This window comes from Aphelocoma coerulescens, chromosome 1A (assembly GCF_041296385.1).
Source record: "Aphelocoma coerulescens isolate FSJ_1873_10779 chromosome 1A, UR_Acoe_1.0, whole genome shotgun sequence".
NCBI classification, from domain to species: domain Eukaryota; kingdom Metazoa; phylum Chordata; class Aves; order Passeriformes; family Corvidae; genus Aphelocoma; species Aphelocoma coerulescens.
In genome coordinates this window covers 65973233-66115551 of record NC_091014.1, presented here as the reverse complement: position 1 = coordinate 66115551, position 142319 = coordinate 65973233, and the positions used below count along the sequence as shown (strand labels likewise).

Genomic DNA, 142319 nt, shown 5'->3' with positions numbered 1-142319 from the left:
TGCCTGCCCTAATTTCTGTATGTTCTAGATGAAATTGTTGCATCCAGAGTAGGCAAGAATGTAAACAAACCCCTTTCAGCACCTTAGTAGAGATAAGTGTGTAAAACTTAACTTTATATATAGCACTATAAGGAATTTCCCAATTTATCTGGAGGTGAGTGAGCACTGATGGTTTCTTTTATAGGGAAAGAAGAGAGAGGGAAACAGGCTGAAATTTCTTAACTGGTTCAGAACTCAACTGGGAAAAGCTCTTTTTCTTCAGGGACCTTAATGTACTTTAGTTGGTTCTGGAGCCTGGGTAACACCTGGTTTTGCAGGTCTTAAATTACTGATTTTAGCAAAGATTGAGCAAAGGTATTCTGTTTTCACCCTCTGAAATTCTTAATGAGGCATTAAACTAATAAACAATCATTAGTAGACCTGTTGGTGCCAGAGAAACCAACAAAGCTTCCTGCCAATATTAACTGAAGAAATTTCCCAAACAAACAGCTCTCTTAAAATGTGAAAGAATAAACAGTGTTGTTCATTCACCTCTTAAGTTAAAAATGCCAATTTTTATCAGATTGCAGGGAAAAAATTATCTACAGGTGTTGCATCGTGCATATCAGGGCTCTGTCTTAACCAATTGCATGATGTTTTGTGCACTTTCCATCTCAGGTATTTGATGCTGGTGACTACTTTGGAATAATGCAAGTAGAAGAGGTGGATGAGGAGGAAGAAGTTGATGAAGAAATGGAAGAACAATTTAAAAAGAAACCAAATCCTGGAAATGGACCTTGTTTCAAAGTTATTGTAACAAATGAGAATGGGCTTCAAGCTTCTAATCCCGATAGGTGAGTTGTGATTTTGAAAACAGTGTTCAGTCTTTGAGTAGTGTGAAACCCTAAAATGATAGTGACAGTTTGCTTTGAGACTTGTTTGATCCTATTCAGAAATCCTCTTTTCCAACTCTTAAGACATAGCTGCATGTTTGAGGAGAGATGTGTGCTCTGAAGCACACCTTGCAGAGGGTCCTGGGAGAGCAAGAATCTTAATTTCGTTCCTTTTTAAATCGTGCTGGAAGATACTTACAAATTGGTTTTGGTAAACTCAGGGAGAAAACAGGGAAAAGGCAACCTTGAAATGATTTCTGCAGAAATAAAACAAACCTTTGTATCGGTGAGACTCTGTGCCTGTGGAGAAAAACACTGAAGGAATACCTGTGATATCCACAAATCTCATGCCGAGATGGCACTCACAGTAATATTCTGTGGGCTAGTACATTTCCTTCAGTCAGCTGAAGTGTAATGCAAGAGGGTGGTCATGTGCCTGCATGTATAATTGAATGTATCAAATTACTGTTCTGTTGCTCCAAAATCAGGTTATCTGTCATTAATATAAGGCTAAGATGCATCTATAAAACTAGAATAAAGTTGGGTAAGAAACAACTTTATATTATAGCAGTGCTTTTTGTATTCTTACTGGTTTCAAACATAGAACAGAGTATTTAATAAAAAGCATTGAGATGAAGTCATCTCTGCTGGAGATCTAAATGCAATTCTGCTCAGTTCTATAAAACTTCTGTGAGACCTTTTATACTTTCTAGATCTTAGGTAAACATGCAAAATCTAAAAATTTAAATCAGGCTCGATGCATAAAACCAACAAAGAGTCACAAGTATCTGCCTTTACATCCCTGCTTTACCCTAAGTCATCACCTTTCTAAATGTGAGAACTTAAATTACCAAGTTCAGAACCAGCTCCTGTGATAATCTTGGGCTTCCTTGCAGCATTTAGGTGTGTGAATGTAGGAGCAGAACACCAACATACCTGTTTGCTAACGTTTTCAAAGAGCTTGACCTTACCATTCTCTGGAGCCTTTAATTTTAAAATTAAATGAGGTTTCATGTGTGTGTGGAATCTGGGATACAATAATTGTTCAGCCATACTTGCCCTACGTGACAGCTGTCATGTTTTTCGCTTTCTGAAATATGGGTGTTGTGGAGGGGTTTTTGTGTGGTTTGGGGTTTTTGCTAGCAAGTAGAATTCAGATTTTTCTCTGTATTGGTTCAGTCAGATGATATAACCAAAATATGGAGAATCCTTCTGTTTGAAAAACTGTGTTTTTCTAAAAGTCATGCAGCCTAAACAAGGGTTAAACTTGTCAAGGGAAGCAGTGCCCCAGGTATGCATCGTTTTATTTTGGGTTAGATTATAATTTTTTTAAACAATGCATTTTTTTCTAAAAATAACTTGGTGACACACCCCACCCCACCCCCAAAAAAACCCCAAACCAAATTGAAACAATCAAAAGTTTTTGCTCAATTTCTTTTAATAGCATATACAGGCTTCTGATGATCTGACTTGTGCACCTGGCTTTACAGATGACAGTAGATGTCACAAACCTCTTGGCTAACAAGGTCCTCAAATAATTTTTCAAAATAATGTTTTGTTTCCCTGCTTCAGTGAAAATACCAGGTTGATGCCTAGATTTAATAGTGATTAAAAGGGAAGACATTTGTGTTTGTGGCTTTTAAAGGGAATAAGCTCACAAACTGAGTGTTCTTCTTTTGCTCCTCATTTCCATGGAAATGCTCACTAATGCACCATAAGCTTTCTAGAACAAAACCAGAGTGTAAACTACTGCTGGAAAGTTGCTCCTACCCTGCAATGCCACAGTGTGTGCTCTGGGAGTGCCCTTGTGACTAAGAGCAGATTAGCTATCACGCCATCTACAGGGAAACGCAGCTTTTATTCAGAGCATGTGGCTGCGTGTGTGTGAGAATCCTGGGGTGTAACAGCACCCAAACTCTCCTGCAGCGTGTTCCTCATCGACCACGCCTGGACGTACCGCGTGGAGCACGCCCGGCAGCAGCTGCGCCGTGTGCCCGGGCTGCTGCACAGGATGGCCAACCTCATGGGCATCGCCTTCCACGGAGAGCTCCCAGACGAGGGCAGCATCGAGCAGGTGCTGCAGGAAATGTGGAAATACAACCAGACCTACCAGCTCTCTCAAGGGGTAAGTCTCTACGGTATGCTAGAAATTTTGGGGTGAAGACGTTCCAGGACATGGATATTAACAAAGATCCTTACATGCATTTCAGAGTAAGCTCCTCTTTAGGAAGGAGAGCAAATGCAATGTAGAGGTAAAACGCACAGCAGCTTGCTACCAGCTTTCTGATGAGAAATTTTAGAGGTTATTTTTTAGAGAGAGAAGAGTCTGCTGCAAAAGAAAGGGGCTATAAGTGGGAAGTCTGTTTGTATGTTATGTTGGGTTTTTTCCTACTCAAATTTTTTCATAGTGAAGGAAAGAACCTTTCATAGAATCAGATGTTTTGCATGAAAGTGTTTCAGCAGTGCTTGCAGTTTTCCTCACCTGTGCAGAGTGCTTTACAGACCAGGGGTGTATCTACACTGCCAAGTAATTCCCTGCACTAATTACTTTGGACTGTGTAAATGTTCCCTTACCCTCAGGTGAGAACCAGCTGGCTTCAGGATGGAGCCTGAGTGTTCCTAGGCATAACTTACTGCAAGGGCTGCTACTTTATGGGTGTGTGGGTAAGAGCACACCAGGTTTGGTCACCCTGCCCTCTGTAGTCCTTCAGCACTGTACCAGTGTGTCTTGAGCCTTCAAACACCTTCAAGTGCACACAGGACATTTCTGAGAGAATACAACCCTCAGGGTTCAGCTGAAAATCCTATTGTAGGGTTTGCAGTGGAGCTCCAAGGCTTTTTTGAGTTTTTTGAATTAAAGAGGAGAAAGGTGAATTCTTTGGCCTCAGCCCTATGCAGAATGGGCAGGGCTAACCCTGAGCAGTGAGAGCACAATCAGATTGCACCTATTAGCTCAGGATCTTGAGGTTGTTCTCTGGACTGGTCATCTTTATCAATTAAGCTCAGACTTAACTCACAGTAGAATCAGGTCAGAAAAATCCCTGAGAAGCAGGTTCATTGTGACTACTTTTTCTTTAAATAAGAGGGAGGTCTGAACAGTATCTCTGAGTATTTTCTGTCCTATCTCTTTGTTTCTCAATTTGTCATGAATAGCTTGTGAGTCAAATAGAATTATCTGTGGTACCACTTGAAATGTGATTTTCCAGAAGACAGTTAATTCAAGCTGTAGTTAAACTTGTCTTCTGTTCCCTTTTCTGGGATTGTGCTGCTTGAATATCTTAAGTCTAGTCTCTCTGCTCTGTTCCTGCCTCTGTGAAAAGACCACAGTAGTGCTACCAAGCAATTCAAAGTTTATTATCTCATTCAGGATTTTTTCATGGCAAGTGTTGCAGGAGGGGGCACTTTGATAATGCAGCCTCAGCACTCGCAGCCAGCTGCAGGCAGCAGTTTTGCTCTCCTTCACTCTTAAACTTCAAACACTTTTTAGCTAATTGATTCTGATAAAAACTGAAGGAAAACTAATCCTACCAAGCAGCCTTCTGCTGGTTTAGCTCTCTTAAGTGGCTACTTTGGTTCAGGGAAAGTGGGTCTGGTGGCAACAGCAGTAGCACAAGAAAGAGGATGGGAGTATGCAGTCAAGGTGGGAGCAGGTATTCCTTTCCAGCAGTGCCTGAGTGCTGGCTCAGCCTCAGGGCTGCAGGGCTGAGAGCATTACTCTGTGTGGAGCACCTGCCCACAGTCCTGGCTAGAGCAGGAATCTGAGAAGTGGGGTAGGGGTGCTGCCTCTGTCTCACAGAACTTTTCCTGCAGTTGACGTGTGCGAGGTGTCTCCCTCTGTTTAATCCTGCAGACTGCAGAGGAAAAGGTTCCTGTCTGGTACATCATGGATGAATTTGGATCACGCATTCAGCATTCAGACCAGCCGAGTTTTGCAACAGCACCTCTGTTTTATATGCCTCAACAAATTGCTTACACGGTTCTCTGGCCTTTGAGAGACCTTGAAACTGGTGGTAAGTGTGTGTCTGAGGAGCTGGGGTTTTCTTAAATGCTTGCAATAGAAAACAGGCCAATTCTTAGAAATCACTGAGCATTTTACAGTAGAACAAATGTTTCAAGACCAAAATGGCTGTGTTCTTGTAACACTGTCAAATATAAAAGTTCTCTCTGTCTGGTATTTCCATATTTTGACACAGAGACCTTTTATCAGTCCAAAAATGTTGCTATTGTTTTATTGATAGAGAACCTAAATCTTGCATCACTGCCTTAGTGTAACTGCCAGTTCAGTCATCTGAAGGGTTTAAAAAAAATTCCTTAAAGTCAGTGTTTGTAGCTTTGAGTCAAATCGTCAGGCTCTGAAAGTTGGGAAACACCAGGCCAATGATTTATTCCTGTAATCTTAATCAGGGGCCACCCTATGCCTCTGTCATGTGGAGAAGATAAGCATCCTAAATAATACTCTTTTATCTCTTAGTTTTTCATTTAAATAACAAAAGTTGTGCTGTGTGAGGAATGAGACAACTCTTAGTAGAAATTAAAACAATTTATTAAAACAGAAAAATTGAAAAATTGCAGAAATTAGCAAAATATAAAAATTTGGGATCCTAGTGGCTCAGGAGGTATGCCCCAGGAGCACAGGGATTCGAGATCTTCAGGCTTAGACAGCACTGGACCTCAGGTAGAGGGAAAAAGGCTTGCAGTGCTAGGCTGGTCAAAAAGAAATATATATTTCTAAAGGCCCCTGAAAAGGGGTAGGTTTCTCCAGCACTGAACTTAGCAAGCTGGAGGGGAAGGGGAAATGAGAGAGGGTGTGTCTTTATCGTGCACTTTTATAGCCTTTGCTCCACCCACAGTCCACCCACAGCCTGCCCCTTTGGTTTAAGGTGATTGGTGTTTTCCCTTTGACAGATTACCTCTGTCCACCAATCATTAAAATTCAGGTTAGCTTACAGGGCTCCACAGCTTAATGGCTGTGGGCGCTGTGCTGTTTGTTGGAACTGGGGTTTTGAAATCTTCTTTGGAACCAAAGTACAAGTAAAAACATAAGAAAATACATCCAACACATCTTAAAACACTTGTAAAAGTATACAGTAAACATAGGAAAGATAACTCTTATTGTGTACAAGTGATTAATGTTTGAAAAGGGATTTTAACTGGGGAACTTTTAACTGGGGATTTTTACTGGGAAGGGCACAAATGAACAGCTTGGAACGAGTGAAAACCAAAATAATAAAACTTGATTTGTGTACCTGGGCTGATGGGTTAATTTTAACATTCAATTTAAAAATATTTAACTCAAAATTAATTAAAGCACTTAATATGCAAAGACCAAGCACTAATAGGGATTTTATGTATGACACTGGTATTGACTGTACAGCTGTCATTTGAAGATTTTGAGTGGGCGATGAAAGGCAGTTCCTAAAGGTTCTCCTGGTTTTGCTGCAGATGAAGTCACTCGTGATTATGCCCACGGGGAAACGGATCGCCTGATCAGGAAGTGTGTTTTGTTACCATGGGTGCCTACTGAAGTGGTGGATGTCAGCTGTTCTACTCCAGAGCCACCAGATGAGCACTACCAGGTATGATGTTAACAAGTTAATGCCATATCTTATCTCCATTAAGAAGAGATATGTCATAGTTTAGCATAGTTTGGGTTTTTAGTTAAAGGAGGGGCTCCGTGTCTAAAAAAGCATTGCAAGAATTCTGATTTTGCTTCTTTTTAAACTTAAAGATTGATTCAGAGGACAGCCATTAAATTAAAAAAAAAACAAATCAAAGCACAGTGAGACAAGAAATGTCCTACACTTATATGTAATGTCTAAGTGTTTAAATACTGGAACAACATAAATGAGTTCTAATATTTTATTGCTGTATTGCATAGCTTTTTTTATAAGCACACTACAAGGTACTTCATATGAGGCATCCATCATCCAGTTAGATACTTGATACATAGTCTAATAGGCTTATTGATTGGATTTGTTATTGTAGCATTGCTGTTCAGTCTTGAGTTAAAGAAAGATTTGGTTTACTATTTTAGGAAAAGTTGTATTTTTCAGACTGGATACTGGGCTGTGTTGTGGTTTAGAACCATTAAATATTTGAGCAGAGACATTTTTAATTGGATGGCACTTACAAAGTACTCGTTCAGTTTGTTTCCTTTCTAATAAAGGTTTGGGATATTTTAAGGATGTGAAATTAATATTTGGAATCTCCTTTTCATGAACAATGTCTGCACAAGATTCACTTCTTAGAAAAATGAGGAAACTGATACCTATGAGGAAGATGTACTGGCTACTAATAGTATTCAAAGTACACCTTCTAAAGATGAATCTATATCCCAGTCTGTTTCTTTATGATGGATGAGAGGCAGAAAATGCTCTATCCAGCTTGTTATTAACAATATCCAGTCAGAAATGAACTTAACCTGCTTCTGCTAAATAAAGGTATACACTCATAATATCTAGGCTGTCCTGTAACCTAAGTCAGATTGCTTGGTTGGGATTTTGCATTTTTGGAAGAGCTGTACTTTGCATTAACAAATGAGGAACAGCAATGCACCCACAGTTTCTCTTACATGTGTTCTCTTGGCAAAAGTGCCTTGGTCTCAGATAAGGCAACTTTTTTGCCCATGTTTTAATTCTGTTTTGGTACTATCAGCTCAAATTAATGAACTGTGTGTGGTAAATGGGTTCAGTATCCTCCTTTACCGCTCTACCTTAAAAACATCTTTTCAAAGTAGCCTTTTTTTTAACTGTCTCTGCCACTGAGCTGTTGAGAAGAGATGAGAGCCCTACTGATGCTAGAACCAACCAACAGAGCTTTCTTTTACTCTAGAATATCTAGAAGTAGATGAAAGTCTCAGCTGGTGACAGACCAGTGAAGAATAGCTCAGGGCATGGCACATCCCTAAACACCAAAGGTGACACAGCTGGAAAGAGATACCGTGTTGCTGACAGTTCTCATTCTCATTATATGTAAAATAACAAGAGAGTTGTTATAGCAACATGGTGGCTGAACTTTATGATACCTGTTTTTTGTTCTGTTACCTAATTCTGGTTTCCAACACAGACCACAAAGGCTGTAACTTAAATGATGCTGTGGCTGATGATGGGGCAATGATTGCAGAAACAAGTGTCACGGGAAGCAGCTTCTGATGAAATGTCTGGGATGGAGGGAGTATCTCTGGGACTAGGGAGATGTCAACAGCTCCCTGGGTTTGAGCTGCATAAAACAGTAATGCATCCTTTGATACTGTTCTGAGGATTGTAATCTTCTCACCTTAAAAGTACAGGCTCTCTTCCTATTCTTGGGTGACTACAGGAATTATTTTGTATTTGTCCTGCCCGATCTGTTTTAGAAGGTGATGTCTAAGATCTTCAATTACCATTGTGGTTTTGCTTATCTTTCCACTTATGTAGGATTTTATTACCTCTACCAGCCTTAAAGGTAAAGAGGTGCCTCTGTGACTGAACAGACACTTCACCACTGCAACTTATGGCAGTCTGGAGCAGCTGGAATTCAAAGAGCTGTTGCACAGCAGCAGCTGCTTTTGTTTCTCAAGATGCACTTCTTCTATCCCAGAATATCTGTGAGCTGCTCCCTTTGGTAGGGCATCAGCAATGATCCCGAAGTGTATTTCCTTCTGCCAGTCACAGGGGGGCTGTACAGGATGGAGAGAGACTTTGCAGTGATGGTTACTGCTGAAGACTGCAAAAAACGTTTTGCCCGTTTTCACAGGAGCAGGTTGGCTTCCAACCTCCTATAATTTTTTTAGTCGTCTGTAACAAAGCATCACAACTAAATGGTCGGTCTTCCATTTTGTTGGAAATACAGCAACTTTGTCTTCTATTGTATATGGCTGGCTGTGATTTGAGATTTTTTTAAATGTTTAGGAGACAAGAATTTCTCAGGGTCTTTCAACAGTGTTGATGTGCCCTGGTCTTGAAGCCTTATTTCTTGTTCCTTTTTACTAATAGGATTTCCTTCAGCCTCTGGTCTTGTACTGATATTTTTTTTTCTCAACAGCATATCACACAACATAATAGAATTGTCAAAATATACTCACTGAAATTCACTCGTACCAAAGAGAACAGGCCAATAAGACATGCAATGGATTCTTTCATTCTGCCTAGAATTAACTTCTTGTGGTTTTCTGTTTTCCAGGCAATTTTAGCCGAAAACAAGGAAAAACTTCCTCTAGTCATAAATCCTCCAGTTTATGCCAAAGACAAAGTTTTCAAGTACGTATTGACAAACCAAATGTTTTCTTACCAGGATTATGTGCAGTATTGCAGTGTGGTCAGGCTGAACAGCCTTTCCCAGCTTTGAACAACAGAGGGAAGGTAAAGGTGTGTTTATATGAAGCCACTTGCCTAAGATTCTGACTTACTAGTTGCTCCTGTTGGATTTATTCTTCAGAGTGAATGAATTGTCACTTACAGAATTTCTAAAGAATAAATTTAGTTTGGTTTTTTGGGGTTTTTTTTAAATAAGTGGCACCTTCTGGGTGAAAGAAAAGGTGTAATATTTTAAGGCTAAGTTACACAGTGTTGTTTTCACTAAGTATTGCTAAGGTTTATAAGATAGACTAAAGACTTGTCTTCTGCATTATAGCATGTATGTCCACAGGGGTACCTGTGCTGCTCAGTGCTGTGTGAATATAACAGACTATTCCCCTTCTTCAGATGGCATTACCAAACAGGAATCTTATAAAAACCTGGGATGTTTTAAATTGGATATGTGTTTGCTACAAAAGTGGACCATATGCTGTGAAACCATTTCAGAAGAAAGCTGGAAGAACATTGCAAAGATAAGGGATTTTTGTGAGCAAAAGCAGTAGTGCTGCATGGCCAGGCTGCCTTGTTACTGGTTTTATTCCAGAAAAACAAACCATCGCTTAGCATGTGCTGTGAGTTGCACTCCGGGGTGTTTGACACTGGGATCACAGTTCTTGCCTGAAACATTTTGCTTAAGGGGTTGTACCGGTTTGGGCAAATTTAGAAATATATCCTCTGAGAGAAGGCACAACCACCCCTCCCCCCCAGGTTCGGGAAAAAAAAAATTTTCCTCGAAGGAAAGTGAAGAAGATAAAACTATTTATTTAACAAACACACGGGAAAGGAAAATGAGGTTAAATGGTAAAATCTTTCACTGTGGAGGAAAAACCTGGGATAGCATTAGAGTCCTCCCTTTGGTCTCCTCGGAGCTGGGGCTTGGCCCAGGGCCAGGCCCTCTGTGCCCGATGAAAAGTCCTCCCGATGTGCTCTGAGGTTGAAAGCAGTCCAGTAGAAAAGGGAGAAAATCCGGAATTCCAGAGAAGGAAAAGCAAAGTCCAACTCTCTGTCTCTCTCTCCGGAGAACAAGAAACTGAAACAACTGGCCAAAAGCTGACTGGAACACAGCAAGCTGGGTGCTTCCTCGCTCCCCTGCCGCAGCTGGGGGAAAAAAAAAGCCTCCTATCTTTATGTGACCTTGAACAAGCTGCAAACTGCTTTGAGAAATTTTGCTCAGTTTTTTTCTTCTCCCTCTCAGGCTCAGTTTAGAGGCACAGAAAGGCACAAAAATTAATTTCTGGGCATAGGCAGCGATATGGGATACACATCATAACGTCACCCCAAGACAGGGGTAAAGTTGCACTAAAACATATTTGGTAGATGTACTCACACACCAGCTTCTTGTGTTGATCTGTTATTCCCTAGATCAACTTTACGTGAGAAGGACTACTGGAAATCAAAGTCATTTTTGTGTAGAGGCGTTTGTTAACTTGCCCAGTGATAGTCAAGATTCCTTTTGTAGCTGAAATCTCTGGTTACATGACTGTGAGGATAAGCAAAAACTGCTTTTTTTCATCCGGTGTACTCAGATACAGGAGTCAAAGGCAGATGCATTCTGATAGAGGCAGAAAGAAATATTGAGGATGTTGGGAAATCTTGATACATTTTTCACTGCTTACCTCTTTATTTTGTATCTTATATTTCAAGTGAATGGCATTCACATTAGGCAAGGAAGGAGGGAGGGGGAAACACATCAAATTCTTCCTGCTCTTCTTCAAAGGAATTTAATCCATGCCCAGTCAATGTACTCCTAAGGGTTTTCCTCTCTTTTCCTTTATCCTTTTCATATCTGGGCAGAAGGCTGTAGGATCCTTCTCGTGCTCTGAATTTTGTCTACTAAAGTTCCTCCATCAGTAGAACAGCATCTCAGAGTCCAGATGACTGATTGGGAGCTGCAGCCTTCCAGTGCTCTTGGCCTCTTTTAAAGCTTTAAAGGTTTCAGGGCTGTCACCATGGGCGGACAGATGGGAACATATGGAGCTGAGTAGATGTGTGAAGCCTGTTAATAATGTGTGTGCTCTGCTTTGTGAATTGCTGCTGTTTTAGGGGATTCAGAAGAAATTCAAGGCATGAAGTTACAAAGTTTAGAATCTGGAACAAATTCTTAGCTTGTATCGAAGCAGAGCTAAGACTGAGAACGGAAGATGAAATAAATGTTTAACTTGAATCCTGAAAAGCAGGGGACTGAGTACAAGTAGTTTGATACTGCAAAATTATAGGTTCAATTAGGTCTTGTAGCATAGTAACTGCTGCCCTAGGGAGATTGTTCTATCCAGCTGTGCTGATTGCTGAATGGAAAAAAAAGGTGAATCAAAGAACTAAATGCTTCAAAGACATTTATTAGGCAAAGTCTTTCCAGTTTGTGTTGGGCTTGATCATCTCTTTCTTTTGATCTTCTCTTTCATGTTTCTCTTCAGCTACATCAGTTATTTTTTTAAAATGTCTAAAGAGCTGTTGTTATGAGACAACTCTTTGTTTTGGTTCATCTTGTCAGCTCTGTGCTGTGCGAGTTGATTTAAAGCTTCTTAGCTTTAAATACTTTGAGCAAATGAAGTAACATCTAAGCATATTTACCTTACTTTCATAATTTTACCGAATATCATCTTTAATCCCAGACTTTGTAGCATCCCTGCCAGGACTTCTGTGAGACAAGGGAAAAAAACCATCATTTGGGAAGTATGGTTAGCTGGCTTCATTAGTTCAGTGTGTCCCTGATACTGAATGAAAGGTCCAAAATAGCTTGGCTGGTACTACAGGATTGCAGTGTAGGTGCTCTGCCATCTGCCAAAGCCAGAATGGGACTTGGTGCATTTCTTACCTTTCTGTATCTTTTTGTGTGTGTTACCAGAGTGGACACAGAAATGTGTACCAACATATTTAACTAAACCCAAGGAAAATGCCATAGCAGATCCTATGTGCTCCTTAGATAACAGCAAAGGAATTCCTCAGTGGCTGTCAGGTGCCTGCCCTTTTAGTCTGTGTTCTTCAGTGCAGGGATCTGATTGTTTCAAATGTGTGCCTTAATACTGGATAGGCTGAAGTACCTGAGGGACTCTGACCACTAAACTCAGTGATAGATGTTGGCAGTGAAATACATTAATTCTGCATAGTGTTTCTGGGAGATTTGCATTCTCAAACTGAAATAATCTGCTTTCCAGAGCTTTTGACTGTCCCAAGACTTTATGGTAAGAGAATAGTGTACAGAATGGGTGGAGAAACTTAAAACTTCAGGACAAATGAAATGGACTTATTTTCCTTCTAATCTTAACCTCCCTCATCTTATTACAGTGATGTTCCTGCACTTAACAAAGATAGATTGAGCTCCCGTGTTTCTTTTGTGCTGCACTTTGAACAAGTCTTCAAATACATAATCTTGAGTGCTCTGGCACTGGGTCTTTGTGGAATGGTGACTTGTAGGGTGTGTTTGTAAGGAACCAGTTAGAGGTTTTCTGAGCATCTTAAATTTTAGTAGCTCTTGTGCTGCATGTGTTCTTTCATGCATATTTGTGTGGAGATTTTGGATGCTTCAGGACTTTGTTACAGCATTATATAATTGGCCTTTTATCTTCAGGTCACCACTTTGATTTCCTTTTGCTTCAGCAAGGACAGACAGTTGCTCCAAACCAGTGTATATTAGGGGAGCTTGTGGGTTTGGCAGAACTTGCAATAGATCCAGTACTTCAGATTTGGTATTACACTTCCTCCTAGTGTGCAGACTTACAAGGAGAAGTCAAGAAGCCACAAATTGCAGGAAGAAATGCTAGTGGGACCCTATGGAAATACTAACTTTGTTCTGTTGTAACAGTGAGGAAAGATTGGTGGCTTCTTTCAACAGGCTAATTCCCTTCATCCACAGTGAAGTCCTCTCTCTCAGTTACAGGCTTCAGCATAAATAGTATAACTATTGTAATATCTCACACATGGAGCTATGCAAAGCATCTTACATACTTTGCTTTTTAAAGAATTTATTTCCCCCTGTGACTGGGCTATTTCTGCAGTTCATCTTTTTAGATAAGTGTCTCTCAGGGGAGTATATATCTTCCAGTTGGGTAATAATGGAGGAGGAGAGGAAAGTTCCACACCTGATAAGAATAGATCTGGAGAGGAGGAAGAATACAGTAGTTTCTCATGGAAAAAATTAGTGGTTGCTTATTCTGTTTAAATGTTCCCTTACCATGAGACTGATATAAAAAAACAGTCTCACTTTTTGAATCAACATGCTGAATTCTGAATTAAGTGGCCTCACTTTAAGCTGTAAAGTCATCAAAATAACCATTATTTCTATCTGCTTATTTTAGCATCCAAGTTACTGGTTTTATTTGAGAGGGAAATTTCTTAAGATATGCAACAACTTGCTTTATTCTTGGTTACATTCTGAAATGTCTGTCAGGTTTGGGTTGGGGTTTTGTGCGATTTTAAATGGGATTGAGAGGGAATTTGTATCAAACCTCAAAGCCATGTGTATTTCCAGCATATACGTAATGTAGCTACTTTATATGTTTGGGTTATTTGAAGTTCTGAACAAACAAAAATAATCTTCTGAAGCTAGTGAATGAAACTGACAAGATTTCCTATGACTTTCTTTCACGTGGGTGACAGCAGGTTGATTTTTAGAGCTCTTTCAGGAGTGAAGGTATTCACAAGGTTGCTCTCATTTCTGGACTTCTCTTGTAGAATAGTGGATTCATGTTAGTGCTTCTGTGTCAGGGATTTAGTCATCATCTTCTGAACTGTTATATTTGTGAAGCTAAACTACCTATAAGATTCCTGTCTCAAAATACAATTTTTTAATCTATCCCACTTCAATTGAAGTTGTTTCTGTGTATCAAGAAGAGATTGTCACAGGGTGTGTATATAGGAAAAGCATAATTCTTGTAGAAAGTCAAACTTAAAACTTTTTTTTCTATTCAAGCATGAGTTGATCAGTTTCAGAAACTAAATTGACAGTTTTCTTAATGTGCTTCTTTCTTCTAGGGTTTTCACAGACATTCAGCAAGTCCTCAACAACCTGACACATCCCCGTTTTGTATTCACAGACAACGAGGGAGAAGCAGACATCCTCTACAACTTCTCACACTTCAAAGATTATAGGTTAATTAATTATAGGATTCATTGTTCCCCTGATAATACTTTTTTAACGTTTTTTTGCTATAAAAACTGTGTTCCCAAAGGTCTCCACAACCTTCCCCCTTCACCAAGCACTTGTTTGCTTTGTAGGAAGCTGAGTGAGGAGAGGCCTGAGGTAATGGTGAATCAGTTCCCATGTGAGAACCTCCTGACTGTCAAAGACTGCCTGGCATCCATTGCTAGGCGAGCTGGAGGACCAGATGGGCCCAGATGGTTGCCTCGGACTTTTAACCTCCAGACAGAATTGCCTCAGTTCATCAGCTACTTCCAGCAACGTGACAGAAGGTGACTTGTGTTTCCTCTTCCTTAGGTTGTCCTGTCTTGATCCCACTTTCCTCCAAGACCAGGAGCCCACATTTTGGTCTTGGCAGCTGTTGCACCACCATGAGTTAGCTCTTGCTGCATTTATATTCAAGTGAATTTTACCTGAAAAGTGGGAGCTTTTTAGGTATTTTTTTTTAGGTAAGAGTATTGAAGCAATGCAGTTTGAAACCCAGAAACTTTGCTGTGGTTTGAATACAGAGTTGAAGTCCTTTGCTTGTTGCGTAGTCAGGATCTTGCCTCTTGTGTTTAATGAATATACAAAGCCTCAAAATGTATTAGCAACAAGTGTGGGATTCTTTTTTTTCCAGGGCACAGTAGCTGTTGTTCTTGCACTTAAGCCAGAGTGGAAAATGTTTAAAGTACTTGGGTTCTGTAAGGTTACAAAAGTAAGATTTAGTTTTAGTGTTAGACTGAAGCAGTCATGGAGCTTTAGGGTTTTAAATCCACACTTTCTGCTGCTGCAGCTGCCTTGAAGTGGATGGAAAGTACGATTTTTGTTTTCGTAAGGGAGAAAGAGAGCATTAGCTACTGCTGAATAACCGCTTCTGTCTGGCATGGAGTATTCTGGTTGAAAGGTTGCTGCTTTGGTGACACTTGCTTATTATGGTGATACCTGCCCGGGGTTTCATTTGGCCATTATTTGCTGTACATAATCTGTTATGGACTGGCATTGACCAGGAGAGAGCACACCTGCCATGTATCCCTAGTGTGGGGTGGCTTAATTCCTTTTTAATATCTAGGATTGACAGTGAATGCAGTGTCTATGTAGGGAATAGGAGAAGGAGGAGATAGGAATTTTCAAACAAACTAAACAGACATTAACTGCTATCTTCAGCTCACTTTATGATGCTTTAATAGGTTGAGGAAAGGACATCAAACATCAAGCGTCATCCTGTCCTGACTTGGAAAGACAGATGGAAAGACTGGCATATTGCTGGTTTTTCTCAAGGATATCTCAAAGTATTTTGTCCCTGGAGGTGTCTGAGTGCTAGAAAGCAAGACAATGGTGGTGTGCTTTCATTTTCCTGTAATGTGAACTGTTGAGACACTGTGTGGTTTCTTCCCAAAGAGATGAGTTATGGTGTCATTTAATGTGAATGATTTGGAGGTGTCAGTAGGGAACCGACTTGAAAAGTTGCACAATGCCCTGCCAGAATGTTCTCAGGCTCCTGGCAGAACGATTCCACACCGTGACCTGGGCATGTTCATGGTGATGCTGTCCTGTTGATGGGTTGTTTTCCCCTTTTGGTGGTGTCAGATGCAGAAGGAGATAAACAGTGAGATCATGCTAGGCCCTAACTGAAAAAAAAAAAAAAATATCTGTGAAAGGTATCATTGCCTTTTCTCTTCCTTGTGCCTAAGACCTACTGCTCCCAGCTGTCAGCAAAAGTCTTAATTCTTGCACTGTAGCCCACAGCTTTATAAAGTATTTTTTCAGGAGAAGACATGAATCCAGTCAAGTGGATCTTCAGCCAGATGAACGAGGTGGATACTTATAGGTGTTGCTCTCTCTCTTTCTCTCCCAGAGGAGAAGACAATCACTGGATCTGTAAACCATGGAACCTGGCCAGAAGCCTGGATACCCACATCACCAACAATCTGAACAGTATCATCAGGCACAGGGAAAGCAGCCCAAAGGTGAGAGAGGATGGCTTTGAACAGGATTTAAAGGGCAGAGCTGAAAAAACTGCTTCATGGAAGGAGGTCTGAAAATACAAAGGAAATTCATTTTCTTCAAAATTCACATTGTCCATACGCATACAGTTCAGAATAGATTCAGTTTCAAATTGGTCAACTCCAGTTGTTGCAGTGAAGTCAGCGTGATGTTGTCTTATTTAAAAAATGAAACTTGCCCTAACAATAAGGGATACTCCAGCTTGGTGCTGGTGTAAAGCCAATCCCCAGGCTGGCAGACAAACACATTGGCTATAGTTAGCATTGGTCAGTTTGGGAACATTATTGCTTTTGTGCCCTGATTGATTGTTTTTGCTCTGCTCAGTAGCACAAAGTACCACCTTTGCCAAGGAGAGACGAATCAGGAGCTTTTTACAGGGAGCCTGCAACATCTACCTGCACCTCACAGTGTGTGAGCACTGGAGCTCGCTTCAGCACCATTTGTGGGTGGTGTGTGGACTGCAGGTGTTTTCTGGGGTGCAGAAATGCACAGAGAATTGCTTCACAATTGTTGCAAAACAACAAGGTCACCAGAGTTAGAAATCTGTGATTTTTGCAGATGAGAACGTACTGACCTCCTTGATTCCACACCCTGTTGTGAGAGCGCGACAGAAAGTAACGTGGTGTATTGTGCACGTTTCTGAGGGAAAGCTGAAGTGCAGGCAGGGGTACCCGAAGTCACGGAGGTGCAGTGACACTTGCGTTTCACGTGGGCTGTGTTCCCTGTGTTTCCTGTGCTCTGCTGCAGGTGGTGTGCAAATACATCGAGGAGCCGGTGCTGTTTGAGCGCGAGGACGTGGGGCCGGTGAAGTTCGACGTGCGCTACGTGGTGCTGCTGCGCCGCGCCAGGCCCCTGCAGCTCTACAGCTACGGCGTCTTCTGGCTGCGCTTCTCCAACAGGTGCTCGCCTCCCCTCCCCTCCGCGTGCACGGGTGGAAGGGGATACCTTGGAAACTGAGGAGCTCTTCTGTTCCTTAGGGCATTTTCACTCGATGACTTGGATGACTATGAGAAGCATTTCACTGTCATGAATTACGCTCCTGGTGTGACATTAAAACAGGTAGGCAAACAGCCCAAAACACTCCCTCACCTTTCTGCTGGTAGAAAATCTTCCGGTGGCTATTAGCAAATAACCTATTTCACATCCACTTAAGCAGGGTGTTCAAAGTACCTGAGGTCCTAAGCAAATATTTTTCTAGACTCCTTCCCCCAGTCATCTGTGATTGTCTAAGGTAATACAAACCTACATTCTGAATAGGACCCACATTGATAGAGACAATAAAAGAATTACAAACAACGACAGCTTGTCATTGTCGAAGCCTTAGGGTGATCCTTTATAACAAGAAATCCTGGAACAAGGAAGGTATTCAGGAGCTCTTAATTCCCTAGTTCTTTACTTGCATTTGTATGAATGGCAAATACATTTGATGTCCCATTCTCTTGTCATTCCCAACCCAAGACAGCCTTTGATGTTACTAAACTGTTTTAGGTGCACTGTGAAGACTTTATTCCTCTGTTTGAAAAACAATATCCTGAATATCCTTGGACAACGGTACAAGTAAGTCAGCAATTTATCTTTGTCATGTAAATGTTCCTGATCTGTTTGGGTTTTTTTTACCCAGCTTTTCCAAAAGTGTTGTGTTGTTAGGATTTTTTTTCTCAGAAGACATATTTCATGTGTATCAGTTTCACAAAGGAGATCATATGTTAACCTTTACTTCAGAACTTTGTGTAATTTGCCCTCAAATACCTGGTTGTGAGAGAACTGTATTTTATAATTTGAGAATTTTATTTCATGATTATTCTATGATAATTCTTTATGTTGGACTTAGCAATACAGCCAGTCCTGACTACTCTCAAGTGCAGTTTCCTGTTGCTGCCCCAGCTTCTCTGTGTTAGCAGCCTTGCCAGAGGCCTGTCCCTGCACCTTGCACAGGGACTTGTCACAAGCACACAGATAGTTTTCTGATACCAGGGCATCTTTTGTCTGTAAAAAGGAAGGTACAAATACTACAGCTCCATAAAACATGCAGGAAGGCAGACGAGAGCCTTCTCATTGATGTTAATTTTCCCCCTGTGATTCGTGCTTGAAAGAAAAAGCTGAATGTGAAGAGCTGGTTCAGAAACATGCACAAAACTGAATTCTTTCATTCTTTCATATTAATTAGGAGCTGGAAGAAACAGAGTGAATGATAGTTGAGCCTTTTTATGTGCATATTTATTCAAAAGTGCATAATTATCCAACTATGACTTGATTTCCGTGAATTAATTCACAGTGGTTTTAACTAGAGCCTTGTATCCAATTAATGATACTCAGAATATGACAGGGTTTAAAATAGTCTGGAAGAGACTACAAGGGCTGAAAAGAGAGATGTCAAAATACATCCTGTAGGTTACCTAAAGTAGTACTTTGTGTGTGCATAAAATATAAAGTTTTACACCATCTTTTTCATTTGCAGAGGAAATGGTTCACTGCAGTATAAACCCCTTGCTAAAATTTACACCTGTGTGTTCTTCCTGGTTTATTTCACTTTCAGATTGGATATCTGTCTGTTTTTCAAAATACCTATATAGTGCATTCTTAAAATCTCCATGTCCCCCCCACCTTTCTTGGGGCTATAAATGGGTAGAAGATTTTTCATTACAGAACTAAACAAAGCTAAAATACAACTGAATAGGCAGGAAAAAAAAGCCAGAACTTCACAGTTGTACTGCTGGTCTTCACAGAACTCTTCCTGGGTTTTCTTTTTCCCCTCCTCTACATGAGTGGAGTATTTTGCATGATGCATGAGAAGGGGGTTAATTCAAATGTTAAATGCACTATTTTCAGGATTTCCATAATACTGATTGGCTCCCCAGGAAAGCCCATGGATATTGCCAGGTGCTGAGTCCTTTCTCTGTGTTGGCATTAGGTTTAAATGCACATTTGGAAGCCAATACTGTGCAGACTTTCATCTGTCGTGTAGTGCAATTGATACAAACCCCTTTAAAACACTGTATGATTGAAGTGATTAGAAATGTGTTTGTTGCTTTTATGGAACCTCACTTCTCATTCAGAGACCTTTTTCCTGTTATTAGGCAAGTATTTTTAAGGCATTTGCTGAATTGTTCCAAGTTGCTTCATCTAAACCTGCCCCTCTTGGCATCTGCGATTATCCATCATCAAGAGCAATATATGCCATTGACTTGATGCTTAAGTGGGACACCAGCAGAGATGGTGAGAAGCTCCTTTATTTGAATGTTGAATTGTTTATGTTTGTGGACCTTTTCAGAAATTTATTCTTTCTCTTTTAACTCGTATTGTTTTTCAAGCAGTGTGGTCTGTGCTTTTCCCAATCATTTTCTATAAATTCTGGATTAAAGACAAGTAGTGATTTGGGGTCTCTGTAGAGCTTGTATTAAGCAGCAATGTTTGTGTTTGCCTTGACAGGAAAAAGAATTATGCAGCCTCAGATCTTGGAGGTGAACTTTAATCCTGACTGCGACAGAGCCTGCCAATACCACCCCACCTTTTTCAATGACGTCTTCAGCACCCTATTTCTGGATGAAACAGACAATTGCCATGTGACACGCATTGTCTAACCACAGGAGACATGACTCTATCAATTTCCTTCTCAGATATGCTTAACAGCAGGGTTTCTATTTCAGTTCTATGAGCTGCTGATGCAACTGTTTTCCTATACTGATCACCAGGGGGAAAAAATTGTATCAGAAGAATATGCATATACCATATACTGTATTGATAATCCCTTTGTCTGCATTGTCCTTGTCTTGCTTTGTTCTTTCTGTAAATCATGGTGTGTGTTGACAAAGTGTCTTGTTTATTGAATATTGGAGACCTCCAAGTAGGACTTGTTCTTCAGGTAGCCTGATTGCTTGCTTGCTTGCTTGCTGGGAAACATTGCACAAGTTCCTTGTGTCAACATTAAAACTATAATTTACCAAATTGTGTTGGGGGTTTGTATGTCCCTTTCTTACCTATCTCTCCTGTACAAAGATCTAAAAAGTTCTGGTGGGTGGGAAATAATATTATAATAGTAATAGGGTATTTCAGTGCAATGAACTATGGGGTTAGTGAGACTAAATATTTTATGGATCTTCCTATTTTTCTTATTTAAAAAGAGAGAAACAAACCCCACAGCATTTAGGAACCTTGTATTGCTGGCTGTCATCCTTAGCCTGCCCCTTAAAGAAACCAGATTTTTGAGGAAGTGAGCAGGAGGCAATGTCTAGAGCAGCACAGGAATGCAGAAGCCTGAAGGAATGAAAGGGATTTTGAAAACTCTTCTAGAAGCCCAAACAGTCTTTGGACTTCATAGTTTAGGGCCTCAGAGAGAGGTATTTGGCAGTGGGGTGTCCATTTGAAACAAATCATTCCTAATCTTTCATCAAATCAGGGTCACTTGGCTGAAATCAGGGTCACTTGGCTGAAATTTAACAATTTTCTGTGCAAGTTGCAAAAAATTCTGCTGTCTGTCATATATTCTATGGGTAGTAATTATTTAAGGTAGTTTGCAGAAATTAGGATATGCTTGAGAGGAAAGTACAGTTTAAAAATTGTGTAAGTGTTCTAAACCTTGCGTCAAACTTGGCAAACGTGCAGCGCGTTATCCCTCATTATCAGGAATGTAGAGGAATTTTTGAGGCTGTGTCAGGCTGGTCTGCAGAAACCTGCTTTGATCCACTGACTGGAGCATAGGCTGGAGAAATAATCTTAGGAAAATCCAGTCTGTGCAGGTGGGGCAGAAGGGAGAGCAGGACTGCAAAGCCAGAAGTGATGCTCGCACCGTGCTGACCTCCTGCTCAGGGGAACCCAAACAGCTTTAGACTGCTTATGTAAATTTGATTAAAGAAATGTTGTGACTGGGTTCTCACAGTTTCTTTACAGGTGCTCTGAATTTCCTGGTTTGTCTTGGCCATTGCAAAGGTGAGGAGAAGAGATGAAGGGGCTGTCCTTGAGGCTGTAGCATCCTGCTGCATTCAGTGTTTTTCTGCTCAAAACAAATTAATAATGATACCAGCAAGGAACAAGGTTAGAAAGTTTACATGTAGTTTAATGCATTTAGCTGAATGCGTGTACAGTCCTTCAAAGTGGGAAGGCACAAATTGTTAAAAAGAGCTTGTCTTAAAATGTTTCCAGAGTACAATGACCAGAAGACAAATATCTGGTGGATGTAGTGGGACACATCATAGCACAAAAGCACTGTGCCTAGTGGTAAACATCAAAGATTCAGGCTACAGTCACACCTGTCACTGTCAAGAACACCTTTCTGGAAACTGTTAGTGTGTGGCTGGATTTCTTCCTCTGAACATAAGGAAGTTTGAGTTCCTGCTTTCTTCTGGTAACAGTTAAAATGCTGTTGTTGTGTGACATACAATGCTGTAATATGGCACTTAATCACTTTGCAATCAAGACTTTCTTTTAGTTTACTATAAAACCCAGTTAGGCATACACCCCTTTGTGGCTTGCCTAATAAAGGTCTATTTGTTTTGTCAACTTGTAATTAGAAAATTAATGGTAGAAGTAGTTCAGCTAAAAATAAAATAAGGCCATAACTTTATATAAAAAATTATCGGGGGAAAAAAGTGGTTTTGGCTGAAAACTGCTTATTCAGGTTTTTTCTTGTTGCGATTGTCCTTCCAGATCCGATAATTGAGTGCAGAAGCCAAACTTAGCCAAGCTAAATAAGGAACCATCAAATAAGCTGCTGTTTTGTTGATGTTGTACCAGGAAGCAGCCGTAGCTGTTGCTGTACCAGTTGTAAGCAGGAGAGTCACCAACCCCTGAAACACAGAAGGTGGTTAGTGTTTTTACTTGTTGCATTTCCTTGACTCCACAGTCTGTGTGTCACTTTCCACCTAGCCCTGGCACCTGTTCTATCCATCTGGGAGTTAAATCCTTCTCAGAAAACCAGCCAGCAGAAAAAGGTGATAGACTTCAGCTGAGTTACAAACCACTTCAAGTCATAAAACAATGCAAGTACAAGAAAGGGCATTACAGCTGGGAGCAGAGAGGGAGAATGAAGTCTCTCTCACCCATACCCTCTTTAGTGGGCAGTGAGACACTTCCCAGTGTGACTTGGAGCAAGCAGATTTGTCCAGTTTGTTCATGTCGCCTGAAGAGGTCAGGTGTGAATGAATCTGTGATGGACTGCAGTCTTTCTCTCGTACAGCAGTGCATGTGCAGCTAGAGAACCAGGCAAATATTTTAATTTTTTTATTACCAATTCTTCATTTTGAGACAAGCAGTTTCTCTTCAGAGAACTGCAGAAAATTAGTCTTTTCTAAACAGGGTGTTGATCACCTGAATAATGTTATAATAAGCTGCTTATCACTGCTGTTTGCCAGAGAGACCTAGGAACTGCAGTAAGGCATAAATCTTTACGTTTTCTAGTCACACAAAGCTCTTACCAAAAGCTGGCAGAAAGAGCTGTTTGAAATCTATCAATTGAAGGATGGTCTAGATCTGTAAATTCTCTCAGGTGGCTGCTGGCATGCATTAAATAGAAATTTCTGCAAGCCATATTCTGTATTCAGATCCATTTTCAGGGAGAAAAGATTATGACACAAACCTTTCACACTAATAACTTGTAAATGTAGCAGTCTTTGGTTCAGAAACTTAGTTTTCCACTTACCCATCCCATTTTGTGAGCTCCAAAAAATATTGGAGTCCATGCCCAGTTTAATGCCAGGTTCCCTGCATACAGACCCAGAGGAACCACTGACTTTTCGTTGAAGCCCCCCAGTTCCTTCCACACCAGGTAGGAGCCATATCTGCAGAAAGCAAAGGGGAAGTGTCATTCACTATACTGCTTAAAGCTACCACACATTCTTCATCAAATGAAATAACTTCAGTGCTAGGGTCTAGATTAATTTGGAAAATCTAGATATCCAGGCACAACTTGGGCAGAGTAACTGACAGCGCAGGCTTGATCAGCTGCTCTGGAAAACAACAGGGAGAGAGAAAAATTCCCAATCATGCCAGAGGTCTCACTTATAAGTGTATAGAAGCAGATAACCTACAGCATTTCAGTCTTAAAAGAGAATGCCATGTTGAAATGGAAACAAGTCTAAGAGATGCAAATAGTGAAGAAACTTTGTTTTGGTACTGGGACATGGTGCTTTAAAGATTTTTAAAAAATAAACCCCAATTTTTAAGTGGATGAAATGAATGGCATTGAGTGGGATCCCAAAGCACAGTTGAATATGGGGAGCAGGAAGAACCCTTTAGTCACTTTCATTACTTTCACCGGGACTGAACAATGCAGCTTTGCTATTTTGGCAGTTTGATTGCAGAGAATAATGAAAACAAAAGAAAGTTGGGGCAGGGTAAGCATTAGAAACTTCAGTTTCCTAAGTGATTTCTAAAGCACAGTGTGGACTTGCACTTGTTCATACATCTCACTTCAACTTCAGACCAAGAGCATGATGTACAAGTCTAGGAAGCTAAGTGTCAAGAAAGGAAGGTAAGCTTATTAAATCTTGCTTTGATTTATTTGTTGCTTTCCATATATTCAAGAGATTCTGGAGGAATGAAATGTCTTGGTCCTTCAAGGAATGTGTGTGCATGATAGGTTAGAGAAGAAAAGGCTGGTACTAAGTATGATCTTTTCACTGGGCTGGATGTGTAATACACAACCAAGACCATCCACATTCAGATAAATTGATTCTGCTGTTACCAAAATAACTGATAAGCTGTCACAATTTGGACTTTTTTAAGGTATTTAACCTGCTACCCAAATTTGTGATGTGGAATCCAGACACAGGGTTACAGATTGTGCAATCAACTTGAAGGAAGTTGGGAAAGCCACCCAGCTCTTTCCTCCTTGATAAAAGGCATGTTTTTATTCACAGGCCAGTAATGATCTCATTCAAATGCTAACTCTTGAAATACACAAGTATTCCACTTAAATAAGTTAAAAAGAACAGTCTGTAGAGGAGAAAGAAAAGAGAATACTGGTGGAGAGGGACAGGACGTGAGGCTATAAAAATTACAAAGCTTTTCTGGAAAGAAAATGAAACCAAAATGAGAGAATGTGGGCGTGCCAATCTAGCATTCAGTTTCATCCACTGCATTATTGAGCTCTGTTAGAACAGTTCTTTCCTAATTTCCCCTCCCCCCCCTTTTTAAATGTTCCTAAAACTACTGTAGGACATACTTAGAAGAAATCCCAATGCTGCCTTGCTCCACTATTTCCAGCTTGGCAGGTCTTCCCCTCAGAATGAATGAGGAAAGCAAATTAATGGCTTTTCAAGCTCCTGCTTTTGATGTGGATACCACATACAAAATGTCCTATCAAACCCACACACAACTCCCAAAACATGTTTTTACCTGATAAACAGGCAGCTTGACACAGTTTCTTACAAACATACAGCCACAGGAGTACAGTCATAGTTCTCTAGCCTAGCATTATACAAAAAGCAACTTTGAGATCAGGTGCCTTAATACAATGTGAAAAACATACCCCATAGATGTATAGAGAGTTCCCCAAACAGGAGCAAACACCCAGTTAGGTGGACACCAGGATGGCTTCTGTAGAATTTCATACCATGTTGGGATTTCTCTTTTGGTTATACTGCTTCCTAAAAATCCTCCTGCATGGGGCAGGAGTGTAAAACCTACTGCTGGGGCCCAGGCTGGTACTTCCATTGAGACAGTGAACCTGAAACAAAACCAAACACTGATTGGCACAGACATTTTAAAAAGCAACTGCAAAAGTTGCCATTTTTAACAGATTTTAAAAATATGCATGTCAGATCTGATCCACAGCCTAGTCTTGTCACTGAGAGACACTGCAGCTGAAATTAATGGATCTTGTACCAATACACCTGTAAAGGACTCTGTCCCTGGGGAATGGGGAAGCCAGTGGGAAGTGGGGCCTTTAACTTCCCTCTCAGCTGAGTGCACTAAGAATACTGAATTTTACCTACAGAAATATCCTCACCCATAAGTATGCCAGAGGAATAAAGCAGTTTGATATTATATGAACTGCACTTGGAAAATAAATAAATGCAGTAAGAAGTGTGTATTTCTGTATTCACCGAAAAGCCCATTCCCTCAATGAAATGGCAGAGCCAAGGAAGAAAACAGCATGTGCTTTCCTGTGCTCAGGCAAAATAATGGGATGTGTTGTCTGCAGGATGCTCAGTGGGAGTCAGAGGGATGAGAATCAGCAGCAGACACTTCAGAAGCCTCCGTGGAAAACAAACACCGGCGAGGACAATGGGAAGGTAAGTACTTAAACGATGTTTTGCTAAACAGGGAAGTCGATCTGGATACATGGGAGGACACCTTTGGCTCCTTCATGAAGCATTCAATCACTTGCAGCAATTGTAGCTGCCAAGCCCATTAAATTTGCCTACACAAGTAGGGCTAAGTAATGCCTTGCTCTGCTAGGCCATGCTGCTTTAGTTAGGGTACAGGCAGCAGGCAAAACAGCAAGCAAGGAAGGAGGAAAAAGCTTTGTTGCAGATTTCCTGGCCAAAAGCCAAATGCTACAGAAGAGCTGTGCTTAGTTTACTAAAATGTAAACATTAGAGCTACAATAAAAAAAAGGGCAGAACTGAAAGATGTTTTTTTCAAATATACAGTAAGCAAATACACCCAATTCCTGTTCATCTGTTACGCAGGAGAGATATTATGTTAAGAATGATTGCAGCAGTGAGGAAAGAGCAACTACAGAAGGCCAGTGGAGAAAAGAAAGTTTTAGATCAATGAGCATTGTCAGAGAAAGTGCCATATTGATATTGTCCTGGCTTTTGTCTTTCCCTGGATTTCAAAGCTTCTATTGCTATAGTCATGACTGCTGAGATGAGGAGGCAGGGAGTGAGGAAGAGAAATGCTACTTGTGACAGATGTGCTTAAACCGATAGGAAATGGCACAGATGACGTTTCATTGTCACAGCTCTGACCCAGTGAATTTCTGTTTGGAGATCAGGGTGAGCTCGGGCAGCAAGGGAGCTCTTACATTTTGGTTTTTTGTCCCTGCACTCAGGGCTCTGCCCATTCAGCCACACAGGTTTAATGTGAGATTTCAGTGACTGGGACCACAATGCAGTTTGCATGGGATTGAGAGAAATCCTGGTGATAGGAGCGGAGCAGAGTTTTGAAGGCGAACTGAGCACGGATGGACTGGTAAGGCACTCAGGATGAGAAAAGTTGATAGGGGTCAACAAGAAAGGGCAAGTAGGCCTGGGCTCTGGGCTTGGGGGGAAGTCAGCAATGAATAGAAATACACACAAAAAAGGCAGCAGACAGCCATCAAAGAGACACAAGTCAAGGTCAAAAACAGAACAAGACTGAATGGGTGAAAACAACTAATCAGGGAAGAATTCCGAACTGAGGCTAGGGAGGAGAAAGGAGGGAACAATGTGGTACCTCTGCTGTGATAGGATCAGTTAGGTCTTGGGCGGAGGATGGACAAGGGAGGGAGGGAAAAATCTGCTGGGCTCATTGCTGCCATACTTCCTGCCTAGGGGATTCTACTCACAAGGAAGCATCTTAAATGGAGCAGAGGAGTTCCCCTGTCCTCCTGCATTTAGATCTGTGCTGTTATTTCCCAGGAAGAAGGCTGTCAGCTGCTGTGTGCACTACTTGTCACCCCCACTGACAGCATGAAAGGCTCTGCTTTTACTGGGATGTGAAGCAATTGCCATGTGCAGGAGCAACAAGGTGTGATGGGAACAAGAGTTCCGAGCACAGTGATTCTCTTTGGCTGCCTTCAGATGAGTAATTCCCAAATGTTAAGTTAGAAATTTAAAGTTAATAAGATCTCACTAATTTTTAACCCTTTTGCTTTGCCTACAGAGAGGCCAGGATTAGCTCTCTACACGTGCTGTTATATGTGCAACTCCAGCATGGCTGCCAAATAGTATTTTTTGAAAAGTGATAAGCAATAACCAAAAGGGCTTTATCCTTTATTTGGATGTTAACAATATAAGGGTAGTTTCATTGCAGCAGTCAGCAGCTGGACTTTGTCAGGGGTTCTGTCAGCTTCCCCCCCCCAGGGAAGAAAGTCTGAAAGTGTTCTGTAAGCTGAAAGTGCTAAATACTATAAAATTGAAACAATACTGCACTGCTGCAGTCATTAGTGAATAAATGATATACCCATGCATGTTGGAGGAAGAATACTGAAATAATTCTTCAGAGAAAGAAAACCAGGCAGGCAAATAGAAACAGGGAAGGCACAAAGCAAAGAAATGAGAGAAGTGAAGCCACTCAGGCACAGCAAAGGGGAGGAAATGGAAATGACGAGATTGAACCTACTGGCTGGAATTGAATGTTGGTGTCCCAGTCTTCTAACTACTGTTACTACTAATTAATTATGTGCTGTATTTTCCAATAGCATCTCTCAGGATTTCCCAAGCATGGCAAAACACTCTGTCTTGCAAGGAGAAAGAAGAATGAAACCATGCAGCAAGATGTGCTGGCAGCAAGACCACAGCTGTCCATCAGCAGTGAGAGTTCCTGTGTTTCCATTCCCAAGAAATTAAATACTAGTATCAATTTTCCATAAAAAGCATAGGTAACTCAGAAAACAGCATTAGCTGATTATGGAAGAAGCCATGTGTGTCTGTCTCTGGTTACCTGATGTAGGTGTTTAGCAAGAGAATGAGTAAAAGGCAAGGATGCACTGGAGAGTCTGTGCAGTGCCCAGTGCTGCAGTCTTTGCTTACCTGTGCACTACAAGAGCTGTGCAATGTTTACAGAACACCCTGTACATTTTCTAAAAGTAATGTAACCACAGAGGTTCATCAGCCCTGCCTTCCTTTCAGCGTGTAGCTGATGATCTGAAATGAATCGGTGAGAACTTACCACAGACTTACCACAGCCCCACTGGCTGCAGCAGTATTACTCAACCTAGAAATAACAACTACTTTCCCAATCACATCCCAGCTCCAGGGCAAGTTGCACAATGTTCTTGTACCCTCATTTTCATACTGAAGAATGCTGGATGTCTGTGGATGGTATCTGCAGCGTACCCAGCAGATATCTGCCTCTAAGGACCACCAAGGCTGGAAATATTTTCTTCTCACACACACTTAACTTGCTTACTTCTTTTCCACTTGTTATCTCTGCCCTGCAACATATTCTTCATCGTGCTTCCCCTTTTCTGTTTAGCCCTAGTGTGACTTCAGGCAGTTTCAGCAGTGCAGTGAGGGCTGCACTAGGCCACTTTGCTTTGACATATATGTTAGAATAATTTTTATAGGTATTCAAAACTTACCCAAATTTGGTTCCAGCTACATAAAGTAAAAGGAGAAATAAAGGGGGAAAAAACCCCAATAGTTAAACTTGCTGCCTAATGGGCTTCTCTCTGTTGTTTTTCTATGGTGGCATAACATGAAGAAAAAACAAACAGAAACATTCTGTGTCCTCTTTCTGGAACAACCACTGTGCACCCAAAGAAAGGGATGGGATGCTCTGTAGGTGGGATTAGTTATATCATGACAGAGCAGCTGGGTTGCTTCAGCCTGATGAAAAATGAACTAAAACACTTCTTTGCCTTGAGAATGTCTCTGAAAGACAGATGCCTTTCCCTCCTTGGAGCACTCTGTCAGCAGGAAGAAGGAAGGTAGGAGAATTGCTTTCATCCCATTTTTTTATACCCCTGTGCTGATAAAACTTCTGACTAGTTCCATTCTTGTGCAGCTTGGGGCTGGCTATCCAATCACATGGGGCTTCAAAATCGCATTAAAAACACAAAGGAAAATCTCCCAGCAAGGCTAAATCACCCTGAAAGCCCTGGTGTTCCCAGTGCCCACTGTTTGGAGATGGACTGACAAAGCTGGGACCATACCATGGACCCCAAGACACATACTCTCCCTCTCATCCTCTGCCATACATTTTTTTGAGGGCAGATAAGGCTCTGCCCAGGTCTGAGGGGCAGCATGCAAACTTTCCCCAGGAAAAGGCTTCTCCCCAAGACAGCTGTCTGAAAAATTAAAGGTAACATAATTTATACGGATAAACTATTTATGTATGTTGTGGTTTTAATTCCTGGGAAGCTGCAACACTAAAATCAAATTTATGTCACAGTCTATGACAAAGAACACAGCTACCATAAAAAAAAAGGCAGGCTTACCTTTGCTATCTAATCTCAAGTAATAGAGACACTTCAAACAATAAATGTTATAGAATATAAATAGAGTATAAATAATAAGTGTATAACATATGTTTATAATATATATTTAGAATTAAAAATAAAACTATGGTATTTATTGAAGACTTTAATGCAAGGTGTACAGATGGAAACAAAAAATCTCACTGCCCAGGTTACACTTCTTTCGAAGTGGCAGAGCACAAGTTGTGCAAATTAAATCTGATTTATTCACATGCAGGGAACTGAAATGCATACTGGAGCAAGATCTTTGCTAGGATAATTTGCCATTTACTGCTCAGTCTCTTCTCGTTGACACTTATGTTGCAGGTAGAGGCAGCCATGGGCTGTCATATATCTCCTATGTTACTGCCCATATATTTCAGCTAATTTGAGAAGGTCACTGGCTTTTCCAGGTATTTTACCTGGAGGCTGACAAAAATGGAAGAAATCATCTTACAAAATAACACAGAGAATAGAAAACTGAGGAAAAACCTTCTCACCGTGATCCTTTCGAATTGGCCCAAATAAAAAGTCAACGTAATTTCTTGCTGTTGTGACACATTTTCCTTCTCCCGAGTTGTACTTAACACGGTGTCTTTTACTGAGCTGCTCTGACTCAATGCTTGATACTGTTTCATAACCTTACTTCATGCAAACTCGTTACACAATTGCAACTCCGGCACGGCAACTTTCACTTTTAAAAAAATAATCTGACCGTTGAACGCTCAAATTATATCACAGTGCATTTTGGGCTGCTTTATAAGCATCACTCAAAAACTCAGAATTAAAACCAAAGCCCTTTCTTTCACCCTGAAAGAAAAAATGTTCCTCAGCGCCACTGAAGGAAGATACCTTTAGTAAAACAGCAGCGTGAAAACTTCTCCCGAGTGGGGAGAGCGAATGTGCACCGTGTGCGCGGCAGAGCCGCCGGTCCCCGTGAGAGCAGAGGAAGGGTTCTGCCTTTCTGCTGTGCGCGCACAGCTGTGAACCTCTGAAAAACTCGTGTGCCGGACGAAAATTAAGAATAAACTGCCTAGCTTGGTTCCTTTTTTTTTTTTTTTTTTTTTTTTAAAGCACTTTCCATGCTAAACGCCTGCACGGAAAAGCCGCGAGTGTTTGCCCAAGTGCTCTCCGCCCGTGAGCCGCCCCGCCCGTCTCCATCCAGCGCCGCAGGTCCCGTCCTGCCCGGGGGATCCGGCTGGCCAGCACGGGACTGTCGCCGGCAGCAGGGAGCGGGATCGCCCCCCTCAACGCGCTCCGCCAACCGCGGGGGAGCCGAGGGCGCCCGGGGCGCGGCGGGGTCCCGGCGGCGGCAGCGCTCCGGAAGGGCCGGGACCCGCGCGGAGGCTGGGGCGGGGCCGGGCGGCCCCTCCGGCGAGGCAGCCGGGCCCCGCTGCGGGGCTGCGCCGCCCCTCGGGCTCCCCTTCCCGTCCCATCCCGAGCCGTGCCACGGGCAGCGCCAGCGTTACTACTACCTCCTCCTCCTCCTCCTCTCCCGCGCTGCTGCTGCCGCCGGTAGCGCCTGCTCTGCCGGGGGAGCGAAGCGCCGCCCCCGGGACCGCGCGGGCTCCCCCGCCCCGGGGCGGGCTCTCGGCGCTGGGCGGGCGGAGGCGCCTGGCGCGGGCCGGGCCCAGGGCGGCGCGCGGGGCTGAGGGCGGCGAGCGCCGGGGCGGCCCGACCGACCTCTCGTTCCCTCCCTCGTTCCCTCCCTCCCTCCCTCCCTTCCCGTCCCCTCTGCCGGCGCCCGGCCCGGCAGCGGCTGCCGGCGGGGGCCGCCCCGTTCCCGTGGCAACGCCCGTTCCCGGGCGGCGGCCATGGGCGGCTGGGCCGCGGCGCCATGGCGGCTTGGTGGCTGCAGCGGGCGCGGCGGCCTCCGCGGCGCTGCGCGGCGGTGGGGCAGCTCCCGCCCCGGCGCTGGGGACCGGGCGGCGACCCTGAGCGACCTCCTGCAGACTTCGGTGGAGGCCGAGGAGCCGGACGCGGCGGCGGCGAGGCGGGAGCGGCGATGCCCCCGGGAGGGCACGGTGCTGCTCTTCCCCGGGCAGGGCAGCCAGTTCGTGGGGATGTGCCGCGGGCTGCAGCGGTACCCCGGCGTGCGGGACATGTACCGCCTGGCCGAGAAGGTGCTGGGCTACGACCTGCTCTCCCTCTGCCTGGAGGGGCCGCGGGACGCGCTGGACCGCACCCAGCACTGCCAGCCCGCCGTGTTCGTCGCCTCCCTGGCCGCCGTGGAGAAGCTCAACCACCTGCAGCCTGAAGTGAGGGGCCGCGGCGGGGCCGGGTGGGGGGTCGGGGCGGCGGCGCCTCGGGCCTGCCCCGCGGTGCGGCTGAGGCGCCGCTCGGCTCTGTGTCCCCGCAGGTGGTGGAGCGCTGCGTGGCGGCCGCCGGCTACAGCGTGGGGGAGTTCGCGGCGCTGGTCTTCGCTGGAGCCCTGGGCTTTGCCGAAGGTGCCTGGGGGACGTGCGGAGCTCGCTGCTTGGATCTCCCAGCCCGGGCCCATGCTGTTTCCAAAGCATTGCCTGTTATCACTGTGTCCTTCCCGCTTTAATTTTTAATTAGAAGACAAAATTTACTTTTTACTTCCACTGTTCGCTTTAACATGTGTAACACGGCATTAAAAGCATTGACGTTTCACGAGAGTGAACAACTGCCCTTTCTTGCGCGCTGGTGCCCGCGCTCACATTTACGCAGCATCTCTGTTTCTCTCCGTAGCGCTGTACGCGGTGAAAGTGCGCGCCGAAGCCATGCAAAAGGCGTCGGAAGCTGTCCCCAGTGGAATGCTCTCGGTTGTCGGTCGGCGAGAGGCAAATTACAAATTTGCCTGCCTGGAAGCCCGTAAATACTGTGAATCGCTGGGTATAGAGAACCCCGTGTGCACAGTTTCAAACTATTTGTTTCCAGACAGCAGAGTCATTGCAGGACACTTACAGGTATTGCTTCAGAATAACTCTTCCTTCAGTTGAACTGAGCATTTCACTTTTTTAAAACTTTTACTTTGCACTCTGTGTGGGTGTTACGTACGGCCTTAGTTTGTCCAAACAAAAGTATTTGCTCTGTGGGGCTTTTTTCCCAGCATGTGTTCAGTTGCTGGGTAGAGAAAGGAATCCCTTTATCACAGTAAGTCCGATGAGGTGATTCTTGTGGGGTGACTGAGAAAACCTTTGCTGTGCAAGACTCACTTCTCTCTCTCTTTTATAGGCTTTGGAGTTTTTGCAGGAGAATGCCCGAAAATATTATTTTAAACGTGCAAAAATGCTTCCAGTCAGTGGGGCTTTTCATACCAGACTTATGGAACCAGCAGTAGAGCCACTGGCTGAAGTCCTAAAATCGATTGAGATTCAGAAACCACTGCTCTGTGTGTATTCCAATGTTGATGGCAAAAAGTACATGCACTCAAAGCACATTCAGAAGCTGTTAGTGAAGCAGGTGGTGTCACCTGTTCTGTGGGAGCAGACCATGCACTCAGTGTACGAAAGAAAGCAAGGAACAGAATTTCCTTACACGTATGAAGTGGGGCCCGGGAATCAACTAGGAGCCATTCTCAAACAATGTAATTTAAAGGCCTGGAAACAATATAAACACGTAGATGCTCTTGAAGACGAGGAAGAAGCGGAGATTTAAATAACTTTTTGAGGAAAATCCACACAACTTAGTTTTTTCTGATCTAAAACTTTGTGCTCCCGAAAGAGGAAGTCTTAAACATTCATGGCTTCTCCTGATGCAAAGAGCACTATGTGCATAATTGCAATGAACATTTTCCTTTGAGTTCCTCAGATGTGGAAAGGGGAGAGCAAAGTCTGGCTCTTCCATCTGTGTTGGGACTGCAAAGCTGTCAACAAACAGGCCAAGTAGCATTGTTTGGCCTCAATCCTGCAAGCAACTTTTCCTCTTGGGGTTTGTTTGGTTTTGTTGGTTGGTTGTTTTTTGGGGGAGTTTTTTGGGTGTGGATTCAGGTTCCAGTTGGTAGCCTTGGCTGTCCCGTGCAGGGATCTTCTGCAGGAATGGTGGGGCTGTTGGCTCCAAGTTGTGGAGGGCTCTGCTCTGGGCTTGAGGGTGCATTTAGAGGAGCCCTTTGTTGGGACAGCTTTCAGCCTGTTGATGTTCCCGTTTTCTAACTCAACTGACTTGTGGGGTGTTCATCTATGTAAAGTTCTCTTATTTTGTGTCCACGTTGCCAGGTAGCAGCTGAGTGAGGCAGATGAGGTTACTAGAAAAATTATTTTCTTAAGGTTAAACTATGAATAAACTATGAAGCTTTTCTTGCTATTTTTCATGCTTTGGGGGTGCATCATTATTGGCTGTGTCCACATGTGGATGGAAGTAACCTTCCCTCCAGTTGTCCAATGCCACATTGGTTGTGCTAAATTACACAAGAAATGTTCACTGGAGAAAAAAGCTTAACAAAAATATTATGTACATTTGCTGGCAGCAGGAAATGATGAGCTGGAGAGCAGCAGGTTGTCCCAAACCCTCCTGGTAAGAACTTCCCATTTCTCAGTTTATATTTTTTATTTTGGTATTTTAATGGTGTATTTAACAGATATATAGAAAAAAATGTAGAATATATTAGTTAAATGACTGACAGCACCTTCAATAATGTATTATGAAATGCAGGAGAACTTCCAGTTATGGTACCAATCATTCTGTAATTTCACAGTTATGAAAGGGAGAGTGAATTAAAAACACTGGCCTTGATTATCATTGCTAAGTGGACTGTATTATTAAACAGTTCTTTTGTGGACTGCAGCTGGCAGCTGTGCCTCCCCTCACAGTACAAATTCCACTTTTAGCGTGTGTAAACATTAACAATTAGTAAAATACTGAAGAGTTTGTCAGCTTCACCACTGGACTGCCAGAGGCTGATGATTAAGGGTTGGAATAACTGTAAAGAAAATTATTTCAGTGAAGGTTCCTATGTTACAGGAAAGATGTTAATTATTCAGAAAAGCATACCAAAGTCTTCAGTTAGAATTATTGGTTAGAATATTGCAGCTAGATCCCATTCATATCATTAAACACTGGACTGTGCTGTGTTAGAAGTCTCTGCCTACATCTTGTAAGACCAAATGCAACGTTGGTGACTTTCAAACCAGCTGTTATGATAGTAGAAACTGAGTGTGGTATGTTGGTGGCACTAATTTTAGTGCTTTAAAATTTCTGGACTTTCTTTTTAATTATTTAACCTTTCTGAGGAAATGTTGGAGACATGTTTTCTATTTGTAGTGTTCTTGCTATAATTTTTTTCCTTTTTTCTCCCCGCCTCATTTCACTTGGTTGTACACTTTGCTCGGAATTAAAGCTTTTTGGGAAAATCGTGCTAGAAATCTCTTGTTTGCAAACCAGTAGATAACCTTTGCACTTTTGTCAGCTGCACAATGCTGAAGGGAAATCTGTATCCTAAGAGCATTCCAATCTTGTGGGTCTTGTTTAATTAGCGGGAAGAAGGACCCATCACCACTGTCAGGTGTTTGCTTTTCTTCTGTGCGGTGGTTGAGCTGAGGCTGCTCCCAGTGAACTTCGTGTCTCCAAAACCAGAAGCCAGAGGGTATCATGCTCTTGGTGCTGATGTTGCAATTTCTAGGAGCAGAAGAAGTGTGATGGAGGTCTTTGTACCTCTGCATAGAAAGTGTTCAGGGCTTGATTTTGTGTGGTGCCCAGCAGCACAACCTCACCTCACGTGCGTTGTAACGTTGCCTGTGGCTGGGCAGAGGGTGCCCAAGTAATTAGGAATCCTGGATCTCAGAGCATTTCTTTAACGTGTTTGCTCATCTATCCCCTCTGGAAACTGAATGTTTGACATGTGAGAAGCCAGCGTGGCTCCTTCGCCTATGAACAAGCAGAAACAGGATGTGGAAGAAAATCAAGTGCCGTAAATGCTGTCACATATGAGGAAGTGTGCAGTGAAAAAAAAGCAGAATTAACTTTGGGTCTCCTGAGTCACACTTTGGGGCTGTGACTAAAGGATTAACTAACTGTGCTCCACAGGTGAAAGAGGAGCCTGGCACTGACTGCTGCCTGGTACTCCAGTTAGCGCTGATTGGTGTGGCTTTGGATGCTGTTTGCTTTATGTTTCACTTGTTTCTTTGCTGGGATTGAATTTTATATTCCTTGAGACTGTTTTGCTCCATACATGCTGGATGATGAAATTCCCCCCTCTTGTGATTCAAAGCCTTGCACTATGGATTACAAGAGTGGGGAAAAGCAGAGTCACCCCACACAGCTCTTGGATGAAATAGGTAAAGAGTCTCCTGTTCATCATTGCTCCCCTGTACATAAAGGTTATTTATCTAGAAACAACTACTTGGTAGTGTTAAACTGATTCAACTGGGAAGAGTCAATTTTTGCATAGCTGGTACTTTTATTACACATGCCTAGTTTGTTTATTAGACCCTCCTGATGTTAAATTTTACCCTTTACTAAACAGTGACTTTAACATGTTTTTCTATCACACTGCTATTATGGAGCTAAATGGAGCACTCAATTCACTGATAGAACTTTGGTCTGTTTTTTTGGCTGTGTGGGCCAACTTCTGGCCTGTGTGTGACTACAGTTCCAGGTGTGCTGTGCTTTTCTAGAAAAAACTTCCCTACCTGCTGCTGAAGGGCACATCAGTTTGAGAGCATTTTGGAAAAATGTGATGCTGGAATATGTGCTGCTGCTTGAATTTCTGGGGTATGCTGGAGCCATCATCCTTTACATTCCTTCTTTGCATGCTTTCCTTTTGCTCTGCATTTTAAGTCATTCAAAGATATTTCAAAGTCCTTTGCATGAAATGGTCAAATGAAATAGTCTAGTGGAGCTTCATTTGTCTTTTTCTCAGAAACATTTTTGGAGATGGGCAGTTAAGATCATAATGGTACCATTCAATAAAGAGAGAAAGCATGTTCCTCAACATGCTTAAATCTGGCTTGATTTGGCATTTGTCTTCACTGAACACAAGAGGAGTTTAAATACCTTGTCTGATTTAAAGCAGGGACTTGGACTCCAACTTCTCTGCCGAGTGCTTAGATCACAAATGTGTTGAATATTGTATTTTCGTGTTTCAAAAATATGCTAAGGGTAGGAGTTGCTTGTCTGGGCAAGAAGGTGGCATCTCCTGTGCTGAGGGGAAAATCCAAACCACAGCGGTACACTTTCATTTTCTCTCACTGAGAGAATCTATAGTTGGATCCTGAAAACCAGCTTCAATAGCAAAGAGAAGAGAAGATGCACCCAGAAAATAGACAGAATAACCAGGCACAAACAGGAGATGTTGTTGAGAGAGAAAACACCCTCATGGCCACCCATGTGGTGTGCAGGAGGGTGACACCTCGACCATCTCCATCCTGTAAGTTGTGCTCATGTTCCCCTCAGGCTTCTATTCCCCACAAGCACATGCCCTGCAAAAAAACATGTATCCTCTGAGAAGATCCCTTCTCAGAATCCATCAGATTCTTGGGGTTTTGTTCTGGGCAGCTCATAGTTTTACTCTGAAAAGGGGCAGAAGACACTGCCATTAATGTGTGATAGCAGAGTCTTGGAAAATAAAGCAGACAACACTGCAAAAGGTTGAAGCAACAATTTAATTTTTAAAAAGTATCATGGTTTTAATCTTTACTATTGCTTTTACAGTGTTAAAATTTAAAGGATGGCCAGCATGCCTTCAGTTTTACTCATATCCAGAATCTCTTTAACAAACTCATTTACAGGAAATAGACACTTTATGTTGCATAAAATAAACACAAAAAAGACAGACTTTCTAATCGCCTGGAGTCACATTTCAAAACTAGCAAGTCAGGCAGTTATCCAGCAACAACCTCTTTACTTTACAAGTTTTTTCTTTAAAAAAGATATGAAACAGCAGTGACCCAGCACTAGCCTAGGTTTTAAATATTAAAGAGATTTTTATCAGTGTAAATTTGAAAAACAAACCAGCTGCCACCACTGGGGTGTTAATGATGTTGGTCAGTGTCCAGCAATGACCTCCTGTTGTAATTCTGTGTGTTAATTCGACAGTCTGTAATTCATGGCCCACCAAAAGGCAGCAAGAAGCAAGGCTGCAGGCACCAGCTTCTGGCAGAGGCACCTGAAAGGAAGCCTGCAAGTCTGTGGGGAGAAAGGGGATGGTAATTAGAAATAACAAACAGCAAAAAGGTGGTGCAAGGAAACTAAAAGAGTGCCTGTGGGGGAGGTCAGTGTGGGCTTGAGGGCATGGTCCAGTTCTGCTGCAGAAATGCAGAGGGGGTCAGCTTTGCTGGTGGCTCCAGCCACTAAAGAATCTTCCTCTCTTCTCTGGGTAAATACTACTGGCAGCAGCTCTGCTTATCTCCCCAAGGAAACCCTTCCAGCATTTGATAGTGGCAGATGCCTCCCCTCTGAAAGGAGCCCCGTGAGTTGTGTGGGATTTGGGCAGCATCCTCTGTCTTTAAATGAGAAATTTCAGCCTAAAGAGAAAAAACCAGGGCACTGAGGGGGCACCAACAAACTAAGGGATAAACCCCAGCCTGAAGCCACATTATGTGCTTCACTCACTGACATTACAAAGGAGCCAGGTGTTCCTGTTGCCTACTTGCCAACAAAAAGGTGAGAGAAAAGGGAGAGAGCGTACCCAGCCTCCATAGCCAGTGATCCTTTTTGTCCAGTTACTGCTCAAAACATTTCCAAAGCTTCTTATAACACTTTTAATAACATTCCATGTCTGGAAAACACTGATAGCAACCCTGATGATTTAAACAAAACAAAGAAAGCAGGAGGATATTTATTTTATTTATTTAATTTCTTCTAAAAAGTGGCAAATAAAATACCCATGTTTAGGAAACAAAAACCAACCAACCAACCCAAAACAAAACCCCAAACAAAAACCTCTAGTATATTCCTTCCTGAAAGTGTATGTGTACATGTATATTTCTCTAAATATTTAGGAAGAAGACCTTTGAAATCGAAAGATAATTTAGTTTCAGCATTAAGTGATTAAGTGACAATCTTTGTGGTTGTTTCAAACTTAGAAGAGGATAACCCAGTGAGAGATGTTTCACTCTGATGAATCAGGACAGCAATACTGGACTGACACAGCAATGCCACAGGCTCTCTCTGGAGTGTGAATATGGCTTTGCTGAGGTGTATGTATATTTGTTATATACAGATATATTTATATGTTATGTTACACAGCTGTAATTGAACTGCATTCTCTGGTAGGTCTGCAGTGAGTGACCATCCCCTCCCAGAAGCAAGGAGAAAATAAGGTAGAGTACCTGGGGGTTCAGACACTGCTGCATGTCAGTCAATAACTATGCAGGACAACCCTTCAGCTCACAGCAGATCAAGGCAGTTCAAACTAGTCCAGCCATGTTTTCTTGTATGTGCATGGGTAGCTTATTGCACATGCAGTAACATGTTAATCCCACACTGGGCTGCAGGTCTCTCATCACTCAGTTGTGCTTAAAGCTGTGTCTAAAGCTACTGTGCCTCTGAAGAATTTGAAATAGCAAGACACTATTAAAGTCTTTTGACTTTAAATGGCTGTAGTCTGGAAACAATTTACAGTTTACATTATTACAAAGCTTTTCTTTGTAAAACAAGCTGCTTCACTTTTTTAGGTTCTCTATGAGGCAGCAGGAGTAGCAATAATTTTTTTTTATTTTGTGTACAGAAACATCCTTGTTTATCTAACATGATTTTGAAAAGGATCTGCCAGTAAGGTAACTTACACTTGTGCCAGGTGAAGCAGTGTTTCTTCTAATGTCCTGTGGTACCTCCTGTTAAATTCATCCCCGATCAGGGCCAGCTGACGGCCAACCTGAGTAGCTGAGCTGCAAAAGGCAGTCAGGATGTGCACGTTAGAGGAGAACCCTGCAACAGCAATTCTTTAAAGCACTCTGCAAATGTCAGGTACTGTTACTCCCCCAACAGCTGGGCATGTAAAAGTGAAATGTTACAGGGGGTTTGTTTCCTATTATTTATGGGTTTATTTAAGCATTTTATGCCCATACATGATGTGTTTTGATGTTTTCATAAAAAGCTGTATATTCGGCACTTTTGAAAAAACATGTTGTTTTTTTAGGTATTTCATTTCTTTATACAAGACAACAGGATTCTGGTTTGGGTTTTTTGGTTGTCCCCCTCCCTTCCCCCCCCCAATCAAAATATGAAAACAGCCTTCACTTCAAACCTGTCAAATAATTTCATTTTACAAAAATGTTTGCTTTGTCATCCAACAGATTTACTCCAGTGAGTTCCACTATGCAGTGTGGGTCTCCAGCTACTGGGTGGTGCCTGGGTACGAACTGACCAAAACCTTAAGGCTCTTTAGGGAGGTCCTGGGACATATAGAAACTTGAATAACATCTGTGGCACATGTTGATGCTAAAAACTGGTTATGCTTTCCTGATGAAAATTTCCAAGTAGATTTAGTTCCTCTTAGACACATGTTTTTGTTCTGGTAGACAAATAATATGAATATACGTTTTTACTTTAATTTGCATTTCTGCTGAGATCTGTTTACGAGATCTGCTGAATAGTAAGTGGGCTTAAGAGCTTAATTCTAGAGTCTGCTGAAAAAAACCCTTGGGCTTGGTTTGGTCAGTCCACCAACAAAAAAACACCAGAAAAACCACAGAAAGGAATTTTCACAGATGGGGGAGAAAGGCAACCCCTGACTCTTGTACTGGAAAATATGTATATATGGGATTAAGAAAAACCCAAGGCAGCACTACTAGTTTGCTGTAAGTGGCGCCTGGAGAATTATGTAAAAATGGCTTCTTCAGCTGCTTGCTGTAACAGGTGGGTCTCTAATGAAGAGCCACATCTGTGTCCCTGTGCAAGATAAAAACTCAGACATTTAATGCAGCATAATCTTGCACAGTCAGTGTTAAGCACTACAGGTTATCCACACTTGCATCTATTCCATTTCCAGTAGTATGCACTATGATTATGTGGCTTAGCAGTTTTCTGGAAGTGTGGCACTTTGCACTTGGGGAGGACAGAAGGAGTATTAATGTAGTGTGATACCTGATATCAAACTCCATTTGCTCTGTGGTGTCCGGAATTGTTTGGAAGTTACTGTAGGTTTCCTCTTCTGGTGCTCCACTGGGGTAGCTGGAGAAGACAAAGTGCCTGGGGGTTCTCCTGATTTGAGACATCTTGCTCTGCAACAAGTCATCAAAGACAACCTCAGGGCTTCATGTTATGCAAGGTTTTTTCAGTTTAGATGGAAATTGTTTGAAGTGCTCTTAAGTTACTCTTTTTACTTCTCCAGTCAGAACACGAGTGTTACTAAGATACCTATTTTGAGAGTAGTCAAAGGAAAGTTTCAGTGACCCAGCAGATGTCCAGCAATCCGAACATGCAGCATTTGGATGGCTGCTACTTTTTTATTGGTTCAAAACAACCCAGAAATTGGAAAATCTCGATAAATATAACTAGTGTAGACAAGTATAATTTCTCAGTAGTTTCACTTATTACAAGATGTTTTCCTACATTGTTTGCAACAACCTGCCTGGCATTAAATCACTCTAACCCATGGAGATCCCCAGATAGCAAAGTACCTAAAGCAAACTTGAACAGGTTTTCCTGTCTTTAATTCAGGTCCAAGTTTACACACCTTCTTCAGCTGGAGGCTATCACCATGGAAATTACAAGCAACTCACCATAGAAATAGAATATAAGAAAAATTTAAACCCATTAGTAGCTTTCCACATGGAAGAGCAGACAGTAGGAACCAGTAACATCAGTGGAGCTGCCTACTTGTACAATGGGAAAGTTATTCACAACCAGTACCACGAAATCAATGGCAAAATTTAACAGGTTTCAGCACACAAGGCTTGTGTCTAATATTGCAAGCATTTGGAAAACACAGAGAGCAGTGTTTGGAAAGCAGAGCTGATGTTTTTATAGTCATTAGGATTGTTTTATTTGGTTTATCAAGGGATATAACATCAGAGCTGTGGATGGGGATTATTCCAAACTACACATGCCCTTGGACATTTGCTGTGGTGGAAGGCTCTGCCTGATGAGGAACTTCATTACAACCTTCTGGAGATGCTCTGGTTTTATCTGGCATTGGTTTTGGCCAGCTTTTTTGTGGTTTCTTTGCTTCCTGGCTCCATCATTAAAAACTGATCCCTTTTGTTGATGGAGTGATCCTGGACAACAACAAAGAGGAGTTCTGGTGGCTGGATTTCTTTCTCATTTTAAACACACTCTCAGCAGGTCAAATGAAAAAAACTCAAAATATTCTCAGAAATGAAACTAAACCAAGCAAAAGGTAATGTCATAATGCTGCTTGGCATGAATTTGGTTTGCCACATTGCTGCAGTCTTGTAACAACTTTAAATTTTACAGTTGGGATGAGGTTCAGGCCTTTGTGATCTTCTTTCAATATTTAGACGAAGTTTACATTTTCCGCAAAGCAAAATTATTCATAACTAATGTGTATACATTACTGCATAAGCAAACTCACAAAAATGTGACACTAAATAAATGAAAATATACTTGGTTTACAGAAGTGTAGGATCCTCTTAGTGGTGTTTAATGTGGCTGGGGAAAAGCACGTTACAGACTCATGTCAGCTGGCAGATATTATGTGTTACACAGTTTGTAGTTTTATCTTCTGGCTTTTGTCCTTCTATTTGTAGCATTTCTGCTTCACTTACAAAGATGTTTAGAATCTAGTATTTTAAATACATCCAGAATTCTGAAGAGCTGTGTAGTTTAGCAGTGACAAAAAGAAGCTGGAATCAGGTCTTCTGAATTTTATTGCACCAACTATGAGGGGAGTTATGTGACCCAACCTTCTTTCTGAGGGAAAATACTGCAGCCTTCCTTCCACAGGAGCACTTATCTGAACATATTTTACAGGTGAGTTAAAAGGCTCTTTTAATTCAGATAATTTTCTTTTTTAAAAGAGACAGTAGTTTTAGGTGCTGTATTTGCTTCAGAAGATGCCCTGTCCTGTTTTAAATGCTTCCTTTAGGTATTCCTGTGTATCTCTCTCTTCCATCCGAAAAAAAATCAGGGAAAAAAAAGGGTGATGTCCATAGGGGAACTCTGTGCATTCCAGCACCATACCTGATTTCCAGATACCCAGTCACCCCAAGGACTTTGTAGCTCTGAATCAGGTGCCGAGGCTTCATACACACACCAGAGTAAAGCTGTATCACATTAAAGCAATCCATATTCACTGGAGCAGATACTTGAATGGATCTTCCATTTCCCAGGGCAACATCTAGACCAGTGGGTGGCCAAGGACTGATCATATTCCAACAAGTGCATCCCTGTCCCTTTTTGGTGTAAGGTCCAGTGTGACACTGCTGCAGTCTGGACTGGGTGACCCAGGGCAGCTCCTGGTTTGAGAACTCCACCAGAGCTCGGACATGAGCTCCAAAGCATGCTGTAGATCCATGAATGAGAAACTGGGAATGGCAGAGCAAGGTTTGGAGGATCCCAGGGATGCTGAAGTACTCCCTTGGACATTTAAAGTGTCAGTTCTCTGGATGCAGTTAATCTCAGCAGGCTGCATAGAGAAACAGTCAAAGCACGCAGTGCTGGATTTTTGGAGGTTTAACAACCCAACTGTCTGGCTCACATGTACAAAGTAAAGCTCTAGGGATGTACTCCTGTAGCCTGTGGGTACCAATGGAAATTTATTAATTGTGTTTCTTCACAGCTTAGAAAGTTGTTAAAAGTTATCTAGTAAAACAAGTACTATAGTGGATAAAATGCAGTAAGACCAAGCATAAAAGGTCAGCTGTCTCCTGCACATGTATTACTAATTTTAGCTTTCACGACGACATAGTGAGGGAAAAAAATACTTTAAAAAAGGTATTTTCTTTTCCTTTTCTTCTTCATTTCTAGACTCGATGCTGGTTTCACATTCACAGGGCCATACAACGGAAATGTCTATATCTGTGTGAGATGAAAACTGTGTCCTGAAAAAGACCTATAATAAGGCAGTACAGAACTCAGACATGTAAACAAACTATACAACACCACAACAAAAGCCCAAAGTGCAACATATGCTATCTCACACCTGTTACCATGATAATACCTTCCTCCCACAGGCTAAAAGAGAGTTGTTTGGTCATGCTCTCCACAGCTCAGCTGCAGCCTCGTGTGTTGGCTTTGCCCACCAAGCTGTCTCAATGCAAGGCCCATCCAGCAAGGAGGGGTGTTAAAATGTGTTTTACAGGATGGGCAGTATTGAGGCAAAGGCAGTCTGGGAGGGCCACTGTCTTGAAGGTGTACAGGATGAGTCTAATTTATTTCAAACCAAAGCTTAGCAATTATCTTCTTGAGAATTACCTGTCTTGAGGCCATTTACTGATTTCTGTCATCAGTTTAAAAATCTGGGTGTATAGGTGTCATATAGAAATGCACACAAAAGCTACATTAATATGGACCTGTTCTGTTCCTCAGGTTTGGATCTGTGCAGAGCTGCTCAAGAGGAGCATATATCACACTCCACAGGCCCTTCTAGTTCTCCACAGCAGGATGTGTAAATCTTCTACCACCCACCTCACTCTTCCCTTCTTTCTCTCATTTATACAGGAAGAAAAGGCAAGTTGATTTTGGTTTACAGAAACCAAAAAGGTTGTATGTGTTTGTGAGTAATTGCTTGTGATTCAGAGAGTAGGTGATCACCTCACAACACCTCTGAGGAGGCGTTGGCAGGACCCCATGTCAGCAATAGAGATCGTTTCCAAACAAGCAATCAGATCAAAAAAGCTCAAGCTTCCCTGTAAAGCTTTGACTGAGCATGCTTAAAGCTTAGTTTCAATGGTGAAATGCCTTCAGCAGAATAAATAATGTATTTCAAGTCAAATACATACTTAATGTTCTGATGAAAAGGGGCCTAGATCCGAATTTTAAAAAACAGCTCTCCAAATGCCTAATTATATGATGGAAATTATGGCAATTTATGAACACAATTATGACTGAATAATGAAGCATCTTTAGTTGAAAGACTATGTTGACACTGTCTTTACTTTGCATAGTCAGGTTGTTTTTATTTGTGAGTGTGTTTCTTAACCTAGCAAAAGAGAACAGAAAATCTTCCTGAAAAAGAAACGTTACTAAACCAGGCAAGCCAGCAGGTGAGTTGGGGAAAACAAAAGGATCTGAAATTTACTTGTAGTCAGTTCAATTAGATTTGCTGTGTTAACAGATTTTAAGACAGGCACAATGAAACTTCAGTATAATGCACCAAATGCATTAATTATAGTTTATGTATTATTTTAATGTATTTTACAACTTATCGATGCAGTTTACGTGCACTTTGTCTTATGCATACAATCTTACATATTTTTTGCAGATGTGACACAGTAAAGCTATAAATAATAACAATATATGATTTATTATGTTTTAAAACTGAATATGAAAACAGAAAATCACTATTCATGATCTAACTCCAGTGTTCAGGCTCAAAATTCCCAGCACCTGCCTACATAAATATGGATTGACAGACAGGACCCTCATCCTTTACCCCCACAGTATCAAAGCCTATCTCAAACTGTTTCAGATTCTACCAGCTGCCCATGCAAACTAAATTTAAATGAAAAACAAATATAGGCTTGGTTGTTTGCATATATATCTCAAATCCATAGCCACCTCTTCCAAAACATGACATCATCCTCGGTGCTGCGAGCACAAATCTCTGTGCCATTTCACAAGGACGAGTCTTTGACATAGTGACCAAAGACTAAGAGCTAGTTCAGAGGAATATTGGGCACGCAGGAAGGATACACTCTTTAAAATCTTGGGCATTTTTTTGTTTGGTTTTCTTTAGGCTCTCCTATGACCTCTGTCAATGAGCAGCAGTTGCTCTCCACTTCTGGCCCTCTTCCCTTGCAGGTCATACGCTGCGAGCCATGGGCAGCCCACAGCCCACGGGCACCAGGAGATCCCTGCCCCTTCCCCCACAGGAACACCTGCCTCTGGAACCACCACAGCTCATAGCAAAATGGTTCAAGGTAACCATCAGCAACCTGAGTTTTTCTTAGAAAGATGAGAGGTTAAGTCATCGTTACTCATTTTGTGCAGGTTAGTTAAGCCAGGGTGCGACGTGAACTCTTAAATCAGTATCAGGTCAAGGAGCAAAGATAAATTAATTCTTTGTCTCATATGGTGTTCTCAGTCAGCTTAACATCAATGACCTTGGAGACTGTTTACACAAAACACTTCTTAATATTGCCTCAAACAGCTATTAAAGGATACTTTGTAAATCCGAAAAATACACCCTCTGCTTCTTACATTTTATTTCATTTATGTTTATATGCTCAGTAAGTTGATATGATAACATGCCTTCACTGGAAATTTAACAGAGGTTCTCTTACCTCAAAACAGGATAGGAATTAAGCATTTGATCATATTTAAACATAAAAAATGTGTTCCTTAAGCAAGTTCTGTAACTTCAGTAGCAAAAGAAATGCATACAGCAGACTTTAAATGGAGGAAACCTTTTAAAGTGAAGAGCACACACAGATATTTTATATTTCAGTCTCTGCTGAAAATGTTTAAGGGGCTCTGATTGAGTCAAGACTTCAAGAATCTCAAGTTTTCTATGTATCATCAACGTTTCCATGTGGTCTGTTAGAGCACTCAGAGAACACCAGTTCTAACTGTGACAGACTGTGACTGTAGACAACAATAGATTTCCACCTTAAAAAGTAGTTAGCACAGTTATGTCTGCATTATAAAGCCATCATTTGATAAGCTTATAAAGTATCATTTTCCTTAAAGTGTCTACTGCTTCCTTCAGTGCTCACAAACCTATTTCAATGGCTTCTAAACTGAAACAAGAAACAAGGGATGTCTGCTTTTATCAAGATGAACACACTCAGTTCCCAAGAGGTTTCATGGGAAGAACTAAAAACATTGAAGAGAAGAATATATTGATACCACAGTGAAACTATTTCTATTAAAAAACCCCAAAACCACACATACATTCTGCCAGGCTCTGTTTTGGGTTTTTTTTTTTTTTGTGACAGCACCACCCATCTCAGGGATATCACCTTTGCTTTACTTGTTTATAAAGAGTTAAGGTTTAGATTGAGTCAGAAAGATTCTGCTCTAACATTTACATTTCCTTTTCAAAACATCTTCTGCCATTTGTACTTCTCTGCCTCACCAAAAGGTCAAGATAAGAATTTGCTTAGAATTGGTTATTGAATTGCATGGCCAAGTTGTAGGAGGTAAGTGTGACAATATTATGTGTCACATATATACAGAGTTCAACAATCTATTAATGAAAGAATGTTTTTGTTCACATTTATTCTAAAATTTGTCTTCGTTTTTTTTATTTTTTTGAAAGCTCCTAAAATAAATGATGCAGACAGAAAAGTTGTTACTGGTGTTCAGAACAGTCTGTGCAATGCTCATAATTATTAATACAGTTACATAGTAAAATTTGAATCTTTCATTTTAAGATGTGTTCAATCAAATTGAAAAAAAATTAAAATCTGATGTACTTAAGAGACCTTGTTCAACCACCCCATCCACTTGGAGCATGAAGTACCTGCAGTGAACCGGCTGGCATCCTCAGCAGGCCGATTATGGGACTCATGCCTTGATACTAAATGTAGAATTCAAGAATGCTGGTCACCAAGGTCATAACCTGTAAAAATACTGAGGCAGATGCTGAGCTTCAATAGACCAAATAACATTTTTAATTTAAACCTGATAACTCATATTAAAAAGCTGGCACACTTGGGAGAGCTATGGGGGCTGCGTTTTCCCTCACCTGGTCCCCTCAGCACTGTGCAGCACAACACCCACACTGCCACCTTGCACCTCCAGCCTGTCCCATTTAGGGACACTTTATTGGACTTGTGGTCAGAAAACTCATCATCTTCTGTGACCTTTGGTGGTCATTTTCTACAGGTGCCTCTGGAATCCCAGTTACTGCTGCCACATTGGGAAGGTAACAGAAACTGTTGGTATGCAAGAACAGTGTGACTGTAAGTCTAAGAACTCAAATTTACCTCACTATTTATGCTGTCCTTGTCCTGCACATCAGTATAGAGAATTAAAATGCCATGCTGTTTGCAGTTTTACTTAGATTTCCTGTATTGGGTCAAGCTCACAGTTCCTATTCTACTCCCACCAGCTCTTGCTTTGCCCAGCAGGCTGTTACTCTGCAGAAGCTGAGTGCAATCAATTTTTTTTAGTCTGCTCTAAATGGTCTTATGGTCAGTGGCCTATCGATACAGAAATCATTAAAAAGAACTACCACAGACACCTACCACACAAGTGAAGCAGGCAATTTTGTTAAATTTCTTCTTTCAGAGACATAGTGTCTCTACAGGGGTGACATTTTGACATCAGAAGATATCAAACACCTTGCATAAACACTGATTTTCTTCTTTATTATACTCAGTGCTAACTCTCATTCAACTGACATGCATGAAAAAAAAAAAGTGCCCACAATAATTCAAAACAACTTTATCCATGTACCTGTGACAGAAAATGACAATGAGGTCTATTCTGTCTTCTTGTTATACACGTGTCTGTCTTTCTGCTATGGCCTTGAGAAGCAATCTCAGGCGAATACTTTCCACTTAAACACCTCAAAATCTGTTTAATCACAGAACTCGCCACACCGCTGAAATCATTCCTTGTGAAATGACTTAAACATTACTGGGTATACACTGCTGTACAGATTTCTGTATCCATCTCCGCTGTCGCAAATCATTCCTGTTATCAACATCACCGTTTTAAACATACACAAATATAGTAAACGAGATATTCAGGAATTTTTTATATGTTTAACTCTGGCATATTTTGCTACATATCATGGACTTATTTTGAGGGCTTATTTCCTGCTTCGCTAAGAGTGAAAGTACACGCACTCCGCTCCTCATTTGCTTAGAACACCGTAGTTGAGTACAAAGCGCACGGGTGCTCGCAGCATCCTTCGGAGGGGCACAGGTCCCTGCCGGGGCCGCGCAGCCGGGGCCGGGCGCTCCCCCGCCCGCGGGCACGGCGTCCACCGCCGCCCGCCGCGTTTGTTACAGGACATCGATGCCGCCTCCCAAAGCCGAAGATGCTGCGGCGCCAGCGCCGGCGGAGGTGCTGCCCGTGGAACATCCCGGGACACGCCGCGGAGCCGGGCGCGCAGGTGAGGCGGCGGGTCCCGGCACCGCCGACAGCGCTCGGCACTCCGCAGCGCCTCGGGAGTGCAGCCCGGGTCCGCCCGGAGAGCCCGGCCGGGGTCCCCCCGCTGCCCCCCCGGAAAGGCGCCGCCCGTGTCCCGCCGGGAGCCCGCCACTCACCTCGGCCCGGAGTCCCCGCCGCGCCGCGGGCACACAGCGGGCATCAGCAGAGAGGAGCTCCCCGCGCCGGCCACTCACGGCGGCGATACTGCCCGACTGCCCCTTTTGTCCGCCTGGCCGCCCCGCCCCGCCGGGGACACCGCCAGCCCCGGCCAGGCCGGCCGCCCCGCCCCGCCCCGCCCCACCGGGGGGACCCCGCCAGCCGGGCCCTGGGGGTCACCGCCAGCCCCGCCCCGCCTGCCCGCCCGCCGCCGGCGCCGCGGGAAGCGCCGCGGGAGGAGCCGGGTGCGCGCCCGGCGGAGGCGCTGAGGCGGGATGGCCCCGGGCATGGCCACCCCTCGGTGGGGCAGTGGCCGTGGGGGGATGGAGCCCTGCGTGGCCACCACGGCCCCCTGGCCAACACGGCGTACAGGAGCTTTGCGCTCGCACCGATGGAGATGCCCAGTGTCGTGAGCAGGCCCTGCGGACGCCTTTTGCAGAAGGAGCCCTGTTCCAAATGGCTGCCCTTGTCTCTAAGTGGGCCCATGTGTTTATTCAGCACGCTGAGCGTGCTGGAGCCTGCGCTGGGCTTTGGTTTGGAAATGTGGTGGTGGTGGTCACTTTTGACCAGGGAGGAGCAAGGCTATCCTCTTAGTTCAGCTTAGCAACTAAGATAAACCCGCATCCCCAACTGTCTCGAGGGTACCTGAGGAAAAAGGGTGTGGGGCAGAGAGCAGGAAAAGCCCTGGCAGCACAGCCAATGCAGAGTTACTGAGAGGTTAAAGAGAGATCTGCTGAAACGCTACTGACACCTTGCCCAAAAGGTTTAGTGAGGTCATGGGACTTTCGGTGTTTTTCTTTAGTGCTGCTGATAGCAGTGTTGTGATTCAGTCAGTATCGCCCATCACTAGAGAGCACAGTGTACTGAAAAGAGCTTTAAAGAACCAAACCCCCCTATTGCTCCACACTTTATTGTCATGTCAAACAGGAGACTTTACCACTTAATGTTTGAGAGTGGACTTTGCCCTCTATTTATACTATGATTTCATCTCTCTGAGTGAAGGTAAACACCAGGAGAAGCAGAGCAGCAGCATAGATACCGCACTCCACCTGGAGCTGGGATGTCCTTAAGACTTTCATGGCTAAGTTTTTAAATGTATCCAAGTGTTTGCGTGCATGTGTGCATGTGTGTGTCTCATGCAAACCACGTCTTTCAGCGCTGTGCAGTGCAACCTCCCTTGTCTCATCTTCAAGCTCCGTACAAGAGGTTTACTCATCTGTAAAATGAACATGACAAAGCTTATCTTCCAACTCATGCCCAGGACTGTGCTCTGTTTACATTTGCACATGCTGGATGAAAATTGCCTCAAAGGTACAATATAATAAAAGGTAAATTAACCTCTGTACTATCACTGCTTGCCATGACTATCTTCTATTCACCAGTTCTGATATTTCAATTTTTGTATTGATCTTGCTTCAAATCAATAATAGTTCCTCTCCTGAAACCAGGCTGAATTTTGCACATACAGGTAACCTTGTGAGTTGCCTCAAGCTTAAAATAAAATACCCAAATGTCATCATAAGAGTAATTTCTGTCACAAAGATAGCACATCAGGGCTGCCACAGCATTTCCTGATACAATAATAGTAAGCGTCACCGAGCTGCTCTCAAATTACCCCCCACTTCCCTTTTCTTAACAATAATATTAAAAAGTGGAGATGCTTTTATATGGAAAACTACAGCATCTATTACTATCTGTGATGAAATACTGTCAATGTAAATTTCAGAGAGACAGCAAAACAACAGCTTTTTATACTATGGAACTGTGACATCAATTACAAACTGCTGAATTGAGCTAAAAGACTCTTACATTAAAAAAAAAAAAAAACCACCCAACAAACCAACGGCTTCTGTCCTTAATGTAATACTTAATAAATTTAAAAAGTGTATTTCCTTTCAGCTTTCCTCCGAGGTATGATGGATGCAGGAACACAAAAGGATTGACAAGCAAGGAGAAGATTCAGGCTCACTTTTCAGCTGCCACGGCAGACATACCTTCTCGATCGAAAGAAGGCTGTGAAGGCTGCTCTCTTCTGCTGCCAGAGGTATTGTTGTGCTAGGAAATTTCCACTGCACGTGGCCATGCACGTGACACTGCATTTTGCAGCTGCTTTCATAGCTAAACTGGGGAATATTTAATAGCTCCAGTTATATGAATTGTTAAATTAACTCTTTCCTTGTAGTTGCATCCTTGAAACAGCCTATTACCATAGCATGACCTGGCAAATCATGATGTATTATTTGTTCTATTCAGGTTATTTGGGACATTAAGGCTCTTAGGGAATTTGCTCTACTCCAGCATACTGTAAACTGCTTATTTCAGCTACTGTCTTAATGTATCTATTTTTTAATGAGTAATTTGTCTTACAGAGACAAATTAAGTATTCTATGTAATTTGTCTTACAGAGTCTCCCTCCGAGACTCTTCAGATCTCTGGAGTCCTCTATGTAGCATCTCATTGTTTTGTATCGAGCCTATCACAGACCGTCAGTGACCTTAATATGTCAGGTGTCTTAACATAATCTCTTTTGTAAGGAATTTTGCATGTGTAAATCAGGCTTCTCTGCACAAGAACTAAAACCATAACTTCATACGTACTATTTTTCTCACCCCGCTTTCACTGTGAATTATAGTTGTTGATCACGTTGTTGTTGTCATCGGCACAGGTTGCCCAGAGAAGCTGTGGCTGCCCCATCCCTGGCAGTGTCCAAGGCCAGGTTGGATGGGGCTCTGAGCAACCTGGGATAGTGGAAGGTGTCCCTGCCCATGGCACGGCGCGGAACTGAATGGGCTTTAGGGTCCCTTTCAACCCAAACCAGTCTGGGGTTCTGTGATGAAATTTTTGGGTGAAAATGTGCATGCTTCCTCTGAACAGTATCCATACAAAAGCAGCTATTCCTGCAGCTGTATGGTGGTGAACATTTTAGCACCTGATGGGCTCAAACACGGACTTGAGCTTTGGGCGCGTGTCTCTGGGGGTTTTATATCCTGGTAACATCCAGGAAGGTTTTGTCACGCGATAGCCTTTCACAAACCCCCATTTACTCATGAACTAATGTTTGTTAGGGACTTGTTTCCTGACGATGGGGCAGGCCGCAGACGCTTGAGACCAAAACGTCCCCAGACAGCAGGAACAAGGCTGAGGTGGCTGACCGGGTTTCGGGGCTTTCCCGTCAGGGCTGCAGAACGTTCCTGTCCCTACGGGAAGCGCCGGCCGAGCCTCGCCATGACCCCCGCACTGCCCCACACACACAACATGGCCGGCGGGCCCCGCCCCTCAGGCTCCCGCGCGCGCCGCCCCGGCCCCGCCCCCCGCGGCCCCGCCCCGGCCCCCGGCGGCGGAACGGGCGGGGCGATGGCGGCATCCGGCGGGGACGGCCGGGCCTGAGGGGAGCGGCGGCCGCGCTCCCGGCGGCAGGTGAGCGCGGGGCGCGGGGCAGCTCATGGGTGTCCGTACACCCTCCGGCATCCCTTCTACACACCCACAGCCCCTCTGCACACATCCCCAGTCCCATCCCCTTCCTGCACAGCGCCATACGTGTCCCGCATACACCCCGGTACACACACCCCAGATACATACACAAACCCCCCCCACATCCCCACGCATACACACCCCACACATGCACACGCCCACACCACCCCACCCACAATCGTACACACCCCACACACGCTCCTCCGTCCCCGCAAACACCCCCAAGCACACGCAGCCGTGTGTCTGTTTCAGCCTTGGGCTCCTTCTCCTCCCTGACACTTTGGGAATCTCGCAGCAGGCCCCCGTGGCCTCCTGTGATGGCACAGCTAGAGTGGATTTTCCAGTAGTAAACTTGATAATGAAGCACAGTTACATTTTGTACTGTTAGAAGGAAGTAGGGCTTGCTGGGTCAGGCGTGGCTTCACCGCTGTTTTGCTGTGTGGAAAGTCTGCCACCAGCACCACTGGCTTGCTGTAGTGGCGGTGATGCCAACCGGGCTGCTTTTGGATCTCAGATCATGAATTTGTGCCAGGGCAAGAGGTCTCACCTTGGGGTTAGGCTGCTGCCCAGCTTCTTTACTGCTCGTGGGAGCAATGCGGGCGGGAAGGGCAGTGCTTTGGAGAAGTGGCAGTCCTGCTGTGCCTCTGTCACATACCTGGAGTAGGAGCTCTGGTATTCTGCGAAGGATTTGACTTACAATAAATACGCAGGCTAGGGCTGTTTTATGCAGTTCTTCTTTGATGTTTTGTGAAGCTAAGGATCTCAGCTGCCCAGAAGTTTGAATGTGTAGCTATCTTGTGCAATCTCATCGGATTATCTAGAATAACTGTTTGCGGATAGAGGATTCCTGTAGAAAACGATATTGTGTTAAAATCATATTATCGAAAATAAGAAGGTTTTTGGTACAACTTAAGTGTTATTTTTTTATGTATCCTTGTTTTTGGGTTTCGGTAATCAGTTTATACAAAATTGGAAGATTTTGCTTACAAAATTACAGTAATAACTTACTTAAACATCATCTGAGATGATCAAACTGTCTGCAGAAACCAAGGAGGAATTTTCAGTCTGCTGTTGTATTGCTGTCATTTCAATCCTCCTGTAGCAGGAGGGATCTGTAAGGCCTCAAGTTCCCAAAACAAGAAAAGAATTACACTCCTGTATTTTTTCTTTTATTTCTGGTAGAAGCTATCTTCAGTGTTTAGCTTTCATTTAGGTTTAACTCGCCTGCCTGTGTGTGAATCGATCAAGGAGTCAGAGAAATGGGATAGCTTGGAGATGTGAAGAACGTTGTTTTTAAGCCTTTTGAAAAGCTTACATTGTGGTTGGTTAGTACCATTGTAGCTTTTAATGCATTTCCTTTTGAAGGGACAATTGTATTGCAAGCAGACTAATCCCTGAACTTTTAAAACCACAACAAGGTGGTGTGTGGTATTAGTGAGTCACCGATGGTGAGTCATACAAGCTTCAATACAAATACATTAATTGTTTCATTTACTTTTGTTCTGGTGATATCTGGAAGGCCCAGAGAGAGAGAGAGATCATGACCTTGTAAAATTAGGTGTTGTATAAATCACACACAAGAAGACAGACCCTGAGCCTTCATGTACTCTTTTACATCTAAGCTTGAATTTCAGCTTGGTTTACCAACATGAATAAAAATAAGTGGGTCTTAAAGTTTCCAAAATTGAAGTTGATTAGTAAACATTTCTGCCTTGTAAGATTTGACAGGATAAATAGTCCGTGTGGGATTATATGGGTTGTACCTCCCAGAGAGAAACAATAGGGGCCTGAGCTTGGTGGCAAATGTACATCTCCATATCTAGTCCTGGAAAATGAATACCAGTCCAACATGTTACCTACAGAAATTGCATTAACTACATTCATTAATTGCAACACTACATTTAGTAAAGGTGATTTTATGTTTTAATTTACTTTTCAATGGAAAAGAATATGTAGAAGGGGCAGTGGATGATGTTACATGTGGATGTGTAATAACCCAGCTGTCTCCCGCTCCTTTGCATGGTGAGTTTTGTTCTTGGGAGAGTAATGCAAGTAAAAATAACAAATATAGGAAAAACAATAAATTATAGGGAGAACCACACCCTTCCCCCCTCATTAGGTCAGTCAGGTTGTGAAATGGGATGCCAAGAGAGAGAAGCTGTGCTATCTCTGTCTATCTCTGTCTTTGGGGCTTTTCAAAACATAGGTGGGTAAAGCTCTGAGCAAAGTGACCATGATGCCTGGGGTGGCCACCTAAAAACAGAGACTAGACAAGAATAAGAGAATAATGGTTGGTATTTATTTGAAGAGCCTTCAAGGTACACCTCGGGGAGTCAAGAAGCTACTCCCAAGATGGACCCCAAGTCATGAGTTCTTCACACTTTTATAAAGTTTGATTCATTTGCATATCAGGGTTAATTCTCCAATTAAAACTTCAGTTAATGATGTAATTACCCCGAGTTTACCCCCCTTCTTAAGTTGTTAGTTTACACATTTTGGGCCTAGGGCAGTCTGGGTGTCATTGGAGATCAAGCTTGGAGAGGTTTGTTCTGTCTAACCAGCATGAGAGAACAGTAGTTACCAGGCTGCAAGAAGTAACCTGTTGGAGTTACACACTAGGCAGTGCAGGATTTGAAAAGGATACAAGTTAAAACCCAAGGCATCAACCAGATCTCATAGCTAAGGCTGCACAGAGCAGGAGACTGGACCAAGGGACTTGCTGAAGTCCCTTCCTGCCAAAATGGTCGAGTGATCCTAACAAAAAGCTGACCTGGGCAAGCGAGAGATCTAATGTAGAAAGTGACATCTGGTGTCAGGAGCTGAAATACGGTTCGTAAGCACTCTTCTAACAACCTGAGTTTCGGGGAAATCCTGTAAGGCTTTAATGGGATCAGTTGCAAGGTCAGTAACTTCACTGTAGGTCCCTCCCTTGGGGTACTGCAAATCTTGATTGTTGATAGAGCATGTAAGGGATTTCTTTTGGAATCATGGGGTTTTTATTCTAAAGTCACCACATGATCCAGATGAACTTTCCTGCTTCAAAACAAAGCAGAAATGTATGTTCATAAGTTAGGAACAATACAATGTCTGTGCTCCACTCTTGGTTCTTTAAACATTACGCAGTGTAGAATAGAAGGTTCTGTCAGTAGTATATTTAAGGGAAGACAGATGTTGTATTCCTATTTATAAAAGGTGGGGACTGTGAAAAGTCTCTGTAACCAGTGTCCTTGTGTGCAGTTGTCCAGCTGAAAAGTGAAGGGTTTCAGTCTGAGCCTAGATGATATTTTCCTTAGTTTTTAAACTAATATACTTAGATGAAAGTGTTTTGTAGGTGCCACTTTTCTTCTGCCTTGACTTTCCTGTATCCTCCCCTGTTTTCAACTTTAAATTTTCTCACAAACAGGTTATTCTGCTTTAATATAATGGCAGGAAAAGTAAAATGGGTAACTGACATAGAAAAATCTGTTCTAATAAACAACTTTGAAAAAAGAGGATGGATTCAGGTGGCAGAAAATGAAGACTGGAATTTTTATTGGTAAGTACACTGCAATTACCAATTTCTTTTATCAATGTTATGGAGGCTTGCTCTTTTACCAGAGTCCAGACTTCTGTAATAAACTGTGCTTCTCTTCATGATAATGGTTTCTATTCAGGCTAATTATTCAACATTTCAATACTGAGAGTGGATGTGAAATTAGATCAAGATTGTGGTAAAAGGAGGAGAGTAAATAATCTTCTCATTTAGTGTTTGTCTAATATAAGCCCATGAAATGCTGTCCTAGAATGCAGTAATCTATTAACTGACAGAAACAGTACTCTTTAAATAAACCAAACAATTTATGCTGTTCTTGTCAAATACATCAGAATGGCAGTTTGTGCTGCCAAATGTACCCTTTGTGAACCACTTATTTAAATGGGCAAGAATCTAGTAATCTGCTCATGCTTTTGGAATGCAGTTGGGAGAGTGGGGAAACACTCATGGAAATTGCTGTGTGACTGGTTGTATTGTTTTGGGTTAGTTTTCTTTTTTTCTTCCTGAGATGATAATATAGCAGATTAGTGGCATTGAGGAAATATTCTTAAATTTTCACATTGAGACATCTTATATGGTAAATTCTTTGCACCTATGTCCCTGCTCTTCTGTGAAAAATGTAGTTGAAAACTGGTTTGATGACTCTGTCACTGCAGCACTTCCATCTGGTGTATAACTAAACATCACAGGTGTTTTTAGCAAGATCTCTTAACCAGTTTTCAAGTCATATGTCTGAATTCTTTGTAATCCAAGTAGCAAGGCAGTCAGTAGGAGGTTGGGTTTGTGGCTTTTTTGAAGAGGAAGGGTGAGTTTCAGGAGTGTGAAGTAACAGATTTAGAAAGAGGATTCTCTAGCATTTGGGTGCACTTCAGTCATTTTTAGGCCCTGCTGGGGATTGACCTGACTATCAACAAGCCAGAGTCAAGTAGGACCCATTTGTCATCTTCCTGGCCTCACTTCCTGCACCAATTTCAGTAGTAGTAGAGGGACTGATTAAACCCTTGCTTTGTTAAATAAAACTTCAGGATATGTTGGATTGTCACTGCAGCAAAATATTAAATATGAAGAGAAATGAGAGAGAGAGAGAAAAGATGAAGAAATTGGAGTGAGAAGATCTCTAATTTGTCTTCCTGAAGTGTGTTTCTTGAGAGAAATCATTTGGTGTCTGTCTTTGGTTTCAGGATGAGCGTCCAAACAATCAGAAATGTGTTCAGTGTGGAAGCCGGTTACCGCCTCTCTGATGACCAAATTGTCAATCATTTCCCAAACCACTACGAGCTGACCAGAAAAGATCTGATGGTAAAGAATATCAAGAGATACAGAAAAGAACTTGAGAAAGAAGGAAGTCCTCTTGCAGAAAAAGATGAAAATGGGAAATATATTTATTTGGGTATGTTGTTCTTATTATCAGCATTCAGCTTTTTTCTAGGTAGTCAATAACTGGAATTGAACCAGCTTTTTTGTGCATGAAGCACTGAACCTCTGGAGTGTTATGACATTAAAGTGGCTACCTTGAAGTGCTCTGTTCCTCTCTTGGGTTTGATTCATTTGGGGTTTCTTAAAAATTATTTTGGAGAGGAAAAATTGTGGGTTAAAGGTAGTTTACAATTAGATTAGTGGTGAAACTTTGCTACTTCATATGAGAGAGGGTTGCAGTTTCTTTAATTCAAAAGTGAAAAACCATTACCTGAAAATCTTACACTGGAGCAAAAACTGAAATAAACTTTTTGTAGAAAGGACAGAACTGATGAACAAATGCTTCAGAGGAGAAATTTGGGAGAAGTTGGGGAACTAATAATGACTGCTAGAAAATAAAAAAAAAAAAAAAAGCAAACCAGACAAAAAAAATACCCAAGAAACTCAAACCCCAAAACTAAACCAAGAATAGATCAGGAATGAGGAAAGTAGAGTTGGTTTGGAGGTCAGAAAGCATTGAAGTGAAACAGAATGGGGATATGGGGAGTTGAATTACATCTTGGAAAAGTGAAATGAAAACACTTCATCCGTGTAAGAAAACAGTTCTGTAAGGACAGAAGTGAAGATAATCTAATAGCAAAGAGTGAAAAATGTTTTCCTTTAGGTTTTAGGTATCATATGAGCGTGGGAGCACAGAAGAATAGTAGGAGTTCAGAATAAGATAAAATAAATAAGAATAATGGGAGTTACATGAAAATAAAAATTACACAGGCAAAGGGGAATTTTGCCTGCACAGAGCATGATAAGGAATGGTGAAAGTTGGTATAGGAAATGGAGACATTTTGATTGTTTAGTTGGAATGGTATGTAATACTCTAATTGCACAGCATATAAATGAAAGAAGAAAATCTATTCACATGAATTAGAATCTAATACTATGAAGTGCAACATTTTGCAATTGTTTAAGTTAAAAACTAGAATGTAAATGAGATAAAAAGCAACATGAGTCTTAATGAAGGAGGATCATGCCAGACTGGAAAACTGAAAATACAGAACTCTTCTTTTTCAGTATATATATGTCAATAGCCTTGTCAGATACAGTGTCTTTAATTGTGCACCTTTTTTTTTCCCCCTTTACTCAGATTTTGTTCCTGTGACTTTTATGCTTCCTGCCGATTATAATCTCTTTGTTGAAGAATTCAGAAAGAATCCCTCCAGCACGTGGATTATGAAACCTTGTGGCAAAGCTCAAGGAAAAGGAATATTTCTAATCAATAAACTCTCCCAAATTAAAAAATGGTCTCGAGACAGCAAAACATCTTCGTAAGTTCTTAAAGTCCTTTCTTGTACTTTCTGTAACTAGGTGAACTACATCAATATGCTGATTGTCTGATGCATGGGAAAAGTATTCCATCATTATTATTATTATTATTATTATTATTATTATTATTATTATTATTATTATTGCTTTGTGATTTTGTAATTAGGTTTGCATTTAACCTCAGTTGTTATCTCACTTCCTCCTTCAACAGGTTATAATACGAGTTGTTTTGGTATGAGGAGGCACACAGAACTGCTCAATTAATATTCTTTATAAAAATGCTTTCATTGTTGTGGGGGAGAAAATTGCGTAGAAATGAATTGTTCTGCTTCACAGTATTAAATAACAGGAAGCAAGAGAAAAATCTTCCCCTCAGCAATTTCAATAATTGTTTAATATCTATTAAATAACTTTCTGAATTTGTGTGAAATAAATGCATTTTCCTTTTGGAGCACAAAATAATACACATCATGTTGATGGTCTCCTTCCAAATGGATGAAACAGGTTAGCAATCTTACGTTTTTCTCTGACTAGAAGTTATGCTCACACAACTAATGTTAAGCTTTTTCCTGTGATCAAGGGACTGGCTGAATATCCCTTGAGTATCTTTCCCCACGTTTGATTTGGAATCTGAAGAATGTCACAATCTGAAAGTTACATTAACTTTTCACAGTGGTTTGCAATTGCACACCAAGCACAATGAAATATTCCAGTAGTACAAGACCTTGAACAATGAAGGTGATGCACCACATCCTTTTTGCTTGTCGGGAGCTTGCCAAGCTCTAAATTCTCTTTAAGGGAAAAAGACTGGCCTGTAGAGCTGCATTCTGACTGGCTTGGTCAGCTACCGTGTGAGTTTAAATGGGTAATTGATCTTGGTCATCTGTACAGTATTTTCAGCTTTTTTTTGGTATATAGTGCCTGATGCCAAGTGTTTATTATTAACCACCACAACTTTATACATTGTCTTGGCAAAAGATGCAAGATTTCAGTCAACTCAAAATTTACAGAACACTTCTAAAGAAGTAAAGGACTTCAGGGATTATATTGATGCAAATATCATATTGTGAGGCATGATTTGTGTTTTTCAGGTTTGTGTCTCAGTCTTCCAAGGAAGCCTATGTGATTTCACTCTACATCAACAATCCCTTGCTAATTGGTGGAAAGAAATTTGATCTTCGTCTCTATGTTTTGGTGTCTACCTATCGGCCACTGAGGTGTTACATGTAAGGTTGCATGTATTTGTATTTTGTTTAGAGATAATGTCCAATGTAGTCAAAATAATGTGCATGTTACACAAAGAAGTTTAACCTGTAAGTGGTACCCTAGGATGCTCACTTCCTTGTTTCTTACAGGGGTTTAACACATTTTAATGACTTTTTGCATTTAAGGTATAAACTTGGATTTTGCCGCTTTTGCACAGTGAAATACACACCAAGTACAAGTGAACTGGATAACATGTTTGTACATCTTACAAACGTTGCCATTCAGAAACATGGGGTAAGTGTGCTGAGTTCTTTCATGCTTTTTTGTGGCAAGATTGATTTTCTTAAATTGTCCCGAAAACTTGGAATCAAAAGGTTTTGTCATACTCTTCATCATCTTGCAATTAAAATACTTCAACTTGCACTTAGAAATAAATACATTTTAGAATTTAGAAATTTTAGAAAACCACAGCTCAAAAGTCAAGATAATGAGTTGCAGCTCTATAATAGAGGGTGATATTTTCAGTATTGACTCACAGTAGTTGAGAACAGGGTTGTTCTTCACATCTCCTTTCATTTAAAAGCCAATATGGTCACTTACTGAATTGAACAATGAAATTAATGAGCTTCAATCATGTGGATATATATTTTATAATACTGGCTTAATATGTCCTTCCTCATCTCCCCTTCCCTCTCTCTCTCTCTCATGCACTTAATTCAATTTCTTATCTCCAGCACTTACTTACCACAGAACTTTCCAGCTTCTTCCAATGTTCCCTCAGCCCCCTGCCCCTGCCTTCCTTGTGTGGGAAACAAAGGGACTGTGCAGTTGCAAACTTGAGATAAATAAGTGCTGCCTGGCCATTGGGTGGCTTCCTCTTGAATGGACAAAGCTGGAGCTCTGCCTGCAGAACAGTTCTGTCCTGTAATTTACCGCTGATATTCATGTGGAAACATGAGAGCTTTGGCAGCACTTCTTATGTCAAAGTAGGCTGAAATTCAGCAGTGGGGTAGGGGTGACATAGATGGGCATAAAGTGTCACTTCCCAAGCCTTGTTCCTTCAGGGAATGACGTGATAGTGATTGTCCCTTTGGTGTTTTTAGCGGATGTCTGGGATTTACAAACCGTGCCTCTGGTACAGTAATTAAAACTCTATTGTTGCACTTCCTAATGCCCTAAGTTTTATTTTAATGGTATGGAAAATGAATATGTATGGACATACACACACACATGCTCCTGTTTATGTTCATATGGGTATACACCTGCACTCATACACAAGATATATGTAATATATCTTAAATGCGACCTTGCCCAATGTGCCTTCTCTGCTACTGTTCCGTAAGATGTGCAGCATAGCAGAACTGTTCTTGTCTGGATATTGCTGTAACAACAGTGTGAATGATAATGCTGGTAGTTCTAAACCAGGGTCAGTGGTCAAATATGGCATTTTTCAGTGCTACAAACATTTTATTGCTCAGGTGCTGATTTGTGAAGTGCTTCAAACATGTTTTGGTTTGACAGGGCACACTGACACTTCCAGTGAAAGCAGGTCCCATACAACTTATAGAATAAATCCTGGTGCTGTTGCCAGTAGCAGTGAAGATGTGAGGCACGTGGTACGTTGCCTGTCTTGTTATTATGCACCCTTCCATCTTCTCTACCAGTTAAAGAATGGCCTTCAAGTTCCCCAAATAAAAGAAGTGAATGTGGTGGTGAGGTCACTTAGAATAAAGGACAACAGAAATGGGTATAGAAGTAGCAGCCTAAGCATGGGGAAACGTTACTAGAATATTTGAAAAGCTTTTTATAAATTGTAAACAACTGATATCTGTTCAGTTTGGCAGAAAGTCATAAGAGAAGTTTAACATAAAGTGCTACCCATCCTATTTGTTCTTCTCTTTTAAATGTGCCTGTAACTTTGGAGGCATTTAGACTGTACAGTTTTAATCTTCTAAAACTGTACCTAATTTGAGTTGTCAGTAATTTATAAAAATTATGATGAGGTGCTGGAAAACGCATGTGTAATACAAACAAAACAACAATAATTCTTATGCATAATTATTTTCACTTTGCTTAATATCTTCAATTAAACAACTGTGGCTGTGTAAAGCTCTACCCGGTTGCAATCTATTTTGATTTGAGTACTTGTTCTAAAGGGCAAAGAGGACTGGAACTTTGATCTCTGTTGCCTTGCTGGAAGACATTTTTTTTCATGGAGCAAATCCTGAGAACCATGTTTCAGGTCTTTATTTGTACAGTCCAGTTTTCCAAATTTACTAATGGGGGAGCTGTAGGAGAAAGCCTAATAATAAGATAGGTGTTTCTTTGACCTTATCCTAAAGGACGACAGCGTTTGTTCTTCTGAGAGCTTTTTTCTGCTCCATGCATTCTGTGTTTTATAATTTAGCAGGCATGCAGTCATTAATTCTCAGAAATGCTCTGAGGAGAACCTTTATAAAGGGACAAAACATTTGTCCTGAGAGTTCCTTGAGGGCTGAACATGTGCCTTTCCATCAGTATGAACGACCCTCGCTTTGCTCTTGTCTTTCCATTTAAAGAGAAATAAAGCAGAGCCTTGCTAGCCTCTGAAAAGAGAACATAAGGTAACCTCCTGTTTTCCTCTGTTCAGTTTCAGTAACACTTAATGGGTTTTTGTACTGAATTACTTGAAAAATTTAACTTTTACAAACAATTCAGTTAGCATTTCACTATATTCTTGAATGTAACTGTTATCAGTAGCACCATTAAGAAGATACCAGGGAACGGACAAGTTGTACTTGAAAGTGTTTGTCTGTGTTTATTTATTTAAAGTGCTATTTTACAACAGCTACCTTCAGTGAAATTCTGCTATTAGTCATTAATTGTTTTTTCCTTATCCCCAGAGGAGGAAAACATTCCATTCTTTCCTTTCACATTTTAAAACTTCTATTTCCAAATCATAACTCATACTTTACTATAAAACTGTCAAAGTACCCATTGTTTTTTTTCTCCTAAGATTTATTACTTGATTTGCAATGTGTGATACAAGCATATTAGAGCTATAATAAAAGCAGTTGATTATGCAGAGGGCAGTTCAAAGCTGAAGTCTTCATAAAGCTGCAAGAACAATTAGCCAGCTTTGTTTTTAGAGCAATACTTGTGAGTATAAGGGGACTTTTTGTGGGAATGAAAAAAACCTGCCCAATAACTTCAAAATCTTAGACTGAGTGAACTCCTTAACTCTTCAGGATGATTACAACCATATCCATGGAGGCAAATGGACAGTGAGTAACTTACGCCTGTATCTGGAGAGCACCCGTGGAAAGGAAGTCACCAACAAATTATTTGATGAAATCCACTGGATAATTGTGCAGTCCCTGAAGGCTGTTGCGGTGAGTGCTGTTCCTGGAATGCTGCCAGTGAGAGCATTCCAGCTGCAGGCTTCCCATAACCATGGAAGTGAGCTTGCCATTAAAACCCCTATATCTATTTTCTGCTCTTTGAGTGGTGGTGTTGATGCTGATTTCTGCAGTTCTCTTGTCTCTTGATTTCTCTGAAATGAGGGAACTGAATCTTGGGTGGGTGAGTGGTTTGAACTGTCTGTGGGTATTTGAAGGAGTGAATAAATCTCTTTCCTTGAGGGCTCTGTGAACTATTTAATATGACTTGATACTGCCCTTGTGAATAGTATTAAGTTCTGCCAAAATGTGTGACGTCATTCCAGCAATAACAAATGTGTTAAAGAAAAAAAAAATCTCTGGAGGACAATTTATCAAAGGAAACCTAAGGCTATTGGTTCAGCAGAGTTACATAACGTACTTTCACCTCTTTTATACACAAGCCATGGAGTTATCACAAACTCTTACTTAAAAAAGAAGTAGCAGCCAGTTCTCTGCTTGAGTGACTTTCTAGTGTTTGGGTAATATTCTGTGATCCCATACCAGGGCAGGTATCACTCTGGGGCTCAGCTGGGGTAACTGAGGAGCTCAGTGTTGCCACGGACTCCCCTGGTCCCAAGTACATTGTCTTATCATCTCTTTTGGGTTGGTTCTGGCACCATTTAGAGCTGAATCAGCTGACTTGTGAACAGACTATTACTACCTTGCTTTATTGATGGCTTAGTGTTCTGCCAGGGGAATAAGCTGAGTCATGGAAGGACCAGATGAGCACCAGAATCAGCATGAGAAAGTGGGACAAGGTCATGCAGCTAGGATCAGTGGGAGGTGGGGAAGCATGGCTTCACCTGGCCTCTGTTGTGCAATCATATCTGAAGATAACTTGGGAGAAGAAAAGGGATGTAATCAAATGTTAGCAGAACTTCAGGAGAGGAAAAGTGGTGAGAATTACAGAGCATGAAATTGGTTGTTCCCCTGTCCTGTCAATGGCACATGTAATGAGATGCTTGTTCCTCCTTCCCACTTTCAGTCCCTGAAGAAATGAAAAGCTTTATTATTAGTCTAGGGGAAAACATCTCACAAACCTTCACAAATTTTCTCTAAAAGATCTAATGAGATTCATATAGAAGAAAAGTCTTACACCATGCATCCTGCAAATGTTTAGCAGATGCTGGAAAGCTACTGGTTCTCTAGAGGATGTGCATCTAAGCACAACTTGATTCGTGGTCTCGCTTGGCTTTGGGGTTATAGTTACCTTGAGTAATTATAATTTTAAAATGTATTTTGTAATTGTTCAACCTAAAATTTTTGTATAGTTACAGCAGCAGAATAAAAGAAAAGTCTTGGAATAAGTCTTTTTTTTCTAAAGTTTGAAGAATTCACAGTTATGTGAAGCTGTTAATTTTCAAACCTTCTGTTTTGTCCTGATGCATGCAGGCTTTAAATGTAGTTATTACTTTTGCAAAGTATGAAAACACTTATTTTCACACAGGAAATGTAATGGGAAATTAACATAACTTAATACTTGTCAGCAATGCAGTCATTAGTACTGAAATATTTACGTACAGCTTCAAAAAAGAGGCAGTCCTGAACTTACTAGTTAGCAAGCTTATATTTGAGTTACAACACTGAAAAGTGTTGTAGGAGATTCATAATGTCGTCATATGTGATTTCTAGCAAAGAAAGTGTTTCGGGTAACTTACTGAAAAGTTGATTTTAATACCTATTACTGTCTTTTCTTTTTCCCCAGCCTGTAATGAATAATGATAAGCACTGCTTTGAGTGTTATGGATATGACATTATCATTGATGACAAGCTTAAACCCTGGCTAATTGAGGTAAAGTTATATAAAATACAAGAAAAAACTTCCTTCTAATTTCACAGAATAAAACTTAAGTAGATTTCAATGTAGTCTTTCCTCTTTTTAAACAATATTTTTTGTTTATTGGGTAAGTGGATTAAAAAAACTGTTGCAGAGTGAGATAGGTTATGTGATGACCAAGCTAGCATGTGCTTTTCTCTCCTATTTTTTTGGTGTTTCTATTTGTTTGTGTCTTTCTGCTTTTGTCTTCTAAACCCAGTGCATTCATACAACTGCACTTCAGAGGCAGTCTGAATGTTAGCAGCCCTGTTAAGTACTGGATCAGTACCTGGAAAATGGGCATTGACTTGATGGAGCATAACATCATATTTAAGTTTTAAATGCTGTCATTGCCTTCATGTTACAGGTTGAGAGGAAACAAAAGGGGCATACATAGGATATTTGGAAAGCTTTTTTATTTTTTACATAAATTTCTCTTTGGTGTATTAACTTTAGATCTGTATGTTCAGTATAAATTTTATCCATCCTTCTTCTCAATCTAATTCGAAGTGAACTTCATTAAAAAAAAATCATCTTTTTATTGTTCTGATACCACTTCTCCAAAATAAATGTGGAACAAAGATACATTAAATGAGTCCCTGTTTTAATTACAACAAGATACAATGTAGTGCTTTGAATAGAGAGCACTCTACAGCTCGCAATATAACAGGGGAGAACTCAGGTAAGAACTTGGAGAAAAATTGTTTACCTAGAAGAGAGCCACAGATTTCTGTGTGTAACTGTTCTAGCTGTGTGTAACTGTGTTTCTAGCTGTTTATGTAAACTGGGCAAATTTTAAGCACTCTAATGTATAGGGTTTGTAGCCATGTAAACAGAAAATGAAACAAAAATTCTGTCTTGTCTGATTCACCCTGGTGAATCTCATCTCAACAGAAATCTTCAGGCTGACACTGCAGACACTTACCAGAGTGGTACTTTCCTGTCTAAGTAAAAAGAGGAATGCCCAGTGGGGAATTCCTTCCAATGTCTGAGGAACTGAAAGATGTGCTTTGAGCCACCCAGTCTCAATTTCCCAAGTGGCACACGTAGTCATCAGACATGCTGTTTGGAGAACTATATACCACTCCAAAAACTGATGCTGTTTTTTCCTTTTGTAGGTTAATGCTTCCCCTTCTCTTACTTCCAGCACCGCTAATGATCGCATCTTGAAGTATAATCTTATTAATGACACGCTTAACATTGCTGTGCCTAATGGGGAAATCCCCGACTGCAAATGGAATAAATCTCCACCAAAAGAGGTTCTGGGCAATTATGAAGTCTTGTAAGTTTTATCAGTGTTTCAGATAAAGTCCAGTGTTTTTCTGTCACCTCACTTTTTTTGATGTGCAATGTAGACCAAAAAGATATGGTGAGCTTCATTCTGATGTGAAAAATGGGCACAAAGTACCACTTCATTTCTTTGGAGCTGCACTGCAGGTGGGAGAGTGCATTAAGGCAGAGTTCCTTGCCTCATGTCCAGAGAGACTGTTGTCTGATAAGCCCCTCCTTGCACCTTCTGAGCTTCCAGCAGCTAGAATTGAGGGACAGAAGCAAAGAGAATGTTTGTCTTCTACATGTGCAGAACTTTAATTGTATTGAGGGTGATACATAGATGGTACTTTAACAGTTAAAAGAGTTGGTTCTGGTTTAAAAGTTATTTGATGCAAATTTTTGCTCAGTTCATAGAAATAATGCCTCTTGAGCCCTGTAATTCATAAATGTAATAATAAATAAATAATATAATTGTCAGATTTTTTTTAAATTCCTCAATCTGTATTATAAGGAGAGAAATGAAGGAAACTGAGATTTTTATATATGCAAAATTTATCTAGGATTGATTGGTCTTAAGCAGAAGAACACTGATTTAAATACCATATTGCTGACACAGTTCCTCATCTTTTTTGAGAAAATGTTTGGATAGGTTCTCTAGCACTAGTGGTGCAATTGCTCAGTATGTCAGGAATGACTTTATGTACATAGCTGATCCACTAGTTCATACTCATCTTAAATACTTTTACTCTATGCTAGTAAAAGCAGTTAAATATAAGTGGCTTGAGTTAGGATTTAAGTTTTAATAAATGTTATATACATGGTAACTGTGAATACCTATAAAGTTATATATACAAATAACCTATAAAGTTATATATACAAAATACCTATAACTAAGTGTATATTATGATTTTTCTACAAAAGATTTTAGTATTATCTTTTGTTAATTACAATTACCTATCTATAACCAAATTCTGATTGGAATTTGCATAGCAGCTGAAAGGTCAGTATGTGCTGAGGTTATCTGAGGCTGTAAGGGATTTAGATATTTACAGAATACTCCTCACTGTGGTTAAGTGTTCCCAAATATGTGTCATCAAATTTATTTTGTTTGATCCCATGGCTGTTTAGTTCACCTCATTCTTTCCCTTCTCACTCTGTGATGCAACAGTGGAGTTTTAACGCTGCAGCTAACAATCCTCCCTTTGAAGCAATAGCTCAGGAGTTACTTAAACTGGCAGCAGTCTGATGTTCTGCTTCACCACAGACCTGCAGAAGTACATGGGGAATTTCACAAGCACGAAATTTCACAAACTCAGGAGTAACTGAAGCTGCCAGGTGACTTGTTTCTTTCAAACAGGGGTTGAAGCTATTTCAAATGATCTGTACTGTAAAATTAGGGATGCGTAGAATCATGGCTGTATGTCATGCTGTGCCTGCATAAAGCTGTACATAGAACAGCTTGCATTAAACTCCAGTTCTAGATAGTAAGCAGACTAGAATGTAGAACTAGAATATACAGGACCCACTGCTGTTTGTGCAGCAGGACAAGGCACTGAAGGGGTTTTCTTATCTCCAGATACGATGAAGAGATGGCACAGAGTGATGGGACTGATCGTGACCTGCGGAGTCGTCCTGGGCAGTCCACGGGGGTCAAAGGAAGCCGTGCAAGAGATTCAGGAAAGCCTGTATTGACCACCTGGAAGTGATGACATAAAAAGTAGCTGTGCTCTTGGTAGGAACACTTCAAGAATAACTTGCAGTTTTAGAACAGATTCCTATGTTTTGCTACATTTCATGTAGGAAATACTAAAGAAGACAATACAGCCTTTGAAAAGTGAAACAAACACTCAAAACCCAGGAACTGTACTAGACGTACACTGATTATTATTATTATAACAATACATATAGAGGGTGTATGTATATACATTTATGTTCATATAATTTTATAAACTAGTTCTCAGTAATGATTAAGAACTTTCTTTATAAAGATGACAACTCAAAATATGCATTCTGAAAGAAACTCCTTGCTGTTTTGAATAGTATTTATTTCCTCTAGTAGCCTCTCCCTTCCTGCCTATAATAAATGAGCTGTGGATTCTGTAAAAGGGCCATAGTGGTGAGTATTAATATTTTCACAGTGATGGTTCAGACTCTTGTAATAAAAGAAGAGCAACTAGAAAAAATTAGCAAACATGTACTTGAGGCTGTTGCCAGTTAATGCAGCTATTGATTTATAACCAGTATTAACAAATTGAAAAGCAAGTCTTTAAATGCTGAGGGTTGGGGTTTTTTATTTCCTTTAGGTGTTTTGAGGTGCTATAACTCTTTAAAGGTAGGAAGTTTGATGGACTGAGGGAGCGTTTCAATGGTGTATTGATGGACTATTTCACTAGCCATTAATTTTTATTTTCAGATAGTGCATGTCTGTGGAAAACAGACAGAGCAACCAGATACTGTGACAAATCTCATTGCTTGAAGCTGATGATAAATCTTTATTTGTACCACAACCTCTCAGTGTATTTGCATGTATATAAGTCAAATATCTGTATATTTTTGTATATTTTATTTAACAAAAATATTGTTGCACATGGCAGGCTATTTTTGGTAGCTATGATGACAACAGTTGTGATGATTAGCTGCCATAAAAATGGGAATATTCAGTCTTCTAACAGCAGAGCATATAAACTAGTGGGGTCTGTGATTGGCTGTTGCTTGCACTTGACTTTCCACCAGATGTTGGGTGGTCATTTATAAATGGTAACGTGCACTGGTTGTTTTTATTCTCCTTTTCCCTCCCTCCCTCTTTTTTTTTTTTTTTTTTTTTTTTTTTTTTTTTTTTTTTTAGTAAAGTTAAACTCTCCCAAAAGTTTTTAGTTTCTTGAACACCTAAACCAGACCACCTGCAGCTGCACCACTTTGCCTGCTCTGGAATGTCCTCCTGGAAGAGGGCAGCAAACCATGGCCTTTGGGACAAGTGAACACAGTCTGGCAAGAGCATCTTGTGTTGGGGAGGAGGGCAGATGTGGGCTGGGCTGACCAATATTCTTACACAGAATCTGGGGTTTATCCTTGCAGTAAAGAATGAAATGTGTAGACTGAGTCTCTCCCTAATCTTCATTAATCTTGTATATTCCATTGAAATAAAAGCTGATTCTCTCTTCATCAGACTTGAGTCTTCTCACTGGCCTCTACAAAAGCATATTCTAGTTGACTCTTGAAATAAATAAGGCAAAGGCAAGATGATCACTGCAGGATGGTAAAGCTCACCTAAATTCCAGGTCTCATATTTTGGGGTTGGGATTTTCTGTTTGGGTTTTTTGGTATGGGTGGTGGTGTTTTTGTTGATGGTGCTGGTGGCTTGTTTTGGTTTTTCTCAGTTCCTAACTGTGAGTCTTTCTTGTATGTTTGAGCCTTGACAGTCAAGCTGCTCTTAAGTAGATGTGTAGTCAGATGTGTTAATCATCAGTGGTGTTGTTTTAATTACGTGATGCTTAGTGGGCAGATGTTTCCGGTTTTACCCCCAGCTGCCTGTTAGGGATAAAGTGGGAAGTAGTAACAGCCCTAGGGACTGTGGGCCTGTAGTAAATAGTATTTTGTAGATGATTATGTGTTTAACAGACAGGTAGCATAACAAGGATGCTCTGATAGAAGGAAAATGAAGCTTTCTCTCACTCCTTGCCATTAATTTCTGTAGTGGCTGGGACACAGGATGTGTTGTTGTGGTATTCTTCTGTTGCAACAGTAGTACTGCTTTTTGGGAAGGCTTAACATGACAGCAAAACCAGGTCTGGGTTATTAGGATTTATTGCTGTGGAAGGCTTTGGAGACTGAATCCAGGGGATACTTTTAGCTGTAATTTCACAATGACCCAATACTGATAACAGCATCTAAATAATCTTCTTTTTCCAGACTAGTTTGTTGGTGGTACTCTGTGTTGGCTCTGATGTTATTACAGGTAGGCAGTGAGTTGAATCAGGGCCTCCAGAGCATAAACATTAACAACACAAAATAGTAATGGCACTACCTGTAATATTACTAATACTGAATATTCTTATTTAATTGTTTGGGGGAACTCTACTGGCTTGGAAAGGGTCAGCTCATTTGCATCCTCAGTATTCAATATTTCAGAAGTCAGGACTGGAAATCTTGCTGTTCCTTTCAAAGATTTCTGTCCCAGTGTGTAGCAGATACAGTAAGTAAATATAGTACTTGTAGAGAAGTATTTTATATGGAAAATATTTTTGTAGCAGACCTATCAATTCTAAACATGCAAATCCTTCCCTCTGGCCCAGTGTAATATTGAGAAAGCATATTTCAAACCCTTGAGGATGAAATATTTTTGTGAAATATCTAGTAAATTATCATTACTACCTCAAAATAAAAGCATTAAAGTATTATTAACTAGGGAAAAAAGGGAAAAAAATCCTGACAGGAATCTTGGACTACGTAGTACATAATCTCAGAGCTAGAATGAAGGTGTCAAATGTTGATATCACATTTTACAGTTATATCTCCAACCAATGCAGTACTAGTAATTTGTCTTGCTGATCCAAACATGAACTTAGTCATGCATTATTCTCTTTAAAGAGCAAGAATTCAAAGACACTGCAAATGCAGTGACTCTTCTCTTCCTGATCTCATTCCATTTTCTTTTTAAAATAATAGTCTAGTGATTATATACATCAGACTGCTTTCTCCTCATTTCCTTTTCTTGACAGGCTTTTTGCAGAGATTGAAGTTTGAAGGCCTAATTATATTTTCGCTTCTCATACATGAAAAACCTATATATTTAAAGGGAGTTTTAAGGAACAAAACTGAAATAACATGGAATTCTAATATACTAAGATTGGTTTTCTCATTAACAGTACTAAACTGTCCTGGTTTCAACTGGGATGGAGTTAATTTCTTCTCAGTAGCTGTTGCAGTGCTGTGTTTTGGATTTGGAAGGAGAATGGTGTTGATAACACGCTGATGTTTTGGGGTTTTGCTAAGTCGTGTTTATCCTAAGTCTAGGACTATTTTTTTGTCTTGTCTCATGCTCTGCCAGTGAGGAGGTGCACAGAAGGAACAGAGGAGGAGCACAGCTGGGACAGGTGACCTGAACTGGCCAGGATATTCCACACCATGGAATGTCATGGCCAGTCAATGGGGGAGTTACTCAGCAGGGCTGATTTAGGTTTGGGAAGGGGAGTCTGCAGGTGGTGAGCAGTTGTATTGTGCATCACTTATGATTTTTCCCCTGTTATTATTTCATTTTATTTTACTTCCAATTATTACACTATTCTTATCTCAACATACATTGAAGTTCTCCTTCAGTCCTCCTCCCCATTTCACCCAGTGTGGGGAGGGGAAGAGAGGGAGCTAAATGAGTGGCTGGGTGGTGTTTCATTTCCAGCTGGGCTTAAAACCACAACACAAACCCCAGGCAAAAAATCTGTAACGAGCAGCAATTCTTCCTTTTCTATGCAGAACTTGAGGCCTCGTGTATGTCAGTGAAATGTTCTTGAGAAACTCAAAATTAGGAAGCTCTGTTGCTACGTAATGTCTGTTTTTAAGACTCGTTGAAAAATTCTCAGAAGGAATTTTGAGTAAGGAGAGTTTGTGTTAGCTGGAATGAGTGTGCATAAAGCAGCTTTTCTGCAGACTTGGAGGGTGCCAAGGGAACTAAAGCAGTCATAGCTAATAGTTCTGTGGGAGGAGGAAGAGGGTGGTATGGGGATATCATGCAGTGAGAGGCTGGTTTGTACCTGGTTGTGAAAGGTAAAGGTGAAAATTGAGTTAGGAGGAAGAGAAACTGGAAAGGGAAACTTTAATTGCTTACTCAGAGATAAAATCTTCAACTTTTCACTTCTGCATCTTTAACTAAATCTCTTGCTGTAGTAGGACAGAACTAATGGTACCAAGTGGTGCCCAGGCTGGTAGGAGCCTGGGGCATGCCCTGCTATCAGCTGGAACGGAGGTGATGAGGGAGATGTGTAGCCCACTTGAGGCAGGTGTCTGCTGCAGGAGTTAAGGGGAATTGACTACAGGAGCGATGCTGACATGTAACAGAAGGTGACAAACCTCATGTGGATGCTCTCATTCAGAGGTAAGGTATCTCTTTTTGCTGGAGTCTAATTCTCCAAAAGGTTAAAGCCTGTTTTACCTCCAATTGAGAGAGCTTAAATCTGAGTGACTGCGAGCAGACAAGCTCTTAGTTCTGAGTAACTGTGGCCCTGGGCCAATCATCCTCCAAATCTAACAAAGAAACTGTTTTGGCTTTCAGGGGAGCAAAATAAATCAGAAATAACAGTTCTCAAAAGTTCTGACTTTGGCTAGTATAATAACTTGCCAGGCAGAGCTGATATAAATGTGTGTCTCAGTCCTAAAATACTGTTCTTCATATGCTCCAGTGCTCCCTGGCATAAGGACAGTATTGTATGAAGAATTAAATGGACAAGCTCTAAACAGCTACAGGAATTGTTATAACGGCATCAGTGTAGAAGGAGTTTATTGTTAGAGTTGAATAGTGGGGCTTGCTTCCTGGGCACTAACCTTTCTCCCTAATAATTCTTTGACATGGAAGGAATTAATAAGATTCCCAGAGAATAGCTTCTGTACATGGCTTGAGGAACTTCATTAGTATAAAAGAAACAGTATTATTCCTAAAGCTACTTCATTACTGTTGGCTTTACAATAGGACTTCTGCCTAAAATGTCCCTGTCTCCTGATTCACTTCCTGCTATAAACTGAACAAAACAATAGACATTTCACAGAAGATATACAGCTCTGCATTTCATCAGCAGAACATGTCAGGCAGAGCTCATTTATCTCTGTGGTAAAGGAAGGGCTTTACTGTGTCACTATAAACTGGTGCTGTTTCTCAAGTAGTTGCTGTTGAGTTGACTTGGATGGAAATTACAGAAGGGAGCTGACATTCCATGCCTGCTTTATGACAAGAGTTCACTCCTGCTTTTTGGTCAGTGGGAAGGGCTCTCTGCCCTGTGGTGCAGAGGGATCCACTTATGCTGACCTGCAGGGCTTCTTAAAAAAACAAACAAACAAACAAACTTTGTTCTTGTCATCTCTGCAGAAAACAAACGTGGATAGCTGGGAAAAGCTGACTTTAGCCACGATTTTGTTAAAAGTTCGATTATTAAGAGGAAATAGGAACATGAATTAGTATCTTGGGAAAATTGGTTGTTTTATACTGAATTGTAGGAAGTTGTGTGTGCTCAACTGTATGTTTTTCCAGCTTTTTTAAGTTGCCATCAAAGCCTAGGCAAGCTCTCCATACTTGAACTTTCCCAGTTATGATGATGACATAGATACCTTTACTATTGACTGAAAGTCTTCTGTACCTTCATTATTCTCCAATTTCATACCTATTAAAAGCAAATCATTCACATCTGAGGTAGTCATAGACAATTGGTGTAAAATAGAAAAGTTTGGACAGTATGAAACTGTAATTAAAAACAGTAATGTGAAAAATGAGGAGACAACAAAAAATATTTCAGACAAGAACATGGCTTTTATTTGGAAGGTTCTTTCCCAGTGAAAGTTGGGCAGTGAAACAGTGAAATTGATGATTTGAGTGGAATTAAATTTAATAATCTGAAATTCTTTGCCATTGGTTGGCATATATAGTCACTAACAGCATTACACTTGCAATCAAAATATGGTTCAGGATTTAAATCTACATTTAAAGTGTAAACAAAGATGTATAACACATGGAGTTTCTTAGCAAGAGAGAAGGAGTTTGAAGAGAATGCTGAAATGTTACGGCAGCAGTCAAGAAACACAAATTTGTTCTGAGTGAAGACATGAGACAGAATTTCTTTACAGAGAAAGTACTAGTGCCTAAAAGGACACATGGAATTTCTGAGGACAGCAGAAGAAACAAGAAGCATATTTAAAAATAGATTGTGTTAAAAGTAAAAATAACCGTGGGATATTTATCTAAAATGAGAGGATTTTTTTTTTTCTCCACAAACTTCCTGTCCTGTTCCTAACAGTCTGAATCTAATGCTCACCAGTGGGGCTGGATAGACTGTCAGCTGTTCTTCTAAGGAAAAAGATTAAGGTAATCTTTCACTGGATGTCACATTTTTAATATAACTGAAAATGGGCAGAGAACAACTGCTTTTTAGGAAAAAAAAATCAAAATACTAAACCCAAAATTATTAATATGGTAAAGCTTGATTCTCTACGTAAGTAAATTATTTATGGCATCATAATAATGTCATCATGCTGGGATCTTGCATCACTGATGATAACTATAATTAGACCACTAATCTCTTTTAATTCACTACAAGAAAAACTTAATCTTTGAATATACATAAAGCTCATTTACATTTTATACATTGAAAGAAATAGTACTTTATTATCCACTGAGGTATATTTCCCCAAGCAGTTTTTTGAGTGCATATATGTATGTATTTATGCAGTGCATGTAGCCTCAAACCCTGTATATATTTATACATACATTAAACTGTGTTACTAGAAGTAATGAAGTCAAATTACTGTACCTGTATGTGTATTAACCCCAGTGCAGACAAATTCTGCTTTCTTCATGGGAAGAGCAATAGTGTTGATTCCAAAAGTACACTAAGGTGACTCTAATAATGTTGCTTCCAAATAGTTTTAAATGCTACACTTGGAATGGGGTAAAAACGCGACAGTTTTAAATGTATTTTTAAAACTCTGTTAAGTTATTGTCTTACTGGCTTCCAAAGGTGTCCAGGCATTTTTCATCAAAGTGTCAAAAGGATAGAAAACATCTTGCAAGCAGAAAAGAATATCAGCAGCTTGAAAGTACTGTTCCCTAAAGTGGTATCTTGAGAAACCTCAAAATATTAAATTAAGATGTTCATAAAAATTGCCTTTTGGGAAACTTTCTTTTTTCCAACTAATAGTCCTGCCTTTACTTTTTTTATCTTCAAAATTATCATTTCATAGCATTTATAAATATGTTTCATAGCAGTTATAAGGATGTTAGGTGAATTATAAAGATGTTTAAGTGAAACATTGAAAAACAAAATTGTCATTTCTCAAGTTGTACTAAAATCTGAGTTTAGTTGTTTGTACAAAAATGTTGTGTAAATTCCTCATTTCTGATCAATCTCCATTCCCTTGGAAGCTGGAACCAGTTCAAATTCCATATGAAGATGACTCCCAAAATAACACACTGCCTTTACACTGTGGCACAAGGGCTAAATTTATTGTACCTCTATGTGTGTGTTGTGTGTGTATGATAGGTTTTATATATATAAAAAGTATAGTAAGTGTATATATGGAAATACAGTAAAATATATGTAAATAGAGTAATAAATTGTATACCATTTCCATCCACATATTATAATGTAATATATATAATTATATGTTATATATATATATATAATGTATAAGCAGTACATCAGCCTCCCAAAGTAAATGCATGGGAATAGCTGATTTGAAGAATATTTTCTTCATTGTTAAAAGACTGTCTGACAGTTTGTGCCACCAGACTCGGGACTGAAGACACATTTCTTGCTCCTTTTACATTAACTGTCCCCAAACTGGCCTAAAATAAGAATGTGGGCCCTGATTTTCACAGGCAGTAGCACAGATGCAATCAGCACTCCGTTTGGGGCACAAGGTGGTTGTATTCAATGAACTCCGTGTGAAATAGTTGGGGATTTTCTGTGTCAGTCTAGCCCAGGCTGCAGGTTCTGTCCTCTGCCAAACTGGAATTCCCTTTCCTCGCAGTATGAACTCTGTTCTACCGGGGAGTGCTATGATTTATGCTGAATTCCTGTTCTGTTTCTTCCATCTTTGAACAAGTTTGAGCATTATTTGACCAAACAAAGAGATGAATGACTGTTTTGATGTTAGATTGAAAAAAGTCTTAAGTGTTCTGGCACGGAGAATTTCCAGCTTCGACAATGCTCCAGGCAAAACGGAAGCTTAATTCCTTACAGAAAGTGCTGTCTTTATGATTCTATATGTCCCTTGTAGTGTTCTGTAAAGAAAGCTTGATCTCTCATTTAATGAGAGAGACTGTAGAAAACTAAAGTGCAGCTCTGGTCAGAAGTGTAAGAAACAACTTACAAGATTTCTCCTCAAACGTGTGCTGTTAACTTTCAACACAGGAGAGTGAAGAAAAGGAGAGTAGGGAAGGGAGGAATCACTTTCAATCTCAGGAAGCTTACCAACCTGACCAAATTTCACAGTACTGTTAATAGCAGTTAGTTCAAATCCATTTGTCAAGGACATGCAGAAGATAAATTTTATGTCAGTGCTATGGTCTTAAAATCCTACCGAACTAATCTAAGTGAACTTAAGTTAATGAGTCACAGACTGAGTGAAGGAGTACAGGAAGACTTGGCGTCTATCTGATTGTATGCGGACTTGCATAAGAAACATGGCCAAGAGGAAAGCACTCTTAGGACTGTTTTGCAGCCCTACCCAGTGATCCAGAGCTCCTGCTGCCCTCAAACCAGGCTGTCCCTGGGGACAGCGCTGGAAGCACAGCAGTGATGAGAAGGGCAGATGGGAGGGAAATGCAGAAACTAGTGGCAGAGAAGGCAAACGCTGAGGGGACGAAGGAAGGTCACCGTCGTGGCTGCTGCTTGGAACTTGAAATAGTCTTCTGTCTAAAACAAATCCGAAAGATAGGCGAAGGCGGGAGTACCAGTTCTGATACTGGGCGAGAACGGCGTAGCTCCGCGGACAGCGGTGTAACCAAACCAGCAGTGCCGTGTCAGAGGTGGCCCCGTCCTTGAGCCCGTGCCCGGGGCAGCTGCGAGCCCAGCCCAGCCCAGCCCGAGCGGGCGCTCCCGGTGCCGGCGGAGCGCACCGCGCTGTGCGGAGCGGCTTCAGCGCCTGCACCGCTGCCGGGCGCGGAAAAGTCCCCGACGCTTCCCGGGATCTGTCAACTTGGCTCACATTTCGCTTCGGGGAAATAACATCTGCTTATTCACGGTGCCCCGCAGTGGAAACGGGACACGGACGCCGTGTTAGACTCGCCGCGCCCTGCCACGTTCCGCAGTGCTCCTGTCACGGTTTCCTACGCTCGTATACCTGGCTCACGCTGCGGCCGGGCGGGCCGGGCAGCCGCTGCCCACGCGGTGGCCGGAGCCCCCGGGCTGAGCTCGGGCCGAGGCCGGGGTGGTCGGAACCCCCCGAGCCGGGGGCGGTCGGAACCCCCCGAGCCGGGGGCGGTCGGGGCTCCCCGGGGTGACCCCGGGCCGGGGCCGGGGCCGCGCGGCTCCAGGTGTCCCCGACGGCCGCCGAGGAGCGCGCTCCGGCCGCGGGCGCGCGCACCACCCCTCACCGCCCCCGACTAGGAAGCGGCGTTGATTGGCAGCCGCGGAGAGCCAATAGGCGGTGGCGGGGCGGGAGCTTGCCCGCGCTCTCAGCCAATGGGCAGGCGGCTGGGCGGGCGCCAGGGGGCGGGCGGGGGCGGCGGCCGCAGTGGCGGCGCTGAGCGGAGCGCAGGGGTCGGGTCGGTTCCGCCGCGCTCTCGCCGTCTCGTCACCCCCCAACCCCGCCGGGCACGGGCGACAGGCAGGTCCCGGCGCTGCAGGTGAGGGCTGCGCCGCGCTCCGGGGCCCTGCCTTCGGGAGAGGCTCGAGCTGGAGGCCGGGTTGGGATCCCCGTCGGAGCCGTTGGGCAATGGCGGGCGGTGGGTCCGGGAGGGGGGAGCCGCTGGTGCCGCTGCCGCACCGGGCCGGTGCCGCTGCCCGTGCTGGGGCCGGGCCGGGCCGGGCCGGGAGAACACCCCCAGGGACCCCGCTGGATGCGGGCCGCCCACCCCGCCGGCGCTCCGGGGCTGCCGCTGCGGCGGGCGCGGGGAAGGTGAAGCTCTCCTTGCACGGCGCCAGGGGAAGGGCAGGGCTGGGGCTTGCGAGGGATGACGACACTGGCTCGGTTCCTGTAGGAGGGGAGAGCTCCCTGCTCGGGGAAGTTTAGTGACCCACTCGGTGGTGGTGACCGCTTTGGTTTGGAGAGGGGAGGAAAAGAAAGCAAGGATGGAGTCCTAAACTTGAGCAGCTGGGTTTTTCCTCCCGGCTTTGAAATCCCGGCGCCCCGGATGATGGCAGGTAAGGATGCTGGTTTGGTGGGAGGAGGTGTTTCTGCGGGGGCGAGTGAGGGTTTAAACTGCTCAGGGCCTCCTGAGTACCGGTTATGACCCAGCTCAGTCAAGCTTCTTGGTCTTGCCGTTGCTGCCTTCTGTCTTGACTTTCCCTTTTTTGGCCTGTGGAAAGAATCTCCTCATCTCCTAGACCGAAACTTCTGTGTGAGAGACAGACATCTCTTTATGTGCATTGAGGCTACCTGGTTAGGGAAGAACAGGATGTGTACAGTGTCTGCCTGGCTTGCTGTATCTGTCTTTCTCAGCTGTCTCTGCTTGGAGTGACTCAGAAGCTGATAGATTCAGTCTTCTGAGCCGTCATCCTTTTGCCTGAGCAGTAAAGGAAGCCAGAAAGACGCAAGTGGCGTACGCTGTCCTTTGCAAACTGAACAGTTTGAAAACTAAATGCAGTCTTGCAGTTTTAAACGCTTGGATTACTTGATTAAAATCGTAGATTAACTAGGATAATTTAAAACTAGTACACCACTGCTCATGTTTCCTGTACCTGTTTGTGTAAGTTTGATCATTTGATCCAGATTTGGGTAAGAAATGAGCCTTGGATATGCTATGCACTTTCGTTTCTGTTGTGCTCTACGACCTCCTGCTTAAAAGGCTGCCATGAGACTGTTTTCTCTTGCTATTGGGGAGTGGGTGAGGGATTCCCTTCTGCTAATTTGGATTTAATGCCAGCATCTGTTTGGCTCTTCTTTAAAGCCAAAAACCTTTCCCCTGCTTTTAAAAGTTAAAACAGTAGTAGTGCGTTATTACAATAGCCATAGTGAAGGCTATGTTATGTAAGCAACTGAGTTTTTATTCTGATTTTAGTGCAACAAAAGGATCATTCTCATGTGTCTGCGATGAGACAAGCACCACTTTGTTGCTTTCTTGGGCAGGGTGGGCACACATGACATTATGACTTTTATTTCTGCTTAAAGGTGAGCAATAACTAAAAGAGTTTGCCAGCTGTGTTTCAGATGGTCAAAACTTGTTAATTGCATTCTTTACTATTAAAGTTGTTATTATTACCAAGGGCTAATGTGCTGGCTGTTTTATACCTGTACCTGCCTGAAATTATATTTTTTCAAACTTGCAATTTGCCTTCAAAGATAGTAGTTATATTCTGCCAATTATGGCTGAATCAGCTGAAGCAGGAGCACATATTAGCATAAGGAGCATGTCTGTTTAGCACAGTGCAGCATCATTTTAGAGATCCCTGATCTCTGATACACCACAGCTTCAGTGTGGTGAGCAGGAGAGGTGTGGAGGTGCCACCTTGCCATGGCTGTTCTATGCTCAAGTGCTCCAAACTCCCTTCGGGAAGGAGTTTACAAATCTGGATCAAATTCTTCTTTTTTATGCCTTTGAAATACCATCATAATAAAGTGGCTTTTTGACTGTGGTCTAGATCATTGTCATCTATGAATGTTTTTAAACAGTGCCTTCAGAAGATGCCTAGATGATATATTTATCTAGTGGGTAGATGTCTGCTTTCTTTTCTTTTGACGAGTCACTTGAATGTTGGTCTGAAAATCAGTGAACCTGTTATTTTTACCAGGTGACATGTTTGGATGATTTAGGGTCAGGCATGAGAAGTTTTGTTCCCCTGGTCTGTCTGTGGAGCATATGGGCACCTTTTCCAGCTCTAGAGCTGAGTGAGCTACGTGCTTAAAGATGTCCGTATGTCAGCTCTGTGCTTCCCTGTGTGTGGTTAAAATGAGCTTGAAGGTGACTGTGAGTTGAATGCCTATAAATGCAGGCCAAGAAGATGCTGTGCTTATTGCAGGAATTGGATGAAATGCTTAGCAGTGCTGCCAGTTAAAAGTTGCCTGTGCTTGTACAAATCTGTGTTGTAATACAAAGTAGCTAAAAGGCAGCTTTCTGTTTCTGAGTTGGTGCCTGGTTTTCTTAACGTAGCAGCTCCTGGAAAAACAGCCTCTTGTCATACAATAAAGCAGGAGAACAGTAGATGCAGATTGAAGGTGGGTTTTGTTTTGGTGGGGTTTTTTGTTGGTGGTGGTTTTTCTTGGTTTTTTTTGTTGTTGTTGTTTTGTTTTTTAATACGTATTTTTAAACATCCATATAAAGTAATATATGAGTGCCTTTTTTGGTTCTTGGAATCTCTGCTTTTTAAAAAAATACTAGGATTTAATGACTTTCTTGTTGCCTGGGACCTGGAATGAAGTATCTAATGCTTGAATTTAAGACTAGTCTGTGAGATGAACAACTTCTTTGTAACATGGGATTTAATTCAAGCTCCTCCAGAAATAATCCCCAGAACTTCAACAGGTGACACTGTTCTTTTCAACTAAACTCAGTTACTGATTTTTGACTTAATGTAATGATGGCTTATTCCCAGGAGATGAAAAGAAAGAAGTAGGGAATAAAACAGTGATGTAACTGTGCTGAGATAAACCAAGCTAAGTGTTCTGTGGTTGAATAGAATGCTGTATTTAGTATGAATGTTACCTGCCTGGTTGGCTCACTGGGGTTGAGAAGAATAAGCTGGAGTTGACAGGAAAACAGCTGCTGTATTCTGGGGTTGGTTTGCAGTCTCCATAGTCCAATTTGTCACGAGACTTGAATGTTATTCCTTAATGTGTTATCCTTTAAGGTGCTTTTCTTAGGGGAGGGGAATAATCCAAATTTCTCTAATGATGTTGGTCTAGAATCTGCCTTGATGAGTGCTCCTTGGAGTGTGAGGGATTCTGCTTGAGCCACTGGTGCACTTGCTTAGAGTCCTGTGGATCTTGGTGGACAGGATGTGTCAATATTTGAGGAAGTTCCCAGCCCTAATTAGTAAATAGGGGTAGAACGAACATGGCTATTGTAACACTGCACAGTAATCAGCTCCAAGGCAAAAAGAAAATGTTTCTTGGGCTTTAAGTAAGGTGGTTTGCTTCAAATTCTTAGAATATGCAAATATTTAAAAACTGTTCTGGCTTACACAAGGTATTGTAAATATGTTGGTAGTATTGGAAACCTGTATATCGAACTGTTTGGCTTTGGGCTAGTGCATATTGTTAATTCTTTTTGCTTGTGTAGGACTCTTCTTTAAGAACTAATTCCAAGGCATCTGTAGACCAAAATTTTTAAACAACCTTCTTTGCCTTTTATCACATACCCTAGAGCAGTGAACAACAAGCCAGACTACAGTATAACAGCAGAAATGGTGAGAATGAGAACTCTGTATGGTATTATGAAGTATTTCTGTGAAAGAGTTTTACTGAAACCAAAAAGGCTGGATTTTATGTAATCTTTTGACATAAACTTGTAACATAAATGGGCACCACTCAGACTTTAAGTGACACTGTGAACTCAGAGGAGTTCACAAGTATGTTCTAAGTATCTTCTTATGCCCGTTGTGATTAATATCCTGATGTACTTGCAAGCTCTTAGCTTTTGATATAAAGTAATAAGTTGTTTGTGACTACTAAAACTGGCTGACCTTGGTGTTACTCTGCTGTTCATTATGAAGTCTCTTGTTACAGAAGTGTGATATTCTTTCTGCCTTATTTTGTTGTGTCTTTGTGCATGAGTAGCAGGAATAGGGCTCAAATCTGACTTTCATGTATGAGGGTGCATTAATCTCTCCCACATACCAGGTGAATGTATTGCTACCTAGTGATTGTAGCAACAAAATGTTGTTGACTGGGCTCTGAAAAGACTAGCAGAGTTTTTTGTACCTGGCATCTCACAGCCAGGGTTTTGGGTTACAAAACCAACTTGCACAGAACTTCTTACGTGGCATAGTAATAGTAGCTGAATACTGAAATAAGATTTTTTTCTTTGCTGTTGTTCTCAATAGCAGATGCACAGCCACACTTGATTAATTTTAAAATAATATGACAAAGAATATAATGAGCGTAGTTTTTTTTCTAATTTCTGACTTAATAGGTTAAATAAAAAGTGCAGGGTGAATATGCTTAATGTGCCCTTTTTTAAAGGGGTAATGTAAAGTACAGATTTCAATAAATAATCTGCCATGAGTCATAGGACAAACGGGACGTGGTTTTGGTTTGACCTACGTCTCTCATCCTCTCCCTTAATTGAGACTTTCTTAGCTATTTGACAGATACCTACCTCCTTGCTGAGTGGAACAATGCTGCTTTCTTTTTGGGAGAACTGATAAATGGGTAATAAACAGGTACAGATCTGTTAAATTAACTCTGTGTATTTAATGGAACCACGTGCATGCAACATCAACTTGTAGGCATGCTTACTTCCACAGTCTTTGAATAATATTCTTAAAAACATTTCTTCCAAAGTCTTCAGGTTCTCTCTGTCTCTTAATAGTTAGAGATAAAAGCTTCAAAACTCTAATTTTTTCATTTACCTGTAATAATCTAACCACTCAAAGTCATCTGATATCTCCTCAGCATAGAATTGTGCTTAACTTGTAGGAGCTGCTGATCAGCTTGCTTTAAGCTCTAGAGGGAATTCATCTGAATGACATTGTTCTTGAATTCTTGCTGTGTTGAATGAGGTTATGGTTCCATTCCAAAATGTGAAGACGCTGTTTTACACAGGAGAAACTGGGTAACCATTTCATTTACACAACATTTCTTTAGTTTTTGTGTGTTAGAGAGCTTCATAAAAGAATGCTGTCAGTGTAGTGTCATTCAGATACAGAGAGAAATAAATTGAGTGGCTAGCTCTTCCTCTTTTGGGCAATTAAATTCTTAGAAACTATTACACCCACACCTGGGAGTATTGCCATCTCACTGTCTGTTATTTTAGGGCTCTGAGAGTTGAGGTTTTTGTCATTTTTGAAAGCTTGTGCAACTGAAAGTGGTAACAACCAGCACATATGGATAAAGTATAATCAACCAATAATGTTTGATTCATAGTGCCACTTCCCAGAGCACACTTCCACGCTGTCTTAAGCAGAGTCCTAAATGGAAAATTAAGTGAAAAAAAGTTGTATTTTGTTACTGTGTCATTGATGGCCTATGGTGAGATGACCGTGGTTGGATGCCAGGTGCCCACCAAGCAACTCTGTCACTCTCCTTATCTGGACAGGGCAGAGAAACTGTAACAAAAGACTCACAAGTTGAGATAAGGACAGGGAGAGATCACACCCCAGTTATGAACATGGGCAAAACATACTCGATGCAGGGAAATTAATTTAACTTACTGCCAATCAAATCAGAGTAGGGTAGTGAGAAATAAACCCAAATCTTAAAACTCCTTTGACCAATCCTTCCCTTTTTCACAGGCTCAACTTCACTCCTGATTTTTCTGCCTGAGTGGCACTGGGTGACAGGGAATGGGGATTGCAGTCAGTTCCTCACACATTTATCTCAGCTGCTCTTTGCTCTTCACGCTCTTTTATCTGCTCCATCATGGGGTGCCTTCCATAGGAGATGGCTCTCCACAAACTTCTCCAGCATGAGTCCTTCTCTCAGGCTGCAGTTCTTCACAAACTGCACCAGTGTGGGTCCTTTCCAGGGGGTCTGTCCTTCAGGACCAGCCTGCTCCAGTGTGGGTCTCCCACAGGGTGACAAGTCCTGCCAGCAAACCTGTTCCAGCCTGAGCTCCTCTCTCCATGGGGTCACAGGTCCTACCAGGAGCCTGCTCCAGCCTGGGGTTCCCATGGGGTCACAGTCTCCCTTGGGCTTTAATGGCTGCACCGTGGGGTCCTCCATGGGGTGCAAATTTGGCTGTATCCTCAGGAGCATGTGTTGGAGATGGCTTTAATGAACAGGCAGTTTTGGTATGTGGATCATGCATTAGCATTCTATAGACATTTCAAGATATCATTTGATTAAAGAGATTTTAATTCTCTTAAAATGTTTAAGTAGGTTGATTATCCAGGTGCTAATAGCATGCAGAAGAAATGCAAAAGGATGATTAATAGATTTTAATCCAGGAAAGAGCCATTTGTAATCATGTGATCTTTTCTGAAAAAGACCTTCCATAGGACTTGTGTGAATGAATCCCTGTTGGAATTTGATAGAGCCACAAAGAAAGCTTCCCATTTAGAAAAAAAGGCTGTATAGTCTACCACAACCCTATTAGGTGCCCAGTTAGCTAATTAGTCCTGCTGTCTCTAACAGGGTAATCTCTCTGATGTATAGTCAGATAATACTTTATTTATATCCTATGATTCATTGAGCACGTTCAACTGAGCGTTCTACTCCATTTCAGAATTCCTCAAACGTGATGCTTAAAATATTCATATTTATGAGATAGGGAAATTAAACTTTGTCTTGGTACAGTCCAATGCAATTTGCAAATTCAGATCTTTAGGTTGTGCTCATTTAAGCAAACAGTCCAGATAGGTTTGTCAGCACTGGTTTTGGTCTTATTTACTATTTCCTCAGGCTTTTGTAAAGATTGTCTGGGCATTAGATCAGTCATGATTCCTGATCTGTTCCCAGGTCACCAGTAATAATGGTAAAGAGCTTAGCAGTAGCTTGGTGAACACATCCAGTTTTGTAATATTCCTTGACTCTGTCTTTTCAGGGCTTAAAATAAACATAACATCAGACTGAGCTTGTGTTATTCTGCATCTTGATCAGAATACCTTGTGAAAGCAAGGTCAGGGCTGTGTTGAAACTTAAGTCCTCAGCATAGTCACCATCACTCAGGATGGTGTCCTCATAAAAAGAAGGTGATGCTAAGAATTTGGTTGTATTGTATTTTTCTTTTTACTTTGTAATAATAATTATCAACTTGGTATGCTCAGATGGAATCTTACTTCTTCTATTTTGACTTGTCCTGGTTCTGGCCAGGACAGGGTTAAATTTTGCAGTAAAATTTAACTGGCAGGAGGGGCATGGCCAGGACCTGGAGGTTATTCTGTACCACCTCGGGTCATTTTCCAGGGATGGGGGAAAGGCTCCCTTCAGGAGCGTGAAGGAGGGAGTGCCCGGGCATTGTTAGGGTTTTTCTGCGTGCTGAGCATGCTAGAGCATCCCAAATGATATTTTTAAATTCTTGAACAAAAGCTGGTTTGGGCTCCTAAGTCCTTTTAGTTTCTAGTTTGAGGGCTAATAATCATATCACTCAAATTGTCAGTATTCATAGATCTTCTGCCTCTGTTCTACATTAAAGTGAGTAATAGCATTGTTGCAAAGGTTGTTACAGTAAGGATAATAAAGGAGCTTTAAATATATTTGCAGTCTACCAATACAACTATTTCTGTGTTCCTTCTTCTATCTTTTGTCATTTCTAGCTTTTGTTATATTTGTTACTGTGAACATCCCCTCTTTTCCACTTCACCTAGAGGTATTTCTGTAGGTTATGTGGTTTTCTTCAAATGTGGCTTTGGGGCAAATGTGGCTATTAAAAAGTCTTATGTGATTCCCTGTTAATCTTGGATGGTATAGTACTATTAAAATAATACTGAAGTAATATTATTTTATCAGATTGCCAAAGCTGAGCTTCTCAGGACAGGTAGTCACTTCTAGTTCTGTCATCCATTCTCTTTTGAGGTATGGATGTATGGTGTTCCTTTGTGGTGAATGCAGTGTGCTGTTTGAGTTAGGATATTGTCATCTATAAATCCCATACAAATTTGGAGTTGGGAAGGTGAAACATGGAACATACATGGATGGGACCAAAGGGCCCCACAATAATGTGGCATTCTCCTTCCCACAGCAGCTTGTTGCAGAGGGAGCTGTGTGTGCTGTGTTGTTTAGTGTGCATTAGTGGCCTCTGGTAGATACCACTTAGTGCTCATGTGGTGCAGAATGTCTGTGGAGTGTTAAATGTTCTTTAAAGTTGCTAATACTTCAAGTGAGTAATGAACATTATTGCTGAAGTGTCACCACTCGTTTCTTGACCAATCCTCTCTCCCTACGTAACCACGTACAAACTCTTCAGTTGTGTGACATGTACAGTGAAGTTTCAGTGTTATAAAATGGGCTTGATTTATGTTCCCAAAGGCAATAATATAATCTCTTACTTGTATGCCTACTGCTTACACATAAGCAATGAAAAGATCTTTTTGCCTTTCTTTCAGGGTGTCAGCCTTTTTCTGAAGGGTATCTTGTGTGTGGTCTGTGTACTTGCCCATTCTTTGTGTTAGCATAACATCTTGGTGCTTGTTAAACTGGCTCCAAAGTTTGTTGCTACTTTACTCCAGTGATAAGTTACTTCAAAACAAGCAATAGTCTGTGTTGTGACTAAAACAGGAAATCAGGGTTTTTTTGGTGGTGCTCAGCTATTTGTTCTTGCTATGTGTTCCGTGGTGGTCATGTTTATCTGGCTGTGCTGTGTCTGGGGTTGGTTCTCTGGTTCAGCAAGAAACCTTTTATTTTTGCAGAGTCATTTTCAGCTGGATAAAGCTTAGCACCTGATTTCCCAAACAGAATCAATGGCATAGGAATGGGTCAGGAGGGATGACTGGGGATGCGGCACAAACAAGATCAGTCACTGTCAGTGGAATGAATTTATGCCATAACAAAGCGATCAGACTACGTACTGAGCGATGCAGAACAGTGAATAATTTCTATAAAGTTGACCTGTAAAGTGAATGTTGAATGTAAACAAGTCTCTGCATAAGTGCTTTTATAATCAGATGTATGCCAAAGATGGTTGGATGTAATAAAGTAAGGAAAATGGAATGGATATAAATGCAGCATCATTGTTTGCCCTGGCAGCTGAAGCTGTGCTACCTGAGCTGCTGAAACACAACTGAGAAAGATGTGACATCTTCACTCAGACTCTACCCTTACACTGTCCATAGTTAAGGGAATTGGAGACGAACTTGTTTCTTGATTTTTACCAATTTTAAATGCATGGATGAATAGAGAATAAGTATTAAGTGATATTAAATTAATAAATTTTATGGTCAACTTGCTGGTGTTTTCTTGATTTTTTTGCTTAAAATATTTTGGAGTGGAAGTACCAGAAGACAATTGAAATACTTTTTCAGCTTAAACAAGTTCCAAGTAGAAAGGAGTCAAAAGTCCTTGCCTTTTTACCTTCAAAATATTCACTTGTAAATAATGTAGGTGTTGCTAAGGTTTAAAGCTGATATTTTATTCTTATGTAATGAAATACAGTATTTGTAGAAAAAAAAAGTGAATGCTAAATAATTGTTTTGAAACTCCTAGCAGATGATTTAGATTAATCTGTTAGCACATTATTGTTAAACCAAGTTTTGAAGAAGTAGCTTTAAATTTCAATTCGATACTTAATTTCCAAAATTGATGCAATTTTGTGGAAAGAATCAAGTGTGTTTTTATAATGTTAGTATCTTCTTTCCTTTTTTTTTTCCTTTCTCCCAGGGTAAAATCTAGGTGTACAAAAAACCCATGCCATTGTTGTAGTTTCCTAGACTGAAATAGAAAAACTGCTTGCCTACCTTATTGAAACCTCTTTGGGTTTGGCTTTTTGGGTGTTTGTTCTTTGTTCTTCTTGGTTTTGTGAGGTTTTTTTGTTCATTTGGGTTTTTTGTTTGGGTTTGGGTTTTTTCGGTTGATTGGTTGGTTGGTTTTGCGTTTTTTTAAGAATTATTAGAATTCGAGAAGTAGATTTAGTGGGATTCCTGTTACTTTTGTACTACAGTACTGTCCAATCTGCTTTCTTGGCTATTCTCAGTGAACTACTATTCCAGCAGATTTATTTTTTTTTAAGCAGGTGCTTAGATTGGCTAGCAGAGAACATCTTAGAGCAGTATTGCAGAAATTTTGTGGTTTTCTTTGTTTAATTGTTGTCTGCACTGGGAAAGGTGCCTGGGATATCATGAATGTCTTGTCTGTTCATTGAGCTAGGACCAAATTTATTATTTATGTTTATATGCACAAATTTGAGGAGATTAAAGGACAATCCGTGTAGTTTTAAAGGATCTGTAGGTGAACCTTAAAATTTATTTGAAATGAGATTTGATCTTAAAATTGGTTTGAATTTGGCTAAGAAATCCTTTGTCCAAAGTAGCATATTAAGCAGCTGCTTCTGCTTTGGCTTGTTGTATCCCTATATCAGAGAGCAACATGTGGGTTGAGTCTGTATCAAGTTACTGTATTTTTAGCATTTGGTTTAGCATAAACTATCATAGTTTCTGGTAGAATGTACATCCTGTGAGTGGTATGGGTGTCATGAGTAAAATCTGTGCTGTGCAATGTTAATCATTGTCAGGTCAGTACCAAGCAGTTCAGTAACTGATGAGCACAGATAAAACAAGTATCATACAGCGATTCTGAATTTATTTGGGGTTCTGCAAGATAACCTATAGGTTCTTTGCTTTAGACTTTGATCAGTCTGATAAAATATGATGATGTTTTCTTTCTACACAGAGATCCACTCAGCTGGGATTTTTTATTAGTCCTGTACAGAAACTAAAATTGTGATTGGAGATCTCTCCTTTATCCCTCCTCCCCTTTCTTGCCAAAGAGGCTGGATAGGAAGCACCTTTGTGTCTACTTGTTGTTAGGTATTGCAGAAACATTTTGTGTAATTAAGGAAAAGTAGTGCTAAATTTAGCATGTAATTAATGTGTTGTGAACAAAATTACTAGTTTTACAGTAATAATTTGAGCAGCTTTTATGCCACTGCAAAGAGACCTTATTGCATAGCAGGAAAGAGATGAACAGGTTTTGATGTTTTCAAGTACCTCCGAAGGTATTTTCATTGGGCACCCTTTATGGGTTTTATTTTTTGCACTTGTGGTATTTATTTCACGTATGGATTATTTCATACATATGGATCAAATACTACATTCTCTGAGTGAGTACTGCTGTCCCAGTGTAATATCTTTTGATGTGATTTGTCTGAGTTGTGAATGATGTTAGTATTTCAGGTTTGAAGTTTATAGTGTGTTTGGTTTTTTCAGTTTTCAGGGATATGTAAAGTATCTAATTTAGCTAGCATACTCACTGGAACACAATTTATTAGGTAGGAGAAATACCATCAAAATCTGTTGTACAAATTAGATCTTTAAAGCTGAAGGTTTTATAAACATGCTTCTCAAAATATATTTTGAATTTGCCAAGGAAAAATGTATCACACAAACCCTTCCATTTTTTAAATTGCATTGAATAGTTAGAGAACAAAGTTATGTAATCTCATTTCAGAAAAAAAAGCTTTTATGAAAATCTTGTGAAACACTCTTTGTAATGCAATAGCAATTAACTTGTGCAGTGTTCAACCCTGCAAGTGGGGAGAAATAAGCAATGTAGAACTTACAGCTCTTGTTAAATTGCTTTGTCAACTGTTGTTGCAATCCTCCAGGAATCTCTGCATTGCTTCCCAGAATGAATTAAATTTGAGCTACTTTCTCCAGTTATGCAGCTGAAGCGGCTCATGAGAATTATTGGAATGTGCAAAGAATAGCATATTGCACCTAAGCTTTTATGTTAGAATTTCTGTAGCTGTGAATACTGAAAGGGCTGCAGGAAGTCCAACTATATAAGCTTTAAAAGATGTTTTTATATCTTCTTTCACAGTTGTTTTTCTGTCCTAAGGGGGGGAAAAAAAAAGTCATCATCTCAGGTGAAAGACAAGTACAAGTAGGGATTTGGCATATATGTGTCAAAATGAAAATGCAACAGCTTCAAGTTTTGTCTAAAGCTAGCCTGCTGAAACTTAAATATTCAAGCAAGAAGTTAGGTTTTTGAAAATTCATTTAGCAATCTGTTACTTGATTTCTTCTGGTTTTGTCTAGAATTTAGAACTTCATGCAGAATTACTGGTTATCCGTGTTAAGCTGAATAAGCCTTACAGTAGTGACTTGCCTCCAAATTCTGAAATCATTGAATATATTCTGGAATATTACTGTTGAAATGTCCCAACTAGAGGACTGTAAAATGTGAGTTTAAATGTTTTTTAAATTTGGATAAGCTTTCAGTGCCTTTAATTTATAGGCAAAAGTGCTGGCTTTTTACTTGGATATATTGGATCCCTTGAGCCAGAAGCTTTTTGCATAGCTAAAAGAACCCTTTCTATATCATTGTGTCCTGATTACTTCGTATCAGTGACATTAGGAGGACCTTTTTTCAACCTGTGTTGGTGCTGCCTTCCGTTGACTTTCACCTTTCCAAACACAAGGAAATGGACAGTGGTGATGCATTTTGATTGTCAATTGGAGCCCTGGGGAGTTAGTAAAAGTAATTTCAATGTTAATTTTGCTAGGACTTAGTCACAGCTGTGAGCCAGTACTAAACCTGTTCAAATGGCCTTCTTTATTGCTGCACTATTTTTAGGTTGAAAGGGCTATCTTTAGAAACTTCTTTGTTTGGTGAACATTGCAGGGATACAGTTCACATATTCTCGTACAAGCATCCAGGGAGAATTTTGAAAAAACCTTAGAACTCTTCTGATATTACATAACACACTGAAGTTCTAAATTGTTCCAGTTAGTACCAGGCATCATTATTGAGAGCCTCAGATGGAAGACCAACAGAAGATTTGTGTGGCAGCTACTATATCTTCTTTTACAAAAAGTTCTTGAAACTGAACTGCAGGTGGATGCTAGTTCTAACAAAATGTTGGCTAGACTGGTTTGGTGTCATTAAAATTCTTCAGTTTGTGTATCAATAAGAATAGACAAACAAATATTTCTGAAAGAATAGCTGCCTTCCTTTGAAAGGAGTTTTTGGTACCAGTGGTAGAAATGCAAGTCAGAAGTAGTTTGGATTTAGAGCTTTATCTCATGCCAGTGGATGTTACAATAAAAATATGTTCAAATGATAAGGAGCAGATTATACCAGGAGGTACCATGCCCAGGACAAAGACTAATTGTTGAACATGGGTGTACCAAATGAATGTTTTTTCAGGCTTAGTTACTTGAGTACCTGCAATTTATGTCATGCAAAATGGACCATAGTGAAAAACCTGTGTCATTACATGGATTAAGTATAATGTAAACTTTGTGTTGTACCAATACCATGAAATTTTTCTTCAGGTGTTAGTATTCTTAGTTAAAGGATTAGTGGATGGCTTTGGCTGCAAGATTCAACTGTGTAGCCTTGTACTTCAGCATAAGAAAAAAAGTGGACAACAATTGTGTGTGTGCAGAAGGTAAAGAAGCCAATGAAATGTAACTGGCCATGAGAATGGCACTGCAGTTTTTGTCTTTCAGAAGATGCATGATGTCTTGTGAATTGGTAGATAATTGATTGTAGAGTCCCCATCACAGAAGACTTTGTGACTGGATAGGGTGCTAGATAATCTCAGCAAGGCTCCCTTTGCTGTGAAAGACTGGACTAGAGAGGTCAGGCTGTTGCATGGTTCTGTGATCCTTGTAACTCGACAAATACTCAGCTGAAGTATTTCTTATGGGATCTGATTACTCTAGGAAAGTGTGGCTGTTGATCACTCTTTGAAGAGACACTGTGTAATCCAGCCTCGTCTGCTCCCAGGACTTGTTTTTAGGATCTTGTGACCCTCACTATAACCCTCATCTTTTCCCAGTTAAAATCTGGCATTAAAAATAGAAACAGATCTAACTTTTATCTTCTGTGGAACTGAAAAGTAATGCATTTTTTTTTCCTGATGAAAACAAATTCTGGTAGACTGTCCTCTGTCACAGTTAACTAGATCATCAATTGTCAGACTCAAATGAGCAGAATTTCCAATGCTAAAGTGTCACTGGTCCATGACAGGGTCAGTAAACATTAGCCTTCTTTGGTTTAAAATTGGCATTTTCAGCTGGAATTATGGCTACAGGCTTTTAAAGATAGTATGACAAAGTAGATAATAAAGTGCCAAGAGTTGGACATTGCATTTTCAGTTTCATAAATAACAAGGTAGAGAATAAATATGTGTTGTCTAATGAATCAAGGTTATTAAGCTCTTGAATACTCTATATAGCACATTCTTCACTAATGCTATTTTTAGATGTGGTAAATTAGAACTGTTTTTTAAGTGTATTATCTGTTTTCATAATTTTGGGTGACTGATGCATCAACTAGATATTTTGCATCAGTGAAGCAGCTGTTTTATCTTTCAGATGTGGACAGTTGCATAAGTTTTTTCAATATAAACTGAATTTCAAGTTAAACACAAAAGGAAAGAAAGAAACTGCTATAGGAGTATTTGTGTGTGTACCCTGCAGATACTTGTACCACAGGTTAATAATACTTAATGACAAGAAAATCCATACAGCTGGACTCACCATCTCTTTGTGCTTTTAGTGTTCTCCTTTTAAATTGCACATATGTCTTAAACATGACTTTGCCTGTTCTGAGATAACCTTAGTAAATACTCCAAAGTATATTTAAAAAATATTTTTGAAAATTGTTCTTTCATGTGCTCTGTACCCTTAAGCTTCAGGAGTAAGGACAAAACAACTTTTAAACAGCTGTGGTCTGAGACCTGATGTGATTGTGTGAAGGTTCCTTGTGACCCTGACTCTTCAGCTGTTCAGCTGCCTTTATTAGGAACAAGTGTTACTGAGTTTGAGGCTGGAGTTGCTGAAGGGATTCTCTTCCTGGGTTAGAGAAACTTCTGGCCTTCTCCAGAAAGCTTAAAATGATTGAGGAGTTACTGTGGGTCCTCTTTATTACTGGAGCTGACATTAGCTTTGTGGGCTCAGGAGACTTTCTAGAGGTGGGCCTAATTTTTCCAATAGTGTTTATATTAAGGCTTTAAGCCTTCAGAACCAGAAGTGAAAAATGTCTCTACTTAAGTTTCACAGGTGTTCTCTCCTGAAATGCTCTTGGCTTGAACTGTGATGTTAAAGAGTGTGATTATTAAAAGTATCGTGTGTTGCTTGTAAAATATTATAAATAATATCTTTTGATGTGCAATTTCTGTCATGTATTTTTTATTGTCTAATGTTTTTTTCTGCAGTATTTCTTATATATATATTTCTATATATCTATTCAAAATCTTATATATCTATTTTATTCTACCATATTATAAAGGCAGTTAAATGTGAAATTTATTATTCATTGAGTAAGCACATCACTTGATTTTCTTATTCTTGGGGAAATAGAAATCTTATTTTCAGTTAAACTTTGAAGTTATTTTTGCATAATTGAAGCTTTCATCATGCAGCTGTTTCAGCTGTTGAACCATTTAATCCTTTTTTTGATTCCTTTGCTGCTCAGCCTCTTAACTCGTGAGCCATATGGAGATACGGCTTTATAATGGCAGTCATATGTAGACAGGTGACTCATTTCTGTAACCACAAACTATTCTAGAGCACTGGCTGGGATGATATTGTGAGCTGGGACACAGAGCCCTGCTTGCAGTGTCATGGTACAGTTCTGTCTATGTTCGTTGTCACCCTGCCCTGGCCTTGGACAGGAGAGTGGGGATATCCCAGCTGTCAGCTCAGACACAAACCTTGGGAGACAAATGTGGGATGGAATCTAGTGAGACATTCAAGCTGCACTCAGAAGCACAAGATCACTTGCTAGGTTGTAAAATCCCTTGGAGGTGGACCCTGGTAGTGCTTTTATTAAATGGCTGAAGATCTCAGTGTGTTAACCATTGCTCTGGGCTATAACTCTAGTGGCTGGGTTTATATGTTTGTGTGCAAATAGACCATTATATATATGGTTTATGCACAAAGTACATGTTAGAAATCCAGCTTAAGCTGTTCCTTTTGAGTGTGTGCAAGTTTGATGTTGTAATTCCAGAACGATTTTATTCCATGATACTAACTTTATTCTATTCAGATTACTTCATGTTATTATGCATCATGCAAAAATGAATTCTATTGAATTATATCGTCATTTAAAAGATGATGTTGCATTGAATATAATGGCTCCAGGCTTTCTGGAGTCTAACACAATGCAGTTTTTCAGTTTGATGATCATGTGTAGAATGATTTGCAGTAAACTAAATAGCTTAAGAAATTTGATCACTTTATTCTGAAGCTACTTGTGCCTGCTTTTCTCAGCTGTTACAACTGTTATACTGCTGTTTGGTGAGCGTAGAGGTCACTGACATATGAATTAAGTTAAATTCAAAAAGAAAGAAGGTAAAATATTGTACCTTCAGCAGGAATTGTTTCTGGTTTTGAGAATGGTGTAACCATTTAAAATGGTGAAGTTACTCAGCAGTATATATGATGAAAAAAGTCAGTTGAGTAATTGATGCTTTTACTAAGACTTTCTTTCAGTACTGTGATCAGCTTTGGTCCTATTTGATATTAGTCTCGAATTTTCAGCAGGAGGGTTTTTGAGACTCTCCTCTTGAGAGAGCACTAAATTGAGCTTGGTTGGGATTGTCTGCCTTTCTTTTTTCTGTCTTCTGATTGTTCCCCATGTGCAGGTTACGTGCTGCTGTTTCAATGCTCCACAGAGGTGGCACAGCTTTATTAACTGCAAAAGCACGATGGTGATGCAAGAACTGTCAGTTAATGGGGCCTCTTGTTCCACTTTCCTTGAACTTCAGTCCAATTTAGGTTGCAGAGTAGATGGCTGACCTACTTGTACTTTGGTCAAGCATTAATTTAAAATGGCATAAAAAGCTTTCCTTTTCCTGAAAAGCAGGAGCAGGGTAGAAAAGACCACTCTTTCTGAGGTTAGTTGGCCAAATTTAAGCATTCATTTCACGTTGTTACATTTAGGGATTCCACATTTAAGTGATTTGTGTGTTTGAGAGCTGTATGAGGTCATGTGACATGTATCCAGATCGCTGAAAATCATGAGGAAGACAGGCTGCTCTGCTGTGCTTTCTTTTCTAAACCCTTAATAAGATTAGTGAAACCTTTGCAAACCAAAGGTTTCACCTCCTCTCTTGCCTAACCTGGATCTCATGTGCCTCTTTTAAAGCAGCACCTTGTTTTGCACACTGAAAACTCTAGGTTTTTCAGTTGCATTAGGATTAAAGTAGGTTTAAGTGTACTGTATATGTTTAAAAAAAAAACCAAACAAATCAAAACCAACAACCCCTCCCACTTCTGCCTTTGCTTGTCAAATTACATATACAGGGAAGGCCATAAAGTATGATCTCTGATCCTAATATTTAAGAATGATCTTCCAGGTGGCTTAGACCAATGAGTTTAGTACATGGTAAGGAGCCAGTTCATTATATGTATTACAAAAAATAATTACATGTTTTTAGGGAATGTTTAATTCTACTAACTTAGAAGCTCATGTTGTCTAGATTACTCAATTAAATTGCCTAGAAACATGAGAATTCCTGGCTAAAGTTTAGCTCAGATTCACTGAGCTGAAAATCTGTTTAAATAGAATTCAAGAGTTTCTTTTTTTAGTGACCATGTTAATGCAACTGAGTATTGAGTAACCTTCTCTCCAACTTTAACACAAGCAAACAATTTAAACTCTCCTAATAGTTCTTCAGAAGCTGCATTCAGTTTGCTTTAAAATCTGAATTAATCTTATTTAATCTTCAATATGAAATACAGTCACGTGCTCTTTTGTACTTTTACAGTATAGCATTGATTTTGAAATACTTGAACAGACCTTTTATTGTTTCGAAATGAATAATTACTTATTTAACTTACTGTAAAGAAAGATAGTTGAAGTTAAATATGCCTCTGGTTGTTTTCTTTCTGCATTTATGAATTGTATTCTGCAGAGGTCTGTACATTTTGTATCAGTTCCAGAAATGAAACTAATGAAATGGGGCATAATCTGATGACTGTCACACCCAAAAATGTTGCTTTTAAGTTGTAAGGCTATCTTCCTTAGCAGTTTTTACATTGATAGTGTTTTCCCCAAATACTGAACTACCCTTTAATGTATTTTGAGGGTTGAGGAATGTTGCATGATGATTTGACCCACTTTTTGTCAGCAGGGCTATGACAGTGAGGGGATAATGACTGCAGAAAGAATTGGTAATTATGGAAGCTACTGTTTAGAGCCTTTTCACAGCTTTGCTCTAAGCCAAAAATTATGGAAGGGGTCCTTTAATTTCTGCTGTAGGGTACAAGTCCTGGGGTGCAGTTCTTTGCTAGCTTTGGCTGTCCCTTGTGCAAAAGCTATGCTAGCAAATAATTTCTGGTGTTATAGGGTACTTGTGTTGAGGAGCTATCCTAGGAAATTGCTGGGTTGGCTTACTAGAGAGTAATCCATTCAGCTCCAAGGAGTTTTGTGTGGAAATGTGATGTCTCTGTGCTGTTTATATCAAGTATAACATGAGCACGTTGTGGTCTGTTGTTTTACTGGGTCTGGGGATCTTCTCTTTCACCTTCAGCAATGTCTATCTGAGACAGGAAGGTCTTATATAGGAAGGTCTGTTATTCTTTGTGCTTTCTCTTTATCCATGGTAAGGAAATCATCACTTCCCCTTTTCCTTTTATTTATATTTCCAAAAAGTGACAGAAAAAATCACTAATATGTGAAGAGTGCACTGATTTTCCTGGGTTCACGCGTGCAGCTTCCCCTGCCCCAGTCAGTCTTCCTAGTTTTTGCCAAGTATAGTCATCTGTATCCCACTAAGATAAGCAGAAGGTGGGGTATGCTGACATGTTAATGCACAGATTTAGTTTCTAACAGTGATTTAGGCTTTGGAAACAAGTATGAATTAAAGACAGGGCTGAATTTGGTTCCAATGAGGTATCTGAATTGGTTCTCTCCTGAAGTAAAGAACAGCAGCTCCTCAGTGCAACTTTCAGATTCAGAAGGACTGCCCTGTTTCACCTTAATTTAAGGGTTTAGATCTGCTTCCATTCAATGCATGTCAGTATTTCATTAATTAATATTACAGCCCTGTATTTCCTGAGGTGGAAAAATACAGCTTTTGACTGTGAAACAATGAAACAACACATCTGTTTCCTAAGTGACGCATCTGCAAAGTGTGCCTACGTGTTTCACTGAGATATTTAAAAACACTCTCCTCCAGTGAAGCCAGTTGTATGATAAAAATACCTTCCCTTTAAGTGGGCTATCCATGGTCTTTCCTAAAGGTTATAGTACACCAAATATTCAGCTTTCCAGCTATACAGAACCATATTATGACTGAAAACCCTGTGTTATTTTGACTGTTGCGGTGTGGAGTGGGGCAAAAAAGACACTGCTTGAGCTACAAGGTTTCCATCAGCCCACAGGAAGTGCTAAAGTACACACTGATGAGAGAGCTGTGTTTGTGGAAATGGAGATCAGGCAGTGCTGTGCAGGTTCTGTGGTTATCTGTGCAGTTATCTGTGCAGTTATGCTGCCCAGCTCCAGAGCTGGAAAAAATGCAAGTGAATTAAGGTATGTCTTTTCAGGTGAATAGCTTGTAAACAGAATGGGGAATGACTTTCCAAACAACTGTCATAGTTGCTTTTTCCTACCAAAATGTACTCTACTGTGTCACAGCTGATACAAAAGTATTTTTGGCTGAGTGTGATATTTTACAATGTTTGTTTGAATGTAAGAGAGCACGTTTATCATGTTTGAACTGATGGTTCTGGGCTCATACAGCCTGCTGTCCACAGCACACATCATTTCTAGAATGGTTATTGTACTGCTTTTTGTTTATGTCCTTTTGTGGGGTTTCTGTTTTGAAGTAGAGCAGTGTTCTTGCTGGGTGGTCACATAAGTTTTGAGGTCTGAGGCAGTGCTTCTTGTAATGTTCTATTTTGCTTCTTAATTTTATGCCATTTTAGAACAGTTGTGTATATGTCACTTGTCTCTGCAACTGCTTTGTCAGTGCAGCTGTAAATGCTGTTTCATGGTTTCTCTCCTGGAGAATCCATCAATATCACTCCTCTGCACTGTCATTGTTTGTGCACTGTTGTAAAATTCTACTTGAACTAAATATTAAATGTGTATGCTTTAGATATTTCCCTTGACATTTTACAAAAATAAGTTTTCATTATGAGTGTATATAACAAGCCATCTAATTCCACTAGGTAAAGGGTCAATTATTTATTTTTAAAGTATCTGGAGACTTGAAGATCTCTTGCTAACTAAATGCTTACAAAGTGTAATTTGCAAGTTGCAGACGTGTGGTCTTTTGCCCCCTTCATGGTTTTTTTGAAACAAATCTAAAAGTATATTAATCTCAATTTTATTTATTTAGGAAGGATGCCAAGATATTATGGTTAATTTAATTTTGGGAGACTTTGACAGGACATATGAATTAGTGTGTGATGTCACAGGCATTACAAAGGTGAACATTAGAAAAGGGTGAACGTTTGTAATTAAATTAAAGTTCTTCCTGTGCTTTATCATTTTGATCACTCAATCCAAAACAGTGGAAAACCTCTGATTTGAAAAATCAGAGAGTATTTTTTGATGTTACTTTAACTGAAAAATAATCCCAAGTTCTTCAGCTGGTTTTCTGGCAAAATTTACTCAAAGCCAGATCTTGTATGCTTTTTTTTTTCCTGCAGTGAAGAAAATGTTAATGTGGATTTTTTCCCTTATACCTCCAGATAAAAAAAAAGCATAGTCTGAAAATGTTAAGGTTGGTTTTAGATATATGCAAGTATTTTAAAGCTCCCCACAGCACTCTGTCAACTTTGCATCCTTAGCTGGTAGATCTATGCCATTTAAAGCATGTATTTTGCAGTGTTAATAATTTCTGTGGTCAGTGTCTGTTTAACTTAAAATAGAAACCTCTGCAAAGCCTCTGAAGACAATTACTAGCTTCCCTGGTTAGAACAAAAATTGCACAATGAAAGTACTACACCTACACACATTGGCTTGTCAAGCTGAGAATAAAAAATAATTTTTCCCCAAAGTCAGTGTTGTGCTATTTAAGGTATCTATCTCCTGGTTAGTTGGAAGAACACAGAGGAGGGCTGTGCTGGCAGGATGGTGAGGTCGTGAATGTGCAAAAACCAGCACGTGTAACAGCAACATGTCTAACCAGCATGTCTGGCCACTAATGATGGGGAAGGAGGACAGGAGATAAGAGCTGCCAGCTCCAGGCTCTGCCAGTCTTCTTTAGAGTGTGAGAGTGAGGTAGTATTTGTACATGTATGAAACAAAATGTGCAGGCTCAGAGTCTTTTTGACTATGTTGGGTCATTGCCTCATGTTGCAGGTGTGTTACTTCTGCAACACTTCTGTGCTGTGTGTTATTCAAATTGCTTGATCAGTAATTTTAAGGTTCATTTATTTAATAAAGTAATCAGACTGTTATGACTAAAATGGCTGTTCTTACTCCTTTTATTATGCATTGTGAAATTTATATGCTGTAGGATTGCTTCACACAGTGTTAATGTGCCTGAAGAGTTTAATTTTAGAGACTGTCTCCTCACTAGAGTTGTGTGGGATTTTTTTTACATGTGGTAATTATCACAGAAGTTTAATCTCTTTAGTGATCTGATGTGTGCTGAAACTATGGCTTAAGTGTGTGTTCATGACTTGTATATTTAGGGCAGTGAATGAGTGCTACTTTCAGTGGTTTCACACACAGCATTTAACAAACTTGGGCATGGGTGAATATAATCCAATACCAAGAAGGTTGTTGTGGACCAAGCAACCTTCAGCTCGGGGGTTTCCTTAATTAACAGAAGTGCAAAGAGTCTCTTGTTAGTCAGGGTTATGAATGACTACTATGAACGGATAGCTTTTTGTTATTTAATGCCATTTTATGTTATCTGCCAACTGAAAAATGTCTAGGTGGCAAATAATTCAGGTATGCAAACTAGAAAATCTAGGAATAAACATTGTTCCCAGTCTCAGAGGAGTGTGCCTGGTAGGAAATAAGCTTGCACAGTCTGTAACAGCATGCATTTCCTAGATTCCTTCCTTTCGTGCTCACGGTTCACCAAATAGGTTGCTGTCAGCTTCTTTCCGAAAATCATTTGGTCCATGGCTTTGCCAACTATAACACAGAGGCTGAATTCCCAAAGAATTAGTGATTCAATTTCCTTTTACGGACTTTTCTCTGGTGTTTGTTGCTGTTGTTGTTTTCTTGATGGAGACTAAGGGATTATCTTAAATCCCTGTGGAAAAGGGTCCTATTCTCCCTATTTTATGGATTGAAGAAGAAGAACTAGGCCCAAGTCATTGATTTGAGACTCTGCCTTTAAAAAGCTAAAGCCTAACTTCTGTTAATAAAATGCAGTCATGTCTGCTGATTGCAATTAGAAGACTTCACAGCACTGAGTAGCAGTGATTAATCATGGTTTGATGCATTTCTTCCCTGCACCCAGGGGCTGGAATTTTTTGGCGTCACTTGGATGTGTAAACCAAAGCATACTTTTTTCCTGTTTACTTTTCATATTAATTTATGGACTTTTCCGTGTCAGTAGCTGCGAATCTTAACTGCTTTTGTTACATGATTTCACAATATTGCTAAAGAAGTTATGTCACTTTTTTATGTGTAAATAGTAAACAGATTGAACCCTGAAGAAACTGGAAACTCTTATAGAGCAAGCTCTCTGGACAAAATAGAAAAGAAAGTAATATCTAAATTGCTTTATTTAACCAGGGAATATGAGATTGAGCATATTCATGGTGGGTGCACTTGGTAGCAAACCACCGTAGTTTGCACTTAAAGCACAGATTGTATTTGATTCTGTACAATGGAGTCTCGTTTCCTTCCTATTCTGTGTGGAACAAAACCTGAGACTTAAGTGAGTAATAAGGCAAAATACTATAGCTGAAAGTTCTTAGGAGCAGCTAATTGAAGTTGAGTCATGTTCGTATACATAAGTAGTTCACTCCTTAGTCATGAAACTTGGAATCCTGACAGGTTGGATCCATGGTGACAAATCCTGTCATTCCAAAAATAAGTTTAAAAGGTAGTGTGACCAGGTGCTTTTCTCTTCTAGAGGCTGCTAGACTGTCTCAGCTTGCATCTGTAGAGTCCTTGGAGACAACGCATGGCAACGCCATTTGGCTTTCTAAATATGGATTAATTTCTTTCTTCTGGATGTCATCTTGAGGACAGTTAAACACTGGAATAGGCTGAAGAGAGAGGTTGTGCCATCTCCATCCGTGGTGGTTTCAAGATCCATCTGTATAAAAGCCCTGAACAACCTGGGCTGATCATGCTTGGAAGGTTCTGTCACTGTGATTCTGAGATGTTTCTCTGTTGTGGACCAGTTTATCACCTAGGGCCACAGTTTAGTGATTGCTGTGCTTTAAAGGCCATTGTACACAGGACTGTAATTAGATTTTTTTTTTAGTGCTATCTTTTTGAGTATAGTGAAATATATCTTCAAAATAAACATAATCTTCCTAAAGAGATCAGAATGTTAAAATCTCACTTTCAACAACCTTACCTGTTTCATAGTGAGAGTTCATCGGAGTTATTTATTATTACAAGCTTGAAGGGGTTTAACTGAAGGATTTCTTTAAAAGCTTTTCCACATCTTCCTGTTGAAAAATGCCTTAAGAGAAATTTTGGATTTCACTGGAATATTTTAGCTTCTTAATAGTCTGCATTTGTTGCACTGAAAAAAAATCAAGTACTTCAACATGAACAAAGCAAGGAACTTTGCAAATTGCTTTCAAAGTAACATCAAAACCAACTTCTTGAGAGCAGAGGCAGCATATTGTGTTCAGCTGGTTTTGTGTGTGGTATCTGAAGGTCTGCTTGCTCATTATTAGTTAATATTTCCTAAAATCCTTGTGTGTTAAGCCTCCAGGATGTTTATAGCACTTATTTTCACACAGTAGGGCACTAGCAGTGAGGAAAAAATTCAAGGTCTTTAGCATAAAGCATGGCTAGAATGTTCCCTAAGAGGAAGCTTTAAAAAAAAAGCCACAATTATTTATTGGTCTGTTTCCTTGTGTCAAAGATCAATGTATCCTAATTTACAAGAATTGCTTAAAGGCCAGGGCCAAGAAACTGGAGCCTTGTTTGTTTGCATCATTTCTGTAGCTATTACAGTATGTACTGCTCAGTATGGAGTTACTTTCTGCAGTTGGACTTTGTAGTTTATTTTTAGCCTATATAAGCTCTCGTGGCTAAAGTGTGCTTGTGACAAAAGGCAGCAGGGGCTCTGAACTGGTAAAGCTTTCTCTGTGCTGCTTTTTTTGGTGGCTGCAGCACTGTGCTTAGCAGTTGGGAGACAAGAAAAAGGTGCTAAAGAGATGGGCCTGGAGTTGTGGAATGAGAAGAAAAAGAGTGGATGAAGCCAAACTGTTGTTTGGAATATAGGAAGTGAGCGTGTGCACTGTGCTTTCCTACGGAGTTATAGGTTCTGCTGCAATCCAGCTGACCAAAGAACCCCCGGCCCTGGGAGACACAGGTGATCATCTGTGGAGAATCTATGCAGAACTCATCTTTCTTGATGTATCTGTCTAAATTTTCTAGATTTTACAAAATCTTTCTAAATTTTACAAAAAACAGCTGTAGTTTTTCATAGGTTTACTTTTACAGTGAAATGGAAGACCCTGCAAAACAAAAAAAGAGTGCAATGAACTTTACTTGTGAAACCTCTGCAAATTCACTTGGAGGATGGGAGGACCAAACCCTGACAAAAAATGTGCTTAAGGCCTGGCTGCTGTAATAATTCTATTTTGTGAGGGTAGCGTGACTCACACCACTTAATGTTCCTATCTCAGTATACAGTTTATTTTTAAGTAGGACTGTAAAAAATAGTGTTTTTCTCTACTAGTTGTTGCTATGACTTCACAATATTTCCCTAAATACGCTTGCTCATACTTTCTCACAGCATAGTATTTGGCATATTAAAACCTTAATTCCATCAGTATTTCCTGAGTGCTGATCATTTTCATGCTGCTATGGAAAAAAAGGATAACTCTGTGTATTACGTAGTTCTAGTTGAGGAGGAGTAAAGGGTTTTTTTAAAAACCCAGTCACCACAACCTGTTCCCTCATTTAAGAAAATGTTCCTGTGTTTGAGCTTTTTCAGTTTTTCCATTTGACTTTTCAGGGTCAATTTGCAGGAATGATATAGTTTAAGCTCTTTTGTTAAAGGTAAGTGGACACTGTATTATTACTTCAGAACACTTTCATTGTCTTTTCTATCTGTAATTGGAGGGGAAAAACACTGCTTGTGTGGTTTGGGAAGAGTGGGGTGGATGACTTGCTGAAACTTCCCTTCAGGTTTATACTTCAGGGTTTCTTTTACCAAGATGCTGAACTCTACAGCTGTCTTCCAGATCTCTTCCAAGTGGCAGTGAACACTTTGGTTGAAAGGTCTTGGTGTAGTGGAGAAAAGCTGCCCAGACCCTTCCCGAGGACCTTCAGAACCTCATTCGTCCCTCGTTCCGCGTGGTGTGCCCGGCTGTTTAATTTTAAGCTATTCTTTTGAATTTGTCCAGTTAGTTGCAAGCTTATTGCACTTTGATTTCCTCCTTATGCTGCTTATAGCTGTCTAAAAAAGGGCATGAGAAAATATCAACACTTACAAATGAGATCTTTGCTTACCTTAATGTATTGTAAAAATTGCAAGGGACAAAATTTATCTGGAAAGAACACATTCCAGGTAAAGGTGTGCTGCTAGAGAAACTGACAGTTAAATAGTGGTTTAACTTTTCCCTCTTGGCTCAGTAAAAGCACAGGTGGAAATGCTGGTTTTTTGGTAATTACTAATTAAATAATTTGAAGATTGTTACACTAACATGTAAAAATAATTTGCCTCTATATGATTTTCCTTTCTAGTTTGCCATTTTGCAGAACCCTTCTTACATTTTGGCTGTCTTTTAAAAATAAAATTCTAACAACTGATGTTCTTGTGGTTTTAGTTTCATATTCACCATTAAGGTTATGTAAGCTTTTTTGTGAACTGCATTATGTAAATGAATTGGATGAAAAACTGATAAGAAGAAGCAGCTTGTCTTCCCAGCCAGAGTAATTTTGTTATGTTTGTGCTGCAACTGTCCAAAGAACTGTTTTGTTTCAGTAGCTGGGTTTTGTTATAAACAAGTGCCTACCCTTATGGTACTGTTATTTTCAGTGTATCCCAGAAATGCTAATTTAGTGTTGAATTCTCCTTGCCTGGGAGGCTTTCAATGCCATTTCTCTCAGCAGTTTGTCATAACCACTGGGGCAGCAAGGTCAGGTTTGAAGATGTTTTCTGCCCCCTTTTGAGGGGGCCATGGTACATTAAGGGAAGCAAGATTGATAGGGCAAAAAAAGAGAGGGAGCTTCAACTTACAGTCTACTGATAAAAGTATTCATCCCACAAAGGGTGGTAAAATCTGTTTACCTGTATGTATCCCTGGTAGTAGTTAGAGATAAACTTGGCAGGAGACATCCAAACAGGAGAAGCTGGCGAAGTATCTGTAGAGATCAGACAGGGGTTTGTGCATGTGTTTTGGGAGGCAGCTGTTTCCTCTCTCTGCTACCTCTTGGTCTCCAGCCCACAAACTGCATTTGTGCCTGGATTTTTGTCTCAGTTATGTTTTTGATGTTAATCTTAAATGTTAGCTTAGGGTAACCCTAACCTTTTTCATAGCCGGTGATTTATAAAGTCATCTGCTTCGATGAGGATAGATTATATGTTTCTTCCTTGCAGCTGTGTCAATAAAAGTGAAAATGCCTGAATTGTTAAAGTAATTACTTACTTCTAATAAAGCACAGAATTCAGAGCTGATGGGATTTCTGGTTTTTTGTTTTGCTAAAATAGACAAATGACAAGAAGACATTTATTTTTCTTTAAATCAACAAATTTTGGCCTTAAATGTTTCTGGTGGGTTTCATAACACAGATTCCAGTGGAAAAGAAATAGGAATCAGTGCAGGTTGTTGTTGCAGAAGCAAAGGTCAGTTGATTGTCTTGTAGGAATGCTTTGAAAGTGGAGTAGTTAATGAGTAAGCATCTCACTGCTCAATCTTTTCTTTTGCTTGTCATAGGAAATTTTATCATTAAATAAACTCAAGAGTAGTGAAATGTGATATAAGCAGATGCATTGAGTGTTTTCTGGACAACCAAAGTCATGATAAGAACCATGAACTTTGTATGGTAGAAGCTTTCTGTTCCAAAATGCCCTGTGTGGTTACTTCTTGTTTTTATTTGGCACCTCTAGATATGAAAATACTGAATGACGTTGCCTAACATAAATTTTTTCTCATAACTTCATAATTCCACTTCATTAATAATGCTCATAAATGGGGTTTTTTTTCTGTTTTTACAGATTCTGAAGGTGTTTAAGCTCTGAATACTTACAAGCTCATCATACGTAGCGATGTCTGGCTCATACGATGATTCCGTTGGAGTAGAAGTTTCTAGTGATAGCTTCTGGGAGGTAATCCAAATGTTTTATTCAATATTTTGATTTTATTTTTTATTCTCACTGTAGAAAATCTGATTTTTGTGCATTGTAAATTGTGGAAAGAGTTGCAATACAAGACACATTGGTTGTTGTGATCTGCAGAAACAGCCTTCGGGGTAGAAATTACCTTTTGGATTTTGACCTAGTTCTGTTGAGGGCTTTAATGGGCACAAACTTGAGGATCATCCATGTGGGTAAGGTATGGAATTCAGAATTGAACCTTTGTCGATTTTTACTGTCAAGGAAGAGCATGTGTGAGTAGCTTTTAAAATGATCAATGTTAAATCTAAAGTAACTGTTCCAGGCTACTGTAAGCATACATAAGTTACAAATGTGTAAGGCAGTGTATGAATGTACTGCTTGTTTCCTGTTTGTATCTGGCTTTAAGTGTAAACTTTTTTGAGAGAATTTATGCTTATCTCAGTGTAAAAGGGTACATGCAGAAAGACAATATAAAGTACTTCATAATACCAGTAATTTGTGCTGCCCCAGTCTGACAGAGGCTTTCAGATGCTGTGCTAATTTAAGGTCTAAAGAAAGGAAACTTCATAAAGCAGAAATACTTTTACAAAGCCAGATCTTTTTCTTAGAACAAAAAGAAGGGTTTGACAGTGTCAATACTGGCACAATTGGAGGTAAGTACACTGTCCAAATTAGCTGTATTCAGTAGGACGAACTTCTGCCATTTGAGAGGGATCTCTTTGGAGTTTGAACTATAGCAAACATTAAAACAGCTCAGAGGAACCTGTCTGAATATTTCTGTTAGCAGAGACCTGTGTATGACAGCTTGATTTTGGTGACCTGGTACTGTATTTCCTTTTAAATGTAAGCTTTTCTAGACCACTAAACTGTGCTCTTTGTAGTGACAGCATATTACATTTTGATGCAGATCTCCCACGGTTTTTCAACTATTTTCTAAAGGATCTAATGCCATGACCCCTTTTGTTGTAGGGGTACTCTGTATGATGACTGCAGAGAGGCTGTGGGACCTCAACTCACAGAGGTGTCCCTCAGCTGGCTGTGATCCTGAGCAATCTGAGCTATCACACCTGCTTTGAGCAGGGGATTGGATTACCTGATCTCCAGAGGGTCCTTCCAACCTCAGTTTTACTGTATATGGTTTGTTTTATGCTGAGGCAACTTCCTGAGCAGGCTTCCTTGCTAGGAGTGTTTCAAAATAAAATGAGGCAAGTCAGGAAAAAAAGAATTCTGGACTAAAGGGGATATTTTGATGTGTGTTGGGCATCATATACTTGGCAGCAGAATGTGATTTCTGGCTGGCTGTTCCGTACCAAGCTGTTGTCTTCCATCAAGTAATCATGTCTGGAAGCATAAAAGCTGCGTGAATAAGAACAAAAATTCTGTAAACTGGGATGATTATGTTTGGACAAATTTGAACTCAAAGAATTAAATCCAATAAAGGATGATCAGAAATGACAATTACCCTAAATGAGGGCCTTCACGAAGATTTGCTTAAATGTATTTGATGCTTATTATAGGTGGTTTATTTGTGTTTGTGCTTTTGGTGACTTATTTTACATCATTTTGTAAACACTACTACTTAAGTCTGTTTCTTTGGACTTTTCTGTGTATTCTTTCCAAAAGGGCAGGACTGCAGTCTGTTTCATAAGCAATGTGAGTAGGCTAATGTATAATGCATGAGCATACCTTTCTTTATCCTTGGATAAGGAAATGTTAGACTTCTGTATAGCAATCAGTTGGTTTCCATATAGGGTTTTCTATGCTTTCTCTTTTTTGATGTATAACCACAAAGATTGTTCTTTGCTGTTGAAATGCTACTTGGAAAGTCATGGCAATCAGGTGAAATTCCAGGTGACAGGAAAGAAACGTTGTACCTGTCTTTAGAAGGGGTAGGAAGAAGGACCCTGGGAACTACTGAGCTGTCAAACTCACCTCTGTGCCCAGGAAGATCATGCGACAGACCCTGTCAGAAGCTCTGATAAGGCACAAGGACGACAGGAAGGTTATCTGAGACAACCAAGGGCAAATCTTGTGTGACCAACCTTGTGGCCTTTTCCAGTGGAGTGACTCCATCAGTGGACATGAGAAAGGGTACAGGTGTCATTTATGTGGATTGCTGTAAAGCCTTTGACCCCCACAACATCCTTCTCTCCAAATTGAAGAGACATGGATTCCATGGGTGGATTGCTGGATGGAAAAGGAATTACTTGGGTGGTTGTATCCAGAGGGAAGCAGTCAATGGCTCAGAATCCCAATGGACGTCAGTTACAAGTGGTGTCTCTCAGGGGGACCATACTGGGACCGGTGTTACTTAATATCATCATTGATGGCATAGTGGGATTGAGGGCACCCTCAGCAGGTCTGCAGATGACACCAAGCTGAGGGTGCAGTGACAATCCAGAGGGACCTGGACAAGCTCAGGCAGTGGCCCATGGGAATCTCATAAGGCTTAACAAGAGCAAGTGCTGGTGCTGCACCCGGGTCAGGGGAACCCCTGGGTTCAATCCAGGTGGGGATGAGCAGGTGAAGCAGCCCTGGGAGAAGGACTTGGGGGTGCTGTGGGTGAGAGCTCAACATGCCCCAGCCCAGAACCCCCCTGTGCTGGGCTGAGCCCCCAGTGTGGGCAGCAGGGGAGGGGGGATTCATCCCCTCTGCCCCACTCTGCTGAGACCCCCCTGCAGGGCTGCATCCAGCCCTGGGATCCCAGCACAGGAAGGACAGGGAGCTGCTGGAGCCAGTCCAGAGCAGGGACACCAAGGGGAGCAGAGGGATGGAGCAGCTCTGCTGTGAGGAAAGGCTGAGGGAATTGGGATTGTTCAGCCTGGAGAAGAGAAGGATTTGGGGTGACCTCATTGTGGCCTTGCAATGCCTGAAGGGAGCCCACAGGAAAGATGGAGAGAGACTCTTGACAAGAGCCTGGAGTGACAGGACAAGGGGGAATGGCTTCACACTGACAGAGAGCAGGTTTAGATTGGATATGAGGAAGACATTCTTCCCTGTGAGGATGGTGAGGCCCTGGCACAGGTTGCCCAGAGCAGCTGTGGCTGCCCCATCCCTGGCAGTGTCCAAGGCCAGGTTGGATGGGGCTTGGAGCAACCTGGGATAGTGGAAGGTGCCCCTGCCCATGGCAGGAGGTTGGAACAAGATGATCTTTAAGATGCCTTCCAACCCAAACCATTCCATGATACATCTGGTTTGGAGTCATCTTTCCAAAGTAAATTTGTCTGATATTTAGTCTAAAGCCCATCCTTTTTTATATGTTCTAAATTGGTTGTTTTATTTCTGAAGATTGCAACTTTGAATTTTGGTCTTAGTCTTTCTCGATAGGGTTAAACAGCTTTGATTGATGTCTTCTGTTTGATTCCATTAAAAAAGATGTGGCGCCTTTGGAATGCTAGCTGAGTGCTTCATGCCTCAGGTCACAGAAGTAAAGAACTCTTAAATCAATTTGGAAGTTGTTTTGTTACTACAGATTCTCTCATTTACATTCTTGTTAGAGGTTTCTGAAGATTTTTGACACAATAAGATTTTTTTCTTTGTTTTTGAAGTCAGCTTGCAGTTTGTTAAAAGGTACTTTGCTATGTTTTACTGCCACAGCTGAAAGCAGTGAATGTATTTAAACTGGGCTGTGGCACAGAAGTGACAGTCTGGCAGGGTAAGCTCTTGAGTTTGTTCCCTTGCACTCCAAAATACCTCAGATTTATTTACCTTTGAACTGTGGTACAAAGCCCATCTTTTTCTTGAAAGGCATTTAGGATAGAGTGGGGTGGCTGGCTGTGAGACCTAGCTGAAAAACTGACTGTGAAAGCTGTTTCTTGCTCGCTATATATCTGTTGAAACTAAGACACTTGTAGTTGTTGAAAGTTATTGTTCTGTTGAGCTAATGAAAACTGTACTTAAACCTTGATAAGTGAACTTCAGAGCTTTGCCATTGCATTGACAGAAATTTCATTGTGTTTAGGAAATGAAACACTTTGTTCTCTATCAGTTTTCTGACTTTAGAAGGCTTTGTTTTCTTTTGGAACTGTCACTGCCTTTGCTATGGTTTCTTACTGAAAAACATGAATCTAGAGTCTGTCGTTGCCTGGTAGTAGATGTACTGCTCTAACCTTGTCTGGGTGTATATGTTCAGACTGTCCATGGAGCAATTCAATGCAGGTTACTTCATCTGTTAAGCTTTTTTTATTAAGTTGCTATTTCAATACTGTTCATGGAAACTTCCAGTTCCATCACTGAGAGTTAAGCTCACTGCTGGAAATACAATACGAATAGTAACTTGTTTCCTCTAAAGGTCAGTATTTTTTATTGCAACACAGATATTGTTATCAGGTTCTGGCTTGTGGTTGGGAAATTGTTGCTTTGTTGAAAGGGAATTGGAGAAGTTGCTGTTGGGACTCGTGTTCTTGGTGATGGTTTACTGTAGATCTGGCAGTCAAAAAATGTGGGTAGATCAAGGCTTAGGCAGAGGTAGTATCTTGCATCAGAACAGCTGATAGGACTGAATAAAACAGGCTTTCAGAATTATACGTGTTTGTTTAGCATGCAGTAGAAATAGCAGCAGCTTTCACAGTTAAATTGAATCTTTTTTTCTTATTTGCTTAACCCAAGATATTACTTAAAAGCTTTTTGTCTTCTAGCAGGATGATAAAATCCTTTTCAGAAGAACAAATCCTTTCCTTTTCCTCTAATTTCTTCAGGTGTTTAGTCAACAAAACTACTTTAGGAGTCAGAGAATTTTGTACATATTTTAATAGAGGTTGCTTGGAGAATTTTGTACATACTTTAATAAAGGGTGCTTGGAGAACAAAGAATTGAAAAATAATAAGAAAATACTTTCTGAAAGGTAGTTACCATGATAACAGTGGAGGATTTCATCAAAGTTTCAGTTGTAGTAGTGTCTTAGATTACTTGAGAAATGGAAGTTTCTCTCAATTTATTTTTCTGTCAAGCCTTAGTGTACCTTGATGTGTCTGGTTAAGCTCATAACTCTCTCTGGCTGCAGAAATCTTAAAGACTGAGCCATATTGTTGATAGGATGTTGAAGGAATTCCTTCATCAGTGTTACTTAGCTGACAAGGATGATATGCTTTGGGTAATCAAAGGTTATTGCTGATAGCCTGAAGCAGGGTGGCAGCAAGTTTTCCAAGGGAAAGCAGAAAATGTCCAAATTGAAACCCTTTGTATTTCTTTTTCATCTATTATATGGAGTCTAAGCTTTTGCATGACTGCTGTAAATGCATCTTAGTTTGTCATAATTATTTAGGGCATTTTCTGCATCCAAAATTAGACCGTGGCAAAACTGGTTAGTTCCAACATTGTGTTGCTTTAGTGAAACACGAGAAGTGGGCAAACCTATTGGCCTTGTCCTGTTGAAGTAGTTTTGGAATGCCCATGAAAGAATATGTTATATTAATAATTAACGAAATACATAATAAAATTTGCCTTCTGCTTATTAAGCCCCAGTCTTATGCTTGGTAATCACTATCAAGGGCATATTAAAAGAAAAGTGCCTTGGGCAAGATGAGACCAATGCTCTTGCTCAGTTACATACCTGTGAAGGTAAGAAAGCCAATGAGTGAGTGTTTCTAGAGATCAAAGTGGAAGTGTATGCATATCTTGCAAGGTAAGACATCAAAAGGAGCAGCTACCCTGTCTGTGGAGGCACTTTACATGAGCTCTAGGTCCCTCAGAGACTGTGTGCTCCTTATCCCCTAGGTGTGCTTCCTTATCTCCCTGACTTTCTGCTAACATCAGCAATATGGAGCCCACTTATTGCAGGGGTGTTTAAAACACCTACTTACCCAAACAGAAATAGGCACTCTGAACAGCTGCTAAACCTGCAGCTGGGATTATTTTAGTCCCTTGGAGGACAGGACCTGGTGTGCATTTTGAAGTGCTGAACACAGGGCTTTTGTTGCATTCTGAAGGATTTGCTGAGAATCCACTAGCGATATAAGATTTCCAGCCTCAGACAGTGGAAGCTGATCCCCTGTGTAGGATGAGTGAATCAAATTTGGCCACTGTTTGCATTGCCATTGTCCCCTGCCCCCTTCTAACCACATTAAAAAAAAAAACAAAACAAACCACTAAAAAAATTCTACCCAAAAAAAAAAAAAAAAACAAACCCAAACCAACCAAAGCAAGGCCCAAATGAAACACTCTGGATAAAAATACTTGGACTCTGCAATAGTAGATTCCTGTCACATAGACGTTTTTTAAATCTCCTCCTAACTTTGAGCAACAGAATATTTTTCATTTATAGTGCCAGGTGTTTGCTTTACTGGTGTATTTGGCTTAAGATTTTGTGTGTTTAAGAGCTTCCTCGGGATTTTTCTTGTAGCCAGTGGTGAATTTATATGCATAAACTTCCCCAGAGCTAGCACTCATAGGTACTGGGTCTGTGTATGTGCTAATTATGCAGCAAGGTAATTGTTTTTATTTATAAAAACCACACAGTGGTTATAGATGTTAATGCTGGTTGAAATGTTTGGAAACTTCCTGTTTGACGTAGCTGGAAAGAAATTTTACTCATGGTTCAATGGAATGCTGGAAATAGTGTGTGTCCCCATGCTGGCCACTGATGTGTGGGTTTCACTGTGAACCTTTAGAGCTTATTATTCTGTTTTGTGCCTAGGAGTATTTGCCCCTAAAAATACCCTTGTTGGCTTTCTTTTGAATGGTTCCAGTTCATAAGGGCTGGCTTGTTGTGAATAAGCTCTGCAAGCTTGGAAAAAGAGTTGACATCAACTCTATCTTCAGGCATTTGAAACTCCTGAAGTATTTGTGGTTATAGTGATTATCATGATATGCTGAAATTACTTAAGAGGAGTTTAGCAATAGCTGAACGTTTGCCACCTTCTGGGCTGCTAACAAATGAAAATACTCTTCTTTTTTCTCTCAATGTACCAGAAAAACCTGCAAAGTATGTTTAACACTCTAGGCTTCTATGCTGCTCTATGAATATGCCTTAAAATAAAAGAAGAGTCTAACAGTTGAGGTAAAGGAGCCTACATAGTTTAAGACTCTTCCTTTGTGTTTAGTGCTTTGAAATTGTAGAATAATGAGGTTGTAAACTCTCAGATATTCCCACTAAAGATCCTGTCAGTGACAGTGCCTGGCTCCCTTGGTAGAAAGAAAGCTGCCTGGACTGCCAACTATAGGATGATCAATGCCTCATCAGAGGGTGCCTCTGTGTTTTTTTCTGGATGTTACAGAGTCCCTAAATCTTAGATTTGGCAGAGGATTTGAGGTGACATTGCTGTGCTCATGCCTGAGAGGAAATTATAAAATCAGAGGGAATGCTTTCTTGATTAAGCTAAGTGGAGACCTGATGCCATCTCTAATACCTGTGAGAGATAAATGGGCAAAATAGGATCAACTGAGGTTTATTAGTAGCATAGCTCAGTATTTTTTGCAGTGGAAAAGGGTTAAAACAGATGGTTAATTCAAATTAGAACAGGTAGGGAGAGTGACACAAAACTATGAATCACAATTTTCACAGAATTAACTGATGGCATCAAAAAAGTAACCATTATAGTGGTATTTTTAAGAAATAAACTCTTGGTTATTTCCTTTTGAAGTGTTTCTGAAAAATGAGGGTAAACAGAAACTGATTTTGATATCCTATAATAAACTATCTCTTTCAGATGGATGTAATGTTGATACTAAAATGAAAGTAGGCTATAGGTTTTAAATATCTGTTTTTCTTCTTGAAATGGTGAGAAAGTTTGTAATCTTACAATTTACTTTTCTGAAACAAATATTTTATTTGTAGGACATGGAAACTTTGAACTTCATGTCATAATTTCATTCGTGTCTTAGTTGTCTGCTGTCTGTATAACAGGAAATAGCCCAATGCTCAGAATGATCAGAAATTTATTCTAACTAGCAAAATCACATCTGTTCATGTACTGTACAGGGCTCATTGAGAAATCTGAAAATTGCCAGGCATTATGTAAATGTGGCTCTGACTGAAACCTGAAACAAAGAAGCACAGGATTTTTTTTTTTGTTTGTGTTGTTCCTGGCCAGTTGCTACAAATAAAAGAATTTTTCATTTTTGATTTGCTCAAATAGTTGTTGTGAAGGGGAAGGGGGAAGTCTTGCAGAACGTTTGCCAGTAACCTCAAAAACTGGAAAAAGGAGTCTTGAATAAACAATGTATATATAACATAATGTTTTTCAGAGTTCAGGATGTCTTGAGTGTGTTTCTGGGTTTTTCATTTATTGTTTTAACTTATCTACAGTTAATCTGGTAGTTCCTTGGTGACATAAAAGCTGGAATTCTTTTCCCTTTACTTGGCTCTGTGGTCTAAGGACCTTGTGCCTCAAACCTTATCTCCCACAGTGACAGGCTGCACATTCCACTTCTCAAAGATTTGTCATTGCAGTGTCCATAACTTAAAATGCAATTTTTTTTAAGAAACCACTAGGTTTTTAAAGTGTTACATGCCAAGTTATATAACTTATGTTCTCTGTCATGGAACACAGAAAAAATGCTGTATTTCCAAAATTCTAGCATTCCTCATAGGGCAAATTTCAGTGTAAAAGGCTTTCTTTGCAAGACTAGGTTATTTTCTAGTATTGTAGGCCTGGTTGCTCCTTATGCTGATTCTAAACTGTGATGCTGAGTTCCTTCAGTCCTCCTGGGAGGAGGAGGGAGTGAGTGAATTATCTATGGTGTGCATGCAGCTCTTTAAAGGTGGCCTAATGAGATAACAGTGAATGGACCATCATAGGTAAGCTCGGTTCAGTTCTCTGAATACCTGCCTGAAATTTGGCAACTGCTAGATGTTACCATGAGATTAGAGTTTGCTCAGACAATGCAAAATGAAAGGATTAAATGTACCACAAGGCAGCCAGCTCTCATTCAATATTAGCATTTAAAATGCTAATTTAATAGTGAAGATTTATGAAAGGAAATGTTCATGTTACAGACATAAATCCCTGGGCACATAGCTGGAGACACAAATTGATGCTAATATAAGGCTTCAGTAGTTGTGCCAAGCTAACCTGTTTTGAAAATCTGCTTGTCTGTGAACCTACAGATGGAGTAATTTTGAGCAGATGAATGATTTGTCTTTCATTACAAAGACTGTAGAAAGTATTCTTGGAGGTATTTAATTTCCTTAACACTTTGATGACGTAGGTATAACTGCCTGCTCCTCGATCTCCGCTTCTCCTGAAAACAGGAGGTTATCTTTCATGCTTTCTTGGTAATAGATGCCATCAGTTGACATGGATGCATTGACTCTCTCTGGTAGCTTCTTATCTTCAGTTCTATTGTGGCTTATGTTTAAATGTGCAGGGGGTATGTGTATGCATTTGTTTACATGATTTAGATGAATCAGTGACTGCTAACTAATGCATTACTTAGATGCTAACTAAATTCCTTTGATCTGTTGAAGTGGATCTAGTTCAAATGAAAAAACATGCTCAAATGAATTCTTTGAAGCCACTGTCTAAGAGAAATGGTTTTGTCATTGATAGTTTTGATTTTATTTTTTTCCCAGATTTAATGAGAAGTCCTAACATCTGTCTGTATTTATTAGTGTAGTCATGTATTCTTCCAGCATTTAATATAGGGATTATTTTCCCTTTTAAGAATATTCCCCTGTATACCATTTTTTCTCAAGCAAATGGCTTTGCATGTACATCAGCTGACAAAATTCTGAGTAAATGAGCCTAAAAAGTTGGATGTTTTTGTGTATGTCAGATGTGAAGCAGATATGATTCAAATGTAAGAATGACTAGCGTGCTTTGAGTATTTGAATGTTTAATCTACTGCCTTGCTGCTAATCTTCATTTTTCAGTCAGGTGGTTAGGGCAGATAAGAAACTGGCTGTGATATTTAATAGGCTGTGCAAATTCTCTTAACAGAGTTCTTAGGTCTTGTTTAATGTTTACAAAAGCCAGGCTGAGTGACCTTGAATTCAGTGGAAATGTTACTCTGCGACCAGTGTAAGGCTTTTTTTCCTTTCAGACATTTAGATTTGCTATTCCATGTTGGTGTGTGCACAAGAGTGAAAAGGGAGTGTTAATTATATAGTGGATGTTCATTATATAGTGTGCATTTTGCTGCATGTCCTCATTTTATTGTAGCTTGTACATTGAGCAGCTGTGGGGTTTTTAGTATTTACAATTCTAAGTATGGGAGCTCCACGTCATTGCTGTCAGTATCTTCCCACATTAAATTCTAGAGTATACTTTGGAAATAATTGCTATGTGGTTTGTCAGCAGTGAGTGCATTCTTAAAAACTATTATTATGGTTGATAGAGATGTTGCAATGCTCCTTTGCATGTCTGTGCAGTTTTATTAATCCTGAAAGATTAAACACAGCATAAAATTAAGGTATTAGGTACTTGATAATAAACAATGAAGAGGGGAAGAAATACTCTATTATTTCTCTTCATTTTCCCCACTATCTAGAACATTACCAAGAAATAATAATGCAGAACAATTGTGGTGACTGCCCATAATTACATTTCAGGCCTAATAAAATATAATAAAGCTTTCACTTTTAAAAAAGCTTTCACTATTTTTTACAGGGGAACTTGTAGCCTTTGTTGTGTTCTTGCAGTTAGGTTTTATGATTACTTGATTTAAGATTAATGAACCCAATTCCATAATGGATTGTTTCCTGCTGTATTATCTTACTCTTAGTTAACAGTATTTGTGTTAATTAGAGATTTATCTTGTTTTCAGAGCTTTCAAGCAGAAATTAAGTATTTGTCTCTTGGTAGGTTGGAAATTACAAGAGGACAGTAAAACGAATTGATGATGGCCACAGACTTTGCAATGATCTTATGAATTGTATTCATGAGCGGGCACGGATAGAGAAGGTCTATGCTCAGCAGCTCACAGAATGGGCTAAAAGGTGGAAGCAGCTTGTGGAGAAAGGTAATGCCTTCTGAGTTTGAACTCTGACAACTTTCTCAAATGGAAAAAAATGTTTCTGTATATCTTTGTTTTGGTAAGTACAAAGTAGAAATATTGTGTGTTTTAGCCTATAATGGAGTCTTTGCAAGAGGCTCAGTAATGTGACAAATGACCAAGCTTTTTTTCATAAAAACCCAACCAAGCAAAGGCCTGCTCTTTTGCAAGTTTGCTTGTTTCTTGCTGAAGCAGATGAATCTTGCCTCCAGTGCTGAGTTATGTTCTAGAGAACTGTCTGTTTCTAGATAATTAACTGTATAGTTTGTAAAGGGATTCTGAATAACAAGGGGGCAGTGATTGTGGGGGAAAGACTAGTAATTAAAGACCTAGACATTGCTCTAAGGAAGGCTAAACTGACACCTATTTAATATATTCTGCAATAGTTTGTCCTTTCCTGGTTATTCACCCTTCAAAAAGTACACTGAGAAACTGCAGGCAGTTAATAGAGGAGCTCACATGTGGAACACTGAGAATTGTGGTACAGGGGTAAGGACTCCAGACTAAATGAATATTATTTTTTCTGGCTTAAAAGTTTATGATACTCTAAATTTATATGCAAAGCAATTGTTCCCTTTTCTAGGTTTGCATCAACGTTGCTATTTACAAGTGAATATAAGTCAATAGTTTCAGGTAGTTTCTTGGGAATATAAGTTCCATGTGGGTGATGGTTACTGAGAATGACACTTTTTGTTGTGTTTAGGCCCACAGTATGGAACAGTAGAAAGGGCTTGGTGTGCTTTTATGTCAGAAGCTGAAAAAGTGAGTGAACTACATCTAGAAGTAAAAGGTTCACTGATGAATGAAGATTTTGAAAAAATCAAGAACTGGCAGAAGGAAGCCTTTCATAAGCAAATGATGGGAGGATTTAAGGAAACCAAAGAAGCAGAAGATGGATTTAGGAAAGCTCAGAAACCCTGGGCAAAAAAGCTGAAAGAGGTACAGCAGTAGATTATGCATTAGATATCCTGTGTTATAATATACTAATGTTTCAAATCTCTATAAGGGAGTAAACTCCCTATTCTTTCTGCTGGACCCTCCTTTCTCTTAAAGATCTCTTGCTTTCTGTCCTCTTCTGAAAATAAATATTTTTCTCTTGGTCTCTCCTAATCTTGGTGAGTTCAGTGAAAATCTGGAAAAAGTGGAACTTAAGCTATCATTTTAACAGTATCTGATCTCATGCAATTGAAAATTACGAATTGCTCAAATAAATGAAGGAATAATTGTTTGTGGGTTTTTCCCCCTCTCATGTAACATTATTCTTAAGTAACAGGTTGGTAGAAGAAGGGGAGCAGGTAAACATGGGCATGAGGGAAAAGTGTTCAGTTGGGGACTTTCTGTAAACCTTTTATTGAGTCTGTTCAACACTTCTCTAAGCTGTATGAGTGACATTTCTTGTATGGTGAAAGAATGCTCCAGTAATTTCCTTATGTTGATTCTTACATGTTGTTCATTCTTTGGCCTAAATGAAAACAATTTCAGCCCCCAAAAAAGAAAAAACATCCTGAAACAAAACCTGACAGTTTCTTCATTGCAACATGATTTTATGGCAAAGATTTTATGATTGCTGTAGACTGTCCCAGATGCAAAGACTCAAATCTCCTTTGTAGGTAGAAGCTGCAAAGAAAGCTTACCATGCAGCCTGCAAGGAGGAGAAACTGGCTATATCCAGAGAAACAAACAGCAAAGCTGATCCAGCTCTGAATCCTGAACAGCTCAAGAAATTACAAGACAAAGTGGAAAAAAGCAAACAAGATGTACTAAAGGTATACTGTATGTTTTTTTAACCTATAGCTTTGTCTTATTGAAGCTCTTTTTTCTCCTGAATGTGCTGTGAACACCAGTTCACATAGCTCTCTGTCAGTTACAGTCCTGTACCAAAGTTCAGTTTTCTCCCAAGAATGTGTTCTTGCCAAATTTTTCTACTCTGAAGATGAATAATGTATGGCCTGCATTTAAGTAGTTTCATCAGGGAACTAAGCACAGCAGGCCAGCAAACTTCTAGGGCAGAGTTCTAGTTTATTAGTGAGGGCTGAGCTATTTCACTTGAGAGTCTGAGAGACAGATGCCTAAAACTTGATGACATCTAAATATGTCATCATTCTTGACTGCAGAGTGCATTTTTTTTTTTAATTAAGCTGATATAATTCTTTTAGATAAATGCTGTTCTGTTGCACAGTTTGCTTTATCTCTTCAGTGGGCTGCTACTGAGAAGTTTTTAATGTGTGACTCCTCAAGGATGTCTTTATCCTTTGAGAATGCTGTTCTGGGATCTGGAATGTTATGTTCCATCAGTTGGGCTCTTTAAGTTCCTGTCTGTGGACTGCTTCTGTAAATTAGTGCAGAGTCTGAGGTTGTATCTGTTAGCTGAGCTCACAGTGTATGCAATTTATGTTCAAAAGGATGTACACAATGTTTGGGGTTTTGGTCATAACTCAGTGCACTATGTAAACTATTGAAGGAGAAAAGGCAGCACTTTAAAAGGTCTCTGAATACTTTCAATAACTTGAAAGACTTTCTGCTCTGATCTCCTTTGGTTTTTATCTTTCGTGTTACATTAACATTTGTCCTGATTTCTGTTAAAAAGCCAGAGAAGATGCTTGGAGGTTTATTGTAACTGTTTCTGCAGTTTACTTAGATAACTGTGCCCTAGTGTGGGTACAGTGGTCATGGGAAGAGATTGCAGCTTGGCAGCTTTGGCCTAAACCTTGGCCATTACTGCATCGATAAGTCTGTATTGTAGGGCAGTAATAAAACATATTGCTAACAGTTTGGTTTTGTACCCCCAGACAAAAGAAAAGTATGAAAAATCGCTGAAAGAATTAGATAATGCTACTCCTCAGTATATGGAGAACATGGAGCAGGTATTTGAACAGTGCCAGCAGTTTGAGGAAAAACGGTTGCGTTTCTTCCGAGAAGTGCTGCTGGAAGTTCAGAAACACCTTGACTTGTCCAACGTTGCAAGGTAAAACTGAACAACTTCAAAACTAATGCTTAGTGTACTTCTCTGTGAAAAGTAACAAATGCTTCAAATACATCAGAGTTCAGAGTTCTGATTTGTTTCTAATGTGTTGCTTCAGTTTGAAAGTGTAAGTAAGATTAATTCTTTGTTTTGTCTGAGATTAGCACCCATCTCTAACATTTGCCAGAACCAACAAACCTTCATTCTTGTGGTATTTTATAATGAAATATGTTCCAATTAGAAAGGATTCAGGGCTTAGAATCAAAAAATGCTGGATCAAAGACTGAGAAAAGAGGGTTTTGGTGTATTATGTGTCTTTCATGTTTATTGGAGAACAAACTAGAATTTATTAGTGTAGGATGGCATGAAATTTGTAGTCAATACATTTATTGTTAAAATATTAGAGTTCAGTAATGAAATTACCTTAATCTGGGGATAAATTTAAGATCCATAAGTTAACCATTGCTGAACTCTTGTCCATCTTAATTTCAAAATCTGCTCTTTATACTGTCATATGTATCAAGCATGTCTTGTACTTTGTTCTTTCTGCATGAGGCCTCACTGTATTCCAAGAAAGCTAAACTTTTGCTAGGGAACTCCAGACACAGGAATACTTGCAGTGAGTGCTGTAACAGTAGTGGAATTTTACATCCCACTTCTAATAGCAGAGATCACATGCACTCTGGTTAGCACTTCAAGTGCAAGGCGAAAAGGAAAAACTCAGTTTGGTTTTAACCCTGAGCAGTGTCCCAAACTGGCTTGCTATGCTGTCACACAAATGTTAAGGCTGGCATGAGTGAAGAGGGTGACAGAGGCAAGAAGGAAAACAGAGCAGGCAATAGATATGGTCAAAACCACTTATTTTGGCATCATTATCATTTTGGGTTGCTTCAAAGTTCTTATGGAACTGCTGTGGGAGACAGGTTCTTTTTACTGTCAGAGTAGATAGATGGTAGAATTGCTGCCCATTTGATTCAGTTGCTCAGGTTAAAGGAAACTACAAAACAGAAATAAAAGAGAAATAGTTGACTTAATGGACAAGGCTGGGGGAAGACCACAGAAAATGACCAAGTGGACAGGCAGTGATTTCGTTTTAAGATACTTACAATTCCAGGAGTGGTCATAATAAGGTGCAAACAAAGAACAGAACTATTTGGGTGAAACTAGGAAAAAAGCAGCTGTAACTGTTTATCTATTTCCTTACCTTTGCCTCCTTTAGTACAGAGGTAAAAGATGTAGAATTAGTCTTTGAAAAGAAAGTTTGATTTTTAACTTTAATGATGCTAAAGAGCACAGTCCAGAAAATAGCCTGCTGTGCTTTCTACAGATGTAGGCCTAAAGTTTATTGTTGATTTAACTGATGGCTAGTGAGTCATTCAAAAGGATGTATTCCCTTTCTCAAAATACATGCCTCTCTATTGCTTAAATGCTATGAAATGACTGCTGATGTAGAAAAAAAACCTCATACTGTGTATATGTTAAAGCAGTCAAGTATTATATAGAAAGTGAGAAATGGGGAAGTGTATTTTGGGAAAGTTTGACTCCTTGACAATGTAGCACTAATGAATTCTAGTTCTAAATTTTGTGTGATTTGGTCTGGAAGGATTTTCAGAAATTCTCTATCTTGAGTATAACAACAGGTTAACTATGTATATAATAATATAATAGCAGTTCTGTGTCACTTATTTTAAGCCTTGTGACTGTTGTGTTGATATTTTTTTATACTCTGAGTTCCATATTGCACCATATTGGTGGCTTTGATTGTAAATGTATTGTCATGCACATTACCATGTGCATGGTCTAGGATCAGGGGATCAGAGTTGTATCTGCAGCATGACTTCTGTTAATGAAAAACAACTAGAGTAAGAGGTAAGAAAAAATAGTGAGGTTCTTTTTCATAGTGTTTGATATAAATAGTACAGTTAGTAAAATCAGAGAGTACCCAAACCAGTCAGTACAAGCAGTTAGCAGATATTATACCTGCACAGGAAAATGTGTAACCCATTTACCTCTGCTTCAAGTTTGGGATTTTTATTTTTATAATTGCTTACAATTCTTACTGGATTAAGACAGGAGTTTTCACAGAGTCCAATGGACTTGGCAAAAAACCAGTTTCTACTGTCCTGTAGATAAGCTTTGAAATTAAAGAAACTTCAAGATTGGCATTCAGTAGTTTAAATAAAGTCCTATGTATATATATATTTTTAATGACAGCCAATTAAATTTCTTTACACAAGAGTTATAGTTTTAAAATCTGGTAAACAAGGATTTTATGGTGTGGTGAACTTTTAGCAAGTTTACTTGTTGGACTACTCTTCCCTTTTTACAGGCAGTTAACAGGTCTGTCAGTTTTTAAAAGTCTATCTTGCTCTAAGTTTTTTCAATACTATTGTGAACTTTGAAATATTAAAAAAATAAACTCTCCAGGGAATTTGCCATGATTCTAAATGTTATACTAAATTAGAAGACAAATTTGTTTTGCAGTTACAAAAATATCTACCGTGAACTGGAGCAGAATATCAAAACAGCAGATGCTGTTGAAGACTTGCGGTGGTTTAGAGCTAATCAAGGTCCAGGGATGTCAATGAATTGGCCTCAGTTTGAGGTAAGGTCACAGTACTTAAACCCAGAATTGTTTTGTCTATTTTTTCCTCTTTGCTTTTTGTAGTATTTCTTTCTGGTGTAATTCTCAACTTCAGGCTTCCATTTTTTCATTTTACAAGTCATAGTAGTTTTCTTCTCTGTTTTCATTGGGGTCTTCTCATCCCACAACTTTTGGAGGTGATTATTATGGAGCACCTATTGAAAGAGAAATTGGGTAAACCAGAAAACTACAGTGACTTTTTTTAAGCTGAAGTCATTACTGTAGTCATCAGCCATTGTTTAGTTGATACATCTCTAACACCTGCATGTTATCCTTTATGTTTTACTTCTCCCCTTTGGTGGGAGACTGTGGACTTCAATTAGAATTTCCCTGCTGTTAGCAGGTAATTGTACTGTACACTGCAAAGACTCTGAGAAAGACTGAATTAAACAGTTCAAAATTTGGAAATTGGTATTTCAAACTCAATACTGCTGTATTAAAAAAAATTCCACCTTGACCCAGTTGGTCATTTTATTGCTGGATGCCATTTTCAAAAGAAAGAAGTTTTTGTAAGTAGTGTTCTGTTAACATAGCCTACAAGAAGTAAGTACAAAAACGTGTCAGTGCAGATTATACTACTTGTGTACGATTGCTGGAAGTGGAATGAGCTGGCCCAGAATCATGGGTTTAGTTGAAAGAAGTTCTAGGCATTCAATTAATGGATTGGAAACATAAACTCTGGAGTGTTTCACTGTTCCCTTATTAACCATAATGGAAAACACCACTTGTTTTCAAAATACTGAGTAACTTTAGATTAGAGGGTTTGAGGAAGAAAATTCGGAACGGTAGAATTTCTTTGCCTGAAACACTGAAGTGCAGTTACTTCTGCATGGGGAAATTACCATCCTTTTTCTTAAGCATTATAATTTACAAATGAAATACTCCTGTTGCTATTTTCCTAATCAAGTTTTTTCTTGTTTACATGCTACAAGGATGACGTAAGTAAAAAAGTCATGATCAAATGACTATGAAATTGCATTATAAACTGCAAATGTGCATAGGTCAGTGGTCTTTAAACTATGGTAACTCAGAAATCCAATATGTATTTTACAAAGTTAAAATAATGAGGTATTTGAAGAACTGTGCAGAAAGCACTGGACTGTCTGTGCTACATATATAAACCAGGAGTAATAGCAACTCTCGAAACTTCATTTTCTGATAAAAATACTTACCTTAAATGCCATCTTTTGTATAGCAAACTCTCTCCTGACTTTTTTTTTTACCTTTAAGACTCCTGAGAGGAAACATGTCTCAGCATAGGATATTTGCTTGCATCCAGTTTGTTTTCTGTTGGTTCCTGCTTTATATCAGTATAATATATCAGTATCACAGTATATCAAAGCTTAACTTTGACTTGATGCAGGAGTTGTGTTTAGATCTCACCATGCATGTCCCATCTGCTCCTGAATGGTTCAAAACATCAAGGAGGGTCTACAAGTGGCATCATGAGTCTTGTCAATACTTGTGTTGATTTCAGCCTTAACTCTTATAGATGGCTTTTTAGGACTATGAATTTCACCAAATCTAGAGTGAAGTACCTTAAGGGCTCAAATCTTAGGGACAGGAGAAGTGATGTAAAATGAGTTTAAAAATTAGCTTCTTTGTAAGTCATCTGAGAGTGCTTCTTGAGAAGTGAACCCTGTCTTACATTTAATTAAAAAAGGTTTTGCAAGAGTTACCTTTTAAATCCAGATGTCTTGGCATTATTTGAAACTGTGAGCCTTCACAGTACATATTTTAAATATCCACACTGGCCAGCTCTTTTGATTTCTCCAGTTGTGTACCAGATGTCTGGTATTTTAAGTCTTTTCAAGGGGTTCAGAATACCAAGCAGGGAAGTACAGGTAACCTTGGGATTTTGTGAGTAGCATAGATACCTGTTTTGCAGTGCTGGAGCAGGAACTAGATGAGAACTGTAAATGAAACATTTAGCATTTCTCATCTTTAGTAATTACTGGCAGTGTTGTATGTATGGGTGTATGTTCCATAACTCAGTTTGAAAATGAAATGTGATAATTACGTGTTCAATTAAATTTCTCAATCATGTTTTGCATTCCTTGGTAGGAGTGGTCTGCAGACCTGAATCGCACTCTCAGTAGAAGAGAAAAGAAGAAGGCTTCTGATGGAGTGACTCTGACTGGTATTAATCAGACAGGAGACCAAGTTTCACAACCTAACAAACATAGCAGGTAGTTTTTTATGCCTAAAAACACTAATTGGAAAAGATTGTTGCCTTCAAATACACTAAGCTCTACAGGATCAAAAAGTCACTGTTCAATCAAATGATAATTATCTGCAAGCATTTTTAGTGATGTCTCTGCACTTCACAAATTAATTTGGGAATTATTCTTCATTTTATAGCTCTCTTTCCATTGGGAGCTGAAGGAAACCAAGCTCAATGAGAAACTGAGCTTTCTGTAGCTGATCTGATGGTCTCTTGCTACCTTCCCATCTCTAGAAATGACAGCAATACTTTGAGATCTTAACTTGCAACACGTTTAGTCACATCAGAATTCTGGATGTGATTAATACAAAACTGTTAACATCAACTGCTTTAAAAAGGAATGAAGCTGGCTAGAAAAATTGCACTGCCTTTTATTGCAGGCAGTAGGGAAAAGATATTGTGGTCCACAAAGGATATTCTAATTGTGGAGGAATGCTCCATATGTGAGACTTTCCAAGCTTTCTTGAGCCTTATGCTGCACTCAGTAGATGTTTGGGTTTTCGTTTAGATGCTTATTTAAATTTTTTTGGCTGAAGGAGGGGTCTGCTAAGAAACTGCTTAGTGGGACACCAGTGACAGTGTTCTCTTATACAGATAGGGTCACCATAATGCTTTTTCTTTTCCAAATTAGCAGTCTTAGTGTCCAGAGTAACACAGTGCAGTCAGTACAATCAAGTTACAATCCCTTTGAAGATGAAGAAGATACTGGGAGTACTGTCAGTGAAAAGGAGGACAATAAGATCAAAAAGTTGGTGAAATGCTGTTTTTTAATTGTTTTCACATTTGCACTTTCTCTATCCAGGGTTTTCTATTTTCGGTTTCTGTAACACTACGCTGGTCAGTGCATGAAGTGTTTTTAAGCAGTTATGTAAGCAACACTGTAACCTAACTTGTCTTTCCTAACAGATGCCATATTTGTTGCTTGATCTTTGATTTTAAGCTACTGTGGTTATTGGCAGTTGCTAACAGAACTGCTGTTGCTTTTTTTCCTTCCTTCACCAGCCCTATAAAACGTTAAAACTGATGTGTTTTTCTAGTGAAACTGCTTCTGGAGCTTTACTGCTCTGTGTCTTCTCACTTAGTAAACCTGCTTTTAAGATGGCTTTCTTTTTTGTTTAGGACCTTCTCAAACAGCTGCCTGTTGGTTCAGTGTACACTCTAGGGATATTCCACTCTCTTCACTGGCATGTGCATGCTGAACAGTGAACTTCCCTTTAAATAATCAAGTTGTTGCAGTATAATGAAGTTTTTTATTGATGGATTGCAATATAGAAAAAGCATTGAAAGCTATTGTAGAGGTACATAGAGGTTTGGGAGGAAGGTTCTGCAAAGCAATTTAAATATCCTAAACCAGATAATCCCTCTCCTCAACTACTGCATCCTTTTTACCATTCCAGAATAAATAATCCCATGGATTATGTGGATTTCTTGATAGAGAAGTTTTTCTAGTTTGTGGGGAGGTTGATGTGTGTTTGTTTTGCCTTTTTCTAACTTTGTAAATGCATTGCAATTATTTTTTTTTAATGAGGCATTATCAGTTAAAGATAGATGAGAAAATACCAGAAAGAAAGACCCAAACTGGGTCTTAGAGTGGAGTTTAAGCTTGTTTAGGGGTATCTTAGTGGTATTTCTAGTCTCCTATTTTAAAGGCAGTAAAGAATAATTTCAAAATTGATTTTCAGTGTTAGCAGCTATGAGAAAAACCAAAGCTACCCTACAGATTGGTCTGATGAAGAATCCAACAACCCCTTCTCTTCCACTGATGCAAATGGAGACACCAATCCCTTTGATGAAGATACCCCTCCTGCCATGGAGGTGAGAGTACGTGCACTCTATGACTATGAGGGTCAGGAGCAAGATGAGCTCAGCTTTAAAGCTGGTAAGTTTGCAACATTCACTTTAAAATACTTATCAAAAAGGAGAAAGGCAGGGAATTTTTTTTCTCTTCAGGTTTTATTTTCTGAAGTCACCTGTTTCTCTGGATGTACAACTCCACGTACAGGATCCTGTATAACCATCATCTCTCCTAATAGTGCTTCTTGGTATCCCCTGCTTGGCAGCACTGACTTCCAAGCTGTTTGGAATGTGTTGGGTTGCCTCTGAGATATTCCTTTCTTACCATCTTAAGTGAAACAAAATGACCTACAGACCTGAAAATCCTCTCCCTTTTCTTCCTTGGTGACAGTAACAGCTGCTGCTTTTAGCAGTCTGGAAATGCCAGCTCTACAGAGTTGTTTTTTTAAAGGAAAATATCACAGCAGCTAATCATGAAACTGTATTTAATCAACTGATAGCTTCTCTGTTTAAATGGAAAGCATCCAATTTTTGGCATCCAACTTTCTTCAGTGCTAACTGTTTAGGGTTGAAAATTTAGCCATGGACAGATACTTTCTTTAACTGTCTCTCTCCACCCCTCTTCCGTGTATGTTAAGCAAAGGAATTGTCTTTACCTGGTTTTTTTAGTACTGTGTTATATTAGGGTACACTTAGTACACCTCTTCCTTCTTAAGGTGGTGTATCTCCCTTGAGCCCTAAACCCTTTTTTCCCCCTCTGTTACAGGACTTGAGAGAACAGAATAGATGCAACTGGTGGGGGAGGCCCATCACACAGTTTCCACACATAGGAAGGTGACATGAGGGTGTGATGGCTGCACACCACAGGTGCTGCTGCCTCCAGCTGAAATCTACCCCCTGTTCATGCTTTTCAAGCCAATTGTTCAATTGTCTTGCCCAGAATTTCAGGAGACATTTTCCAACCAACAATTCCAGGACAAGATTGCTGGAGTAGTTTAGCAAAAGCAAACAGACCTTCTCTTTGTGCAGATGAGAGAGACAGACACTCTTTGAGCTTCTCTCTTTTCCCATTTGCTTGTCATTTATTCCCATCTCCTGTAATAACTAAATTAATTCTAATAGTAAAACAGGATTCAAGTGTTTTAAAACAAGCTCCAGATAGCTTTTGGTTCTGCCTCCCTTTCAGCTGGGGTTAGTAAGAAGTGTGCTATTTCTATACCACCTGCTGTGGTTCTTAGGTGGATGGTAGGGGTAAGAGTTAGGAAACCAGTCAATGTTGTAGCTAATCAGGGAACTGCAGGACATCTGCTCTGCTGATGGAGAAAGGGTGGTGCTCAGAACAGTGTCCCCAGGTCATATTCTAAATGCAGTTTGTGCTTTCTGAACCAAAAAGCCCCCTAGCTCAGGTGGTGCTGCTCTGCCTTTAACTCACCTCCTTCCTTTTTTATTAGTAAAACCACTGAATATCTGACTTCTCTTCTTTGTAGACAAGTATTGTAGTGGAGGAATGGGTTATTTGTCTGTAAACTTTGCTGAATTGTGCCCTGACAGAAGTACAGTAGTAACAAAACATCTGGTACTTTCTGTGGAATGCACACAAGCCAAAAATGACTTTTCATTCTGTAGACTTCAACTGCTCCTTTTTTCTCAGCAGGGGATGGGAGCATGCTAATCCTCTTGAAATATATGTCTGGTACCTGTGAAGCAGCAAGGGTTTACAGTAATGAGTCTTTCCTTGGCAAAACTGCAATTTTTTATATGTACAGATGTAATGGTTAAAGACAAAGTTAGGTATTCTGTGCTGGAGTACCAGCTGTGTGTGCCACTGTGAGGTCTGTAGAAATAAAGTAGAGGAGGTAGGAGCTGTGAGATGTATGTAGACTTCACCTAAAAAGAGTTTAGTACTTTGAAGGAAGAGCATCAAACAATGTTACAACACCAAATTATGGGATTGATGCAATTGTAGGAAAGGGATGATGTGCTAGACCATGAATCCCCTTACAGATGCTGAATTGTAGGATGGCTACTTAGCTTTTAGGCAGAAGTGTTAGTGTGACTAGCTTTACACTGAACATACAGAAAACAAAGGAAAAAACTCACCAGGCTGGGTGGGAGCCAATTTAAAATGTACTCCATCCTGTGTTCCTCTGTAGGTAGGCATAGGCTCCTAAGCAGCTGTCAGCAGAGGATTTAATGCATTTTAAGGATTTGTTCAAATGTACATGGATATTCTCAGATGGGATTTCCTTGGGTATTCAAAGAATTTGCCTACAAAATGCTTCTAGATACATGTTACAGAATATATGCTCTGCACAATGTCCATTAAATGTACTTTAATACATGAAACTAATTTTTTTAGTGGAGAGCTTTTACATCTGGTGGTTTTTTGGGTTTTTTGTCTTGGCAAACAGCTATGGGAGGCTTCCAAAGAGGAAGAATAACTTTATTCATATCTTCTGAGAGGTTTTATAAGCATGTAAGAGGACGGAACATAATTATTTACAATATGTCTATCTCGCCCTCCTGTGGCCCTCCACAGCTGAGAATAAATAGGAACAGTAAATGTTGTCCCTGCAATGTTGTCAGAGCATGTTACTGTGTGTGCTGGTTTTATCATCACAGTGGTTTCATTGTAACTGCTGTGCAGATGACACTTAAAAGTGTTAATATTTTCTTAGATCTCCAGCATCACTGGGTTTCCAAGCCCAAGCTTTGATACAAATGCATTTGTTGGAGTTTACTGTCACTGAAATGTGAATTTTTGGTAGTCTTTGTTTCCACTCTTTATTAACACACACTTCATGGAAGTAACAGGAAGGTTTGGAATTGTACACTCTCATTCTGCAGCATTAGAAAAAGTGGGAAAAATTGTAAAATGTCTCCATAAACCAAGTAGAGTCTGAAGTGCCAACATTTGTTCAGAATGGTTTTTTATGAGTTTCCTGATAAAAACTAGAGGAGATGAAGCTTTAACCTTTTTATCTAAGAGAAAAGCTATAAAGATAGATGTCTTGAGAAGATTTTATACAAAGCTTGTCCATTTCTACCAAAGAATTTATAGTCCTTAGGCTAGTTTATATTCTTCTAAATGACACCAAGACTTTCTGCTCTTTGGGACTGTAATAAGTGATTTACATCTTCATCATCTATTTCCTATTTAAGATAAATAACACAAACTGATAAAACACAAATCAGTTTTATCTAGGGAAATCACTTGACACAAATAAGTTGCACAGGAGGAAATAATTGTTACTCAGTGTGGCCTTTTTTGCCTGGCTAAGGTGGAGCTTCACTTGCTACTGTGGAGCATCTTGGAGTCTGCAGGCTCTCCACTGTCAAGGTATTCACTGAAGATGTGGAGTATCAGATGTGCACTGTAGTCAAAATGAAGTTATGTTATAGTTCAGAAATGTCTGAATGGGTAGTCAGTAAGTTAGGAAAAAAATTCTGAGTTACTCAATCTTTGTAGCATTTTCTTCCATGTTTCACATAAAACCTTAAGACAATAAGCCTAATGAAATACTTATTTCACTTGCACTGACATAGGTTGGGAGTTATAAATGAGGGGTTATTCTGCTGGTTCCGAGGTAGTTGTATGATCCACAGCTAAGTTTTAGTTTCTAGGTAATGATTCTTTCTATTTTCTTGAAATTGGGGACCTCTCATCCAATATGCAAATCTGTGAATGATAGATATTCTTAGTATCAATGGCATGAAGAGCAGAGAAGGGAGGATTTCTTCTTGGGCCTGGATTGGGCAGGGGAGGAAGAGTGGACATGTAGTAGGTAACTGTCATATAACTTCCTGTTTCACTTGAAAGGATTCAGCTTGTTAACAATATTCCTTCTTTTCTTCAGGGGATGAGTTAACCAAAATGGAGAACGAGGATGAGCAGGGCTGGTGCAAAGGACGCCTGGACAATGGACAAGTTGGTTTATACCCAGCAAACTATGTGGAACCAATCCAGTGACAAAGGACAAAATAAACACAGAAGTGCCACAAGAGCTGTGTAGGCCTGTACAGTGTATTTAGGTAAAGTGAGAGGAAATGGAATGGATGTATAGAGTGTATATATTTTAATGAAAAGGCGAGAGCTTGATACCGAAATAAGGCTGAATTAAAGACAAAAGCTTGACTTTGTTTTCACAACTTGTACACAATGCAAAGGAAAGGAGTTAGGTTGAAAAAATAGTCTGATAAGAAAAACACTTTTTAAGCTTTTTCTTCCCACATGGTCTATTATTGTGGATCCTAAACATTTTTTGCATTTTCTATGCTTATGCCTCATCCTACCCCAGGTATGTGGCTTACGCTCACTTTTGTTTAATCAGTTATTTTAAGTGACCTTCAGTAACTTGCAACTTGAATTTTAAAGATTATTATAGTTAATTTTTTATTTGTTCTTATCAATGTCTGAAAGATGCAGTATTTTTTTATTTAAATGCTATGTAGTTAAGCACCTTTTTGTATGCTTTGATTTATCAATTAATACTTAAATTATGACATAGATTTAGTCACCATTTGACTGAATGAAAGCTCTTCCCATGTTGTAGTAATCTTTCTGTCTTGGCAGCATGGCTTGAAGTTGTACATGGAGTTGTAAAACAAAATACTGTATTTAATAAATATCTGTTACAGAAGGTTATTTGTAGCAGAGATATCTGCAGGTGTCACAGGTTGGGATTCTATTACAAGTGTTCTTTATGTGGGTTGACACTTGAACTAAGAGTTTTCCATCTAGATCTTAAGTGGCATTCAAAAGAAAGATAAATTATGCATAAGCCCCAGAAGAGTGGCTATTTCCAGCACATGTTTGCAGGGGAAAAAAAAAAATCTCCTTTTAACTGCTAATGATTTTTGGGTGATTTGAAATGTTAAATCTGTGAAGGCTGATTATCTTGAGCAGAGAAGACTGTAAAATAGACTAAATGCTTTTATTAAGAGCCTATCTATGTTGTGTATATGTACATATAATTTGATATTCCAAAATATGAAGAGCATGGCTATTAGTTATCAAGCCTTTTGGTGTCAATAAGATTTAGACTATTTTAAGAGTTTAAATTATAGGTATATTTAAATCTGCTTTCCTGCCATATTCATTACTATACCATAGACAAAGTATTCTGTGATTAGATTTTTCAGAAGTACAGTAAATACACTAATATACTCAAAATCAGTATTTGTGGATAAACTAATGAGTCAAAATAGAAACTAGATTTAGTCCATACATGGATTCTTGTAGCAGAACACTGTACAATCTACATTTGTTTGCAGTTACAACTCGGCCAGCTGTAATTGTGTCAAATATGCATTTGTGACATTGAAAACTGGGTTGTAAAATTACAGCAGATTTGTGTTAAAACTAAGTATCAGGTAGGTAGATATGCCATGTTAGGAAGCTACACTGTAATGAAGTTAACAAATCTTTTTCCAGGTAACTATAAAACACTGTTGGTAATCTTGGACTTTATCTTTGAGCTTATAGATGTATTTAGTCATCATTTTCAATGAATCCAAATGTGCAAGCCTAGAAAGTGGATGTATGTATATGTCTGTCAACAAAAACCCACATATTTGTTCATCCACAGGACAGTTACTAAAATTGTCAGGAATGACTGGTTTGGGTCTCTGTATTGTAAAATATTTTAGAAAACAATAAAATCTATTAATCTCTTAAATACACAGAATACACTTTTTACTATTTCAGTGTATGTCAAAGTAGTCCTATGAAACAAATAATCTGTGCATTTCATTGCAATTTATGGTGACAAAACCTGCATTGTGTAAAAGAGCCACAAACAGGAGTGTGACATGGGTGGCATTGTGCCAGTAACAAAAAAAAGGAGATGCCATGCACATGAATTCTTGGCAAAACATTCCAGCAAAATCTTCATGGAAGAAGAGGAAACTGTCTTTTATGGGTATGCAGAGTCTACTTTGATGCTGCTTTCTGTGCTGTTGTCAAGTCTCAGATAGTGTGGGTGAGCAGCTAAGCTCTTTATTTCTTTTTAAATATAGTATCCTGAATATTTTGTGCCTTTGAGTTTTCTTGTTGGCTGGCAGTGATTAATGCAGTGCCATTTGTGAAGGCTGGCTGAAAGTTTTATCTCATCTCCCCCATCAACACCTGCTGGACAGCAGATCCCAGAGGGCCATAATCAATGGCACAGGGTCTGCTGGGGGGCCTGTCACCAGTGGTGTCCCCCAGTATTGTTTAATTGTTTAATTTATTCATCAGTGCCTTGGGTGAGAGGGTAGGTGGTGACAGAGCTGGAGGAGCAGCTGATTCCCCTGGGCCTGCACAGCCCTTCCCAAGGACCTCAGCAGGGTGGAGAGATGGGCAGAGGAACTGTCTGAAATCCAGACAAGACAAATGCAGGGTCCTGCACCTGGGGAAGGACAATCCCTGGGCACCAAGACAGGCTGGGGGTGAGCTGCTGGAGAGCAGCTCTGAGGAGAAGGGCCTGAGGGTCGTGGTGGACAATGAGCTGGCCCTGAGGAGACCAATCAGAACTCTGCAAGGTACTTCTGCAGCTGTTTTACACTACTGTGATTGTAAGTAACTTATTGAATAATCAATAAATAATCAACTGCCCCCTTTCTACTTGACCTTTTAATAAATCTACAAGTCCAAACAGGAATCCCTCTGGGGGACACACTGGTATCTTCCCACTGCTTATTACTGTAGTCAGTAACTGATTAATTGTTCATTTATTTCATGGCATTTTACTTCAGCTTTTAGGAAGGACAAGAGCAAGGAATTTTGAATATCAAAGTCACTTGTTACATCAGCTGGATCATCTTGACACATGAAATCTCCAAGCCTGCGAGGTAAAAAACCAGATAAATTGTCAAGTACTGTGGTGACAGACACTTCTAGAATCCCTGTGCAGAAAACACTGAAATCTGACTGCCCTGGCAGACATGAAACATTATCATGTGGCAAATGCAGGTGGGTTTTGCAGTGGGATGCTACATGCAGCTGCAGCTTTGCAAGTCCCCTGCATTGCTGTGCACACAGCATTATCACACAGCTGAGTGTTGCTGCTTGTAAATCCCAGTCTGTAGCAAGTGTTTGGCTTTGCACTGGGCAGTGGTGTTAGGATGTGGACACTTCCAAGAGTGGAAAGCTCCACGAAACCTCACCTGTTTGAAGTGGTTATGCTTCATGATGGTATCAGGACAAACACTGCATTAGTACTAAATAAAAATGTTGAACTGGTTTCATCAGCTGGTTTTTAATGTAGATCCTAAACTTCATTTGCATGTGGTGGGAGAAGTATTTGAATGTTTGATCTTTCTCTTCTAGTGAAGGCTTTTTCTGTATGAATTATTTATGCTGCAGTGATACATCTGTGACTGTGTTGTGCCTTTGAGGTTACCATTTGCAGAGGGCCAGCCTGAACCTTGCTGAACTGCAGTTGTCAGGAGGCAACATATTTACAACATAGCAGAGCAGGGACAGACTGTGCTTAGTGTGACCAAGCTTTCCAAAGGGCATCAAGCAGAATTTATACTTACCTAAGGGACCTTTTGGCACTGAAAACCAGTGAAGATGTAGCTGGCATGACCTGGGACTGTACCTGTATTCCACCATTTCTCAGCAGCACCATGAGGAGAAAGCAAACAAGGAGGGAGGCTTGATAATAACTGGAGAACAGCACTGATAGAATTTTACAGAACTAAAAGCTTTGAATGATGGGAATGGCAGCAAATGTTTTGGAGCTTTGAGAAAGTAGGTGTCCACTGAAGCTGTTATTCCACACAACTCCAGGCAGATGCAAGTGCCAATTTCTGGTTATCAAGTCAGCCAAAGAACAGACTGTTCTCAAGAGATAATTCCAAATTGTTCTCCTCCTTTGTATTCATATGCCCTGGCAGGGCTGTCTGGCCAGCTCCAGGAGCCCAAGACTCGTTGTGGCAGTTGGATAGGTGAGAGCAGAAGAAAGTTACTTTGCCTGTGCTTTATCAGCTCACAGAGTAGTCCCTGTGCCCAAAAAATGTGTATCCACCAAATAATACAGGAAGAACGCCTCCATTTCAGAATGGCTGTGCAGAAAAGGGGGGATTAGCACAGGATCAATCAGGGAGGAAAGGCCTCCAAATGTCTTCAGTCCCATCTCCTGCTCAACACTGAACGAGGAACAGGTTGCTGAGTGTTGCTGAAAACCTCCCAGGACAGAGTTTCCACAGCTTCTGTGAGCAAACTGCTCCAATATCTGTTTGTCCTCATCATGAAATCATCTTCATATCACATTGGAACTGTGTTCTGGGTTAGTGTGAATTAAGAGCCCTTGGTTTTTGATTTGCAAACCAGCAATCCCCAACATCATACTCTGGCTGTGATTTGCTCTCATTTGCATGTCCTGCTCTAATGCAGGACACGTTGCACTTGCCAGGCATTTGTTTCTGAGCATACACATGTAACAGTGTTCCTCCACGTATATATTTGTCAGACCAGCTGGCATGGAAGCAATTTTTAAGTGATTCTCTCTACTCTGGGAATACAAATATGTGTTCTGGACATTCTTGGAAAGCACCAGCAAGATGTGATATTGCCACACTGAGGTACAATTGGCAAAGTAGCACTTGTGGGCAGGCCACTTCCCCACCGCTGCTGCTGTTCTCTCACTGTGCCTTCCCTTTTTCTGCACTCCACTCAAATCACAAACATGCTGAAGAATGAGACCCACCTCTATTCCCTGGAAAAATTCATCACCTTTCAGGGTTTATTCTGTTGGCTTCCTTTAGACCAGTTTGCTTCTCCCCTGGGCCTGGGCAATCACCATTAGGGGCAGAATAGCATATGGGGGCTATTTCCAAAATGTCTTGAACAAATTGGTGTTCATTCTCATGGCAAAAAAATGCCAGCACTGTCCACATGTGGCCTGTGGATCGTGGTACTGGTGAAGGAATCTGTGGCCTTTGCATAGATTTTGTCAAGATGAAACTCTGCTGAGAGTTGAGGACATAAACAGTATCAGGCCAGGGGAGTCAGCGATGCTCACTCACAGTGCTGGTCTGCTGCTGGGTCTGAGCAAGGACCTGCACTGCTCACCAGAGAGCACTCCTAATCCACAGCCACCCCTGAAGGTAAGCTGCTTGGGTTGAGTTGGGGTTTTTCTGTGTTTTGGTTGGTTGGGTTTGGTTTGGGCTTTTTTCTATTTACTCAAGGTGCAGAGCAGCCAGTGAATTTTAAGTACTGCCTTTTCCTTGCTGGAGATGGACCAGCTCATCCCTTCCTTCATGTTAGCTCCATTCTCTAGATTACCTGTCTTCCACAACCTGGAGGCTGCTCTGTGATTGCAGGACCTGCTGACCTCCTTCCAGTACCCAAACAGAAATGCTTTTAACTCCATCTTGTCCAGAGCTCATCTCCTGGCACTCAGCTGAGCTTGCAGTCTGCAGCAGGAATCTGCAGCATGCACAGCCACAGAGTTGAATTGTGAAGTGTGGCCTTAGGGCAGAGGTGCTGTGTATTTGTGAGCCCTGCATAGGCTCATTCCCTCTTGCCGCCTGGGCTGCCTGCACAGCGGGGCTTTGAATAGCAGCAGCTTTTTGACATCCCAGCTTGGGACAGAGGTACCACTTCCTGAGGCAGAAGGCCAGCAGAGGAGAGAGGAGCCAGCCCTCCTGTGGTATTACCTGCCTGGGATTCCCAGAGATGCATTTTTGGGGTCTCAGGGTGCTGCAGGGGCAGCACCTTGTTTTTCTGATGTTACATGTTTCAGTTAAATAGCAGGATTGTACCCCTCTCTCTTTTTTAAAAATTCTTTTAAATCCTACAGGATAACTAGTGCTGGCTCCTGTGGATGAGCCAGGAGCTCCAAGGGCAGGGCACAGCTGCGGGTTGCCATGCCGAGTGCCCGGTGTGGGGACAGCACTCGGCACTCGCTCCGGCAGAGATCCCTGTCCCGGTGCTCGGGGCTGTGCTCCTCGGTGGCTGCCTCAGGCTCCGTGGCCAGCACTGGCAGTGACTGGGTGTCACCACCCCAGCAGCTTCCCCTGAGACCGGTAAGAACTGGGGCTTCTGAGCTGCTGGGGGCCACGAGGAATCTGCTGCATTTAAGGCACTGAAGGTGGTGCAGGGCTGAGGCTGGGGGGGCAAAGATTCGGAACTCATTATTTAGAGAACGGGGTAACACAGGCTGTGGAGGGAAGGGGATCCCAAAACTTGTGTTTGTAATGGGGTAAAAAGTGTATCAAGGAAAGGGCCTGTCAGAGAGAAGATATTTTACATCAGGTATTTAGCTCCTCAAAGTCACTGGCACTGTGTCTAAGAGACCAGGTAGTTCTGTAAGGCCATTGTGATGCTTTTTCTGTATTGGTAACACGAGAGAATTGGAAAGTGCCACCCACAGCTGGTGAGGGTGGCAAGCCTGAGGATGGAGTGCCTCAATTCCCCTGGACTGAACTCACCCCCACGCGAGACTCTCGAAGGTGCATGTGGTGCCTGGGGTCACTCAAGCAGATCTGTCTCTCCTTGTGGCCACAGCAGATGCCACACAGGAATTCAGTGCTGATATCAACAAAGCCACATTAGCACGTGTTGTGCTGCCACTCACAGGGGGTCGGCGGGACAGAACCAGCTCAGGCACAGAGAACTCGATAAGGCTGCAAGGGAAGCCTTGCTGACCTGCAAAGACAGAGAGGAAGGAGAGTGAGAAACAGCAGCAGCTTTGATCTCACAGATCACCCAAGAACTGTAATAATTCTGCATTATCCTTGTTATATATAGCTCCCATCACCAACTTCAGAGCATATTTCTTTTGACTTGTTAAGTATCTTTAAAGGTAAGACACATCTAAGTAAATATAATATACCATGGACATTTAAATTGACTAGAAGTTCCCCAAATGACACTTCAAAGATCTGTGATTTTCTTGCCTCAGTTACAGATTCCATCCCATTTTGTGATATGGCTTGTCTATTTATTATTTTAAAATTTAAATAAAGCTAAATTTTTAGTTATATACTGCAAGCTTAAGTGGTTATGTGGTATCTAAATTGCTGAATGAAATTATTCTGCTAATTGGGTTTAGTACCAGCTGTCCTCTCTCCTGTGACATGTTAAGGAATTCCTTGCCTGACTTAGCGATAGTGTTGATTCTTGAATGATGAGATAAGCTTGTAACCTTTTTGATAGAGTTCATTATTTTTGGTTGTTTATCTTCTGCATGTAGTAGTAAAAGCCTTGAGGGGTTATTTGCATCTGAGTAATCTCAGGTTATAGTCCTGTCCTGCACGGTGCTAAGAGTGATCTGTGTCCCTGTGGCACTGCCACCCACCCACCCTGAGAGCAGGCACTGCTCCAAAGCTGTTGGCATCAGGCACAACTCTGTTTTAACTGTAGCTGAGGTTTCTGGACTCTGAAATGAGGTGGGAAAATTGGTCACAGGACCAGACCACACTGGTACAATTCTGAAAATGGTTTCCACTGACTGTGTGTGCTTTAGTTCCAGCTGGGTTTGGTTTTGGTGTAGTTTTTTCTTTTCCTTTCTGCCTCACCAGCCACATCCTTTAGAGCAGGCAAACACTGAAGTGCTCATAAGGAAAAGTGCTTTATTATTATTATTATTATTATTATTATTATTATTATTATTATTCACTAAAGCACATAAGAAAACAAAGCATTTATGATGTTCAGGTGCTAACAAGACATTTCCTGTGTGCACCTGAGCAGCAATAGCCAAGGCCCCTGCTGCTGCTCCTGCAGCATGGGAAGACCAGGTTTGCTGCTCTGTACTTGAGGGAGGGCTTGGGATCCACTTCCTGGAGGACTGTGCCAATGGGAAGCAGATGCCATCCTCCTCAGGGACAGCAAGATGAGGAAGCACAGCCCTGCTGGGCTCTCTCTTCCATCTTTCCATTCCATCTTTGCTCTTTGCCCTCCTCATTGCACTTCCCAAGTCAGGAACAAGTCAATAAAGCCCTTGCATCTTATTGTGAGACCACAAAACCAACCCTGCCTGCAGAGAAGGCTTGGGTGGCTCTGTTTGTACATGACACAAACACAAATGTACATAAATGGAGACCAAAATCTGATGGTTTTGATATTTCCCTGCAGCTGTCCAGCACTTACACAACCTTAAGGGCAGGATTTGCCATTCAGCCACAGCCCTTGTTCCAGCACTGTTAACCCCAGCAGATCCAATTCAAATGCAAACCTCGTAGCTCAACCCCAGACAGATCTCTTGTAACCCATACCTTAGCCTGGTATTCCCTTTTAACACTCCTCCAGAGCCCTGCTGATCCCCAAACTTCAGAAAGCACCTGGCAAACAAAGCCACCTCCCCAGCAGAGAGCAAAGAGAACCTGGTGACAGGAGACAAGACACTGCTGGTATTAAATATATCCCGGTGCATTCCTGCTTTCTACACTGCAATTCATGTTTTATACAAGCCCAATGCAAATGCAGGTCAGACATCACATGGGCAATAGAGACAAGACTTCTACTGAGCCTGTGATGGGCACAGAACTGTGAGTGATGGTTGTCAGTGAGTGGCTTAAGGAGCTGCCATGACTGAGACTTTGCTTGCATTCAAGAGCTTTTTGGTTGTCCCACTTACAGGGTTTTATCAGATTTCTCAGCCCTAAAAGAAAATCTGAGCGATTTTATTCAAGTTTAAGTTAGCCCTGCTCTAAGCAGGGAGTGGGACTTGATGACCTTCCCATGTAAATTTTTCTGAGGCTCTAAAGTGGTGATGGTTGTGAAAAGGAGAGGAAAAGAACCAACAGGATACATTCAGATTTTTAATGTATTTTAATTGCACTAACTCTATTGATTCTATATTTAATACAGAATAATAATGGTGTTCATTTTCATTGCATTTCACAAAACTATTACAGATATCATAGCTGGATCGTGATACTACATGTGATAATCTGAGGGTATTTATGAGGTGAAATATGAGGAGAACAAACCAGAGAGTTCTGCTCCACAAGGTCTGGCTTTGTATCAAAGTGCATGGTTTGGGCTTTGACCACCACACTGGCTCAAGGTCCCAGGATGTTTTTTTCTCTGTAAAATTCAATTTATTCCTCCAAATGCTGCTCAGACATTACTGGGGACCAGTGGGTTCTCAGTTCCTGAGCTGGCTGTGCACATTGCACTCTTCCCTTTCTCCATCAGCTGTTGTGCAGCTGCTGGATCACCCCCACCACTTACTGCTGAGGAGGAGCTGACTTTCAGCAGTTCCTGTGTGGTCCTACCTGTGGATTGGGTACTGTGCTTGCAACTCCTCTTTAGGGAATCTTATTTGTGGGGTTGAGTCATGAAAATATGAATTTACTGTGCAGATACACTGGAGTTTCCTGTGTGCCCAAAGCACCCAGGGAAAAAGGCATTGGACAAGACAGAAACCATTCCTCTGTGCATGGAAACAGGGCATGGCACCAGTTTGGGGAAGCCTCTGCAGTGAAAGGAGAACTCACCTGCTGTTTCCCAATTACAGGTTTAATTTTTTTTCCCTTATGGCCCATCTTTTACTGCCATCTACTGGCTCTGACTGAATGGCTTCTTCGTTGGCCCAGGAGTAAATATCTTTGGTGTACTCTATTCATGAATAAAGAGCTACAAGTTTTGACAAGGGACCCTCAGAGAGGGCTTTGGGGACGGATTAACTGAAAAAAATAATTGAGAAACAACACTTGTGGAATGGTAAGCTCAGGCCATAATTGGGAAGAAATCATGGATAAAGAAAGGAGAAGACAATTCTGAGAAGTCAGCCCTTAAGTATTGTAATTCAGCATTTTGAAAACAAATAATTCTGGATTTGTTTGTTATTTATTTTGAAGAAAAGCTTTTGTTTGGAAAACAATCCCCCAAAACCCTCCCAATGTTTCATTTAAAACAGGTCTATACAAAAGGGGCCAAAATGCATCTTGAGAGTCAATTACATTTTTGTAGCCTTACCTGCAGCCAGGACTTGCAAAATGGCTCCAAGCAGCACCTCAAAGCTCTCTCAGGTGAAGGAAAGCAACTGTTTGCTTGGACAAGAGTATCCTGCAGTTTGTCTCTGTCTGAATGTGCTGTCAGGGAATAACATCCTGCAGGTATTGGCTGTTTCATGGCTCCAGGAAACTGCAGGTAATGTTATAACTATCAGTGTCTTGTAAATGATCAGATGGGCACTGAGTCAGGCAGAAATCATGCAGAAAAGCTCAATGCTTTGATTTTGCTGTTGATAAAGGGGGAGAACATCAGAAGGGGTTTTATTATGCTTGGGCCCTGATGAATTTCTTCTTCTCTCCTCTTACACACAGTCTCTGGGTAAACCCACCTGAAGACACTGTTCTCAGAACAGGAAAGGAGAGAAGGCTCCAAATCCAGCCCCTTCCATGTTGCTGCAACACAGCCAAGTATGGAACCACTTAGCTGTCAGCAGGTCTCCTTCTGCCAGGAGCAGAGCTGTGACCTCCCTCTGGGTAGGTACCATGTGGGCCAGGATTATCTTTTTTATTCCAGTACTTCCCTTCCTAATTATAACCCTTTTGTACTGGCTCAGACAATTCCCCTCTGCACTTGTCACTTCCAACTTTTAAAACCTTTAATGACTTGCTGCAAACCCTTGAACTGACTATGTCCTGTTATCTCCCCACTCATTTTCCCTGTAGAATGTGCTACATTCCAGCTGGTTGGGAACAGGCTCAGAGCAAAAGGAGAAAGCTCCTTCCAGAAGGGCAGGCCTGAGATTTAAGAACTGAATCACAGTATCCAAGTCTGCTTTGACACACACCTCCTCCATGAAACTCCCCAAGGACAAGAAAGAAAAAAACCTGATGGCATACTCAGAAGCAGAGAAGGAACTTCTTAACTCTGTGGAGGCAAAGGAGAAAACAGTGCCATAGGCAGATGTCAGAGTATCCTTAACCCCACAGCATCCTTAATCCTGGTAGAGTATTTACATAAAACTCACTTTGTACAGCATTCTTGAGTAGAGGACACCCTCAGCAACAAACACCCTTCTCTGAGTGCATTATTGATGCTGTGTCAGAGACTTGTTTACATTCCTTTTACACTTTTCCACAGAGAACAATCGTGAACATGATGTGATTATTCAACCCCATGGCAGGGGAGCACAGTTATTGCTACTGCCAGTTTTAAAAACAGTGGGGAAAAGAGGAGGTCCACCTCAAGTCACTCCTCTTGGTGGAGATAAAGGGTTTGGATCCACCAGTCTTAATAATGGAGCCAAAGGCCAAATGGCTTTCCCGAACCAGCTGAAGTCACAGCTCTGGGGAAGGACAATACTGTCTGAATCATGGAATCTGGGCAAGAAAAATGGGAATATATCCCTGCAACCAAGTGTTCTATTTGAGAATAACTCAGTGTTGCAGATTCCTGTGTTACAGGCCCAGCATGACTAAATCTACCTGATTGTTCTGATGCCTGGGGTGGCCCCCTAAAAACAGGGACTAGACAAGAATAAGGGAATAAAGGTCCGTATTTATTTGAAGGGTCTTCAAAGGTACACCCTGGGCAGGTCATGAGTTCTTCACACTTTTATAAGTTTGATTCATTTGCATATCAGGGTTAATTCTCCAATTAAAACTTCAGTTAATGATGTAATTTCCTCAAGTTTACCCCCCTTCTTAAGATGTTTACACATTTTGGGCCTAGGGCAGTCTGGGTGTCATTGGAGATCAAGCTTGGAGAGGTTTGTTCTGTCTAACCAGCATGAGAGAACAGTAGTTACCAGGCTGCAAGAAGGAACCTGTTAAAGTTACACACTAGGCAGTGCAGGATTTGAAAAGGATACAAGTTAAAACCCAAGGCATCAGTTCCAACAATCCATCTGGAATGGGATATTATCCGTGTGATGGGAATGGACCATGGAGCAGGGATGGTGCCAGCAGAGGGGTGACCATCCAGAGGGTCCCACCTGTCCATCCCTGCTGCCCAGCTTTGGGATGAATAGGCTGGGGACTGCCCCTGTGTTTGCTCTGCAGGATGAGGAAGCCAACCCTACCAAGGAGGAAGATGAGGAGGTGTGGGAGGATGGAGACAGCAGCCACCAAAGGCTGGGGAAGGCACAGGCCCAGGTAGGAGCTGTTGCCTTCCAAGGAGAGGGACTTGTCTGTCCCATTGGAATTGAGGGTGTGAGGCCAATGGAACAAAGGGTTTGAGTCCATCTTCTTACTGGAGTTCTAATGTGCCTTAAGAGAGGTCAGTGAAAAGCTCATTATCCCTGATGGAATCTCTGAAAACCAGGGCTTGAGGCTTTCTGAAGTGGCCCAAACCTGCCTGGACGTATCCAAATGCAGCCCCCAATCCCTGGTTTTGTGTAGAGTTGGGATCAGACCTCAGCTGCTGTCACTTGCCAGCTCACAAGTTGTGTAGCTCAGAGTCTGCAGCCCTGAAGGGCCAGGCTGTGTTTAAACAGCCTGAGGTACCAGAGAGCTGGAGTCATCTCCTAGCAGGTAACCTGACTTGGAAGCTGCATTCCAAACTTTTGTCCACATTTATTTTATCTCCTCTATGGAGACGCCTCAGGAAGCAGAGGTGGGGTGTTCCTAACAAAAGGA

General features: G+C 40.6%; 5 protein-coding genes across 12 annotated transcripts in view; 4 read left to right on the top strand and 1 right to left on the bottom strand.

The window, feature by feature from the left end:
* TTLL12 (tubulin tyrosine ligase like 12) overlaps positions 1-20273 on the top strand; it is a 26060-nt gene extending 5787 nt beyond the window's left edge. Inside the window, exons 2-14 of the mRNA XM_069003369.1 lie at positions 658-833; positions 2799-2997; positions 4723-4882; positions 6315-6448; positions 9033-9109; positions 14177-14293; positions 14420-14614; positions 16180-16291; positions 17076-17227; positions 17306-17387; positions 17817-17885; positions 19406-19544; positions 19758-20273. Of these exons, the coding sequence (XP_068859470.1) occupies positions 658-833; positions 2799-2997; positions 4723-4882; positions 6315-6448; positions 9033-9109; positions 14177-14293; positions 14420-14614; positions 16180-16291; positions 17076-17227; positions 17306-17387; positions 17817-17885; positions 19406-19544; positions 19758-19909 (1764 nt within the window). The 3' untranslated portion in view covers positions 19910-20273. The remainder of the gene's footprint in view (positions 1-657; positions 834-2798; positions 2998-4722; positions 4883-6314; positions 6449-9032; positions 9110-14176; positions 14294-14419; positions 14615-16179; positions 16292-17075; positions 17228-17305; positions 17388-17816; positions 17886-19405; positions 19545-19757) is intronic.
* Positions 20274-21360: 1087 nt separating this feature from the next.
* Positions 21361-31013, bottom strand: TSPO (translocator protein). The gene is made up of 4 exons (XM_069003375.1): positions 30906-31013; positions 24793-24990; positions 22963-23101; positions 21361-22111 (listed from the first exon to the last, which is right to left on the bottom strand). Exons 2-4 carry the CDS (start codon positions 24975-24977, stop codon positions 21935-21937), a joined length of 501 nt encoding a protein of 166 aa, XP_068859476.1. The 5' UTR covers positions 24978-24990; positions 30906-31013; the 3' UTR covers positions 21361-21934.
* A 150-nt stretch (positions 31014-31163) lies between these two features.
* MCAT (malonyl-CoA-acyl carrier protein transacylase) lies at positions 31164-34742 on the top strand. Its single transcript, XM_069003374.1, has 4 exons — positions 31164-31688; positions 31790-31877; positions 32143-32360; positions 32629-34742. Exons 1-4 carry the CDS (start codon positions 31245-31247, stop codon positions 33049-33051), a joined length of 1173 nt encoding a protein of 390 aa, XP_068859475.1. The 5' UTR covers positions 31164-31244; the 3' UTR covers positions 33052-34742.
* Positions 34743-50632: 15890 nt separating this feature from the next.
* Positions 50633-69331, top strand: TTLL1 (TTL family tubulin polyglutamylase complex subunit L1). 3 transcript variants are annotated; one of them, XM_069003372.1, is made up of 11 exons: positions 50633-50758; positions 55589-55720; positions 56899-57107; positions 58275-58455; positions 59545-59679; positions 59845-59953; positions 62887-63030; positions 64784-64870; positions 66013-66176; positions 67743-67898; positions 69012-69331. In XM_069003372.1, exons 2-10 carry the CDS (start codon positions 55608-55610, stop codon positions 67870-67872), a joined length of 1272 nt encoding a protein of 423 aa, XP_068859473.1. In that variant the 5' UTR covers positions 50633-50758; positions 55589-55607; the 3' UTR covers positions 67873-67898; positions 69012-69331. The 3 variants fall into 3 exon arrangements, with proteins under 3 accessions (XP_068859473.1, XP_068859471.1, XP_068859472.1); XM_069003370.1 differs by having other exon boundaries at positions 50634-50758; positions 67743-69331; XM_069003371.1 differs by lacking the exon at positions 50633-50758 and adding an exon at positions 52067-52131 and having other exon boundaries at positions 67743-69331.
* An 8256-nt stretch (positions 69332-77587) lies between these two features.
* PACSIN2 (protein kinase C and casein kinase substrate in neurons 2) lies at positions 77588-131470 on the top strand. 6 transcript variants are annotated; one of them, XM_069003363.1, is made up of 12 exons: positions 77588-77711; positions 78066-78228; positions 105117-105227; positions 115979-116135; positions 116872-117107; positions 117779-117934; positions 118958-119133; positions 121615-121735; positions 123839-123963; positions 124630-124746; positions 125681-125877; positions 129650-131470. In XM_069003363.1, the coding sequence occupies exons 3-12, from the start codon at positions 105168-105170 to the stop codon at positions 129760-129762; spliced, it is 1458 nt and encodes a 485-aa protein (XP_068859464.1). In that variant the 5' UTR covers positions 77588-77711; positions 78066-78228; positions 105117-105167; the 3' UTR covers positions 129763-131470. The 6 variants fall into 6 exon arrangements, with proteins under 6 accessions (XP_068859464.1, XP_068859468.1, XP_068859463.1 ...); XM_069003367.1 differs by lacking the exon at positions 78066-78228 and having other exon boundaries at positions 124633-124746; XM_069003362.1 differs by lacking the exon at positions 78066-78228.
* Positions 131471-142319: the final 10849 nt, after the last annotated feature.

What these genes read in the sequence shown, in the direction of transcription:
- TSPO (XM_069003375.1), bottom strand. Translation starts at nt 24,977, where the DNA reads ATGGAAGTACCAGCCTGGGCCCCAGCAGTAGGTTTTACACTCCTGCCC. An exon ending in ACTCTCTATACATCTATGGG is followed by an intron (nt 23,102 to 24,792) that starts GTATGTTTTTCA and finishes TGCTTTCTGCAG; the next exon opens with ATATGGCTCCTACCTGGTGT. An exon ending in GAGCTCACAAAATGGGATGG is followed by an intron (nt 22,112 to 22,962) that starts GTAAGTGGAAAA and finishes TCTGTGTTTCAG; the next exon opens with GGGTTGGTGACTCTCCTGCT.
- MCAT (XM_069003374.1), top strand. Translation starts at nt 31,245, where the DNA reads ATGGGCGGCTGGGCCGCGGCGCCATGGCGGCTTGGTGGCTGCAGCGGG. An exon ending in AGCCCTGGGCTTTGCCGAAG is followed by an intron (nt 31,878 to 32,142) that starts GTGCCTGGGGGA and finishes TTCTCTCCGTAG; the next exon opens with CGCTGTACGCGGTGAAAGTG. An exon ending in TCATTGCAGGACACTTACAG is followed by an intron (nt 32,361 to 32,628) that starts GTATTGCTTCAG and finishes TCTCTTTTATAG; the next exon opens with GCTTTGGAGTTTTTGCAGGA.
- TTLL1 (XM_069003372.1), top strand. Translation starts at nt 55,608, where the DNA reads ATGGCAGGAAAAGTAAAATGGGTAACTGACATAGAAAAATCTGTTCTA. An exon ending in CGGCCACTGAGGTGTTACAT is followed by an intron (nt 59,680 to 59,844) that starts GTAAGGTTGCAT and finishes TTTGCATTTAAG; the next exon opens with GTATAAACTTGGATTTTGCC. An exon ending in CTGGGCAATTATGAAGTCTT is followed by an intron (nt 66,177 to 67,742) that starts GTAAGTTTTATC and finishes TCTTATCTCCAG; the next exon opens with ATACGATGAAGAGATGGCAC.
- PACSIN2 (XM_069003362.1), top strand. Translation starts at nt 105,168, where the DNA reads ATGTCTGGCTCATACGATGATTCCGTTGGAGTAGAAGTTTCTAGTGAT. An exon ending in GAGGACAATAAGATCAAAAA is followed by an intron (nt 124,747 to 125,680) that starts GTTGGTGAAATG and finishes ATTGATTTTCAG; the next exon opens with TGTTAGCAGCTATGAGAAAA. An exon ending in TGAGCTCAGCTTTAAAGCTG is followed by an intron (nt 125,878 to 129,649) that starts GTAAGTTTGCAA and finishes TCTTTTCTTCAG; the next exon opens with GGGATGAGTTAACCAAAATG.